This window comes from Sphaeramia orbicularis, chromosome 14 (assembly GCF_902148855.1).
Source record: "Sphaeramia orbicularis chromosome 14, fSphaOr1.1, whole genome shotgun sequence".
NCBI lineage: Eukaryota > Metazoa > Chordata > Actinopteri > Kurtiformes > Apogonidae > Sphaeramia > Sphaeramia orbicularis.
Window position 1 is genome coordinate 40,622,331 of NC_043970.1, and position 144,179 is coordinate 40,766,509.

Genomic DNA, 144,179 nt, shown 5'->3' on the forward strand with positions numbered 1-144,179 from the left:
AGCAGGACTTTGTGGGAGAAGAGTCTGGGTCCTGAACTGACATACCCGGAGTCCAGACCTTTGACCAACTGAAAACATTTGGAGCTTCAAGAAACAAATTATTCAACAAAGAGGATCCCGGCCTGTTGAGCAGTGAGAATCCCACACCAGACAAGACTGGGAGAAGATTCCTCTAACAAAACTCCAACAACCTCCACCTTTATGTTTACAGACTGTTGTTAAAAGACATGGGGATGCTACACCTCGGTAAACATGGCCTTGGAACAACTTTTTGGAAATGTGTTGTTTCTACAGCAGGGGTGTCAAACATGTGGCCCGGGGGCCAAATGCGGCCCACCAAAGGGTCCAGTTTGGCCCCTGGGATGTTTTTGCCAAGTGCAAAAATTCCACAGTCTTGAATTGAATTAAGCAAAAAAAAAAAAATTTTTAGCTTGAATTAAGGAAAAAAATCTTGAATTAAGCAAAAAAAAAAAAAAAAATCTTTAATTAAGTACAAAAATCTTGAATTAAGCCAAAAAAAATCTCAAATTTAGCAAAAAATCTTGAATTAAGCCAAAAAAAAAAAAATCTTTAATTAAGTACAAAAATCTTGAAATAACCCCCAAAAAATCCTCAGTTAAGTAAAAAAAATCTTGAATAAAGCAAAAAAAAAATCTAGAATTAACAACTTAATTTTTTTTTCTTTGTTTTAGTGCAAAAAATAACATGAAATTCTGAAAATATTCACATTTCCAAACTATCCTGTAACAATAAAATGTGAATAACCTGAACAAATATAAACAACCTGAAATGTCTGTAGAAAATTCAGCCCAATTTGAACTCTTTTCTGCCTGTTCCTCAGTGTTTAGTGTCTTTGTAGATCTGATCCATAGTGCACATGGAGAAATGATAAGTTGAGGAATAATGTTAAAATTGCACTAAATTTTCTTATGTTTTTTAATTTAAAATTCAGTTTTTCAGGGTTTTTTTTTTTTTTTTTTTTTGATAGTTTATTGATAAGTTAAGGAATAATATTGTCAAAATTGCACTAAATTTTCTTACGTTTTTTAATTCAAATTTCAGTTTTTTCAGTTTTTTTTTTTGATAGTTTATTAAAAGTAAGTATTTTCATAATTTAATGGGGTTTTTTTTGCACTAAAACAAAGACAAAAATTTGGAGTTGTCATTATTTATAGGTTATTATGTTATTATTTTTCTGGTCCGGCCCACTTCAGATCAAATTTAGCTGAATATGGCCCCTGAACTAAAATGACTTTGACACCCCTGTTCTACAGGGAGTATCCAAAAAATCTATACATTTTGAAAAATTTCCCCCAGTTCCGCATTTGATCATTTTTGGAATTTTCTTTTATGGACGTCGGTAGGTAGGGGATTGGTGGATATTTGTCCAAATTTACAGACCCAGGTTTTCATGCATGAGTGAGTAAGGGCAAATTGCGCAATCCAAGTTAAAACTGGTTTGCGCGAAGTAGCGGTGGGATTTAAATCCAATTAAAGGTCATGGGAGGGGACAATGGGCATCCATCTTGTTTACCACAAAATTTCCAGGTTACAGCATTAACACTTTGGCCACTACGTCAATTTCATTTCTTTACCCATGGCAGCTGTTCCTGCCTTTCAAAGTTAATTCAACTTGTTTAGGCCTGAAAATGTCACTGATGACAGGCCAAGTTAGGGTTAGGGCCTAACTGGGCCAATTTGGCAGTTTTAACTTGGATTGCACAATTTGCCCCTGTTCACTCATGCATGAAAACCTGGGTCTGTAAATTTGGACAAATATCCACCAATCCCCTACCTACTGACGTCCATAAAAGAAAATTCCAAAAATTATCCAATGCGGAACTGGGGTTAATTTTTCAAAATGTATAGTTTTTTTTTTTATACACCCTGTATTACATTCAAAGTAGCTACAGGTCAAGACCTCCCACCACACTTTTCTTTTCTTTTTTTTCTTTCATTTTTTGTGTATTTGGAAAAGAATGTCATACAAAACTTCCCTCTCGGGTACAGTTCAATTTCCACACATCAAATTTAAACGAAGATGCTAATCCAATATTTTTAGTCGAATATAGAAGAAATAAAAAAAGACAGAAAGAAAGAAAAGTGGGCGGGAGGAAAGGGCTTACTCCGCCATTTCATCAGCATTTACATGAACCTAAACAGAAATGTATATCATGTAAATGTTTTCACACAACCGATGTATCCAATTCACATCAATTACAGGTTTTACATAGTTCCTCCATTTTGACCAAATAGCGAAAAAAGATTCCGTTTGACCCTTAAAACAAAACGTCACTTTCTCCAGAATGTAAACGTCCTTTACGATATCGTATCAGTTATGGGTGCGTCAGACTTTAACCATCCCACCACACTTTTAATGTAGAAGTAGTTTATTTCACTTCATACCAAGATTATAATAGTTTTGGATTTTTCAGTATAGTTTAGTTTTATTTAGTTTTGACTTTTTTTTCTCTAATTCAGTTAGTTTTAATTAGTTTTTAGAGCAGGTTTGCTAGTTTTTGTTTTTTTCTAAATGCTTAGTTGTATTTTAGTTTTAGTATTAGTTTTTTCATATCTTTTATCTTATTTGCTGTTGTATTCAACAAAATCCCATACAGGGATTTGTATGTATGGTACCGTTAGCTAAAATTGCTCAAGCAAAATAAATCGATTTCATGTCAAACGGACATTGACAAAGATGGAAATGAAGGGAATTTTATCCGTAATTTTTATACGTTTTAGTTTGGTAAGCGCACAATACAGTTTCAGTTAGTTATCGTTATTTCTTTTAATAATATTTTTTAATTTATTTCAGTTAACGAAAATGCATTTTCAATTCTAGTTTTCGTCATTTCGTTAGTTTTCCTTAACCTTGGTTCATACCAATGTGTTTCAAAAATCTTTACCGGTATATTTTTCTGTTTTTTCCCCATGTTTCATATTTTATTTAAACACAGCTTGTTATGTATTTCCTGATAACCATGATGGCAACCACTAGTCAAAACACGGACCATGTTTAGTGTAAAATAAGTTCTTCTGGAAGACAAGTGCTGCTGGAGTTCTTGACCTGTTGTTTTTCTCTTTCTCTGTGCACATTGGAAGTAGAAAAAGTTGTGCCAAAACCTTCTAATTAAACTAAAAATAAACAGTACAGTTTCTCAGGTTAAAGGTGTAATGTTTCCTATGCTGTGTTATGAATAAAACATGCATTTGTGAAATTTGCAAATCAGTTCATGGTGTTTTTTTTTTTTCGATTTTCTATGTAACATCCTACCTGTTTTGGAATAGAATTGAAAAAAAGTGGTAACAAATACATTCAATACCGCCTTGTAAATAAGTGTCGAACGAATGCTCATCATGTATTTCAGTACAAAAGCGAAGAACAACAACCAAACTGCAAATTTGTCACCCACTGCAAACAACGCAAGCCCCGGTGCAACTGAGCACTTCAAAAACAAGAGTGAACTTCACACAATTAGCCATCAAAAAGCCTCCCGACAGCACTCGAGTTCTTCCAAAGCCAACCAGCTATTGTAACCAAGAGGAGGCAATATTCAGCCATGCGATTTCCAGTCACTTTAAGGCAGTGGTTCTCAATCTTTTTCTGTCGGGCCCCCCTTTGGAGCACGAAAAATCTCCAAGCCCCCCCTCAACCCCAACAACACAGTACCTTTGGTGCAATTATTACTTTTATTGAAAGAAACATCAATATCGTAAGAATACTTTTTGCTTTTCCTTGAATAATTTGTTGTGCAAATTAAAAATAACGTAGATTTTTGATTGAACAATACAAATACAGGGTGGGGAAGCAAAATTTACAATGAACATTTAGTTGTTTTTTCTCAGCAGGCACTACGTCAATTGTTTTGAAACCAAACATATATTGATGTCATAATCATACCTAACACTATTATCCATACCTTTTCACAAACTTTTGCCCATATGAGTAATCAGGAAAGCAAACGTCAAACAGTGTGTGATTTGCTGAATGCACTCGTCACACCAAAGGAGATTTCAAAAATAGTTGGAGTGTCCATAAAGACTGTTTATAATGGAAAGAAGAGAATGACTATGAGCAAAACTATTACCAGAAAGTCTGGAAGATACTATTAAAGAAGAATGGGAGAAGTTGTCACCCGAATATTTGAGGAACACTTGCGCAAGTTTCAGGAAGCGTGTGAAGGCAGTTATTGAGAAAGAAGGAGGACACATAGAATAAAAACATTTTCTATTATGTCAATTTTCTTGTGGCAAATAAATTCTCATGACTTTCAATAAACTAATTGGTCATACACTGTCTTTCAATTCCTGCCTCAAAATATTGTAAATTTTGCTTCCCCACCCTGTAAACTCAACAAGACTGCTCCCTGAGACATTATTTTTCAAAATAAAAATAGGAAATCTGTAATTATCTTACAACTATGACAATAAGGTAATTTTTTTAATAGAACAACAAACGCATTTTGCTAACAAAGATGAACATTTTAACAATATCAGTGGCTGCAATGAGCCTGTTTACGTTGCACATCTCAGAACATCAAAGTGCAAACTGTACAAACTGTGCAAAAACAGAAACATTGCACATTTTTCTTTTCCAGTCCGATCCTTGTCCACTCTCCAAACCTAAACTCTTTGTTTAGTCTACTGACAGATCACCATGGCAGTAGATTTGTTTGTTGTACGTCCCTAAAATGAGTCCAGGGTGCTCCAACACTAAAACATTAGTTCCACCTGCTACATGTTCTAACCTGAAGAAAAAATAAACACCTAGGAATGATCCAATGCCCCCACTGGCAAGCCTTTGCGCCCCCCTGGGGGGGCCCGCCCCACTTTTTGAGAAACACTGCTTTAAGTGTTAATTGAAAAAAAAAAAAAACAAAAAAAAAAACAGCAAAGCCTCTACCACAATGAAGGCAGGTTACTGTACCAGAACTGTGTTGTAGGTGATACCCCAAGGCAGTCCACTTTCAATCAGCCACAGCAATTTGTTTCACTTACCTAGAGAGACAGAGAGAGAGGGAGAAAAGAGAAAAACAAACATTTAGATCATGCATTCAGAGTGTACGCCGCATTAGCACAAGAAGTAGATTCATTCATCCGTTCACTGCGCTCCGCTTTGGCACCGACTGGCCAAATGGGACTGACAATTTGATTAAAGTAAAATATAATTCGGGGTGTGATAGTATGTGACATGCAGTTATTTGAGTCCGAATAAAATGATCCACTGCGGTAATGTATGTGGAATGTGGTAACCATGCTGTTTAATATGCAACACGACAAAGCGAAAGCCTGAAATATCCCATGTGTGCTCCGACAATTCAGTCAAGGTCATGAATTCATTTATCGGTGATACTATTATAAGGAAACTTAATGATTGAATTCCAAGCAGCAAAATCCATACCGCTGTTGCATTAAAATGATATTAGCGACAAAGCAGGATGAATGCCTGCTGTTGGTTTGGAGATTTTTTTTTTTTTAACAAATAATAACACAGACATCCTGTTTGAGCACAGGGAGATGACTAATATTGTAGCCTTGGACTTTGACATTTTTTCCCCTGCAACAGATGACCTGACATTTCTCTCATCACTCCGATATCATGAACCTGAACCAGAAGCTCTCCTTCAGTTAACTGGACTGTGCATCTTAGGCTCCATTTCAATTAGCTTTTGTTTCCAAAATGCTGCAGCTGTCTGACAAAACAACAGTACATGGTGTTAAGTGGAGGAGACTGGTGTAGAGTTTTAAGAAGGACAGGGAATTTGCATTAAAAAAATATAAGTATAAAGTTTAGAAAATGTTATGGTAGTGATTTTACCCATACAAACTACTGCGCAGTATACCCAAGAATGGACTGGATTAATTTGATGTGAAGGGTAAATACAGTTTTACATATGCATATTTATGTTATTATCTGAATTTAAAGAGGACGCAACTGATGCCATGTACACAAGACAATGGGGGGATGTTTTTTCAGTATGATAGGCTTTGACGAAACAGTACTATAATGTAACTACTACAACTAATACTACTGTTACTACGACTACTACTACTACTACAACTATTACTACTACTACTACTATTACTACTGCTACTACTACTATTATTACTACCACTACTACTACTACTATTACTACTGCTACTACTATTATTACTGCTACTACTGTTACTACTACTACTACTACTGTTACTACTACTATTACTACTACTACCACTACTGTTACTACTACTACTACTGTTACTACTACTATTACTACTGCTACTACTACTATTATTACTACCACTACTGTTACTACTATTACTACTGCTACTACTACTATTATTACTACCACTACTGTTACTACTATTACTACTGCTACTACTATTATTACTACTACTACTGTTACTACTACTACTACTGTTACTACTGCTACTACTGTTACTACTACTATTACTACTACTACCACTACTGTTACTACTACTACTACTGTTACTACTACTATTACTACTACTACTGCTACTACTATTACTACTACTACTACTGTTACTACTACTACTACTGTTACTACTATTACTACTGCTACTACTATTATTACTACTACTACTGTTACTACTACTATTGCTACTACTACCACTACTGTTACTACTACTACTACTGTTACTACTACTATTACTACTACTACTGCTACTACTATTACTACTACTACTACTGTTACTACTACTACTACTGTTACTACTACTACTACTACCACTAGTGTTACTACTACTACTACTGTTACTACTACTACTACTACTAATATACTACTAGAACTGCTACTACTACAACTACTACTACAGCTACTACAACTACTACTACAATCACTACAACTGCTACAACTACTACTACTGTTACTACTACTACTACTGTTACTACTACTGCTACTACTTCTATTGCTACTACAACTGCTACAACTACAACTACTACTACAGGTACTACAACTGCTACTGCTACTATTATTACTACTACTACTGTTACTACTACTACTACTACAGCTACTACAACTGCTACTACTACTACTACAACCACAACTACTACTACTACTGCAACTACTACAATTACCCTGTATCTTCGTCTTCCCATTTTTTACTATTTGAGTCAATGACTGGTCAGTAGTGATGTTCGATATCACAGATTTCCTTTCTGATCCAATCCTGAGTAAAATTCAGGCTAGTATCGCCGACACCGATACTTTGTACAAATAAACTTACGTCTTGAAAATCTAAAAAAAAAAAAAAAAAAAAAAAGTGTATTTCAAATCATAACTTCATAAAGAATACAAGACATTAGAGTAATTATGGTTTTATTATTAAAAACTATTATAAAACTGAAAACTTGCATATTAATTCGCCTTACTGAACATGTAACACTTTGGCAAAAGCATCCATCATTGACACTTTCCCCTCATTCACAAGTTCTTGTTAAGGAACCGTAACATATTTACTATTTTCCGCTTTTTGTTCAGAACCTCTCCTTCCTTTGAAAAGACTCTCTCTGCTAGTGCAGAGGTGACAGTCATTCCCAGGTACTTCACTGCTCGTTTTCTTAGGGCTGGGAAGGACTGACGACACGAGAAGTGCGACACAGTACACACCCAGGCGGAAGAAGAAGTAGTTCCCACTAATCGCGTATCATTTAAGATCCCAATAGTTTAGCTACTTTCCACTGTGTTCCTGATATACATTAACCTCAAATGATCACAGTATCAAAAGTATCGATATTTTGATTTGTGAATTTTTTCCAGACTGTAAAGATGTGGTATCGGAGATATCGATATTTCAGTATCGATACGCACATCGCTATTGATCAGTTTTATTCCGGATGCCCTTCCTGATGCATCCCTCTTCATTTATTTATATTTTACTTGGAACTGCTGCTCCAAATCAGAACTTAGAACTAGGACTCAGCCTAAAACTGGAAGCAGTGGCTGGATTTGACACTATAATAAAACACAGGGAGGCAAAAAGTATGACAAACAAGCATACACAGTCTAACACAGGTTAAACGATGAGCAATAAAGCAAACAGATATCTTCAATATATGAGTATATGGGGTGGGGAAGCAAAATTTACAATATTTTGAGGCAGGGATTGAAAGACAGTGTATGACCAGTTAGTTTATTGAAAGTCATGAGAATTTATTTGCCACAAGAAAATCTACATAATAGAAAATGTTTTTATTCTATGTGTCCTCCTTCTTTCTCAATAACTGCCTTCACACGCTTCCTGAAACTTGCGCAAGTGTTCCTCAAATATTCGGGTGACAACTTCTCCCATTCTTCTTTAATAGTATCTTCCAGACTTTCTGGTAATAGTTTTTCTCATAGTCATTCTCTTCTTTCCATTATAAACAGTCTTTATGGACACTCCAACTATTTTTGAAATCTCCTTTGGTGTGACGAGTGCATTCAGCAAATCACACACTCTTTGACGTTTGCTTTCCTGATTACTCATATGGGCAAAAGTTTCTGAAAAGGTATGGATAATAGTGTTAGGTAGGATTATGACATCAATATATGTTTGGTTTCAAAACAATTGATGTAGTGCCTGCTGAGAAAAAACAACTAAATGTTCATCATAAATTTTGCTTCCCCACCCTGTATTTATGTAGATGTGTGCATATGTATACAAATATATGAATATTTCGATATTTGGCAATGTAGCTATAGATGTAGCATAATATTTGTCACAATAATAATAGTATGTGGTGTAATTATTATTATTATTATTATTATTGTTTTATTTATGTCTTGTCTCGGATGTTTTGTTCTGTTTTATTGTTTTTATTTATTTTATCTGTTATATTGTGCAAAAATCTAAATAAAAAGTAAAAAAAAAACAAAAAAACAACAGCAGATACATTCAATATATGAGTATATGTGTTGTGGATTGTAGTTATAGAAGAAAAGAAAAGAAAAGAAAAGAAAAGAAAAGAAAAGAAAAGAAAAGAAAAGAAAAGAAAAGAAAAGAAAAGAAAAGAAAAGGGAAAAAAGAAAAGAGTTCCATTTGTGTCCTCAGCAAAATAAGGTGCTTTTTTTTTTTTTTAGAATGAACCACCCTCTATTCATAATAATACAAAACTTGCCTCTTTGCCACGTCTGTAACAAGGTAATGGAGTTTTCGAGGTGGGAGGCCACACCACCACTTAAACACTCCTATAGTTCATCGATTGGTACACGCAGTATACGGTCAGCCTTTATCGATTCCAAGTGAATGTTTACAGGACTTAATCTCGACTCAGCTGGCACGATGTAGTCTTTGGGTTTGGGCCAACCTCTGCCATAAAGATAACTTGATTCCACAATACATTTAAATGTTATTCATTCTTGCGCCTTTATCTGTTCCCAGCATGACCTCTTATTTTTCCAGTTTAGCATTCGCCTGGGGTCCAGCCTCATATTTAGGTGTTCTGTGCTATATGTGGGATATACAGAAAGAGCTTGGACCTGCACTGCTTATCCGGTATGTTATGGGTTCAGGCCGGAGGCAACCTTACAGCTTTGTCGTAGCGGGTGTTATTGGCTATTTTTAACATTTATAGTAGTGTGGCTTCAGAGTGTTGCAATAAGCAGTTTTCTGCACAGGTGGATATTGAAACCAGCGCGGCTAGCTTTGAACAAGGCTTTTAAAGTGCACTTCGGTTTGTTGACTGTGTGTAGAGATGAGACCGAGGACACAATGTCATTTGAGGAATGAACAATTGTGATGAATACAATACATCTCTGCCTACGTGCTCGGAAATGACAATTGTTGGGGGGGGGGGCTTTGATTTGAGCCACACTTGAGCATACATTATCACATTATGTCTACAGTCAATTGATGGTCATTGAAATTCCTTTGACAGATCAGAAGGAATGAACAAACAGTGGTGATTTCACCCCGGCTATTTTTAACCCAGCTGATTTTCTTGCTCCTTGAGATTAAATCAAACTCTCCAAATCGACCTGCGTTATTGCCACTGATAGAAATTGGGTGTTGCCGTGATACAAGGACTCAGAAGTCAAATGCAAGTATTGGCTGAGCCCCTGGAGATGGTTAGATTAAAGAAGCCCTCAACGCCTTTTGTTTGTTTGTTTTTTGTCTTTCTCTTCTGCCCAGTTTACTCAGTTCTGGTTGTAGTTAATAGTCGCTTTTCCATTGACCCTCAAACTGCGTAAATATAACTTGCGCATAAAAATTTACCTAATGGAAAAATGATAATTTCATCAAAAGTCTCATTTTTCGAATAAAAGTTTTTGCGCTGGCAAGAGGTGGTTTTTTGGTAGCTATATTACACAAAACTGCAATGGAAAGACCTTTTTTCGCAACTAGAGTCAGGTGAAGTTAAAAAAATGGATGTTGATGTACGTTACAACAAGCGAAGAAGAAGAAACATGTTGCGGTATGTGTGGACACACCAGGAAACCCGATCATTTTTTAATTTAGTGCGAGATAGAGGGGTCATATATAATAATAAGAATGAATATATCAGTACCATATTTACATTTGTCACCATGTTTATGGAATGACTTCTTGTGTCATCTCACGATAATAAATAAACAAATCATCGCATTTGTGATTTTATGGAAAACCCGACATTACGCACTTTTTTCGTCATTTAGTAAATATCGGTAAAGTTTTGCGCAGATGTCCAATGGAAAGCGACTATTGTTATCATTATAATTATCACTATGGTTCTTATTGTTTGTATTGTTGATATTTTCTTTTGAGGGTCTTTGCCACCGTCTTCCTTCTTGCCCCCCCCCCCCCCCCCCACATATATACCTCATATACTTTATGAAGTTTCCCTTGGCAAAGCAAATTTGTTAAGCATTTAAAAGGCAGCCAGACTACTAGTGGTGTACCAAAAAACGGATTCATATAAAAATCGCGATTTTCATTTACTATGATTCAGAAACGATTTAAAAGGTCCCAAAATTGATTTAAAAAAATAAAACAAATCCACCGCCAGTCTCAGGTCATTAGTGTCTTGTGCTGTTAGTGGTTAGGGTTAGCAATTAGTGGCTAGCGCTATTAGCGGTTAGGGTTAGCTATTAGCAGCTAGTGCTATTAGCGGATAGGGTTAGCAATTAGCGACTAGTGTGGTTAGTGGCTAGGGTTAGGTTTAAGGTTAGCAATTAGATAGAAATCATTATGAATCAAATCGTCTTGAATCAAAAATTGTTTAGAATCAAAAATCGTTTTGAATCGAAAATCGATTTTGAAACAAATCATAGCCCAAAAAATCGGAATAGTAAAAGATTCCCACCCATAACCTCCTGAGACCCAGGAAAGTGAAAGTTTTGGCTTTTTTACAGTTGTCTTGATTAGAAACTGCATCATGCAACAATTTTTTAGATACATTTTTAAAGTTATTTTTATTTATTTATTTTTTTAATGGAATGTCTTTTGTGATGGACAGCATTTTTTAAGTTAAACTATCAAACTTTTGTCCCCTACAGAGGACAAAAATGCATTGCTGGGTCTCAGGAAGCTACAGACTATCATTCTACTGTTATGATGCTGGATAAGACAAGTTAAAAAAACAAACAAAAAAAAAAAACAAAGAAGAAGCCCTCATCTTAACTGCATGACAGTTTCGTTGAATATAAGCAAAAGAAATCGGGGAAAAAAAAAAGAAAAAGAAAACATCCTTCCTTCTCTTCCTGATCAGTAGGGAGTGGGCTGTGATGAGGTGAGTTGGAGGTAACAGTATTATTATGTGCAAAGCATTAACAATCGCAGTTCTTTCCTATAATTACAGCATGATTAGACAGGAATCGAGTGTAATCACATTTGCCGTATCTCATTCTATTGTTACCAACACGCCTCATGTGAATTTGTACCGTTCGGGGTCAACAATTAATGATTACATAAGACATTGTTTTCTCAAACTGTCTGAGTGCGTTATAATTATAAATGTGATGCGGCTGCAATTTAAAGGTTCAGAAAAAAAAGCCACTGTGCGCAATTAAAGAAATGCTGCGGGCTGCGACGACGTATAAAATAATGACAAAAACAGCTATTTAAGATGACATGTCTGAATACATATGGTGCGGTACCCCATGAATGAATACATGTTGCGTCATGTGCATTGAAGCAGCAGTTTAAACCCTTCCATCTGTTCTGAGAGTGACATTACCTCACTTGAATAAATACTGTTTATGCTCAATACATTCAGACCATATGTCTCTATAAATACAGCAAGCTATGAGTAATTACAGACACAATCTACAGGCTACAAGAACAGGTGTGAACAGATCTTTTCCCCAAGATCTGCAGTAATTCAAGCATGTAAAGAAATTACCGGGGTGAAATTACAATGACGAGACAGTGCAGCTGCATTATCTTTTTTTTTTTTTTTTTTTTTTTTTCTTCCTCTGCAGTGTAATGGTGAAGATGAGGAAACCCTGTTATCAGCTGGGGTCCTCACATCACATCAGGGTTAGTTTCCGTTCTACAAGTAAAAAGACAATATCTCTACTTCTGTTGACAATGAATATTTGACCAATATTTCCATTTACATCTACCTATTATACCCAGAATATAGTAGGTATTTTTTTTTTTTTTTTTAGTATTTATGATTTTTTCAAGGTGACTTGTTTGACCATATGAACTCAGTGTCCCTAAATTCAATAAGTAATAAATATCAAAAGCCTTTGAGTTGATGGTTTGTTTCATCTTTTGGTGAGAAAAGTGATTTGTTGGGTTGTGGAAAATGAACAGAGCTGAACATAACCAGATTTTCAAAAAAGGGGCAGACAGCTGTGAAAACCCCAGTTGAGATACAGATTTTAAATTATACATACTCTATGTATGGACAAAAATGCTGCTAAAATCCAAATAATATGGGAATGTCCCAAATCTTAACTGAAAATGCTTCATAATGGATTAGGCCTTATTTTACTTTTCCAAATAGAGATGGGAAGTCCAGTTTCTTTTACGAAATCAATTCTTTCTGTTCATTCATCTGTTGTGAATCGATTCTTAACTGATTCATCAATTTGAAAATTAAATAAATAAATAAATAAATAAACAGGGTGGGGAAGCAAAATTTACAATGAACATTTAGTTGTTTTTTCTCAGCAGGCACTACGTCAATTGTTTTGAAACCAAACATATATTGATGTCATAATCATACCTAACACTATTATCCATACCTTTTCACAAACTTTTGCCCATATGAGTAATCAGGAAAGCAAACGTCAAAGAGTGTGTGATTTGCTGAATGCACTCGTCACACCAAAGGAGATTTCAAAAATAGTTGGAGAGTCCATAAAGACTGTTTATAATGGAAAGAAGAGAATGACTATGAGCAAAACTATTACCAGAAAGTCTGGAAGATACTATTAAAGAAGAATGGGAGAAGTTGTCACCTGAATATTTGAGGAACACTTGCGCATGTTTCAGGAAGCGTGTGAAGGCAGTTATTGAGAAAGAAGGAGGACACATAGAATAAAAACATTTTCTATTATGTACATTTTCTTGTGGCAAATAAATTCTCATGACTTTCAATAAACTAATTGGTCATACACTGTCTTTCAATCCCTGCCTCAAAATACTGTAAATTTTGCTTCCCCACCCTGTGTGTGTGTACATATATATATATATATATATATATATATATATAGCAGGTGTTGGTCGTGAACTTCAGTGCCAAATTGCCAAGCTTATGGATAATTCACTACACCACTTGACAAACTGAACAGGCATTAGGTCTAACCCAAAATATCTGTCTTTCCTGTCCATCTATGAATAATGTCAATACAAAATTACAAAACTTAAAGATTTTCCACTAGTATATATTGACATAGTCTTTCTTTGTCAATAGTTAATTGTCTTTAGTATGCTTGCTATCTATCTATCTATCTATCTATCTATCTATCTATCTATCTATCTATCTATCTATCTATCTATCTATCTATCTATCTATCTATCTAATGTCTCTTAAAACAACTTTGTGCTCTGTGTGATTAATTTAATTTTATTAGTGCGCTTTCTTCCTGTTCTGTTTTCTTATGGTAGGGGTATCTAGTCTCATTCAGTAGATTCAGCGATTCATGAACAGTTCAGAATCGATTCAGCGACTCGGCTGTACTCGGCTGCTCTCGGCTAGTGGTTCACTACCTTGGCTCAGTCTGTCCATCACTGGCAACTAGTCTCGTGATACAATCAGAGATCTTGCAAGGCACATCCACCTCCAACTTAATGAGTGATTCTGACTAATTTACGTGATAATAAACAAAATATTAGCAAATCGATTGCTGAGTCGATTCAGTTGTGTTCGCGAATCGATTCAACGCGTTCACTTAAATGAATCTTTTGAACAATTCGTTCGTGAATCGCCCATCACTATTTCCAAACTTGAATATGATTAACCAATAGAAAACTTATTTGCGTCAATTTTGGACACATGACGTTACCTGACCCCACAGGCTTGTACTGTAGGCACTAAGCATGATGGGTAATCACTTGATCCACCTGTCTTCTAACCTGACATTCCCATCACATGACCAGTCCAATCTTTCTGCTCTCTACAAAGAAGCTGCTGCATCACTTAAAGAGTTAAAGAACTGAAGCTGAAACACATTAATCACTGCAAAAATTGTTCAATGTAAAGACTTTATCTGGTGATGATGTTTTTCTGTGTGTTTGGAGGACCGTAGTGTTATCTCACAACAAGAAGGACCCAGTACAAACCTAAAACTGCCTGGTCCAGATTCTGTCCGTGTTGAATTTGCATGTCCTTCCCTGTTTTTTATAGCTTCCTCCACAGTCCAGAGACATCCACTCACTCCAACAGGCTGATTAGTAACTGAACTGAAACTCATGTAAGAGAGCTTTTTAATCTAAACAAGTCCTTTGTGATTCAATTTTTTAAAAAGCCCTCATCCGTCTCTACATGCCAGCTCTGTGATGAACCGGTGACCTCTCCAAGATGCATCCCTTCATCTACTGTCAGCTGGGCTCACTTCTAGCCCCCACGGCACCCCACAAAGGATTAAGTAGTTAATAAACGTCATGCACTAAGAGTGGATTATTAATGGTCAATTAATGTTCTTATGGAAAGTGGAATGTACTGTGTTGTATTATAAGATTACCACAGACCTTAAGTTGCTGTATGATTTTTTTCTGTGTTGGCTTAAATATCATATCCTTGATCCAGACATCAACCTGTCTGGCAAAGGCTTTACAAATCAATTTTCTTACCATCCCAAAGGTTTCAGTTTCTGCTCAGTGAAGGTGAAGAACACACTTTTATTTAAAGTATAGGAAAATACAAAGAACATTCAGTACTGTGCAAAAACCTAGTCCAACATTAGGTTTGTTGGTTTAGTAAAGGTCTAATGGCCACATATGCATTTCTCAGTTTGTATTTAGATCCAACCTGATATATGTGAAGTATGTACAACAGGAAAAACAAATGTTGATGACAAATGACAAAATAGCAATTGCCATTTACACTAGTAATAACAAAATAAATTCAATATGTACTGCTCTTATCTTATGAATAACAACAAAGATAAAGGTGGAAAAAGACTTTTCCACGGGACTGTATGTGTGCAAAATGTCAAGTTGTTGCCATCATGTCTACACGAAGATGGACGAAGGGAAGACAAAGTTTGCAAGAAGAGCCATAGTTTACTCTGTAGAGATGTGAGAATGTGAAATCCACTGGCCAACTCGTAGCCTCGTTTAGTTCCTCCCACACATCTGACGCAACAGTGTGACAGCGACTGGTCATTATAGCTGTCAGTCAATTTTATACCACTATGTAACAAGCAATAATATTTTTTTCAAAAAACAGAAAAGGTAGGGGCATGCCAAAAAATTGAATCAATTTAAAATGTCCCAAAATTAATTTTGAAAAATAATACAAATCCGCCGGCAGTTTGCCTCCATTTTGTACGTTATCACGCAGCCAGTTCCGGAACATACACATGCACGGTAAACACCAAAACAAAGAGGAAACTAATGGAGGAGGTAGGGTTACCAGCTAGCACAATTACCCCGATTAATGGCTAGTGCATTGACACGGTATCAAATGGCATTAAACAACATACGAATGGATGAACATGCGTACGTATAGCACGCCAAATGCAATAAACTGGCGTCACATACAACAGTATTTCATGAGCTCAGTCTGTCAGCTGCATCACCCAGAGCTTAAGGACACGGTGCAGAGTCAGCCACCAGCAGCAAACCAACACACACTGCTGTGCATCACCAAAGTCCCTGTCAAGAATGAATAAATGTTTAAAACTTAATAAATGTGAAAAAGACATTTTCATGTCTGCATTTGTCATTCTGTCTTTCAAAGCAGACTGGAGTAGATCATGAGGATCCTTTGCACACCTATCGACTGAAGCAGCAATCATTATGAATCAAATCGTTTTGAATCGAAAATCGTTTTGAACCGAAAATCGATTCTGAATTGAATCGTAGGCCCAAAAATTGGAATCGAATCGAATCATGAGATAGTAAAAGATTCCAATCCCTAAGAAGAAGCAACAATTTGATTAAAAAATCTGATGAAATGTGCTGACATCACATCACGTGATGATGATGATTTGTGATTGACTTATCCTACAGTCAGCCACCAGCAGCAAACCAACACACACTACTGTACCTCACCAAACTCCCTGTCGAGCATGGATAAATGTTTAAAACTTAATAAATGGGAAAAAGACATTTTCATGTCTGCATTTGTCATTCTGTCTTTTAAAGCAGACTGGAGTAGATCATGAGGATGCTTTCCACACCTATGGATGGAAGCAGAAATCATTATGAATCAAATCGTTTTGAATCGAAAACTGATTTTGAATTGAACTGAATTGAATCGAATCGTGAGATAGTAAAAGATTCCTACCCCTAAGAAAAAGCAAAAATTGACTTAAAAAAATCTGATGAAATGTGCTGACATCACGTGATGATGATGTTGAGGATTTGTGATCGACTTATCCTACAGTCAACCACCAGGGGCAGATTGTAATGCTTTGGCTTTACTTTTTTTTTTTGGAGGGGGGGGGTCCATCCTTACATACAGCCCATGGTTTTTACTTACATCAGTGCTGTAAAGAGCGTCGTGCCTAGCTGTACTAATTGCATACCTGCCACAAAGGCCAGTTTTTGTGTCAGTCGGCCAGCTGCTCTCATTGTTTCACAGACTATTCCACAGAGTTTAATGGTCTATGGGAGTAGAATGGAGAGCAGGAGGAGGTGCTGCTGTTCATATCAAATGTGCAGACACAAAGGTAAAGCCTGAAATACTGTCGAGTTAAAACAGTGATAGTTTATGTTGCATATTTTATTTTAGTTTTCACATTTCCTATTGTGTTTTGTATCGACGCTGACCTTCAGAGCATTTTTGCAAAAGTTGTCTAGGGATAACGTTGCCAGAAGTACTTAAAATCCAGATCTTTTTTTTGTGTATTTGTATGATACACCATCCAGAATTTAGTAAAAAAAAATTAAAAAAAAGTCTGCAAAGACTGAATACTAAATTAAAGTGGGTTGTTGTTTGTAGTATTCAGGTAGTGGGGTTTGAGGTGCCATTAATAAACTCCTCTCAGGACCTTCAGAAGGGCTGCAGGGTGAGAAGGAGCACAGATAAGGACTTGTCTAATTGCCTATGCTGTTCAGGCCCAGTTTAAATGAGGCTTGACAGATGTGAAATATATAGCACTGAGATATGGGAGAGGAGTTACTACTGTGGAATGAGAGACAGTCTAAATAGAGGAGGAGGCAGGAGAGGGAAAATTTGTAGAAGCGGAAGTGATAAGTGATGACAATGACAGGCTGATCAGACGCAAATCCTTCAGCCATGTATTTTCAGATGGCTACGAATCACACTTCTATGTTACACGCGGAAAATATGGACTTTTTTTCGTTCTGGTTGAGAAAACTGAGTCAAACGCTTTGCATCAAATTAGGTTTCTCCCACTAATTATGCTCCTTCTGCTACGACCTATAACTTGTTTAAAGCCTAAACTGCAGTTCTGTCCTCTCAAATGTTCATTTCCGTGGCGGTAATTACATGCGTGTATGCGCGTACGCGTCTGTTCTGGCACTAAAATAAGACGCAGACAGGACGACAGTGTTTGAAAATTAAAAGAAGAGGAAAAAAACCCAAAAAACTGCTTGGTTCCACCTCGGTGTCAGTGTTCTAGACTATAGATGATATCAAAATGGAGAGAAAACACAAAGTGACACAATCTTGTCATATCATTGTTAGAAAAAGATGAGATGAAAATACATACATTGCTGTTCCGTCTTTATCTTGACCCCTTCCTGCTCAGCGCAAGACGAGACGTATAACTCTCCGTCTCTTTCCTTCTTTCATCATTTATAAGGGCTCTCTACAACTACTGCAAACAAATTTCCTGAGCAGCGAACAGCAGTCGCTTCCTCAGATCATACGTGTCTGTCTGTCGGAGTCACTTTTATACCATATCCTCAGTCTAAGAAGCATGAGTCCATTAATAAATATATTTATTTATTTATTTATTTATTTATTTTTCCTCTGGAGAGCAGCTTGCTGAAAGTAAACCTAATTAAATGTTTAGATTGAGGGTGGACTATTACCAGACGTACAGCTGCAGTATACATCCACTTGCAATATTTCATTAGATTGAATCCTATTTTTATCATGTAAGGTCAGGGTGCTTGATTTTCATCCAAATGAAAATTCCAGACTTTTTCAAAACTGCTACCCCCCCCCCCCACCACCACCACCACCACCACCAGACCTTAACTTTATGTACTTCTATACTTGCGTGCCTACTTTTTTGCTTGAGACTGTACCTGGTGTGTGTAGTAGAAAAGGTTATTTTAACAAATGTATGAATTAATGAATGCATAATTCACAGTAGATTATGTTTTACTGACAAAAACGTTTTCAAAACAAATGAAAACTAGAAAAGCACTCAGAGAGCACAGACCTCCGCCAAGGCAGCTCAGTCTCCCATGCTGTGATCTACATGGTGGGGAAGCAAAATTTACAATATTTTGAGGCAGGGATTGAAAGACAGTGTATGACCAGTTAGTTTATTGAAAGTCATGAGAATTTATTTGCCACAAGAAAATGTACATAATAGAAAATGTTTTTATTCTATGTGTCCTCCTTCTTTCTCAATAACTGCCTTCACACGCTTCCTGAAACTTGCGTGAGTGTTCCTCAAATATTCGGGTGACAACTTCTCCCATTCTTCTTTAATAGTATCTTCCAGACTTTCTGGTAATAGTTTTTCTCATAGTCATTCTCTTCTTTCCATTATAAACAGTCTTTATGGACACTCCAACTATTTTTGAAATCTCCTTTGGTGTGACGAGTGCATTCAGCAAATCACACACTCTTTGACGTTTGCTTTCCTGATTACTCATATGGGCAAAAGTTTGTGAAAAGGTATGGATAATAGTGTTAGGTATGATTATGACATCAATATATGTTTGGTTTCAAAACAACTGACGTAGTGCCTGCTGAGAAAAAACAACTAAATGTTCATTGTAAATTTTGCTTCCCCACCCTGTACTAAAAATAATACCTGGACTTTGGACTGGATCATGGTATCCAGAATTTTGTGAGGATCCAGATCAATCTTCAATATCTTGTAGAACCTGTTGGGAACTTTTTTTTTTTTTTTTCTCCTTTCTTATTATGGTTGCCCTTCTATTTTCTTATCTGTGATTATTATGTCATATTTTGGGCACCTCTTGTAATCTTTCCATAATTAAGAGAATTAAGTCCTCCTTGTAGATTCGAACTTGGTAGTCATAGGGGGATAATTGGGAGGGTAAGAAGGGGTGGTTGGGTGGGTGGGAAAAGGGCATATTCTCCTTATAGTTGTCCTCACTTAAACAATGTATGTATCTTATTTTCTACAGAAACATTGTTTGTGACTGTATGTGTGCATTGAAAACTTTAATAAAAACTGTTAAAAGTGGGAACTTATTTTATTTATTTATTTTTTTTACCAAGCACTCTGACCGTTCATTGTGGAGTTACACATACATATGCTGAAAATATCCCTATCTCCCAATGATAAAGAATCCTTTTAAAAATTCCTGGATCCAGACAGTGATCCGGATCATTCCTAAAATCTAATCATTTGTTACTCGTCCCATTTCGGACATTTCCTGAGAATTTCATCAAAATCCGTCCAAAACTTTTTCAGTTATGTTGCTAACCAACCAAACAACCAACAAACAAACTCTGGCCAAAACATAACTTCCTTGGCGGAGGTAATCACAAAAGTGCATGAATATCACACTAACAAGTTTCACTAGAATCATTCCAGTACTGACCAGTTTATGAAATCATATCTAGTTTTTATGTTTTCTTCACATATTTCTTACCCTACAAGATTACATGCTTTTGTACATACTCTAAAATTCAACTATAAGATACACTTTTTTTCCATACTTTACTAAGACTTTCACACAAAATTCCAGACTTTCAAGCTCTGGAAAGCAGCGTTTCAAAATTCCGTACTTTTTAAGACTTTCAAGACCTGCACAAGCACCCTGCCAGTAAACAATTCACACTGTAGTATATCACTAGAGAAATGAAGGATGACTTTCACTGTCAGACAGTCACAGGAAATTCAGTATTTGTCAAATAAGAAGTGAACAAGTGGTGCCAGGCACAACAAACCCCACCCCTCACACGTATTATAGCTTATTTTGGCATCAATCCAGCTGATGACATCATATCATCAGTATGTGCTGATGTCAGCATGTCAGTTGCCTCTATATATGTGCCAAGTCTGAAATAAATTGAAACAAAATTGATGCTTTTGTAGATATTTGAAATTCTGCCCATTATAAGGAAATGGGAGAAGAAAAAAGATTTTAAAAATTCATAAAAAATTGGAACTTTGACCTACTTTTCCCAAAATGTAACCACATCTATTCTTGGTCACTGGCAATCTATAAACCTAATTTGGTATGAATTCAACCTATAGTTTTGCTGCTACAGACATTTGAAATTTCATCTATTATAAGTAAATGAGGAAAAAAAAGATTGTAAAAATTCATAAAAATTTTGAACTTTGACCTATTTTTCCCAAAATGTAAACACATCTATTACGGGTCACTAGCAATCTATAAACCTAATTTGGTATGAATTCAACCTATAGTTTTGCTACTACAGACATGTGAAATGTCACCTACTATAAGTAAACGGGGGACAAAAAAGATTTTAAAAAATCATAAAAAATTTGAACTTTGACCTAATTTTCCCAAAATGTCACCACATCTATTCTGGGTCACTGGCGATCTATAAACCTAATTTGGTATGAATTCAACCAATAGTTTTGCTGCTACAGACATTTGAAATTTCGTCCATTATAAGTAAATGAGGAAAAAAAAGATCTGAAAAATTCATTAAAAAAATTTTTGAACTTTGAATTCTACTACTGAATTCAATCAGTAGTTTTGCTGCTAGAGTGTTAACAAATAAAGTGAACCAAAAACAATAACCCTTGCCTCTTCTTAACATGTGAATTCTGAGTAAGATGGCGGCACAGGTACTCAGCAGCTCGGAACTCCTGGCAATTTCTCTAGGACTGCAATTCATTTGCACATTTGCTATCTAAATTGCACATAATATTGCACACAGTTGCATCCTAACTGTGCATGTTACAGCACCAGACTAGACATACTGTGTTCTTCATTTCTTTTCTATATATAATGTACATAGCCTTAATATACATATTCTTTAGTGTTTTTATAGTGATGTACAAATTCTTGAGTCTTTTTATCTTTTTTTTTTTTTTTTAATCTAGCCGAGAACTAGCTCTAAGAAAAATTTCGTAATGTACTCATAATGACATTAATAATCTTGAATAAGTACGTTCTGACAGTTTCTTCTAAATGCATCTGCAAAATGAAATATGATCGTTTTTATCACTTTCTCAACCATGGATCACTTGTAAGCATTGCAGGCCGTCATGGAAACAGAAGAAGCAGCGACAGCGAGATGTTGGATTAAAAGCTGCAGGCAACAAGCTGCACTACTCCATCTCCTCAGCAAGACAACCAACCCCTTTTTTTTTTTTTTACATTCTACCACAGTGTGAAACATCATCAGGTAGCTGTTGCTTATGGCTTGGATGGATGAAAAAAAAAGTCATGCGGTGTCTTTTCACAACAGAGTCCGAACAAAAGTCCTCTATTCTCACTCCTAACTCATCATATACTGATATTTACTTCAGGCATCACATTTCAATGCATAAGATAGCTCAGTCTCTGTTAAAAAAAAAAAAAAAAAAATCCAGAATTTATTCCAAAAGTAATTAACAACAATACACTAACACTGCATCCACACTAATGCAAACGCCATTTTAGGTCGCAACAATTGTGATTTTTAATGTTTTAGTGTTTTTCCATGTGAAAGTCTAGCTTGTGTGTATCTGAGTGGACAGGACAAAAGTAGAGATCGGAAAATGATGGCGTCACACACCATTTTGCTCACGTCTATTATAGCTTTGTGTAATGAAGCTGCACCTGAAACATCAAATCCAGGTGCATAAATCAGTGAATAACCTGTAGTACATAAAGGTCAGCATAGAGACCTATAGAGGGTATGCACGTGACGTCACCGCTAGCGGAAGTCACTGCAGTTACGTCCACTGAGTAGTGATGGGACTTTTGGCTCTTTGAAAGGAGCCGTTCAATCAGCCGTTCGCTGAAAAGAGCCGTTCAAAAGACTGGCTCAGTTATGTTTTTGGCATTATTTTGAAACATCAGTGTTTTAATGACTAAATAGGCTACATGTGATGATTGACAGTACATTTTAAAGGTGTTTAATTGGGGCGGCAGTAAATATTATCTTACCGTAAAAAAGAATAGTTAGTTCAAATGTGTGGGCTAAATACATGACATGAGAGGTGACATTAGGCAAATGCTGGAATTTGATTAAAAAAAAACATCTTCAAATGGCGGTGCAAATTATTTGTTGACCCAGTCTTGAAAGATATGTATTTTTTGCAAATATTGCAAGTTGCATTCCCATCTTTTCTTTCTGAAAAGTACATCCAAATACTACTCCTTTTTCTTTGGCTCATTACTCACAGGTGGTCACTCACTAACTCTCAAACTTTTCTCCAGTTTCGACCAGTCTTCCAGCTCCACCTCCTCGAGTATGCTCACCTCACGCTTCAAACCGTTGTTTTTTTTTTTGCTAACTTCTTTACATGAGACATGTGCAGTGTGCAAGCATTCTTTTTTCTCTGCTTGAATATTCTCCTCCTGCCCAATGCCTCCCCAGTGATGCTAAATTAACAGGCAATCGGACACTCCCTCCTTATAAAAAAAAAAAAAAAAAGAATGGTTCTTCACAAAGACTCGGTTCCCGTCGTTCATTTCAAAGAGCCGTTCAAAAGATTCGATTCGTTCGTGAATGTCACATCACGACCACTGAGTGGCAGAAAGAGGGAGATGAGTAACGGCTTTGGCTTGAATACTGCGAAAACTTTAGAACAATCTAAAAAATGGGGAAGAGCTGTTGTGTCATTGATCGCACAAATAGGTTTAAAAAGCACTCGGAGCTATCGTTTTTTTGCGAACCTCTTGACATGAGACATGCGCAGTGTGCAAGCACTCTTTTTTTTCTGCTCGAACATTCTCCTCCTCCCCAATGCCTCCCCAGTGACGCTAAATTGACAGGTAATCGGACACTCCCTCCTTAAAAAAAAAAAGAATGGTCCTTTACAAAGACTTGGTTCCCATCGTTCATTTCAAAGAGTCGTTCAAAAGATTCGATTCGTTCGTGAATGTCACATCACGACCACTGAGTGGCAGAAAAAGGGAGATGAGTAACGGCTTTGGCTTGAATACTGCAAAAACTTTAGAACAATCTAAAAAATGGGGAAGAGCTGTTGTGTCATTGATCGCACAAATAGGTTTAAAAAGCACTTGCTATCGTTTTAGCGGCGACCTAAGGCCGAAGACAGAAGAAGCAGATGGATTGCTGCAATTCGTAGAAATAATTGGAATCCAGGCAACGAAACCTGGATTTGTGGTTGCCATTTCGTGTCAGGTAATGTTAATTTATGCTGTATGTATGCCCATGGTTAAAAAACACCGACTTAAGGTAACGCAAGTTTATAAATAAACTTGTTCTTGCTTCATTTTCATGACGGATTAAAGTCTCTGTGTCTGCTACGTCCAGTATTATCCACTGTGTCTGCAGGTTGGACAACAACTATGGTTTGTCCGACTGTTTGGATCAGTTTGAAAATGTTTTTGTGTTGTATGGAAGTAGTTTTAGTTTTTATTCAAACAAAGGTTGTGCGCCTACAGGGGTGAATGAACAACTAACTTTCCTAAAATGCAGCGTGCTTACATTGTGTATTTTTCTGATATGTATCTTCATCACAGCGCAATAAACAAATACATTAGTCACTTTCTGATGTCTACGAATGTATACTGACTTCTGTCTGGTACCTGCAAATTGAAGACTGATGCTACAGGAAAATATTAGGTGTTGAAAACAAAAGCCAAAGGGTCATGACCGAGCTTCAAATATAACAGGTTTTAATACAGTGTCGAGATTGGATACGGTTAATTTTCAATTTTCATTCTTTTCTGTTCATTCATCATCTGGAAAAAAATTGAGTGAACAGAGTTATTTTGTTTTCTCTTTAATATTATTAATATTGTATTATTACTGGCAGCACCGTCTTGTTTCTGCTCTCTTTCCACTCAGAAAACATATTAAAAGTTTCTTCAGTTTGGTTTGTCTTACTTTGTGGGACCACATTTTGGGAAAAAACACACAGTGTTCTTCCGTCTCCACATCTTACTGTGACTCATGTTTCTTCTTCATGTTTTTCCTTCAATGTTTAAATGTTGGAGAGTCTAAGGATTCTGGGAGCTGTAGTTTTATACTGTATGTTGTGACCACAGGTAATGACAGGTGTGGGTATAATCAGTTTGTCATATTTCAACTTCAGACAACACACAGACAGTAAGGTAAGGTAAGGTAAGGTAAGGTAACGTAAGATAAGGTAAGGTAAGATAAGGTAAGACTTTTTTCGTCCCACTGTGGCAACATATTGACGTTTTGCACACATATACAGTCCCATGCAAAAGTCTTTTTCCATCTTTAGCTTTGTTGTTATTGATAAGATAAGATAAGTTCAGATAAGATAAGATAAGATAAGATAAGACAAGATAAGATAAGATAAGATACTTTATTCACCCCACTGTGACAACAACTTGACATTTTGCACACATACAGTCCAATGCAAAAGTTTTTTTTTTCCACCTTTATCTTTGTTGTTATTCATCAGATAAGATAAGATAAGATAAGATAAGATAAGATAAGACTTAATTTATCCCATCGTGGGGAAATCTCATCGTTAGCAGCAGCAAAAATACAACATGCAAGAAAGAGCAGATAAAAAGACAGGTAGAAAAAAAAACACAAATGAGTGAAAAAAATGAAAATATATAGAGAAAAATAAGAATATAAAGAAAAAATGTAATAAAACAGAAAGGAGCTGACTGTGATATAATGAATCCAAGTACTTAATAAATAAATCAGTGTTTAGTTGATTAGCTGTTCATTCCCATTTGCTGCTTCCAGCTTCAAAAAAGTGTGGACGTCATTTTCTCAGCATTTTGGGCTGTTTTATCGGGCAGGAAGGAATGTCGGAATGAAATCATGTTGCAATTTGAGCATATTTGTGAAAGGATAAACATGTTTATGCAACAAATGATTAAAAATGAAAACCCAGGCAAACCTTTGCACATAATTTTCCTAAAAAGAGACAACTTAAATAGAAAATAGATGCTTGAGTTACATCTAGCATCAGTTTATTTTACACACAAGTGCAACAGTAAGACATCTTTTTTTTTTAATCTTTTGTCCGAATCGAAAGAGTAGCATGTATAACGCTTGACAGAGGAACAACTGAAAAAAGATATAAATGCAAATTGTTGCTCCTGTAACAGTGTAGGCAACACGGAGCACGTAAACAGAAGAAACACAGGCGTCTACTTCAGCGTTCAAACGAAAGCGCGTACAACAAAAGACGACTCTGTGTGATAGAGATGTGCAATAACACCTGCCGATTGTAAAAGACAAATCAAGTGACAGATCCCCACTGCAGATGACAGATCCTGACTACAATGGGTATTGGCTTTATTACACAGGCCCCTGTTGAAACGTTGTCTGGAAATTAATTTTATGCCTGATTTAGTACATGTTGGCGCTTGAATGCACCTACGGCTGATATCATCAACATCCCAGCCACTTCATCTTGCAGCGGAGTCTCACGACGTGAAAGAGGAAATAACAGTTTTTTCTTAAGGTGACATGAAGTCAGACGCTTAGCCAAGTGGCGGGTTCAGCCTGATGAGTCTTTTCTTGTACGGTAATTTGTCATATCCGGGCGGTAGACATCCTGTATTTGCCTTTGGAGGGTTGCAAACGGTGCCCACCTCCTCTGACAGATGCCAGACATCTGGGCAATTTTCATATTTGTGTAATTGAGGATGGAATTTTTTTTTTTTCCTGTTAAAGGTCAACAGCTACCGTCTTTATATAATAAAGACATTTAATGCTTCAACTCCTTTTATTGGGGACACTGGGAATTTATGGGTGAGTGTAGGTAGACACAGAATACACTTTGATGTTTAATGATGTCTGGAGCGTTCTGATCTTTCCAACGCCCAAGAACCAATTGCACATTTGGCCGTGCTTTTGTAGAATGCATTTTTTTTGGCTTATCATAGTGGCATATGTTCATTTCAAGAGCTTTTGCAGCAAGTAGAAATTAATATTTCCTCTCCTCCTGCTCACCCCCCCCCCCCCACACACACACACACACACACACACACACACTCACACACTCTGCTCCTTCCCTCAACTCCACCTCTATAACTAATCAAGAGGACAGTCCCACCTGCACCAAAGCAGAAGGCAGATTTCTGGGATCTAGATCAATAAAAAGAAGCCAAAGAACAAGGCAACGTAAACCAGAGGATGCTTAATGTTTTTTGCAGAACTGATGTGCTTTTTTTTTTTTTTTTTTCTTAAATTAACACTAAATAACTTTCAATCAATCAATCAAAAATGAATATATAAAATTGTATACAGTCATATACCTGTGTAATTTAAATATTTCGCTTGATTTTTACATTATCGACTGTTAGTAGAATGAATGTTGGTAGACTTAGTGAATGTACACTGAACAAAAATATAAACGCACCACTTTTGTTTTTGCTCCCATTTTTCATGAGCTGAACTCAAAGATCTAAAACTTTTTCTGTGTACACACAAGGTTTATTTCTCTCAAATATTGTTCACAAATCTGTCTAAATCTGTGTTAGTGAGCACTTCTCCTTTGTCCTTTGCTGAGATAATCCATCCACCTCACAGGTGTGGCATATCAAGATGCTGATTAGACAGCATGATTTTTGCACAGGTGTGCCTTAGGCTGGCCACAATAAAAGGCCACTCCAAAATGTGCAGTTTTATCACACAGCACAATACCACAGATGTCACAAGTTTTGAGGGAATATGCAATTGGCATGCTGACTTCAGGAATCTCCACCAGAGCTTTTGCCTGTGAATTGAATGTTCATTTCTCTACCATAAGCCATCTCCAAAGCTGTTTCAGAGAATTCATGAAGAAGCCTGTGCGAGGAAAATGGTGGTCACACCAAATACTGACTGGTTTTCTGACCCCCCTGGACCACCCAATACAGTAAAAGTGCACATTTTAGAGTGGCCTTTTATTGTGGCCAGCCTAAGTCACACCTGTGCAATAATCCTGCTGTTTAATCAGCATCTTGATATGCCACACCTGTGAGGTGGATGGATTATCTCAGCAAAGGACAAAGGAGAAGTGCTCACTAACACAGATTTAGACAAATTTATGAACAATATTTGAGAGAAATAGGCCTTTTGTGTACATAGAAAAAGTTTTAGATCTTTGAGTTCAGCTCATGAAAAATGGGAGCAAAAACAAAAGTGGTGCGTTTATATTTTTGTTCAGTGTATTTATGACAGCAGCGGTCAACATCCTTTAAGAGTTTATCAGACAAGTGACTATTTTAGGAAATTTTCACATACATTACAAGATGGTGACAACAACAGTTACAGTGAAGACAGTAGTGGCTTTTCCATCGGACATCTGCGCAAAACTTTACCGATATTTACGAAATGTCAAAAAAGTGCATAATATTGTTTTTTCCATTAAATCACAAATGCGATGATTTGATTCTTATCACAAAACGACACGAGAAGTCATTCCATAAATATGGCAACAAACATAAATATCACATTAATTTACAGATATATTCATTATTATTATTATTATATATCACCCCTCTATCCTGTACTAAATTTAAAAATTATTCCGTTTCCTACTGTGTCCACACATACTGCAACATGTTTCTTTTAAAACTCTTCTTCTTCACTGGTTGTAACGTCCGTCTGTTGTTTTTGTTTTTTTGTTTTTTTTATTCACGTGGCTCTAGTTGCGAAAAAAGCTCATTCCATTGCCGTTTTGCCTGATACACCAATTTCACTACACCTGAAAAACCACCTCTTGCCAGTGCAAAAACTTCTAATTGAAAAACGAGAGGTTTGGCAAATGTCGTTTTTCCATTAGGCTAATTTTTAGTTATATTTGTGCAATTTGAGGATCAATAGAAAAGCGACTAGTGAGGCAACAATCTCAGGTCCAATGTGGTCTACAAGGTACACTGCTGCATGAACAGTGAGTGTACCTGCTTTGTTAGGTACCATGAAGTAATGGTACTAAATGTAAGGAATGATGTAATGTTCTAAAAGGGATTGTCTAATGTCCGAAAATACATGCTCCTTTCACGTTACATGTGTTTTTCTTGTATTTTTTTTTTTATATAAACTTCTTGTATTTTTTTCACTTATGGGTAACGAGCCAAATATGGTAACTTCATTGACCTTGATTTTCTACATAACAAAAAAAAAACTTGGAAAACTTTTACAAAAGTAATAAAGTCATGTTAGGTCCTCCAATAACACACTAAGGCTGATATTTTTAATTTCAAAGTATTTCTCTGAGTGACCTATAAAGGGTTAAAAGTACAAAATCTCTGACCTCAGTTTGAGTGAAAGAGTAGCTCTACCAGCTGAAGACTCCCAACTTGAAGTCTTTTATTTAGGCTCAAACACTGTCAATGAAAGCCCATCAGTGCAGACAAAGTCATTTATTTGTCCTGGGATTGAAATAATGGAGGAAAACTTTGAGGATGGACCACCAGATCACTTAATAGAAGGTACAAATAAATGGATTTCTGAGTCAATTTACAGAACAGACATTAAAAAAAAAAAAAAAAAAAAAAAAAAATATATATATATATATATATATATATATATATATATATATAAAACTTTTCTTCAGCCTGCCGGAAAATTCAATTACATGGTCATAATAAAACATTAACTATTATACAACTTTCATATTTTCTCTAAAACTGCATCAGGTAAAAGAACCATCTCTCACTCTCACTCAAATAAATCTCAAAATAAACTGATCCAAGTCACTGCGTAAAGCGTTTTCATACAAAATCCAATGGAAATATTATCTGCAATACATCCCTCCTTATTACCTCTGAATCCACCAATGAAGTACAAAACTACTGCACCACTTCTGCGAAACTTGTCAGAGGGAAAAGTTATGGACTTAAGGATGAATACATTAAACTGTGGAGCAGATCCAGGAACAAAAGTGCAAAGACAAATTTATTAAGAGGGGTTTGGTTGAATTGGTTGAACTTGAGGTGTTCTTGAAGTGACCTTATGGTAGAAGTTTGCAGTAGATGATGAGTGATGACTCAATGTTCAATTATGTGACTTTGGGATCCTCCACACCAACATGTTGGCATTTGTGCTTGACTGTGATGTGAAGGTCAGGAATAGAATAGAATAGAATAGAATAGAATAGAATAGAATAGAATAGAATAGAAAAACAGTACTACAGAAATAAGAATACAGTGAATATACAATTACAAAAACAACTAAAAAATAATATACTAAAATATAATGTAAAAAAAATACTATTTAACCCTCTGGTATCCTGTCCAGCAAGGCCCTTACTAAGCACCAAGTGTGCCATTTTGGCACTCTTGTGGAATAATGTCAAAAAAATTTTCATACAGTTTGTTTTTAATTCTTTTACACTTTTTTCTATTTCACCAACTTGAGCCATAAATAAAAATACCAAATACTCAATAACTGTCACATTTTTTAACCCTTTAAATGCTGTGTTTGTAATGTAAACAAACCATTTTTTTTGGATGCAAAAAAAAAAAAAAAAAAAAAAAAAAAACGTTTTTTTTTTATTTTTTTTTTTATATACTACATAAAAAGTGAATCACATATTATTTGATTTTTGCAGCCTGGCATATATCAGTGATTAACAGCAACGTCGGTTAATTTGCATTATTATTTTTGGCGCTAGGTCAAATGTTAAAAAATACTAGCATCTGTCACCAAGTGTGCGAAAAAGGTACACCTATAAATCAAACTGTTAAATATTATATATTACTTTATTTTTCTGCTGTAATTTGATTTTATTTTTGTAAATCAAGGTCAGCTCTAATCATACATAGCAAATGGAAGAAATAGTGCATTTTAGGCACACTTGGGAGACAGACGCTAGTCTTGTAATTTTCTTTTGTTTACAATGTGCACGTTTTAGTTGGTGGCCAGAATTTTAAAGATCATGCAAAAATGAACAACTTTTGAATTCTAACCTTATTTAAATTGTGAAAAATAATATGAAGTTTTTTGACACAAAGTGCAAAGTGTGCCTAAAAGGCGCACCCGGATACCGGAGGGTTAACAAAGTAACATAAGCATAAAACTTAGTGGAATAAAAAAATATAAAATAAAACTGGAAAAAATATGAATAGGCACAATTTACAGTATTAACAGCATTAACAGTATGGCCCAATCCCAATTCACCCCTTGGCTCCTCCCCCTTGGCCCTTGCACTTAGGGGTTGAAACATTTCCCTATGAAACGAGACAACCCTTCGAGACCTGTTACGTCATCAGCAGTCATCAATGCCGCTATATACAAATGCGACAACTTTGTTTCCGAAATAATTCACTGTTACCAGCTGTAACCGTCTCCGTTCCATGGGCTTTGGGTATCTTTTTGCGAACCGCAGAAATGGGGTTCATAACACATTGAAACTGCATTAAACGGTCGAACAAATGATTAAGTTGTTTACGAAGAAAATACGTACATTTGTGTGGTTTTTTTCGTCACACTGCTGCACTTTTTTGCCGTGTTTACCTCCATCTTGACGATGATTCGAACAGAATTACGGGAGATTTCTCGTAGCCCTGTGATTGTAGTGTGGTCCTGAAAAATCTTTGTTTCGAGGGCCAGGGTAGGGTCAAGGGGGTAGGGGTAAGGGGGAGGGGCCTATGTGTATCTATGAACAGTATTAACAGTATGTATTACCATGAATAACACTGGATACAAGAAAAATGCTTCCAGAATAAAAGTAATGAAATTTTACCACATGAGAGTCACTGATAAAGAAAAATCAAGTCAAAAATGCTGGTTGGCTGAACTTTCCAAGATACAGCCTTGGGTCAAAATGTGAAATTCAAGAATTAACGAGAGAATGGGTTTGACTCAAAAGGAATATTTGTCTCAGAGCTACAAGATCTACTTCAAAACACTGTCTGCACATTAGAATACATTCACTTTACAGGTTCTATTTAGTGGAAGATTTATAAAACTATTATATAAATGTAAATAAACCAATATATATGTGTAATAACACTTAATCATATACCTTGAAAACATCAGCAAACCGGTACTTTTGTCATTTATTTTCCAATTAATCTTATTAAAATACATAACATTTAGCACATTTAATCTCTGAAGCAAATCATTTCTGAAAAAATTGTACACCAGTGTAACAGTATGTATGTCTATGTAAAATAGTATGTATACCTATGAACCAGATCTATATAAAAACAGCGCATTTATTTTTTGATAAATATTGAATAAATATTGAATTGTTACCACACGACAAAAGATTAAAGATTATTGTATTTATTGCATATTATTCACATTTGGTGGATTATTATTATTATTATTATAATTATTATTATATCTTTTTTTGTGCACACGGTTTCAGACATATTGTGGTTTTTGTTTGATGGGCACACAATCCGTTCTATCTAAGACTGATCTGCCGGATGATTGATCGGTATTCAGTTGTATTCCGGCGAGGTGGCATGACGCCTTGTGGTGCCGACAAACAGGGCAAGTCGATGAGGAAGACGAGCTCTGTTGTGGGGAAGGAAATGGATGGAGGCAGAGAAGGAGATGAGAAAGAAGTGTAAAGCTGTAACGGACAACCCCTCTCATCCCCATCCTTCATCTCAAGATGAAAGGTTAAATGATGACAGGTACGTTTCCTTCTTTGATCCCTTATAGCTCCAGACAGCAGCAGAAACATAAAGGTCTTCAATGTGGATTGGATTGGAAATTTGCTTTGAGCTCTGAGTAGTTTCACGTATATCCAAGACAGATTTTGGAGGCCAGACAAGGCCAGCTGTTTCGAAACATCAAGAACTAGAGACACGTAAAAACAAAGGTTATCAAAAGCAGTTACTTTAAAGCTGTGTATGACATTCATCGCCAATTTTTCATCAAATCTGTAAATCTCGAGTGATAGCTTAAGTATCACGAATCTGTTAGTCTTTCCGTGATTACGCACCTGAATCACTTCCCTCACAGTGAACAACTTCAAAGTGTACTCTATCACAACCGGTCCATTTGGTTGCATAACAAACCAAAACCGAACCATGTCTTTTTGGGATTCCACGCAGCTGCAGTATGGCTGAAGCAGCAACAAACGTACGTACGCTACTGGTTGTCGTCATGGAGACAGTACTGCTCTGGGATATCCCAGCACTCATAAATATGAAGTTGCTGTTCCTTTCACCTTACATGTGTTTATCTTGTCATTTTTATAAACACTTGTATTATTATTTTTATTTATTTATTTATTTATAGCCACATATGGACAAGGAGCCAAATATGGTAACTTCATTGACCTTGATTTTCTACATGACAATCAAAAATCTTGAACAATTTCACTAAAGTAGTAAAGTCTTGTTATGTTCTTCAATAACACAAAGGTTGGAATTTTGCATTAGAGTGATCTCTTATTTTTCGCGGTTAATGGGGACTGGCGCCCCCTGCGAAAATCGAAAATCTGCGAACTGGAGCCGGAGCCCCCCGAGCCTATCCTAGACCTAGGTACATGTATGTATGTATCTATAAATAGTATATAAGTACTGCAAATGTAATAATTATGAAATAAATGAGATATATATAAAAGAAAACAATGATTAGTACATGTATACATGCATATATATCGATCGGATACATGTACATGTACGTACTGTAAAACATCTGAAAGAAAAGAATGTAGAAAGTAAACAAAACACACACACATGCATACGTACTAACAGCTGATACGTACTCTCTTCATTCTTGACGCTTATCCATCATATACGTACACACGAACACACGCACATCTACTCCCAGCTCTCTTTTCCTCTCATACGCACAAGAAATGAATCAGTTCTCTCTCTCTCTCTCTCTCTTTGGTCTCGAGCATCAACACACACAAACACACGTACATGGGCATGCATGAACTGACATTTCTACATTTTCTCTCTCTCTCGCTCGGGGTAAGCGGTTGCTGGGCCATCTGCGTTTCTCGTGTTGCTTACAGGAGGCTGTGAGTCATCGTTTGACGTTTCGCTGGCAGCTGCGGCCTCTCGTCCGCTGTGGGGTGGATTTTCGCGGAATTTCCACGATTTTTTTCTTGATTTTTTATTTTTTGATGAATATTTCTGAAAAATCCGCGAATAACTAAAACCGCGGAACTTAAAGCGCGAATTGGCAAGGGATCACTGTATACAGTATTTCGGCAAGTGCTCTATAAAGGGTTAATAAGATGATGTTTGAATTTCAGGAACTGTGTTAGTTTTTCATCATTATGTTAAACATTGAAATTCAAATAAAATCATATCTCTCACAGAATTAGAGGATCTGAGCCATAAATATAAAAAAAAAAAAAAAAACGACTTCCTTCTCATGAGAATTCAACTGGTTCATCACAGACACAGCTTGCGTTTCACACACCATTTGCAGTCAGTCAAGCAAATCTCTACATGAAAGGTTAAGTGATGACAGGTATATTTCCCTCTTTGATTCCTTATAACTCCAGATAGAAGCAGCAGCATGTCGTAAAGGTCTTCTGTGTGAATCAGATTGGAAATTTGGAATAAGTTTTCAGCAGTTTCAGTAATATTCAAGATATATTTTAAGGCCAGATGCTGCCGATGTTTTTTCTTTTTCACCTTTCAGATTCATCAGTCATTAAAATTTATTAGAAATATTTTCTTACACGTCAGCCATGCAAAACTCCAATTAGCTGCTTTTAAAATGCTGTAAGCTGTCGATCAACACCTGTATTCTTCCAGTTTGACAATATTTTCATTTTCACATCTTTTACTAAACTTTTTTCCCAGTTTTATTTCTTATATTTGCATAATTACCACTCCATTTTTGTTCCTACGATTCATTGCACTGACACTATGAAGCATGGACCATGGATTTAATCATCATAACTTAATATTAAGCTTAGGTACAGAATACAAACAGCACAACTTGTCACTTTTATGTTTCAGTCCATGAAAAAGAAAAAAAATGTTCTTCTTTAAAGCAATCAGGTTAGCGTAGATAAGATAAGTGACTCCTACCGCTATAAAAGTGATGTGTCTCAACTGAATGACTAGGAAAACAAATGAGAATGCATATTTTTCCTGAAATGAAACCCGAGTCTGACATCACGGAACTGTAAAACTGATTTAAGGGTCTGTCAACAGCAGGCGATCCCATGTGCTGGGAAACATAAACGCCTTTCTTTGAGGAGGCAGCAGTTACGGTTCAGAAGGGGCTAATTTAACCCATAAAGACCCAAATATCCACTGTCGACCAAAACCATCTACTGATCTAAAATGTTTAATAACCTTAGAGCCACTAATCCTATCAATCCATGAAAATAATTGGTGTAAAATACAGTTTGTCGCCTTTTTATGGTCATCAGATATGACTCATTTGGACATTCAGAGGCTCCATAGTTACCATGGAAACACTGTCATCTTCTACAACGTTGATTCACCAGTAAAACCCATGGAGTTGGATAGGGATGTCCGATATTGGCTTTTTTGCCAAAAACCAATATGCCAATATTGTCCAATGTTTAATTTCCGATTCCGATATCTACCGATACCGCTGCCAATGTATGTGGGATATTAAACAAATTTTAGGTAACATCACATATCTCCTGTCATGGAATTAACACATCATGCCTAATTTTATTGTGATGCCCCATTGGATGCATTCTCAAATGCAACAAGGCTTTTAAAATGTAAACACTGTCTGTGCAAAGAATACATACTTCAACTTAAGTTGTGGAAAAAATGCCATATTTATGTATTTTCTCTCCCTCCTTCCATGAGTCTATTACAGTGTGGTAACTCTACTGTACAGTTTTGAAAACTGCACATTTCTTTCAGCTACAAACAATGCTTCATTTACGCGTCGGTAAATGCCGGCGAAATCAAGGCATTATTTTATCGGTTTTAATGATAGGCAAAAAAAAAACGATAACGATATTCACCGATATTACATTTTTATGCCAATATCGGGCTGATAATAACGGTGGGCTGATATTATCAGACATCCCTAGAGCTGGATCAATGACAGTGGATGGAGACACTTGGTTTATGTTCAGTTAATGATAGATTTGCTGAAAAAGTCACTTTCTCTTCATTTTTCTCTTTTGTTATAATAACCTCAGAACGTACTCTGAGTTTTTAATGAACATGTACGTATATGATCAGTAAATTAAATACAGGGAAAAATACATGATTTACACTGAAAAATGGAAAATATAAAGGATAATATTACAATAAATGGTGATAAATCACTTAACCCTTTCAAGCATGAAGTATGAAAAAAAAGTATCTAGATTTTTAAAAAATTATTACCTCTGCCAAGGAGGTTATGTTTTTGCCAGGGTTTGTTTGTCTGTCTGTCTGTTTGTTTGTCTGTCCGTTAGTGTGCAACATAACTCTAAAGTTATGGACAGATTTTGATGAAATTTTCAGGGTTTGTTGGAAATGGGATAAGGAAGAAATGATTAAATTTTGGTGGTGATCGGGGGTGGGGGGGCCCACGGGGGGGGCCACTGATCAGCCTTGGCGGAGGTCTGCGCTCTCCGAGTGCTTCTAGTTACCTCTGCCAAGGAGGTTATGTTTTTGCCGGCGCTGGTTTGTTTGTCTGTCTGTGTGCAAGATAACTCAAAAAGTTATGGATGGATTTGGATGAAAATTTCAGGAAATGTTGATACTGGCACAAGGAACAAATGATTAAATTTTGGCGGTGATCAGGGGTGGGGGAGGCCACTGATCTGCCTTGGCACAGATCTGTGCTCTCCGGGTGCTTCTAGTTATTACTGATTTTATTTCTCAAAATTAGGCTAAAGTTGAAATGCATTTGAATTTTTTTTTTTTTTTTTAAACATGGTTCTATCAAGAAGATATTTAACCTCCTGAGATCCAGGAAAGTAGAAGTTTTGTTATTTTTTAGTTAAATTGTTGCTGATATTACAAACATCATAATGCAACAGTTTTCACCTCCATCAAGGAGGTTATGTTTTTGACGGCGTTGGTTTGTCTGTCTGTCTGTCTGTCTGTCCATGTGCAAGATAACTCAAAAAGTTATGGATGGATTTAGATGAAAATTTCAGGAAATTTTGATACTGGCACAAAGAACATATGATTCAGTTTTGGTGGTGATCGTGGAGGGCACTGATCTGCCTTGGCGGAGGTATGCACTCTCTGAGTGCTTTTCTAGTTTCCAATGCATTTTTAAAAACATTTTATGGAATGTCCTTTGCTGTGGACAGTTTTGGGGTCAATTGGATCAGTGACAGCATATGGAGACACTTGGTTTATGTTCAGTTAAGGATAGATTTGACTGAAAAAGACACTTTTTCTTCCATTTTCTCCGTTTCTGATATAATAACCCTCAACTTTAATCTGAGCTTTTATGAACATCTACATGGTCAGTGAAATAAATATTGGAAAATACCTGATTTTCACTGAAAATAATGCAAAATAAAGAGGATAATATGACATTAAATGGTAATAAATCACTTAAGAAAGGTTAAATATAGAGAAAAGTCATTTGGGAACTAACACAAAAGTAGGACTGGGCTTTATGGGTTCATTTATTTAATTAAAATACAGTGATTAGAGCATTTTCCATAGTCAGTGTTTTACCTGCAGTATATTGTGATGTTTAGTGTTTTAAACCCCTGGTCCATTTACAGCAGTGCATCACTTCACTTCACGCTCAGCTTTGTATCGACATAAATCCTTTCTTTATTTACCTTCCTCTGAACTGGACAGAACTGATAAAGCGCTGACAAATGAAAAATAAAGTGTGAAGATGTGAAATGCTTTATAGAGCCCTTATTTTATATCAGCGAATACAATACAGATCCATTTGGACAGATGCAGAGGGAACTAACGTCAGCCAACTAACATGCTAGTGTTGCTCGGACTAATGTTTGTTTTTAATAATAATAAAGTGTATTTATGTAGCGCTTTTTGCAGAAAGATTTCACAAAGTGCTTTACAATAAAATTTGAAGTAAAAAACATAGGCAACAGAAATACAGCTAAGTACACAGGCATAAAAGCATAAAACCAAATGGTGATAAAACCTCTTTAGTTGCTTTTTAAAAGACTCAACTGACTTGTAACTTTACTTATCAAGTTCATCCTCTTTCTCTGCTCTAATCATCACTTACAATGTGGTCGAATGAAAACTGGATATGTTTTATGGACTAAGAGACACACTACTGCACCACACTGAATAGAAGTGGACCCAGAAACAGAAAATAATATAATAGTTTAACATTAAGCCATTATGACTCCTTCCATAAGTGGTGTCTCTAAACTAAATGGACAAATAAATAAACTTATTTTCCAAAAATGGGACCAATGGCTCTGTATCTCACCGGCATGTTCTATCAAGAATCGATAACAACTTGAATTTGCGAGGCTGTCAGGTTCTGTCTCTGTGTTAGAGTCCTGTGGTGTTGATGCAGGAGATCAATCTGCCAATAGAAGTGGGTGGTACTTTCACTGGAGGAGAACTCAGCCAATTAAATTAAATTCAATATATGTTCCTATCAGCGCTAGTAATTATATTGATATCTCTAATCATTTTCATGTTATAAGACGTCAAAATATGGCTCATTATAAGTAAAGGCAAATTTATAATATTTCAAAAATGTATCAAAATTCAAAAATCACAATATCTCAAAACAGTGAGCAAACTTTGTAGACATTATCCCAAAGAAGCTACATAAAATTTTTTTACAATGAATCCGACCTGTAGTTTTGGAGAGGATTGTGAAAATTGAGACACTGATGACCTTAAGTTTGAGGTCACTCGAGGTCAAAGGTCATAGACACAAATGAAAGTCCATATATGACTTCCTATCAGTGCTTAATAATAACTATATTGAAATCTGGAACAATTTCCATGTTATTAGCAAATCAAAATATGTCTCCTTATACGTAAAATCAAATTTGTATTATTAAAAAAATTTGGCAAAAATTCAAAATTTCTCAAAACTAGGAACAAAAGTTGTAGACACTGTCCCAAAGAAGCTACATAATTTTTTTTTGAATTAATCTGACCAATAGCTTTGTCAGAGAAGTTGTTTGAAGAAATTGCAAACAAAGGTGACGACAATGATAACTAAGACAATGGCAATGAAGACGGCAATGACGGAGACGGCAATGACTGAGACGGCAATGACTGAGACGACAGTGACGGAGAAGACAGTGACGGAGACGACAATGACGGAGATGACAATGACGGAGATGACAATGACGAAGATAACGATGACAGAGACGACGATGACGGACATGACGATGACAGAGATGACGATGATGGAGACAATGATGATGGAGACAACGATGACGGAGATGACGACGACGGAGACAACGATGATGCAGATGACAATGATGGAGACAATGACGATGGAGACAACGACGACATAAACAACGATGATGGAGACAACAATGATGAAGACGATGATGATGATGGAGACGACAGAGATGACGACGACGATGAAGACGATGACGATGAAGACAATGACGATGAAGACGACGACGATGAAGACGACGATGAAGACAATGATGACGAAGACGACAACAACAACAACGAAGACAAAGATGATGAAGACAACAAAGACAATGATAATAACAATGACAAAGCCAACGACGACAAAGACAACAATAACGACAAAGACGACGATAACAAAGACGTTGATAACAATGACAAAGATAACGATGACAAAGATGATGATGAAGACGGCAATGACGAATATGACAATGACGAAGGTGACGCTGGACAGTGCCCTCACAATAACTCGTGGCCTATCAGCTGGTGCACTTAAAACAAAACCAACTCTATCTACCTGACATCACAGTGTCATTAAACTCATTTCCACGTCCAAATGGTCTAACGTTAGCTAGTGGCACGAACTGTAACTTCTCTAAACAGCTTCATCCACTTCCTCTACTCTTCATCATCACATGTATAGCAATAGAATATCATCTGGGTGTGTTTTATGGACTCAGGGACACAGTACTAAAGCAGACTGAATACAGAAAAATGGACAAATGCAAACAGGAAATGACATCCCGGCTTGACTGGAGTCTATTGAGTAAAATGTGTTTCTTATATGGTCAACTTTGTGCCATCATGTCGCTAATGCAGTTCCTAATCCAGATGTTAATTGGATATAGAATGAGACATGAATACTGATGATAAAAGCTAAAACTAGTAACTGAATCTATAAGAATATATGCATCCGACGTCCCTGCGTGAGATATTTATTCTTTCACCGTCTCTGTAAAAAAGTAGGGAGAGCCCTTTGTTTGGAAATGTAAGAGACCACACACACAGAGTTTCGTCAGTTCTCCTCCCAGCCAAGGTTAAACTGAATGGAACGTTCACTGCCGTTGATTAATGCGCCGAATAAATGTCAAGCTAACTTATTAGCCAGTCAGGAAATAATATGAACCTTTAACATGAAGGATGAGTCCATTCAGCTAATGCTACATATTAATGAATAGTGCAAGCATCACGTAATACCAGCTGTTTAAGAAAGATTCATTGGGGGAAACTTCTCCCTCATATTCTATCTTTATTAGCAAGCTTCTTTATGTAGCGCAAAAAACATTGTTTGGTTTATCGTTAGAATAGTAAAACACACAAGTAACTCATGGTGGCCATAGTTAAAGCTGCAATGAATCAAATCTGTTTTCCTACTTTTTATTCTTTAGTGCAGTTTGTTCAACTGAAGTTATTTTTAACCCCTAAAGACCTAGTGCTTAATTTGTAGCAGTTCCAAAATATTTGTTTTCTCTATACTTAGCTTTTCTTAAGTGATTTATCACCATTTATTATGCGATTATCTTCTGTATTTTGCTTTTTTTTTTCAGTGAACATCATGTATTTTCCTGTATTTAATTGACAGATCATGTGGATAGTCATAAAAGCTCAGATTAAAGTTGATTATTATCGTATCAAAAACAGAGAAAACTGAAGAAAAAGGGACTTTTTCAGCAAAATACATGACTAATTCAGTGGTTGTCAATCTTTTTTCTGTCAGGCCACCTTTGGAAGACAAAAAATCTCTAGGCCCCCTCAACCCCAACAACATTGTAAGAGTTGTTATTGAAAGAAATATTAAAATTGTAACAATACTTTTTGCTTTTCGTTGAATAATTTGTTGTGCAAATTAAAAATAACTAAGATTTTTACTTGAACACTACAAATAAACTCAACAAGACTGCCCCCTGAGACAATATTTTTCCAAATAAAAATAGGAAATGTGCAATTATCTTATAACTATGACAATAAAGTAACTTTTTTTTAGAACAACAAACAAATTTTGGTAACAAAGATGAACATTTGAACAATATCAGTGGCTGCAATGAGCCTGTTTACATTACACATCTCAGAACATTAAAGTGTGAAAACAGAAACATTGCACATTTTTCTTTTCCAGTCCAATCCTTGTCCATTCTCCAAACTTAAACTCTTTGTCTAGTCTAGTGACAGATCACCATGGCAGTAGATTTGTTTGTTATACCCAGCTAGCATGTCCATGTGAGCCCCAGAAGGGTTACATGTGGGCCGCATATAAGGGTCCCATGTGGGTTTGTCTGCAATTTCCATAGTGGCCCCACATATATTCAGAATCAGAGATCTGGATATATCATATTGTTTATTCTTCACGCTATTTATCCCAAGATATTTATCCTTCATGTCATTTGCACTACTTCCCATGTTATTTGCACTACTTAAATTCTGTGTTTTACAAATATCTGAGTTTGGGCAAACACATGTGAGGCCACCATGGAAACTGCGGACAAACCCACATGGGACCCTTATATGCAGCCCAGTTGTAATCCCTCTGGGGCCCATGTGGACATGCTGGCTGGGTACATCCCTGAAATGAGTCCAGGGTGCTCCAAAAACACTAGTTCCACCTGCTACATGTTCTAACCTGAAGAACAAAAAAACACCCAGGAATGATCCCTATGGCCCCCTGGCAAGCCTTCGCACCTCCCTTAGGGGCCAGACCCACAGTTTGAGAAACACTGCCTGAACTAAACATAAAACTAGTGTGTCCATCCACTGTCATTGATCCAACTCCATTGGTTTTATTGGTGAATCAATGTTTCCATGTTCACTACAGAACCTCTGAACGTCCAAATGGGTCATAACTGATGACCATGAAAAGATGACAAACTGTATTTTACATCAATTATTTACATGTATTGATAGGATTAATGGATCAGCAGGTATTAAACATTTTAGATCAGTATGGTTTCGGTCGTCAGTGGCTGAGTCTTTTTGGGTTAAATGCATAAATAGTAAAGCATCAAATCGAACTTTTGTAAACCGACCTCTTAATTTAGATTTCTCCTCAATGAGAGAAGAACAAATGCTGTAAAATGACATCAAATTAGAATATCATTCAAATCGTTAATCCTAGCCTTCAAAATTCTCAGTGGGTCTGCTCCTACCTACTTAGGTGCACTGATAAAAGCTTATGTTGCCCCACGACCACTCCACTCATCTGGGGAACGTTGTCTGGTGGTCCCCAGACCTTGTACAAGACAATCCAGGCTCTTTTCATGGGTCGTTCCACGTTGGTGGAACGTTCTACCGAGTACTACAAGGTCAGAGGTGTCCCTGCCTATCTTCAAGAAGCTCCTGAAGACCCAGCTCTTCCGAGAGCACCTCTTGTCCTAGCACTGGCAGACATTCCATTTTAAATATTTTAATAAAGTTTTTCCCAGGATTATCACAGATTTTCCCAGGATTATCTCTGGACCTGCTGCGGTGGTCCTGCCTCTCTCCTGCCTTCATCATCATCACTCACTTATCCTCAACTGCCTCCATGTGTCTCCCCCTACTCCCCCCTTCTCCCCCAGTCTCTATCTCTATCGCTCTCTCTTTTTCTCTTTCTTTACCCTCTCTCTTTAACCCCAACTGGTCAAGGCAGACGGCCATCCTCCAGGAGTCTGGGTCTGCTTGACGTTTCTGGTGTTAAAGGGAAGTTTTTCCTCACCACTGTCTCCACTCACTAGTGTTTGCTCCTGGAGGATTCTGTTGGGTTTCTGTAAACTGGCTTAGAGTCTGGTTTTGACCAACTCTATATATAAAGTGTCATGAGATAACTTTTTTGTTGTGATGTGGCACTATATAAATAACATTTGATTGACTGAGTGATTTGATTGGTTTTCCCCTGTAAGTTGCTTTGGAAAAAAGCATCTGCCAAATGCATAAACATAATATCAACAGCAAAACAGTATTGCCCGCCTGTGTTTATTGTGATGTACAGGCAGAATAATCTGAGGGAAAATATAGCTGAAATGCATTTTGAGCCGATTCCCTCTGGCTATATTTCATTCATAGTGGATCTACCGTCGTCTAATCCAGCAATTACACGACCATTGTAATTTGACTGCATTCAATTAGCCCATAGCTTCACAGATTACGTTTGACCTTAGAACCCTCTCAGATCCTGCAGCGAATTGTCTTAAAGCCGTTCTCTGTGGGTGTCTCAATGTGACGTTACGGCTACCCATAATCCTCTGAGTCAAAGGCATCGCTCAACCGGCGTGGCAGATTATATCAAACAATTACAAACTTTCAAGAATCTTTGATATCATCCTTTAAATCCGGTTCCACCATCATATTTGATGCTTAATATCGTGTCCCGAGGGGAACAAAATTAACTTCCATTAGAGACTATTAGTGCTTTAATACGCTATTGCTCATTACGAATTAAAAGCTAATTTCACAAAGAGGGCACCAACATGCTTGCAATCTGTGCCTCAGTATATTAACAGCTCTAACTACTCGGGTCTGCTATTCTCCCACGGCAGTCGGCAAAACGCTACGGAATTGATGTGTTGAATTCTTCAATATACCAAGGTCCTACAGCATTTTGAGATCTTCAACTGTATTTGAGAATTAAGATCTCTGAGGGTTCCTTAACGTTTCAATAAAACCAACTCTTTCACATTCTCAAAAACTGCAATTAGCAGAAAAGTCCAGGTGAAGTCCTTGATTTATTTTATTCAACATTTTTTTTTTTTTTCTAAAATCTTATGAATCTTGAGGCTTATGAAATGCTTCAGGTAGTGGACTAAAGCAAAGGTGAAAGGAGTGGATCTGCTCTAATCCTTTACACAATAAACCTTTGGAATGTAAGTGGTGTAAATTGTCAGTTTATTGTGCGTTTCTTTTGTGAATAACAATTCACTTGAGGCTGTACTTAACATACCAAGCCTAATATTATGAAGAATTAATAAATGGTATGACAAATCTGAATGGCTCCTTATAAAAGCTGACTTATTTGAGACATTTTTTCTTTGTATTTTCCTTTTTATCTCATCTCAAGACCTACAACTACTTAAAGGAATGATATTTTGCTTTTTTTTTTTTTTTTTAAATGGAATCATCCCTTTTCAAACATTTCCTTGTGGTCTACCTAAGCTGTAAGTGCTCTTCTTGGGTCTGAATTCTTCATTAATTCAACTCCACAGGTCCATCTTCAACCCTATTTCTGAGTCATGACACCTGAAAGGTCGTTTTGAGCGCTGGCCCTTTAAATGCATATGAGCCACTTCAGGCCCCACCCCCTCCAGGTTGTTGGCTGTGCTGCTCAACCAAGAATTGAACATTTTAGGTAATCGTCTCAAAGTTTGGACATATTTACCTCTGCCAAGGAGGTTATGTTTTTGCCGGCGTTGGTTTGTCTGTCTGTCTGTCAGTGTGCAAGATAACTCAAAAAGTTATGGACGGATTTGGATGAAAATTTCAGGAAAGGTTGATACTTGCACAAGGAACAAACATTTTGGCGGGGGGGGCACTTGGTGGAGGTCTGCGCTTTCCGAGTGCTTTTCTAGGTCCAGTATGGACTACAGCCACTGCTGCTGATAAACAATTACATCGTACTCGGAGAAATATTTGTCGGAAGTTTTGACCTTATATGTGCAAATGCTGTGATGTAACTAGTTATAAAACGTAACAAATTAAGAAGGAATTGAAACAGGTTGTAGAAATGTTCTTGATTTTTGCCGGAATGAATATAAAGATAGCTTTGCAGCACCTGGAGGGTTCATATTCAAACTTTTTGAACTATTAGGGTCCAAATACACAAATAAATGAACCAAAGACTAATAAAAGTGGGTTTAGTAAAGTATGACCCCTTTAAGTGATGCATTTTCTCCACATCTATTTTTTTCTGAGGAATTTATCACTATTTATTATTTTTTCTATGGATTTTTCAGTGAAAAATAAGTGTTTTCATTCATTTAATTTACAGACTATGGAAATGTTCATAAAAGCTCAGAGTAAATAAAAAATGATATCAGATTAGAGGAAAACTGAAGGAAAAGTGACTTTTTCAGCAAAATATACCTACAGTCACACCGTATGGTTTTTACAAGTACACTGTAAGACCAGATAAGTTGAGTTTACTTGCCTTAAAAAATTGAAGTAATGACTAATGAAAACTTGAGTGTATTAAACTTAAATGCTTGATTTGAATGGAATTGCTATTTTAAGTACAACACACTAAATGCCAAATTTATTTAACTTAAAATTTGTTGCAATGTCAATTGCTTTGTACAATCATTAGACTTAATATAATCAGTTAATTGTACTCAATTCCATGTAGATTTAACTTAAACATATTGCAATATAAATTGCTTTGTAAAATTATTCAACTTAATAAATTGTAGCGTGGACGGAAGCTAGACAGGAAGTTAACTCAGTGTAATTTGCCAGTACAGGAAGTGCTTTTAATGCGGTAAAGCATAAAAATTTAAATTAAATAAAAACAATTAGAGCTGAAGAGTAAAGCCCTTGTTCAGCCAATGACTCTCACTCATGGTGCAGCTCTACAAAAATACAAAAACAAACACAAAAAGGCCAATAAACACTGTCATACACACATTAAGTCCAAATTAACACTAACACCACAACCTCGCTGAACCCCTGCACATAAAAATAACACATTTTCTACAAAATGCCCAATACCCACAATGCAATGCGGAGATAAAAAGGTGTGGTCATGACTAAAACTTAGTGATTTAAATTCATTCGACAAACTTTTTCATTCTTTCAACTATGTCTACAAATTAGTAGAATATACTGAACATTTTATAGTAATGTAATAAAACTTCAGTCATTTAAGTTTAGTTCATTTAAGTAAATCATTGTGATTTTAGTAAATACAAAGTACGGGCTTACAGTGTAAATCAGTGTTACAGAATATGATGTTTCCACGTTAAGTGAAAACCTTAAAAACTGCATTTTACCTGAATTATTTCAACATATTGATAGAATGAATGATAAATTAAATTATTAAACATTATAGATCGGCAGTTGCTTTTGTTTGCCAGCGAATGTTTAGGCCTTTAAGAGTTAAACAAGATTTCTTTAGACCTGTATTAGAAGGAAAATTCTGTTCTGAAGCCAATAAAAGCCCACTTGTACTAGATTCCATGTAAGCGCTTCAAGCCCAAATCATTATTTACCACCCTTTATGCTGCATTTCCCTAAACGTCGACATACTGACAACCTATCACACAGGTAAAATACAAGCTGCCTGTATTTCTGCCCTGCAATTACACTCTATCATCTCTTCGTTTTTATCCTCTTTTCACATTATTATATGGATGAAAAGCTCATGTTCAATCAATGCATCCGCTGACCTGGCTTAAAAAGTCAAGAGAGACAAATTGCTTGCTCATTGCTCTTTGACCACGCCGACTATCCTCTATTTGTGATACTGAACTTTTTAATTAACCAACCTTTACGTGTCCGGTGAAGAAAGACATTAAATGTGCATTGTACGTCCTGTACAAAGCTGCACGTCGTGGTGCTTTAATAGAATTTTTTTGACTTTTTTCCAAGCGGACTGTGCTGACATGTCTATATTTTCTAGTCACTGCGAGCTATTAAAAGGCATGGGCATACAACTGTGTTCTATTTACTCAGGTTTGAGTAAATGGGCTATGAACAGGCTGAACGTTTGGTCCACCGCTAAATACTGAAATAACAACAACAGACTTGTTCATTAGCATTCATGATAATTAAGGATCACACCACTTAGCATCTAACATGACTCATCTTGATATTTTCAGATACGTTTTTAAACTGTTTAATATGCTACCGCTGAGTGGCTAATTAACTGTCTAGGCCACAAAATGCTGTGTTCCCCGGTGGCTTATTACTTAGCTTGTTCAAAAATCCATGGTGTAACAATAGATAGCACAAAGACGTTAGCTGGGGAGTTTTAGATGGGTTTAAACTGTGTGGGTATTTCTGTTTAAACATATTTGCTTTTAATCCTTTATATAATTCACACATAGAAATACTCTGTAATTCACAATTTCAACCTTAGTGTGTTATTCGAGGACATAACAAGACTTACTTTTGTGACATATTTCAAAATTGTTTACTGTTATGTAGAAAAGCAAGGTTGATGAAGTTACCATATTGGGTTCCTTACCCATATGAATGAATGAATGAAAATTTTTATTATTGTGTCTTGCATACAGACATGCCCAGCCCTTACATGGGCTTCTAAGACACCATAAATACAAACCAAAGATCAAATACCAGACAACAGGCACAGTATATCAACAGAACAAAATACTGACCTATTTAAACAAACATATCTGCCGCTTTTTCCAGGCTTTACAAACAAATAATGCTAATTTAAATACATTTGAACTAAACAACTATGCCATCTTGTCATCATCAGTGGATAAAAAACCTAAGTAACATAAGTATATACAGGGCGGGGAAGCAAAATTTACAATGAACATTTAGTTGTTTTTTCTCAGCAGGCACTACGTCAATTGTCCTGAAACCAAACATATATTGATGTCATAATCATACCTAACACTATTATCCATACCTTTTCACAAACTTTTGCCCATATGAGTAATCAGGAAAGCAAACGTCAAAGAGTGTGTGATTTGCTGAATGCACTCGTCACACCAAAGGAGATTTCAAAAATAGTTGGAGTGTCCATAAAGACTGTTTATAATGGAAAGAAGAGAATGACTATGAGCAAAACTATTACCAGAAAGTCTGGAAGATACTATTAAAGAAGAATGGGAGAAGTTGTCACCCGAATATTTGAGGAACACTTGCACAAGTTTCAGGAAGTGTGTGAAGGCAGTTATTGAGAAAGAAGGAGGACACATAGAATAAAAACATTTTCTAGTGTGTCAATTTTCTTGTGGCAAATAAATTCTCATGACTTTCAATAAACTAATTGGTCATACACTGTCTTTCAATCCCTGCCTCAAAATATTGTACATTTTGCTTCCCCACCCTGTATAAACTAGCACTCGGAGAGCGCAGACCTCCACCAAGGCAGATCAGTGCCCCCCACAATCACCACCAAAATTTTATAATTTGTTCCTTGTGCCAGTATCAACATTTCCTGAAAATTTCATCAAAATCCGTCCATAACTTTTTGAGTTATCTTGCTAACAGACAAACAAACAGACAGAGGGGGAAACCTTGATGAAAACGGAACCTCTGCCGTTCCTTGGCGGAGGTAAAAATACAAGAAAAACACATGTAAGGTTGTGATGTTTGATACCATGGATATCCTTTCCGATCCGATACCGAGTAAAATTCAGGCTAGTATCGGCGATACCGATCCGATACGGATACTTTGTACAAATACACATAATAATGTCTGGAAAATCTAGATAAAAATAGCATATTTCAAATCACTCATTCATTCATTTTCTGAACCTGCTTTATCCTCACTAGGGTCACGGGGTCGCTTGGAGCCTATCCCAGCTACTTACGGGCGAAGGCGGGGTACACCCTGGACATTTTGCCAGTTCATCGCAGGGATATTTCAAATCATAACTTCATGAAGAATACAAGACGTGAGAGTAATTATTGTTTAATTATAAAGAACTATCCATCCATCCATTATCCTCCGCTTTATCCGGGGCTGGGTCACGGGGGTAACAGTCTAATCAGGGATGCCCAGACTTCCCTCTCCCTAGACACCTCCTCCAGCTCCACCTCCAACTATAAAGAACTATTATAAAAAAAAAAAAAAAAACTTTCATGTTAATTCATGTTACATGAATGTGTTAACATGAAACAGGAAAATAAAGACATGTAACCGTCAACGAAAGCATCCAACATTGACACTTAACCTCATTCACAAGATGTTGTGAAGGAACAATAACATATTTACTGACCAAAGTATCAAAAGTATCGATATTTTGATTTGTGAATCGATTCTGGAGGGTAAAGATCTGGTATCGGAGATATCGATATTTTAGTATCGATCTATCATTAATGTTGGTAGAACAAAGTTAAAGTAGAGTGAACATTGGTCGCACTACTCGGATCCCAATACACCACACGCTTAAGAAAAGGCAGTGGTATTTACTTTTATTAAACAACACGTATTAAAAACAGCATAGACCAGGGGTCTCAAACTCATTTCTTTCAGGTTCCATATTCAGTCTGATTTGATCTCCAGTGGGCCGGAGCAGTAAAATAATTGCATAATAACCTATAAATAATGACAACTCCAGATTGTTGTCTGTGTTTTAGTGCAAAAAACCCCATTAAATTATAAAAATACTTACTTTTATAAACTATCCAAACAAAAAAGATGTGAATAACCTGAAAAAACTGAAATTTCTTTAAAAAAAAAAAAAGTGCAATTTTAACAATATTATGCCTCAATTTATCATTTACACATGTGCATTATAGATCGGATCTACCAAGACACTAAACGGTAACCGACAGAAAATAGCTAAAATTGTGCTTAATTTTCTTTAGACATTTCAGGTTGTTCATATTTGTTCAGGTTATTCACCTTTTATTGTTACAGGACACTTTGTAAATTTGTAAATTTAAATATTTTCATAATTTAATGTTATTATTTGCGCTAAAACAAAGACAAAAATTTGAAGTTGTCGTTATTTATAGGCACAGTGTAATATTATTTTTTTCACATCAAACTGAGAAGAAAATATGCAGTCATTTTTTTTTGCAGGTTATTATTTTACTTGAGATCATATTGAACCTGAACTAAAATGAGTACGACAGCCTTGACTGTGGAATTTTTACTCTTCGCAAATTCATCCCACAGACCGGATTGGAACCTTTGGCGGGCGCATTTGGCCCCCGGACATGTTTGAGAACCCTGGCGTAGACTGTATGACATCAGCACAGAGCGTTCAGTCATGGTGTCAAACTCAAATATTCCTTCCACCCAGTTCACTCAGAAACTCTCCCCTATAGACAGAACATGAGTCATAGAACTACAGAACACAGAACACACACTGGCTTTTAACGAATATTTACAACTAGCAAGGTAGCGCACCGTCACATGACTCAGTGACACTGTAAACTACCTGAGTCACATGACTCGGCACAAAAGGCCCCCATTACGATCAGTGTGGCTCGCAGCAGTACTTTTTCTAACTTTTATTAACGGACAATATATAAGTAACATTTACACAACATTTTACAGATTTTTTCTGCAGTTTAAATTGCCTATTAAAACTTACTTGGTATTTCTAGGTTCATATATAATGACTATAACTTTTGAATATTATGTGAAAACACAAAATACAACTTACTCTTCCCACACAGTTTATTTATTACACAAATGATATATTTAGTTTTACTGGAATAATGGCAGTTCTCACTGATACTTACAATTAGAAAATAAAAATTGTGACAGCTAACCTAATAAATATACACCAAAAAATTATTTTTCCAGTGTATGATAATAATAATAATAATTTGGTTCCTTGCCTGTAAGAAGCAAAAAAAAAAAAAATTCAAAGCATTACATATTAGAAATACGAAAAACACATGTAAGGTACATTAAGTACGTTAAAAAGTTTCTGTATCTCCATTTGTGGAGTAAAACTGTGGAACAAATTGTGTGTGGAGATAAAACAAATATCAAATATAATTCAGTTTAAAAAAAAAATAAAAAGAATTGATTCTTGAGAGGTACAGTATTTAATAATGATAATGATGCCTGTTTGTTTTTGTTTGTGTATGATACTGTACTGATAAATCTGCTGTAATTATTGAATTAAATGTTCGATTTGTTGAGTCTGTTTGGATGACTATACTGACACGAACATACTGTTGTGGATAATTCAGTTACTGTATTATGGACTGTTGTGGTACAATGCTAAAATTAGGGCAATAGTATAGGCTAATTGTTGTATAAAGTTAACAAAAAAGGTGTAAAAGGACTGAGGGGTAGGATTAAATAAGTTTATACTTCTTCCTACTCCTTTTTGACCATGCAAAATTCAGACTTGTATGTGCTTGCAGTTAGATTCTTTCCATTTAAATGTTATTTTGTTTATGTCCTAATTTGTTTTGTTTTATTTTCTTTGCATGTTCGAAATAAAAAATAAAATAAAATAAAATAAAAAATAAAAATATGGTGAAAGGAACATGTATTTTAGAACATTAGAACATCACTTTTAGAACATTAGACCAACATAAGTGCTGATCCAGACCCCTGTCCACATCCACATTATCACTTTGAACATCATTCCTTACATTAGTACCATTACTTCATAGTACCAAACAAAGCAGGTACACTCACTGTTCATGCAGAGGAGGACTTTACGCACCCTGTAGACCAGGGGTGTCAAACATGCGGCCCGGGGGGTCAAAACCGGCCCACCAAAGGGTCCAGTCTGGCCCGCGGGATGAATTAGTGAAATACAAAACTTACACTGAAGAAATTCACAATCAAGGATGTTAAAATAATTATAGGTCAGTTCAATCTAAAGTGGGTCAGACCAGTAAAATACTATCATAATAAACTATAAATAATGAAAAACACAAATTTTTCTCTTTTTTTTAATTGAAAAAAAAAAACAAACTAAAATCACATTAAAAAAATTAAATTTACAGACTAGTCTTTTACTAAAAATGTGCACCACCTGAACAAATATAAGGTAAGATAAGGTAAGATAAGATAAGATAAGATATTTTTTATTGTCACATACACAATTATACGAAGTACAATGCGCAGTGAAATGTGTTTTGTACCTGCATCCAGTTTCAATTAAAAAAAAAAAAAAAAAAAAAAAAATTAAAAATTTAAAAATATATACATAAATAAGTCAAGAAAGCAAAAGGAACACTATTATATATTATATAAGGTGCATGTGTAAAAAGGTGCCTGTGTATAGTGCAATGTCCAGTTTAAAGCTCGGAGTTAAGCAAACAGAGCTAAACAAATATGAACAATCTGAAATGTCTTCAGAGAATTAATTGTAATTGCATTAATATTCTGCCTGTTATTAAATGTTTTGTGTATTTGTAGATCCACTGTGATCTGTAAGTTGTAATGAACATGTGAAAATGAGAAGCTGAAGCCAAATAATTGCATAAATTGTTAAAACTGCACTTTTTTTCTTAATAAATTTCATTTTGTTTATGGTTGTTCATGTTTTTCCACATTTTTTTTTTTAAGGATAGTTTGTAGATGTAAACATTTTGATAATATAATTTTACTTTTTTCACTCCAAAACTTAGAAGTTAGACAAACAAATTTTGGAATTGATATTATTTATATATTCTTATGTTATTATTTTAATGATCCGGCCCACTTCAGGTCATTTTGGGCTGTATGTGGCCCCTGAACTAATATGAGTTTGACACCCCTGCTGTAGACCAGAAAGGCGCCTATAAATAAAATGTATTATTATTATTATTATTATTATTATTATTATTATTATTATTATATTGGACCTAAGATTGTTGACTCACTGTCCTCTCTGTAACTGTTGCTGTCACTGTCTTGTAATGCATGCGGAAATGACCAAAAATAGTCACTTTCCTGATAAAGGGTTAAGATGGTGTTTACTTCTGCCATCAGTAGAACATCCTTCCATGCTGTAAACAACTCTTTTTATTTTGCGGTTTTCGCTCCTTATTAATGTTTATGCATGACTAGAAAAATCCCCTGTGATGTTTTCTGTGTTGATGATTTATTTATTTCTTGAATTCATGAAGAGATGAAGTGATTGTCTTGTTATATAGAGTAAATATACAAAAAAGAAGTTTGTCTTTTTGTATTATTCACAGAGGGTTTGTAACATTAAATAAAATGACTGTTTCTGCATCCTGCGTCGTCATGACAACAGCTACAGGTCCGATCACAAGACCCGTTTCCCTCAACATGAGCGGCAGTTCCAGTTGAATAAAATATCACTACTTCATATGAGGAATCGGTAAGATTTTACTGCCCCGTGGCACAAAAGTAGGAGTCGACAGGCATGTTTGTCAATAGCACGGATTCGACTACCACGCAGCTGTTGAGCTTGAGTCGGCAGATTTCACAACTTTACAACCTGTGCACCGCTCTGTAAAAATAAATAAATAAAAAAAATATATGAGAAAAAAGCTTCACTCGCTGACTGACATTTCCAGCTCAGGAGTGGTGTGTTCTACACCAGAGACCATCACTGTTTCTGCAGTTCCAGCCTTTTGCTGACAGGGGTCGATAGAAGTCATGCATTACTTAATACATCTTTAAAGAGCATGAGAAGTGTTACACGTCATTTCTGATCATATACAAAGACAGCCTTGTTGACCCTGTCAGAGTCTCTTTGGCAATGTTCCGACAGCAAGTCTTAAAGCACAATTCGGATTTTTTGGGTGAAATCCAATTTTTTTTGTGTGCTCGTTCGTATTACACATTAACCCTTTATCGGGCAAGTGACTATTTTTGGTAATTTTTTTTTCCCTTGGTCAGGATTTACAAGGCTGACAATTAATACTGAACAAACAATAACTCAAACTATGAATTATGAAAGAGCTGCAGCATCTGAAACTGACCACAATGAACATTTGACAGATAAACAGAACCACAGTGCTTCAGTTTCAGACTCATAGTTTGTCATGGCTTTTATGGATTGGGATTGTCTCTCTCAACTCATCATATATTTTTTATTAGTAAGTTTTTATTCTTATTTTTGTCAATTACTAGAAATTTCAGGTGACCCCATTTCAATTCCAGACAACCCCACGTGGGGTCCCGACCCCAAGGTTGAAAAACACTGGTCTAATACTCTAAAACATATGTTTCTTTCACCTTATTTATTGTATTTTTTTAATATACAGGATGGGGAAGCAAAATTTACAATGAACATTTAGTTGTTTTTTCTCAGCAGGCACTACGTCAATTGTTTTGAAACCAAACATATATTGATGTCATAATCATACCTAACACTATTATCCATACCTTTTCAGAAACTTTTGCCCATATGAGTAATCAGGAAAGCAAACGTCAAAGAGTGTGTGATTTCATCATGTATTTCAGTACAAAAGTGAAGAACAACAACCAAACTGCAAATATGTCACCCACTGCAAACAACGCAAGCCCCGGTGCAACCAAGCACCTCAAAAACAAGAGCGAACTTCGCACAATTAGCCATCAAAAAGCCTCCCGACAGCACTCGAGTTCTTCCAAAGCCAACCAGCTATTGTAACCAAGAGGAGGCAATATTCAGCCATGCGATTTCCAGTCACTTTGAGGCAGTGGTTCTCAATCTTTTTCTGTCGGGCCCCCCTTTGGAGCACGAAAAATCTCCAAGCCCCCCCTCAACCCCAACAACACAGTACCTTTGGTGCAATTATTACTTTTATTGAAAGAAACATCAATATCGTAAGAATACTTTTTGCTTTTCCTTGAATAATTTGTTGTGCAAATTAAAAATAACGTAGATTTTTGATTGAACAATACAAATACAGGGTGGGGAAGCAAAATTTACAATGAACTTTTAGTTGTTTTTTCTCAGCAGGCACTACGTCAATTGTTTTGAAACCAAACATATATTGATGTCATAATCATACCTAACACTATTATCCATACCTTTTCACAAACTTTTGCCCGTATGAGTAATCAGGAAAGCAAACGTCAAAGAGTGTGTGATTTGCTGAATGCACTCGTCACACCAAAGGAGATTTCAAAAATAGTTGGAGTGTCCATAAAGACTGTTTATAATGGAAAGAAGAGAATGACTATGAGCAAAACTATTACCAGAAAGTCTGGAAGATACTATTAAAGAAGAATGGGAGAAGTTGTCACCCGAATATTTGAGGAACACTTGCGCAAGTTTCAGGAAAGCGTGTGAAGGCAGTTATTGAGAAAGAAGGAGGACACATAGAATAAAAACATTTTCTATTATGTACATTTTCTTGTGGCAAACAAATTCTCATGACTGTCAATAAACTAATTGGTCATACACTGTCTTTCAATCCCTGCCTCAAAATATTGTACATTTTGCTTCCCCACCCTGTATATTTGGGGTTTTTTTGTTAGTTTTTTTGACACTTACAGATAAGGAACCAAATATAGTAACTTCATTGACCTTGATTTTCAGCATAACAATAAAAAATTTTGAACAATTTCCAAAAAGTAATAAAGTTTTTTGTACTCTGATAGCACACTAAGGTTGAAACTTAGAACTTCAGAGTATATCTACGAATGCCCTACAAAGGGTTAAAAGCGACTTCTATCAGTTTTGAGTATGAACTGAATGCGACCCTGAAGTGACCTGCATGCGCGAAAGAGGTCCTGACGGAACACGTGACCACGGAGAAAAAAGTAATACCAAAAAAAAAAAAGTGTGTTTACAAAATTAAATTTTTCCGCTGTTTTTCCTCATTAAATGCAGAATTGTGATGTTTGTCGCATTTCAATGACGTAAAGGTTGGATAAATGCGATGTGATGTCGCATTGCAAAATATCAGATACGAATCAGATTTAGGACCACATATGAAAGTGGCCTGGGTCGGATTTGTGCTGTTTAAACAGTCTTTAACAGATCAGAAACAGGTCACATATAGGGGGAAAAAAAATGGATTTGGGCCACATTTGCCTGCAGTGTGAACATAGCCTTACATTAGTTCACTTAATTTTATTCGGAACAGTACATGTAGAAGTGCGTCGGTAGATGTTTACAGAATACAGAAAACACACACGATGTTTCATCTGACCGGCAAACACACAGCGACACACTGTTACAGAGTGCACAGTGTATTGTTACATATTTAATATTACTGTAGGCGACAACATTGTTTGCTTTTAATAATGCATGTTTACCTGGAAGGTTTTTTATATTCATAGGGGGCTTTCACACGTTTATCTTGTGTGGGTGGTTTGGACTTGTCAGACTTTCCACTTTCCTGATCTGAAACAAATTTGCAGGTGTGAAGCCTCCAAACTACCGGGTCAAGAGAGGTGGTCTCGGTCTGCATCAAACTGAACCATGACTCAGTTCAGGTTCAGTAGAAGGAAAGCTTGGATTTTCCAGAGTTCCTGCAGGTTTCTACAAGTTCAGTCTAAGACCTTTTTAAGACTACTAAGAACAGAATTTAACCCTGTAACGCCAAACGTATCATATTTGACACGAGTTTTGAAGCCCTCTACATGATCAGCGTGATTTTTTTTTCTTGTAAAACCTGATGTATACAATTAAATACATGCAATACACAGATAATCCACCAGGGGGGAGGAATTTGTTTACCAGAGGCCTTTCCAGTGACACTACAAGATTGTCATTAATGAGGAAGGAGGCAGAACTTTGCCAATTTTGTAAAGGAATTACCAATTTGTTAGACATGTTTGTGTTATATTATGTTTTTGTTTGTTCAAAAATAATAATATTTGAGCATTGAGACCCGATGTATCAAATATGATACAAAATTGAACCTCATACATGGAAATTGATATTTGAAAAAACATTTTTTGGGTTGTTCAGAAGGACTAATAAAGGCTCCAGTTTCAAAGAACTGAAATTTTCTGTCAGTGATTTAATGGTTCAGGCTTTACAGGGTTAATGCCCATTTCACAGCCATACTGGCAAAAATTCATGTCCGAATTTAAGAAAATACATTTATTTACTTGATTATTTACTTTATTCACACCACTCTGAGTCATTTCTCACTGGGGGCTGCCAAGTTAGCAATAACTGTTTCCTAATTTCAGTAAAAATTGTCGGGTTGGAACGAGTGGAACTGAGTCGACTAATGTTACGTTTTTTGCAGCTTGGACATTTAACAGACACATTTAAACACAACACAGCCAACAAGTTTATGGCAACATAACTAAGACCTACCGTTTTAAATTTTATACCTTTTAAAGACTTTTTTAAGGTATTAAATGCAGATTTGTAAATTCAAGACTTTTAAGACTTTTTAAGACCCTGCGGGAACCCTGATTTTCAGACCAGTTTCATGTAAAAGAGAAAGAGGAGAAAAAAAGAGGGACTTAAAAATGTAATTAACCCTTTCAGTGCCAAAGTTGATGTCATAATTGAATATATTTGGGGAAAAAAATCAAATTAAATAAAATCTGAGTTATTTGTTGGCTGATTAATGTGGATAAAATTCTATTATTATTATTATTGTTATTATTATTGTTATTATTATTATTATTATTATTATTACATAACTTGTATTTATTCCTCATATTATTACTATTGTTATAATAATAATAATAATAATAATAATAATAATAATAATAATAATTATTATTATTATTATTCAAATATCAATATTTTACATCTTTGCAATCTTTAAATGTTTTAACTTTGCATTTGGCTGTTTTTAGACTGAATTTTTATTCTGTTTGGACTTTTGTTATGCTATTTTTTTTTTTTTTTTACTTTTTAACTCATCTGTATAGCACTGTGAATTTAATTATGTGTACAAAAATTGCATTATAAATAAATGCATAACTCTTAATAACACAACTGTTTACAAAAGAAAGAAATTATATAAATAATCTGACAAAAAAACATGGTAATTTGATTGACCGGAAAATAATTTTGTTGAATAAAACACTCTTTTACAGTGCACAGTTGGAGCTGTACAGTATAACAACAGCCTGTTATACAGAATAAATAGACGGAGGAAAATCATGAATGCAACAAAGTGGAATAATAATACAACTGAATGCCTTCTACAATGTAAATATTTAGACTTCTAATGTCTATATACTGTGTTGCATCTTTCAGTGACTGTTATATACATGTAACAGAAAATAGGCACCATTCATCTTTTATTTTTTTCAATTATGACTTAATCAATGGCCTGTACATTCTATCCTGCATCTCCGTTTATTTCAACTTCCCACAGAAAATTACCTGAGCTCATTGAAACAGGAAGCCGACTTCCCTTATCTCGTGCAGCTGTTCTATTGTGGTAACATTAAAAGACACACTGTCTGTATTCTTATGTTAATCAGCTGTATGTGACAGTGTCATTGTTCTCATGTCAAACAAACCAAAGGCAGAGGAGCGGTTAAAAGATTATGATGTAATCCGAAATAATAGAGCTGTAATACATGTCAGATCATGTCGTTGTTGCATTAACATCAAACCAAAGATGGTCTTCGTAAGGTGATTCTCATCTTGAGGTGAAAATACGTATTAACTGTGAGGAGAGAGAAGTGGGTCATGAACACACTCCTATTTTTTGATAACAATAGGTTTCATTGCAATTAAATGACTGTTACTTTATCCACAGATCAGCAAATTATGAAAAATTATAAAAGACCTGACTTGAACAAATGATAATTTTGCAAGAGAGGAGACAGGGTGAGTTGTTTTTACCGTCTTTTTTATGCAAGATTATACACACTGTAAAAATAAATAAATAAATAAATAAATAAATAAAAGGTTATATTCCGACAGCAGGGGTGCCAAACAAATACTGTAAAATAACGGAAAATAACCATCTCATAAAAATACGGTCATTTTCCATAATTAAAATCCAGTTTTTTGCCCTAACGTCACTTGAGATTTTGCTCTTTTTTTGACTTTTTAATGTTTAATAAAGAATATTTACATGTATTAAAACAATCAAATTACCTATAAATATATATATATATATATATATATATATATAAATAATTGTCAATGAGACTAAGTTGAACAATCCACTGATAAAAATTGTATTTGGACAGTTTATCAGTGCTTATACATGTTCTACATTCACAAAAATACATTTATTCAACATTTTTGTTGTGAAACCTCCCATAATTACGCAAGATATTTGTCAATTAACAAACAAGTCTTGTTAAACTTACAGAACAAATACTTCTTTAACGGTTAATTGTCAGTAATTTTATCTCATTTTATTTTTTTATTTTTTACAGTATTAAACTCTAAATTAACACTTTAATCTCATAAATAGAAAAGAAATATTTGTGAAATTACGATACATTGGCAAATGTATTTTAACTGTATTTCTCTGTGAAAATAAATAAATAAATAAATAAATTCAAATTTTTTGGTGATTCAAAGTTACGTTTCTGTTTTTTTTTTGGGGGGGGGGGGTTATTTTGCATTTGATGTGTAAAATCACAGTCTATTTTTGTAATTTCAATGATATTTTCCTGTATCTTAAAAATACGGGAAAAATCTGTAAAATAAACTGTTCAAATTCTGTTAAACTACAGATTTTTTTTTTTTTTTTTTTTTACAGTGCAATGCAACTGTTGCTTTCTGTTAATTTAATAAAAATATATGCGGCTAAAAATTACAGTCAGTAAAGGGGGGTTTGATGGAATAGACAATACAGAATAAAAAGGACCATTAAACTGAATATAAATATGGCCTGTTATAATGCATGTACAAATATACTTTATTCAATATCACAAAATGGCATCAAAATATCGGAGCTAAATGTAAATTTCTTGTTTTTTATCCATACACAGGGTGAATTTTCCAAATGTGGGACACTTAACCTTTAGGGGCCCCATGATTGAATCACATGACATTTTCAACAAGTATTGGAAGTCACAATTGCATGCGAAAGTGCAGACTTGAAACACTCTCCCACTTTTTATTTGATGTTAATAATGCAATTACAACTGGAGATATGACGTTTGAAACCAAAGCAAACAAACGCCTATGTAAAGATATGCTTTCATGTCAAATATTTGAGTATAGTTTTAATTTATAACAATTTTCATTTTATAGTCCTTATATATGGAACAAATATTCACAATTGGAGTCTCTGAATACGTTCATTAAACATCTTTGTGTTATTTATGCAGTAAATTATATAAATTTTCCAAATCGGATTTTATATTTTTTGTGTGTTTTTTGGCCATTTGTGTTGATATAGTAGGTTAAAGTGAAAAAATAATAGGCAGACGAGATAGATGAAGTTGTGCTGGAAAAAAAAAAAAAAAGATACCAAACATGTGTATTGTAAACATTTCTTTAAATAGTATATAAAGGCAAAATCAAAAGTACTCAAAAATGGCCAAAAATAGGCTCAGGCTTTACATTATTATTATTATTATTATTATTATTATTATTATTATTATTATTGTTATTGTTATTGTTATTATTACTACCACCATGTTGGCTTAACATTGTTATATACTACAGAAAACAAAATGCAAAAAATTTCCCAAATCAGGGCAATCCACCCTACTGTAAATATATTTTTTATAATATATTATACTGCTGTATTATTTATCTTTTTTAGTCTTTGTGCATCGGGAAAATGTTAAGTAAAATAGATTGTTTTTTCTGCATATAACTCTCTTGTACTTGCATAATGACAATAAAGATTCTGACATTTATTATTCATCATGTCAGTACATGTGACTGGAATCCAGTGTTCAGGTCTCATTGCTAAATTATCTAAAGTTTAATATTAAATTAAATAGAACTGTTAAAAGTTAAGAATAAATAACAACAAAAAAAAGGTAAAATGTGTTATAAATTTCAGTAAAACTAGGTCAGTTCAGTATTTTCCTTTGACTTTCTTCTCTAACCTTTTCAGGTGACGGTTATTGTGTGAGCTCTGACTAACTCACTAGTGTTTTATAAGAGCTGAAGGTAGACTACATCACTTTTGTTTTGGAACCGTGAGACAATAGTTCATGTGACAGAGTCGCTGTTCATCCATGCATAGGAAAAGTATCAGCTGCTTTTAATAGGCCTTAGTCTCTGGGTGATGTTAAATTAATGTGTTTTGCTTCTTTGGTTTGGAAAAAAAAAAAAAAAAAAAAAAAAAAAAGAAGAAGAAGAACCTCTGCTCTAATGCCCGATGGCAACTGTAACACAGCTGGTTCCTGGGTGACTGAATGCATTCATAGCACCTTAACCAAAAAACCCCAGAGGATACTCACCTCCTCGCCTCACACTAAATGAACCTTGTTGTTTAGGTACCACAAACCAGAAAGGTGACATGGCCCCTAGGCAGGAAAAAAATGACTGCTCTTTTTCCGAATCTGCTGTGGTAATCTGTCTTCCTAGCATTACGAATCCATACCCCAGGGAGAGGAGAAGTGGTGCAGCGATGCCTCCACACCTACAGCACCGGTATCATCGACCAATCAACACTTCTTTCCTGAAACCTATAGCCGCCTCTGTCTGTTTGACAGGCTTTGCAACAATCGCACCTTATAACAACACGCCACACACTGTTCGACATGTATGATATAACTAGTTGCGAGATTTCGTGGAGTTGCTGTATGTCCCTGTAGATATGACTCTTTTTTTGTTTTGGATTTCATTTTACCTTTATTTAACCAGGAAGTCTCAGTGAGATTAGGAATGTCTTTTGCAACGGAGACCTGGTCAAGGTAAAAGTCCAAAAAACATAAAACACACATGATACACAATTAACAATGAGAAAAGCACTCGGAGAGGGCAGACCTCCACCAAGGCAGATCAGCCCACCCCCGATCACCACCAAAATTTAATCATTTGTTCCTCATGCCAGTATCAACATTTCCTGAAGATTTCATGAAAATCCGTCCATAACTTTTTGAATTATCTTGCTAAAAGAAAGACAAACAAACAAACTACAAAAGCACTTGGAGAGCGCAGACCTCCACCAAGGCAGACCCCCCCCCCCCCCCCCTCCCCCCCCCCAAAATGTAATCACTTGTTCCTTGTGCCAGTATGAACATTTCCTGAAAATTTCATCCAAATCGTCCATAACTTTTTGACTTATCTAGCTAACAGACAGATGAACAAACAAACCCCCCCCCCATTCCCCCCCATCAGCACCAAAATTTTAATAATTTGTTCCTTGTGCCAGTATCAACATTTCCTGAAAACTTCATCCAAATCCAACCATAACTTTTTGATTTATCTTGCTAACAGACAGACGAACAAACACCCCCCCCCCCCCCCCCCCCTCCCCGATCACCACCAAAATTTTATCATTTGTTCCTTGTGCCAATATCAACTTTTCCTGAAAACTTCATCCAAATCCGACCATAACTTTTTGATTTATCTTGCTAACAGACAGACGAACAAACACCCCCCGATCACCATAAAAAATTTTATCATTTGTTCCTTGTGCCAATATCAACTTTTCCTGAAAATTTCATCCAAATCTGTCCACAACTTTTTGAGTTATCATGCTAACAGACAGACGAACAAACAAAAAATCCACACCCCCAACCTCGATCTCCACCAAAATGTAAAAATTTGTTCCTTGGGCCAGTATCAACATTTCCTGAAAATTTCATTCGCATCTGACCGTAACTTTTTGAGTTATCTTGCTAACAGATAGACGAACAAACAAAAAATCCCCCCCCCCCCGAATAACCACTAAAATCTAAAAATTTGTTCCTTGTGCCAGTATGAACATTTCCTGAAAATTTCATGAAAATCCGTTGATAACTTTTTGAGTTATCTTGCTAACAGGCAGAAAAAAACAAACAACCCCCCCCCCCACACACACACACACACACCAGATCACCACCAAAATTTAATCATTTTTTTCCTTGTGCCACTATCAACATTTCCTGAAATTTTTTTGACTTCTTTTTTGAATTATCTTGCTAACAGACAGAAAAAACAAACAAACCAACCAACCCTGACGAAAACATAACCTCCGCCGTTCCAGTTGGCGGACGTAACTATTCAACCGTAACGGCATCGAGACAAACAGTGACATTCCTCCTACTCTGCATTCTCTGTGATCCTTTTAAAATCATTATTAGAAATGAATGTATGTAGTTTTACAGTTTATCTCAGGAATAGGATGGGAGCGAAGACAGTGACTGTAAAATAAACGAGCTTCCTCTTACAGTTCAGATGCATTAGTCCTCATCCAATTTCCTCAGCCCTTCATGCGCACAGATATTATTGCAATGAGCAAATAGTGACAAAGTGAATATTTAGGAGCTCTCTGAAAAAGTAAGTGAAATAAGAATGAAGTCGAATGAAAAGTGCTCTAAATATCAGCATGATTCCTGTTTGTAAAGTTACCAATAACATATAATTAAGGATCTGCTAAGGGGGGGGGGGGGTGAGGAGGTTGCCCTATTATTAGCCGGCAATGGTTAGAAAAACAACTTGACATTTATGTTTCCAAATTAGTCTTCAGCTCCGTCGCATTAGGCACATTAGTATTCAGGTGTTTTCTAAACAGCTACATTTCTTCAACTTTACCATTTCACAACGCTGCCATGTCTACAACGAAGAGTAATGATGAAGACAAGATATTTAACATTATTTGCTCCATGTTTTATTTGTCAAGAGTTGAAGATAATGCCCAATACTAATATTAATAAAGCTGATATTTGCATTTTTTTTTATGTTAGTGCAAAGCAGACTGTAAAGTAGAAAAGCACTCGGAGAGCACAGACCCCCACTAAGGCAGATCTGTGCCCCCCCCCCCAAAAAAAAAAAAACGTCAGTACCACATATTTTTAAGTACTAAAGGCTACATTTCATTACACATACTGCAACATGTTTCTTCTTCTTCGTTGGTTGTAACGTACGTCAACATCTGGTTTTTTAATTCACCTGACTCTAGTTACAAAAAAAGGTCTTTCCTTTGCAGTTTTGCGTGATATTCCATTTGTGCTACACCCGAAAAACCACCTCTTGCCAGCGCGAAATGTTTTAATCAAAAAATGAGACTTTTGGCAAAATGGTCCTTTTTCCATTAGGCAAATTTTATGCGCAAGTTATATTTGCGCAATTTGAGGGTCAATGGAAAAGCGACTACAGACGCATTCACCATGTTCTTGGTAGAAAAGAAAAAAAGAAAAAAAGATGTCAGTACCACATATTTTTAAATACTAAAGGCTAAATTTCGTTACACATACCACGTCATGTTTCTTCTTCTTCGCTTGTTGCAACATACATCAACATCCGTTTTTTTAATTCACCGGATTGTAGTTGCGAAAAAGGCTTTTCCATTGCAGTTTTGCGTGATATACCATTTGCGCTACGCCTGAAAAACCACCTCCTACCAGCGCAAAAACTTTTAATTGAAAAATGAGACTTTTGGCAAAATTGTCCTTTTTCCATTTGGTAAATTTTTATGCGCAAGTTATATTTGCACAATTTGAGGGTCAATGGAAAAGCGACTATAGATGCATACGCCATGTTCTTGGTAAAAAACAAAAAAAGAAAAAAAGATATCAGTACCACATATTTTTAAATACTAAAGGCTAAATTTCGTTACACATACCGCGTCATGTTTCTTCTTCTTCGCTTGTTGCAACGTACATCAACATCCATTTTTTTAATTCACCTGATTCTAGTTGCGAAAAAGGTCTTTCCATTGCAGTTTTGCGTGATATACCATTTGCGCTACGCCTGAAAAACCACCTCTTACCAGCGCAAAAACTTTTAACTGAAAAATGAGACTTTTGGCAAAATTGTCCTTTGTCCTTTTGGTAAATTTTTATGCGCAACTTATACTTGCGTAATTTGAGGGTCAATGGAAAAGCGACTATAGACGCATTCGCCATGTTTTTAGTAAAAAAAAAACAACAAAAAAAAAACAGAGGTCAGTACCACATTTTTTTAAGTAAAGGCTAAATTTCGTTACACATCCTTCAACATGTTTCTTCTTCTTCGCTTGTTGCAATGTACATCAACATCCGTTTTTTAATTCACCTGATTCTAGTTGTGAAAAAGGTCTTTCCATTGCAGTTTTGCGTGATACACCATTTGCGCTACGCCTGAAAAACCACCTCTTACCAGCGCAAAAAATTTTAATTGAAAAATGAGACTTTTAGTGAAATTGTCGTTTTTCCATTAGGTACATTTTTATGCGCAAGTTATATTTGCGCAATTTGAGGGTCAATGGAGACCATGTTTTTGGTAAAAAAAAAAAAAAAAAAGAAAAGAAAAAAAGATGTCAGTACCACATATTTTTAAGTACTATAGGGTAAATTTCGTTACACATATCGCGACATGTTTCTTCTTCGCTTATTGTAACGTACATCAACATCTGTTTTTTTAATTCACCTAACCCTACTTGTGAAAAAAGGTCTTTCCATTGGAGTTTTGCATGATTTACCATTTGTGCTACACTCGAAAAACCACCTCTTGCCAGTGCAAAAAATTAATCGAAAAATGAGACTTTTGGCGAAATATTCCTTTTGGTAAATTTTTATGCGTAAGTTATATTTGCACAAATGGAGGGTCAATGGAAAAGCGATTACAGATGCATTCACCATATTTTTGGTAACAAAAATAAAAAAAGAAAAAGATATCAGTACCACATATTTTTAAGTACTATAAGCTAAATTTCGTTAAATGCAACGTGATGTTTCCAACCACTCGTGCAATTTAAGGGTCAATGGAAAAGCGACTAGCGTGAGATAAAAGCCAATAAAGTTTTGTTTAGTTTTGACTTCACAAAGGAGTAGTTGAGATGAAACCTTACATCTCATCACTACAGCTTTAGTGTTAAACTTTCTACTTTCATTGTATCATTTACTTTGAACTTTACACCCTAATTTAAAAGAAAACCTTACATTTAGCACTTTTATACAAAACTAATGCGGTGTGAAGAGTTTGCAACATTTTTGTAACGCCAGGGACGCATTTTTGGAACTCAGTGTTTACATTGAGGACCATAACAGAGTGAATTAATTGCTGTTTTGTCCCCTCTTGTGCAGGGTGAGGATTGTGTTGTTGTGGGCTTAAAGCTTTGAAAGCATTCCATTTGGGACTCAATTCAGACGTTCAGTGGTGTACCACATTTTCGGTTGACTGACTCCGCAGTGTGGTCAACCTCTAGTGCCGTCCAAGCTTTGTCTCCACATCATTAAAACTGATACTGAGTGGCCGTAACAGCTGGCCAAAGAAAAGCAATCAAAGTTAGTGGAGCAAGAAAGGCCTTTAAAAAGCTTTATATTTTGCTACTACGCTTTAAAGAAATAATGCATAGAGTGCAAGTGCAATGTATTTTCAATCACTGGGCTCTGGGCTCAGATGATAACAGAAGAGAATATAGGCTATATATAAATGACAGTTTGTGAGTTGTTTGCCCTCTGCTACATCTCTGCCTGCAAAATATCACACATCTTCCCCTGTAACAAATGTTAACGCTGCCAAAAGATGAGAATCCCAGCAAACCAAAGCATGCGTCAGGCTGCTTTATTCATAATGATTGCATCTTTGACCTGTGTTCATCTGCTGCTTAAAGCAATCTTAGTCTAACTTCACCGTGAGTGATCATAACAGCCTGCCTCAAGTTGCATGTGAGCTGAATTTGACACTGATGATTCAATTAAAAAAAAAAAAAAAAAAGAGGCCCAGAGTGTCGCAGGTAGCCTGACCAAATCAAATGAATTTTTAAAGGACTCGTCTCTGCGTGACAATCTGCAGTGAACCGAATTATCTTTTAATTTCTGGCACAAATCCAGACTCCAGATGACAGAGATCAATAATTAAACAGATCTAAATTCCCTTACTAATTGCTTTTTATCAATCAAATTCAAAAGCTGGTAATTATCTTGTACGATATTTGCCAGGAGACATCTTGCGATTCATGCTGAAATGATGAAAAGTGCAAACGTGTAATTGCACAAGTTTAATTACCAGATCGTTACTGAACAGAAAGTGCTTTTACCTTAAATGGCATTTTGCAAACTTTGGGGGGAAAAAAATGTACATGGTTGTATTCAGTAATGGACAGGATGAACTTTTTTTTTACTCTGCCCCTTTGGAGGTTAACCCTTAGGGGTCTGAGCCTTTTTATGCTGTTTTTGAGTACTTTTGATTTTGCCTTTATATACTATATAAAGAAATGTTTACTATACCCATGTTTGGTATTGTTTTTTTCAGCACAACTTCATCTATCTCATCTGTCTATTTTTTTTTTTTTTTTTTTTTTTCACTTAAACCAGAGGTCTGCAACCTTTATTTACAAAAGAGCCATTTTGCCCCCTCTTCCACCAAAAAAAAAAATAGTCTGGAGCCACAAAAAATAACAGAGCTAATAAACTTTTAAAAGTTGTAATCTTTCTTTATTTTCTTCTTTTTTTTTTTTTTTTTTTTTTTTTTTTTACATTTTATCAGTATTTTTAAGATACAGGAAAATATCAATGGAATTACAAAAATAGACTGTGATTTTACATGTCAAATGTAAAATAACATGAAAAAACTGTTACTGTCAATAACCAAAAAATGTTCTTTTTTTTTTTTTTTAAAGATTTTTTTCTTTTTTCACAGAAAAATACAGTTAAAATACATATGCAAATATATTGTAATTTCACAAATATTTATTTTCTATTAATGAGATTAAACTGTTAATTTAAAGTTTAATACTGTAAAAAAAAAAATAATAAAATGAGATACAATTACTGACAATTAACCGTTAAAGAAGTACTTGTTCTGTGAGTTTAACAGGACTTGTTTGGTAATTGGCAAATATCTTGTGTAATTACTGGAAGTTTCACAACAAAAATGATGAATAAGTTTGTTTTTGTTAACGTATAACATGTAAGCCCTATTATTTGTTTTATAACAATGTTCGTCCATATTTATAGATAATTTGATTGTTTTAATACATGTAAATATTCTTTGTTAAACATTAAAAAGTAAAAAAAATACGCAAAATCTCATGTAAAGTTAGGGCAAAAACCTGTATTTTAATTATCGAAAATTACCGTATTTTTATGAGATGGTTATTTTCCGTTATTTAACAGTATTTTTTTGGCACCCCAGCTGCTGGAATAATACAATTTTTTAAAGTTTTTTTTTTTTTTTTTTTTTTTATAGTGTAAAGAGAAAAATAATTTGGGAACTGACACAAAAATCACACTGGGTCCTTACGGGTTATGTGTGATGAGATATTTTGATGAGAAATGAGAAAAATACACTCAGTAAGATTTTGATTTTTGCAGGGTATTTATTTAATAATGTCCTGCTTGAGAAGTTCATATCCAAGGTTGCATCGCTTCAGGCTTAAAATATCTACAAGTCTGTATATTGTTGAAGTTGAGTTTGTTTTTTGGTCTGTCCTCAGCACTAGTTGAGTCGCTGCCTGGAAAACAATCTGCCCTCAGCGGTAACTTAGCTGAGGAATGTATACAATAACTCATTTTCCCCCTTGGCGGGAGACAAACATCATAGCAGGGATATGACCTTCAAACCGGTGAGATAATGCTGAATTTTTCAAAAACCTCCTCAATTATTCATGACACTTTATACTCAAACATGTCCTTTTTTCTGCTCTGTTAGCGCGAGGTAGCTAAGCTCATGGAAGCCTCTTTTATGAACTTGTTGTATTATTCATCAGAGGATGTCCCTATCCATTCTAATGCTGCTCAATGTGGCCCCGTGCAATTACACAGCAAATGTCTTAATACGTATTTAGCTTTCACGCACAGTCTACGCTATGTATGCACGCTCAGTCATACCTGTCATATGCATATGCAGTGTTTTGCATGTACAACAAGCATGTATTATGCAGCCCAACAGGGGAATATTGAGCTATTATGCCTTGACAACCCACTGAAAATGAGGGAGCAGAGCTTTTCTGTGGAAATACACGCATATTTATTCATCGTGAATACACCGGAGCAACGCTGTCATACAGTAACATTGAAGATGCCACCTCTTCACTCTCCTCTGCTGCCTTTCACTCTGAGCTTACCTTGAGCTTTGGGAAATTTATTGTCATTTCAAACAGACAGAAAGCCTTTACAGACATGCAATATCCTCGTTTCTTTTAAGCCGCCGACGTCTTTGATGGTACACTGCTACTGCTACTGCTGCTGTTGTGGTGCCTATGCATTGTATTTCACACCAACCAACCGTCCGACAACATGTCCACTGATTTTAAGTTGATGTATTCCCTGTTAGTGAAAAACTTGTCCTTTTTACGATTTATTGTTATTGCCAACATCTATTTTTTCTTACATCCTTCCAGACAGAAATTAACATAGACAAGATCGTCCATTTTCTGCTTAGGGTAATTTGTGGACATGAACAAACTGGGTGCTTCTATGAAACTGGTCCCTAAAAACAGAACATGGGGGCTAAAAATTCAAACCAGATGTAGACTAATGTTAGGAAGCAAGTTTGGAAGAATAAAATAAATAAAAATAAATATTTACGGAGATAAAAGAGAAACTATTTTTCAGATAAAACACATTTATTATTTATTATTATTTTACATTGTATTTAATACAAAAATCTGTATGTAACACGGTCAAAAGGACACGAAAATTACAAGCCACTATTTTTTTTTTAATGTTTTTTTTTTTTTTAGTGATAGTTAAGACAATGTGAACAGAAAAACAATGCATAAAGGGAAAATCCTACAAATAAACAAACAAACCAAAAACAACAACAGCGACAGAGTACTGACAAACAACAACGAGAACATCATATTACAATGAAAAGGATCATAACTATAAATAGCAGCTAAACAATATAGCTACAGTCTACTCTCGTTATACCGCCAACTTCCGTTCACAGCCAAATTGGCGGTATAGTGAAAATGGCGTTACAACGGGTTGCGTCCATAATGTGCATGTCTTTACTATATGATGTCTATGCTGCCTCCGTTAACCCGTTCTAATTGCGTTTCTAAATAAATCTTGATTCTGTTATGTTGTAAGGCAGGGATCGGCAACCTTTAACACTCAAAGAGCCATTTCGACCCGGTTTCCACGGAAAAGACAACACTGGGAGCCGCACCTCGGAGGTGCCACGGTGGCGCACCTCGGAGGTGCCGCGCCGCGACGCTGGCGGTATAACGGTCGGGAAATCAATGGTATAAGTGTTGTTTGTGCATGGAACTGGGCTGGCGGATGGCGATAAGCGGAAATGGCGGTATAACGGCGAGCGGTTTAACGAGAGTAGACTGTACATAGGGGCGATAGGGAAAAGGGGAAGAGGGGGGTGTGAATGAAAGTGAGAAAGAAAGAGGGGGGAGTGAGGGGGAAAATACTACAAAAATATATAATAATAATAATAATACCAGTAGTCTAATTTGCTAGTATTATTGTGGTGGCGGTAGCAGCAGAGGTAGCCACAATACAACAATGAGTTAAATAATTTAATATTTATAATAATGTATTTGTATCAGTTACTATCTGTTTTGAGTTTATAGACTAATATGCCTATGGGGGGGTGGTGGAGTCCAGCATGCAGAGCCCAAGGAGGGGAGGACACCATCAACCCCCCACACAACCCCCAGCAGCACAGTGACAGCCCAAGGACGAGACCAGCCACTATTTTTTTTTTTTTTTTTTTTTTAAATATCTCTTTATTCTCTCACAGGTACATTTTGGGAATTGAAGTAATTATTAGTTATTTATTAGTTTTATTAACTGGAAGCACTTTGAGTGTATTCTAAAAATAAATATTTACTGAGATAAAAGCGAAACTATTTTTCAGATGAAACACATTTTTATATTATTTTACATTACAATTACTACAAAAATCTGCATGCAACACAGTCAAAATTACGCGCAAATACTTTTTTGAATATCTCCTTATTCTCTCACAGGTACATTTTGGAAATCGAACTAATTATGCAAGGCAGAGTGTTTGACAAAAATGACCGCTGTTGCAAAATCATTTGCAATTTATATGCTTTTAACTGGGCAGGTTCTGCGTGTAACACAAGTGGACACAATGGGTTACACACAAAACTTGGAATGAGACTAAGATTCATGAAAAACCCACATGTCTGGATTAGAAAAACCACTAGGATCATCAAATTTAACACAGTGTCTTTATTTGTAGCAGTATATAAGACTATTTACAGCCATGTTTTCAAAATGAAACACACTGACACTTATGTAGCTTTTCATGTCCTAATATTGGTCCTATTTTTGGCCCCAATATTTTACTAAAAATTCATTAATCTTGGGATGGCTCAGAGCAAGAGCATAATTCTTTTTTGCATTTATCTGAGGTCATCATTAGGTACATCCTGGGGGGAAATATGCCTAAATTTCTCTTTTATTACTGGGTCTAAAAAGGTGGGAAAGTGTCAAATACCAAAATAAACACAGTTTCATAGAAGCACAGAACTATCTTGCCACTTCCTATATTTACCTTTACTCAGACTGTATTTAATTGCAAACTGAAGAATTAGTGCACACTTGACAGAGAAGTGAACACTGACCTCGGAAATCACACAGACCGGTTTTGTTTTGCTTCTTTATCTTTGATACGAGATGTTAAATGCTCATCAGAAGTTAGTGTTGTAATTAATGGAGACGCTGCACTGGGTTAGATTAATGGTTGTCATCCACAGAGTTTTATTTTAAGACACGAGAAAGAAAGAAAAAAAAAGGATATATTCATCCCCTCTATAGACTCATAATTTTAGGTTCTGCTGTACAATACATCACATAGTCGTGGAATTCATTTGTGACACATTTGGAATTATTCGAGGTATTAGGCGACTCCGATGTGATCGTGAGCCTTTACTCTATGGATTTTAAAATACAGTATTTACACTCAGGAAACATATAAGGGGTATAAAACTTTTTTTTTTTTTTTAAACATAAAAATGACATAATCAGTATAGCTAGAGGCATGGCTTTATAAATGGCGCTGTCAGTCTTTCAGCACTGCAGAGCGAAGAGGTTTTACAGTTTAGTTTTACTCTCACTCCTCTCATGAGTGCTGTTTACAGACACAACAGGCAGCTTTCAACAAAAAAAAGCTATAATAAACGTCTGTGTGAAGCAATATCAGGCCTGTGTAAAGTTAACAACGGAATACTGTGGATTTTATTTGGAGTCTAAAGAGAAAAACATTTCCTTTTTGAGTTGTTCATGTATTGATGGAAAAGGTAGTATTTTTTTGGCGGCAATGAGTAAAAATTCAATAACTTTTCAGCATATAATAATTCAAGTGGAAACTAGACCTCTACACCTCCTCTGGACTCTGTTTTTGAGTGTAAAATAAATAAATAAATACATTTTTTTTAAAAAACTGTCGGTAATGCATGGATATTTGACACAGATCCAAAGTAGCCTCAATGTTATTAAGTATCTGTTGAATTAAGAGGAAATAGAAACACAAGTCGCTTTTCCATTGGACATCTGTGCAAAACTTTACCGATATTTACTAAATGTCAAAAAAACAGTAGTGCGTAATGTTGGTTTCTTAATTAAATCACAAATGCGATGATTTGTTTATTTATTATCGCGAGACAACACAAGTAGTCATTCAGTAAACATGGTGACAAACGTAAATACGGCATTTATCTACAGATATATTCATTATTATTATATATTACCCCTCTATCTTGTACTAAATTAAAAAAAAAAAAAAAATCGGGTTTCCTGGTGTTTCCACACATACCGCGACATTTTTCTTCTTCTTCATTGCTTGTTGTAACATACGTCAACATCAGATTTTTTGTAGTTGCGAAAAAAAAGTCTTTCCATTGCAGTTTTGCATGATATACAATTTGCGCTACGCCCGAAAAACCACCTCTTTCCAGCGCAAAAACTTTTAATCGAAAAACAAGACTTTTGGCAAAACTGTCGTTTTTCCATTAGGTAAATGTTTATGTGCAAGTAATATTTGCGCAATTTGAGGGTCAATGGAAAAGTGACTACAGACGCATTCACCATGTTTTTGGTAAAAAAAAAAAAAAAAAAAAGAAAGAAAGATGTCAGTACCACATATTTTTAAGTACTAAAGGCTAAATTTAGTTAAATGCAACATGATATTTCCAACCACCTGGTGAATGAAAGTGTAATAATTACTCTTTCATTTTAGCTCTTTAGCTAAAGCAACCAGCTAGTGGCTAAATCTGCCACTTGCTGCTGCACAGTGAGCTTCTTTTTACAGATACAGCTGCCTACTGTGGCAGGAAGTAAACAAACATTAAAATTACAAAGCATGAAATGAAAACAATGAGCTGAAAAATTCAAAAGATAAAGCTACATGGCAACAACAGAACTTCATTAACCTCCTACGACCCAGGAAATGTCAGCAAAGTATCAGCTTTTTTTGTTTTTTTATTAAATAAGTGCCTATTTTGGAAACATCATGATGCAACTGTTTTTTCAGATGCAGTTTTTTTAAAATTAAGTGATCTGCTCCCCTGTCGAATTAAAAATATCCCCTGATTTCACTGTAACCCTTTATTGGGCAAGTGACTATTTTTGGTCATTTCTGCACATATGACAAGACAATGACATCAACAGTTACAGTGAGGACAGTGAGTCAACAATCTCAGGTTAAATGTGGTCTACAGGGTCTACAAGGTCTACATGCCCCACCCCATCCCCAACCTGGAGGGGGTGGGGCATGAAGTGGCTCATGTGCATTTAAAGGGCCAGCGCTCAAAAGGACCTTTCTGGTGTCATTACTCAGAAATAGGGTTGAAGATGGACCTGTGGAGTTGAATTAATGAAGAATTCAGACCCAAGCAGAGCATTTACAGTTTATGTAGACCACAGGGAAATGTTTTAAAAAGCATAGTTCCATTTAAAAAAGCAAAATATCACTCCTTTAACCCTTTATCGGACAAGTGACTATTTTAGGTAATTTCCGCATACATTACAAGACAGTGACAGCAAGAGTTATAGTAAGTCAGCGATCTCAGGTCCAATGTGGTCTACAAGGTCCACCTCTGCATGAACAGTGAGTGGACCTGCTTTGTGAGGTACCATGAAGTAATGGTACTAATGTAAGGAATGATGTTCAAAGGGAGAATGTGGATGTGGACAGGGGTCTGGATCAGCACTTATGATGTGATGGTCTAATGTTCTAAAATACATGTTCCTTTCACCTTACATGTGTTTTTTTTTTTTTTTTTGTATTTTTTATACATTCTTCTTGGATTTTCTTTTTTCTTTTTTTTGCCATTTACAGGTAAGGAACCAAATATGGTAACTTCAGCAACCTTCATTTTCTATACAACAATAAAAAATGTTGAAAAATGTTGCAAAAGTAATACAGTCTTGTTAGGTCCTCCAATAACACACTAAGGTTGAAATTTTGAATTAAGAGTATTTGTATCAGTGCCCTATAAAGGGTAGCGTAATCATTGTGGACCCCACAGAAACCGACTATCTTCTCAGTGTATTGGACCGGGGGGGTGGGTGGGGGGAGCACGGTTTATAAACAACGTCACGATAACGTGAAAAGGAAACTGAACATGCTTTCAGCGTTAGCTTCTATACCTTCTATACCTCTCTTATGTGAAATTTTCACATCTTCTAACCTTTATCCACTGGTCCCCATGAATTTGTCATGTTTAACCCCTCCCCTTATTGGTGCCCCACACTGTAAAAAAAAAAATCTGTAATTTAACAGAATTTTCACTTTTTATTTTACAGATTTTTCCTGTATTTTTAAGATACAGGAAAATAATGAACTGACAAAAATAGACTGTGATTTTACATGACAAATATAAAAAAACATGAAAAAACTGTAACTGTGAATAACCATAAAATTTCCAGTTTTTAAAGAATTTTTTTTCTTTTTTCACAGAAAAATACTGTTAAAATACATTTGCGAATGTATTGTAATTTCACAAACATTTCTTTTCTATTTATGAGATTAAACTGTTAAAGTTTAAGACTGTAAAAAAAAAAAAAAAAATTAAAACGAGATAAAATTACTGACAACCATTAAAGAAGTATTTGTTCTGTAAGTTTAACAAGACTTGTTTGTTAATTGACAAATACCTTATGTAATTACAGGAGTTTTCACGACAAAAATGTTGAATAAATGTATTTTTTTTTAATGTAGAACATATATAAGCACTGATAAACTGTCCAAATACAGTTTTTATCAGTGGATTGTACAACTTAGTCACACTGAAAATATTTATATATTTGATTGTTTTAATATATGTAAATATTCTTTATTAAACATTAAGAATAAAAAAAATATGCAAAATCTCATGCAAAGTTAGGGCAAAAAAACTGTACTTTAATTATGGAAAATTACCATATTTTTATGAGATAGTTATTTTCCGATATTTAACAGAAGTTTTTTGGCGCCCCAGCTGCTGGAATTTTACGTTTTTTTTTGTTTTTTTTTACAGTGCAGGGTTAAGTCGATCTGCTTTTGTGGACAGATGAGGTGGTTTTATCATATACAGTTTTAAAAATAAACCGTGCTATACAGCAGGATTAGAATTCCACAGAACAGAGTGAGTGCGTGCAGAAAAACTACCAGTGTAAGACTTCTCACATCTGCAGCTCACATCTCACACAACCCTCCTGCTTTGTCACGTAGCCACATTAATTGCAGTCCACGGATTTCTCAGAGCAAGACTCTTTCTCTGAGGCTGATTTGAAGCAGCCTGAGTTTGCCCAAGCCACTGATTGCCAAACAACGAGATCCTTGTCTCAACACTCCCCATCAACTAGATCAAACGAGTAAATATTCTCATATCAAGCTTTACCCCCCCCCCTCCTGGGTCTCAACACTCCACATTTGCTCAGCCTGAGGTCTTTCGGCACCTAACGCTTGACATAATAAGCTTCATCGCCGGTATGGTTCCTGTGATCATGACAATGATAATACCGGTGGTAATATGGTTTTATGAGGCCTCTCATCCTCCCATCTGCTCTGTTCCCCTACCCAGCTCTAGCTGCCCAGGACTCCATCTGAACTCCCTCCCTCCGCCATCTGGCCTCTTCTGCTAATCCTCCCTTCTTTCCCTCTTCTCCCTGTTGTTCCCCCGTTAACCCCCCCACACACACACACACTCACACACCCCCTTTCCCATCCGCACACTTCATTTCATAAAAATGCAATGACTTGTGTCATAACAGGCTGGCTATTGCATTTTGTTAGTTTGTTTGACTGATTATTTCATTGACAGAGACAGAATGATGGATACAGCGAGACACAGATAAACAGCCAATCAGACACTTCAACACACACAGAGATTGATAGAATCAGTTTAATTCAGTAATGGCTGCTGTACGGACAATTATTTTTATTAGTCTCTTACATCAATACTCATTTATTTGGTCGAAATGACATTTATAAGGTTACATTTATTGTGTAATTGAATTAAAAGTAGTTACTGCCCAACATTGGCAATAATCAGTTGCTCAAACAACCTATGGGCATTTTTTCAACAGAAGGATAGGCTCAATAACATCTAAAAGCTCCATTTCATAATAGGTACAGTTACATGATGTTTTTTAAATCCGATTTATTTTTCCAGAAGAAAATAATTCGGAACTAAAGTATTTTCTCTTCTGTTTACATGGAAATGTTAAACCCGAATAAAGGTTTACATGAGAAACGTTTATTCGGTTCTCGCAGCTCTTCTGTTAGCTTAGCTTAGCATAGTCACTGCATTTCCATGGTCACACGTAGCCAATTTTTTAAAGGTGATTTGTTGTCTTTTGTAAGTGATTTTGTGAAATCCGATTCTCCCGAATTATTTCTTTAGATCTGCGACTTACTGCACTCATACAATCTTGGGACTGTTGTGTTGACGGAAGTTGGAAAATCTTTTTGTTGGAAGGGATGCATGCGCTACATTAGCTTTGCTTTACCGCTTTAGCTTTGCATTAGTTTTTATTTCCCAAGATTTTATGAGTGCAGTAAGTCACATCGCCATGATTTGAGCCTCAATGGGTACGGTTACATGATGTTTTTTAAATCCGATTTATTTTTCCAGAAGAAATTAATTCGGAACTAAAGTATTTTCTCTTCTGTTTACATGGAAATGTTAAACCCGAATAAAGGTTTACATGAGGTATTAATGAGGTAGATAAGTGAGCAAAAGGGTTTGCGCTGCAGTGCTCATGTTGCCTTGTTCTGGCAGCCCTTCTGTTAGCTTAGCTTAGCATAGTCACTGTATTTCCATGGTCACACATAACCAGTTTTTTTAAAGGTGATTTGCAGTCTTTTGTAAGGGATTTTGTGAAATCTCTCCCTAATTATTTCTTTAGATCTGCGACTTTATGCACTCATACAATCTTGGGACTGTTGTGTTGACGGAAGTTGGAAAATCTTTTTGTTGGAAGGGATGCGTGCGCTACATTAGCTCTGCTTTAACGTTTTAGCTTTGCATTAGTTTTTATTTCCCAAGATTTTATTAGTGCAGTAAGTCACATGGCCATGATTTAACCTCCATTTGTGATCATATTGACCCCAGCGGACTAAAGTAATGAGTAGGGAGAACTGAATTTCACAAAATCCCTCATAAAATACTACAACTCACCTATAAAAACCCTGGTTACATCTGACCATAGGAATGAAGCAATTATGCTAAGCTAGGCTAAGCTAAGCTAACGGAAGGGCTGCGAGAACAAAGCAATCAGTGCACTGCAGTGCAAACTGTTTAGCCCACGTATCGAACTCATTAGTGCATGACAAATGAATTAATAAAAACAGGTGATGAACTATTCCTTCAGGGTTTTCCAGGCTGGTAGATCCCATCAGAATAGCCCACCGGAACAGTTTGGGTTGACTAGATTGCATCGCATATTCTTCCGCCAGCGCAGAATGTGTGCGTCATCACGACAGGACAAGACAACAAACGTGCAGAATGGAAGGAATAAAGTCCAAACGGAATAAAGGGTTTACATGTCCAAGGAATAATTTAGACCGGAATTAAAAGGGGGTTAAACCAGTGACTTTATTCGGGTTTAAATTTAATCCAAACTTTTCTTTGTCAACTGGAATAAGGTGTTTACACGGGCATCTGAAATAGGATCTAACCTTTAATCAGATTAAACCAGGAATAAAAGTTGTCATGTAAATGCACGGAATGAGTATAATGTTGGAAAACTGGCATTCTTACTCTAAACCAGGGGTCTCAAACATGCGGCCCACCATAGGTTCCAATCCGGCCCATGGGATGAATTTGCAAAGTGCAAAAATTCCACAGTCAAGGCTGTCCAACTCATTTCAGTTCAGGTTCCACATACAGACCAATATGATCTACAGTAAAATAATAACAGCATAAAAACCTACAAAAAATAATGACTCCATATTTTCTTCTCGGTTTGATGTGAAAAAAATATTACACTGTGCCTATAAATAATGACACCTTCAAATTTTTGTCTTTGTTTTAGTGCAAAAAATAACATTAAATTATGAAAATACTTACATTTACAAACTATCCTGTAACAGTAAAATGCGAATAATTTGAACAAATATGAACAACCTGAAATGTCTAAAGAAAATTAAGCACAATTTTAACTATTTTCTGCCTGTTACTCTGTGTTTAGTGTCTTTGTGGCAGATACTTCAGGGCAAAAATAGGGCTGATGAGCCACTCCAGGACCCACAAAAACTGAAGTCAAGGTCATCATCGAGACTGATGGACGAACAACAGTGTCTTTGTAGATCCGATCCATAATGCACATGTATAAATGTTAAGTTGAGGCATAATATTGTTGAAATTGCCCTTATGTTTCTTAAGAAATTGGATTTTTTTCAGGTTATTCACATCTTTTTTGTTTGGATAGTTTATAAAAGTAAGCATTTTCATCATTTAATGTTTTGGTTTTTTTTTGCACTAAAACAAGGACAAAAATTTGGAGTTGTCATTATTTATACGTTATTATACTATTATTATACTGGTCTGGCCCACTGGAGATCAAATCGGGCAGAATGTGGCCCCTGAAAGAAAATGAGTTTGAGACCCCTGCTCTATTCATTCATTCATTTTGTGAACCCGCTTTATCCTACTAGGGTCACGGGGGTCGCTTGGAGCCTATCCCAGCTACATAGGGGCGAAGGCGGGGTACACCCTGGACAAGTCGCCTGTTCATCGCAGGGCTGAACATATAGAGACAAACAATCACTCTCACATTCACACCTATGGGCAATTTAGATTAACCAATTAACCTATTAGTGCATGTCTTTGGATGGTGGGAGGAGCCAGAGTACCCGGAGAGAACCCACGCAGACACAGGGACACCTTATTTTACATTTTATCCTTTTTTTCTTCCATTGATATTTCCCATAGGCTGTTTTTGCTTGGAAATGTATTTACTGCAGCAATAACAATTCAACTGTGGCCGTAGCTGTTTTAATGAGCAGCTTACTGGGGAGGGGGGGCGGGGACTACTGAAAAGACCGTACTCCGCTATGGATGGCAAACCATGTATACAGTGGCTTCAATAAGAGCAGGAGAACCAGCCAAGTCAAAGCAGGCAAAAGTTTGTTAATGTCCTTAATGAGTGAGCAAATATGCATCCGATGGGATTGGCATTCAAAGCGATCGGTGTTCCATCACAGACTGAGTGGCCTGTGCCAAAGTGGTGGCAAACACTTAACTGTATGTAGAGACATTTTCTGCAGGGTGAAGTCAACTGGAGCATGAAGTTAGTTTGGAGTAGAAAAATCAGTACAGAGTTCTGTCCTTATGCTTTGAAAGAAATCCATTTGAAAAAAAAAAAAAAAAATTAAAGTACTGTCATTTTTGGATATGCCAAAAAAAAAAAAAAAAAAAAACATCTGAGAAACGTTATTGTTAATCAAAGTGCAGGATGTTAAAACATGACTTTTGAGTCTAATGTTGCTTTATATTTGGGGGATAAAAAAGCAAGTTCTCTAAATGCAAAGGTTTCTTTTCAGCGTTTCCTCTTGAATTAGAGCATAAAAGGTATCCTTGGATAATCTTCCACAGATTCCTTTTGTAAAAACTCTGCATTGGCTGTTTGCGAGACAAGCCGCTGTCACAGTCTGAGAGCATAAGCCGCACAAACAAATCCCATATGACTAAATATATTTCAGAGCAAATTAAAGTGTTTGCCAAATACCGTGGAGGTCTTTTTTTTTTTAACCCCCGTTTTTCATTTGAGACACAAACTAAACACTTTCATGTAGCCAACATAAAAGTGATCAGCATGCATGGTATGACCGTATCATGCTGCTCATGTTGCATGAATCATTTAGAAATATGTGATAAAGTCGCTGTAAATGAGTTTTGTGTTCCAAATGGAAAAGACCATGCTCCATCGTTTTCTCAATTTCATCCATTTGAATTATAATGCGAGCAGATGGCTTCTCTAATTCACAAACAGTAACTAAAACCTGCAACAACGTGAAAACAACCAGCGACCGCCGACCTGAGTGTAATGACAGAGGCACTAACATGACATTTAAGTGTCACTCACGCTGTCACATGCCTATAAACTCTGTCTGAGTGTCAGATTAAAGCGACACAAACTTTAACCCTGTTAAATCCTCACCGGCAAAACTACTGCTATTAGCCAAAATGTGATATAAATCCTAAACATTGCGCTACCGAGCTGAAAAAGAACAGACCGATCATGGTATTTATGTCATGACAGGTGAAAAAAAAAAGATTTTGCACTAAGAGGATCAAAGTTACTTGAAAAACTGACGATGAGCAGGAGATCTGTGATGAAAACAAGAGCTCTGAAATCTAAACAGATGCTGTAGAAAGCCTGTAAATAAGTTACTCAAATATGCCATGAATGCAAGAAATAGACAATGCTGTTTTGATTTCAGCATGACAGTGACATCCTGGTCCTAAATCCCTCTGTAGTCTAATAATAGTGCAGTTACTGTTATGTCTGATTGGCTTAAGCCTGCAGGATGATTTTACACAGCTGAAAGGGATAGCTGGTATGAACGTCTATCCTGAATTGACCTGGGATGAAGACAGAATTACCATATATTTTTGTTGTTGTAAAATGCTCTATTATTAACCCATAAAGACACATTATTACTTTGGTGGCACTTCTAAAATATTTTTCCCTATTTTTAACTTTTCTTAAAGGAGTGATATTTCGCTTTTTAAATGGAATTATGCATTTTAAACATTTCCCTGTGGTCTACATAAACTGTAAATGCTCTGCTTGGGTCTGAATTCTTCATTAATTCAACTCCACAGGTCCATCTTCAACCCTATTTCTGAGTAATGACACCAGAAAGGTCATTTTGAGCGCTGGCCCTTTAAATGCACATGAGCAACTTCAATCGGTTCAAAGTTTGGACATATTTTCAGTTTTTACTACGACCGCTGCTGCTGATAAACAACACTGGGTTACAAAAAAATGTTTTTTGCAAGTTGTCTAGGTTTTTATTTAACTGAATTAGGACCATTTTGCACCGCTAAATCCAAAAACGACATCTGTTTTTCTCAATCAGGTCAGGTTTTTTTGCTAATTTGATTTTGAAAAATTTGATCTTCTCACAAAAATTGATTACATTTTTGTGACTTTATCAGTTGATTTTTTATGTAGTTCTCACCCAAAATAGGTTTTAAGAGAAAAAAAAATCATTTTCTAACAGGATTCCTGTTCGGTACAATGGTGTATTCACCGCAGATGTAGCAGAATACATCAGGCTTATTTTTGCAAGATCTTCTAGTTGAAGCCATTTCATTCACCTGTAATATTAAAAAAAACATTAATCATAAATTGGCAAAAGTAAAATCTTCAGAACTCGTTTATTGCAAGAAATATGAAAGAATTTTGTATCATATGATGTGAAAATGCCCATAAATGTAAGCAAAAATGTTAAAAAGCCAATATGTAGCATAGTTCAGAAAGTTGACCTGATTGAGCAAAATTAATGTGATTTTTGGATTCAGCACACCAAAATGATCCTAAATCAGCTCAAAAAACTTAAACAATAAATTTGTTGTTGACGAGTGCAATTATGTCATACTCTGAGAAATATTCGTCTGAAGTCTTGACCTTATATGTGCAAATGTCGTAACGTAACTACTTATAGACATAACAAATGAAGCAGGAATTAAAACGAGTTGTAGAAATTTACTTGATTTTTGCCGGAATTAATATAAAGATAGCTTTGCAGCACCTGGAGGGTTCAAATTCAAACTTTTTGAACTATTAGGGTCCAAATACACAAATAAATGTACGAAAGACTAATAAAAGTGGGTTTAGCAAAATATGACCCCTTTAAGTGATAATAATAATAATAATAATAATAATAATAATAATAATAACTTTATTTATATAGCACCTTTAAAAACTGATAGACAAAGCAGAAGAGCACAACAGCAGAATACAAGGTGCAAGCAAAGACACTAAAACACAGTAAACAACACAATAAAAGAGATATGTATGGCAAACGCGAAAACATGACACTCCAAATAAATTTGAGCATATCGAAGTAGAGCGGGCAGAAATGCCGAAATACATGATGCTGTCAAATCAATGCAAAAATGAAAGAATTAAATAAAACTAGAAGCACTCGGAGAGCGCAGACCTCCGCCAAGGCTGATCAGTGCCCCCCCCCCCATGGGCCCCCCCACCCCCGATCACCACCAAAATTTAATTATTTCTTCCTTATCCCATTTCCAACAAACCCTGAAAATTTCATCCAAATCTGTCCATAACTTTTTGAGTTATGTTGCACACTAACAATCAGTGCCCCCCCCCCCCGTGGGCCCCCCCACCCCCGATCACCACCAAAATTTAATCATTTCTTCCTTATCCCAATTTCATCCAAATCTGTCCATAACTTTTTGAGTTATGTTGCACACTAACGGACAAACAAACAAACAAACAAACAAACAAACAAACAAACAAACAAACCCTGGCAAAAACATAACCTCCTTGGCGGAGGTAACAACATCATGTATGTCAATATAAATGAATAACCAAAGCAGGGTAAAATTAAATATTCAACATTATTATGATTATGACATCATCCTCTGTATTTTTTTTTTTTTTTTGGTGAACGTCAGGTATTTTCTCATATTTAATTCACTAATAATGTAGATGTTCATCAAAGCTGAGATTAAAGTTGAGGGTTATCATATCAGAAAGAGAAAAATGTCTTTTCCAGTTAAATTTATCATTAACTGAACATAAACCCAGTGCCTTCATCCGAACATGTTTTTTTTTACTGGTAAATCAATGTTGTAGAAGATGACGGTGTTTCCATGGTAACTACAAAGCCTCTGGATGTCCAAATGGGTCATATCTGATGACCATGAAAAGATGAAAAACTGCATTTTACACCTATTATTTACATATATTGATTGGACTAGTGGTTCAGAAGTTGTTAAACATTTTAGATCAGTAGATGGTTTAGGTTGCCTGTGGCTGTTTGAGTCTTTATGGGTTAAAGAGTAATGGACAGATATTAGCATTTTTTGCTCAGATTCCAAAACCTTGACATAACATCGTTTAATTTTACTCTGACTTTAAATCATGTAAATTAATGTCTGTCTGTCAAATCAAGGAGGAGACTGGTTTCAGCTACATTTTTGTCTGTGTTGGACTATGGTGATGTCTTGTACATGCATGCCTCCACCCATAGTTTACGGTCACCGGACAGTGTGTATCATGGAGCTCTGAGGTTCATCAGCAATTTTAAATCTCTTACCCATCATTGTCTGCTTTACGATCGTGTAGGATGGTCTTCCTTGTCGGCTCGCAGACTGAATCATTGGCGTATTTTAATTTACGAGTCTATTCTAGGTCTGCTCCCTTCCTACCTTCAGACCTACATCAGTTGGAGAACCACAGACTCTTATAATCTGTGTTCTCAGAATCTTTTCTTGTTGTCTGTTCCTAAAGTTAGAACTGAACAGGGGAAAAAGGCCTTCAGGTTTGCGGCCCCATTCACCTGGAATGAACTACAAAAAGACCTGAAACTGAAGGATCTGGTTTCGTTGGACACTTTTAAGAGGATGCTGTATGACTTAGAGAGGGAGATATCTGGCTGCAGATGTTTTACCTGACGCACTTTTGTCAACATTTCACGAGCACTTTTTGAGTTGACTTTGGAAGGTTTGACTTATCTATGTGCTTTTTATGTATTCGTTTTATGTATGGAAGTCTGTCTATAACTATTTAATGTACTGCTGCCCGTCTTGGCCAGGACACTCTTGAAAAAGAGATTCTTAATCTCAATGAGGTTTTCCTGGTTAAATAAAGGTAAAAAAAAAAAAAAAAAAAATTATTGATACTTGGACTAATTGAACGTATGTACTATATATACTATACCTCTGTTGACCTAAAGGAGCTGTCGTGTCTGTATTTTGTCTGTTATTTTCTTTAATGTTATGTAGTATGTGAAAAAAAAAAAAGTATGATTATATTGTATGTTATTTGCATTGCATTAACTAGTCGTAAAGATTATTGTAAAGACACAAGGAAGAATAGCTGTAGCTATGGTACAGCTAATGGGGATCCTAAAGAAAGAAAGAAAGAAAGAAAGAAAGAAAGAAAACTGGTCTCAAAAACAGGACATGGTGGGCTAAAAATTCAAACCAGATGCAGACTAATGTTATGAAGCAAGTTTAGAAGCACTTTGGGTCTATTTAAAAAAAAAAAAAAAAAAAAAAAAAAAAAAAATATATATATATATATATATATATATATATATATATATATATATATATATATATATTTACTGAGATAAGAGAGAATCTATTTTTAAGATAAAACACATCTTTGTATTATTTGTATGCAAAAATCCACATGTAACACGATAAAAAGGACGTGAAAATTACAAGCTACAATTTTTTCGAATATCTTTTTATTTTCTCACAGGTACATTTCTGGAATCAAAGTAATTATGCAAGGCAGAGTGTTTCACAAAAATGACCACTGTTGCAAAATCAATATTTAATGTACTGCTGCCCGTCTTGGCCAGGACACTCTTGAAAAAGAGATTCTTAATCTCAATAAGGTTTTCCTGGTTAAATAAAGGTAAAATAAAAATAAATTAAATAAATTTAAAAAAAAATCCTGTAAGTTTTCTCTTCCTTGTTTGATGCCACTGTTTGGTATAGTATCCTCTTGTGCCCACATGAACACTCAAACATGCTCCTGTGATTATTCTACTGAACATGCTACGATTTAACATGCTATGCTACGATTTTTTTTCATAATACACTCATGCAAACGGAGGAAAAAACCATGTGTTTGTTTGCAATAGCGACAAGAAAAAAGAACAAAGCTTACTTAAAATGAAACCACCTATGAATGAATCCACAGGAACAGAGAAATAATTATAGCAACAGAATATATTTCAGTGATAATGTGGACACCTGTTGTTTTAAGACAGGCCTGATCCTCTCACTGGTAGTTTATAAGGACCCCCTAAATGAAACTGGGAGAGTAAAAACCTCAATCAGCTTGTGGCCTAAAAATGACCACCTTGGCCAAGTCATTTAACATAACTTCAGGGGAACGGAAATATCCAATACTGAACGAATCCAGCCTTGGCCGATTTGCAGTGACTGAGGGTATTTTTTACACCGCATGTTCACTTGCTCTGCTGCAAATGAGTTGATGACTTTAGAAACTTGGAGCATTTCCCCCACGGTTCAGTTTCTTTTCACACAAACATCCAAACAAACTAAAATGCATGACTACAACAATCACTCCATGTACTGGTCAGACTTATTCTGAGTCGCAACAAGAAGGTAAATAAAGGAATAAGGTTCTGTTTTCTCCATGAGTACTTCATTCCCTGACTTGCAGCCCATTCTACTAGACTAATTTGCTATCGTTTAAGTGATTTACTCAATGTTCCTTGGGTAAATTTAACTAAACTTTACCTAAATAAAGCCAGTGCGGAGGTATCTTGAAGTTGTAATACCACTGATGGCCACTAGATACTGCTCCCATTGACTCACTTGGAACTTCTCTCTAAAAATACTGAGTCAATTTATTTTCTAGGAGTCACTTTGGTCTCATCTGTTTTATCTGAAACCTCTAATAAGTGATTTGGTGATCCACCTTTAAATTGTTCCTCCGTCAGTAACATCTTTGGGCAAATTGAGGGTTTTGGTGTCTGCTATGCAAGGTTATTATCGTTAACGAAAACTAACGAAATGACCAAAACTAGAATTGAAAAAACATTTTTGTTACCTGAAATAAATAAAAACTATAATTAAAAGAAAAAAAAACAAAACTAACTGAAACTGTATTGTGTGCAACTGAATTAGAGGGGGAAAAAAAGTTAAAACGATATCAAACTAAACTACAACAAAAAAATCCAAAACTATTATAACCTTGCTGCTGTGTTGACAGGTTGACACTCGTCCGGTAAATCAGAAGTTTAGAGTTTAGTTCATTTCAGTGGCGGCTGCTCATCTTTCAGAGAGGGGAAGCTCATTGTCGGCTTACATTAAAAAAAAAAAAAAAAAAAAAGGTCAAGTTATTCAAACATAAATTCGTCCCTCCGTTCCTTTTTAAGAAAACGGTCTGTGACTTTATCGTACCAAGTAAACAAGAAAACGTCGAAATTATGTTAAATTGAAACAAGGAAGTACAATGAGTGTGTTTTATTTACAGTGCAAGAAATGAACGAGTAATTTCGTAGTGGTTTCTCTCTCGATTTCACAGCAGAATGTGCGATGGTATTAAACTGAACTGTGTCAAGTGAAGGAGTAGATCTCAAAATATCCGTCAATCAAATGGGATTCAGCCTTTCAACCGATCCTCCAATCAGCACGTGGAAGCCTGGCGTCCAGCCCGGCCGAGCTCCGCCCACAGCTCCACTCACCCCCAGAGACGCTGAGCATCCGGGGGCGGGACAACATCGTGGCATTTATCCAATTACCGTCCAGTTTTGAGGCAATGAAAAAAACTGTTCCACTCAGTCCCATTGAAGTGCATGGACGCTGAGCTTCTACGGACAAATGCACTGAGCAGAGATTGTACGAGAAAACAGCGCAACGGGAATGTATGAGAAGTGAACAACATGGAGTCCGTTGATTTGTGATAAAGCTGATTCTGAATGAACTCGTCTGTGAGATGAACGTGTTCCAACACATTTGTAGTCAATGAAACGTCAACACAACCGTACATATTTAACCATTTAATTTTCATAATTTTAGGGGATGCCGAGCTTCCCTTGCAGTCTATGAGAAATCGCCACTGGTTCATTAAACAAAACATTTTTTTCCTGAAAGACAGCTCCACTAGTTTTGGAGTGAATTTGTTACACAATATTTGCTGAAATCTATTATACTAGTCAATATTTGCTAGGGATCAGGACTATAACTTTGCTATATTCGGGGGTGTAATTCTGGAAACTTGAAAATTTACTTTCCCAGTGGAGTACAGCCTGCGGATGCGGATGGTGGCCACACACATTATTGACATCACACCGTATGTGTTTCAGAACATTCTGAGTGGTTTCAGTGAAAACAAAATTGGAAGAGTAATTGTTGTGAACTCTAATTTCTAGGGTTGTATCACCCTTTTGCCAGAAAGTGCAATAAAAATGTATGTTTTTTTACCTTTTGGTCCATTTCTCTTTCCATGACTAGCCAAAGTACACACATAATATATGAAGTCACCCAAAATATTATACAACATCAATTATTGTGCAAATATAAAACTGATCCCTAGCAAATGTTGACTAGTATATTTTACTGGGTCAGTAAGGTAGTATTTAACATTAGCTCACCTCTGACCCCTTTGGCTCCCATAGTTCCACCCCTTTTATCCAAATATGGGCATTTCTGCATGCAAAGCACTCTGCTCACATTAATGAGGTACACTGTTTTTTGGTTCGAATCCAAGTCATATAATGTTCCCACCACAAACAAAAGACCACCTTTTGTAAATGTTCTTGCTGTGGTTGCTTTGGGGCAATTTCAGTGGTTAGATCTGGCCAAATGAATCACACCAAGGAGGACAATGAATTATGGTTCGCACCCAAAGTGACCGACCGGCTATCTAATAACAGACTATGAAATACATACAGTGAATTAAACTTGAAGGGCACTCCAAGAGCGAAAACCTTTGCTTGTAATTCAGTCAAACAACCTATCTGCCCTTTAGCCGGATGCGCTACAAAATGTACTTGTTTCGTCCTTGTCCCTTGCCTTACCCTTTCGACCAAGACTAATGAAGAACAGTGCAGCGGTTCTTGCAAAATCCTGCTGACAGACAGACGGCAACACAACACAACCTTATCGCACGAGCAAAAGAGACCTCTATCTAAATCAGGGGTCTCAAACATGCGGCCCGGGGAAGGAATTTGCGAAGTACAAAAATTCCAGTCGAGGCTGTTGAACTCATTTTAATTTGGGTTCCACATACAGACCAATATGATCTACAGTAAAATAATAACAGCATAAAAACCTACAAAAAATAATGACTCCATATTTTCTTCTAGCTTTGACGTAAGAAAAATATTACATCATGCCTATAAATAATGACAACTTCAACTTTTTTTCTTTGTTTTAGTGCAAAAATAACATTAAATTATGGAAATAATTACATGTGCAAACTATCCTGTAACAATAAAATGTAAATAACCTGAACGAATATGAAATGTCTAAAGAAAATTAAGCACAATTTTAACAATTTTCTGCCTGTTACTAAATGTTTAGTGTCTTTGTAGATCTGATCCATAATGCACATGTAGAAATGATAAGTTGAGGCATAATATTGTTGAAATTGCACTAAATATTTTTAATTTTTTAAATTTCAGTTTTTTTCACGTTATTCATATCTTTTTTGTTTGGATAGTTTATAAAAGTAAGTATTTTCATAATTTAATTGGGGTTTTTTGCACTAAAACAAAGACAAAAAGTTGGAGTTGTCATTATTTATAGGTTATTATATTATTATTTTACTGGTCTGGCCCACTGGAGATCAAATCGGGCTGAATGTGGCCCATGAAAGAAAATGAGTTTGAGACCCCTGATCTAAATCTCATGCAACACGAAGCCTGATGCAAGTATTTGTTGATGCAATGATGCTGACTACAGTTTTATGTGTGTGCTGTTGTTTGTGCAGATGTCACCTTCATCAGGGTTAATGGGTCAAAAGTATTCATGGACATTATCATAATATGTTAGAGTGGCGCCAGATGTCAAGGTCAGCAGAGATACACTCGTACTGTAGTTGATGGAGCTTTCCTGGAATATCGGCAGTAAGTGGAAAAGAAGTGACAGCTTCCCGGTAAACAGGTATCAAAAAAAACATCTATTCATTGTCTTTAGCACACTTTTTCCTCCTCACAGTCATCAGAGAGTGAAGCCTATCCCAGCGTGAATTGCATGATGGGCAGGGAGACATCTCAGACAGGTTGGTAGTCTATCACAGACAAATACAGATAGACAGGCACTCGCATTGTGATCTACAGGCAATTTGGATTCTCCAGACTGAAATGTCGCAATGTGAAGGACTCAGCAGGACGCCCAAACATTTAATTTAAAACAGAGCTGCAAATAGACTGTATATTTTTTTGAAAAATAGATAAATAAATAAACAAATAAAAATTGGTGCTGGAAAATAACAGCGGAATATTCCATGTTTTATCAGTCTTGGTCTCTGTTTGACCCCAAGTGCAGATGTGAAAATCTGGCAAAGCCTGAAATTGGCTTCATTGATTCTGAGAACACCACTTGTGTTGGAGGTGGCCGGCTGTGAGCTCAGTTGGTGCTAACAAGCACAGAAAAGTCACAGCGATGCCAGCAGAAAGCCTCTTAATTTGACATTTCTGTTTCTATTGTGTCCCCTTTCAGTGTTGGACAGGAAGCTGGAAGAAGGTAAGAGGAGAGAGGAGTATTTGGCTGCCCTTTTCCACAGCAAAATTACCCACAAAGCTGGACAAAAATACAAGAAGAAGAAGTAAACACTGCCAGTACGAATTAACCGAATTAGAAAAAATATGGATTTACTGTCTAAAGAAGTTGCAAATTGAAGTTTTTAGTGCATCAAGTGGGGAGTACGGGTGTGAAAGTGACTGGCTTAAGTTGATATTCTGTCTGGTATGTCACAGCAGAGGAAGAAAAATACAAACACAGAAGCACACACTGTAGCTTAATTCCCTTGTCTTCCTGCTGGCGGGCTGCAAGGTGAATCTAGATGACAGGGCAAGTGATTTCCCTTTATTCAGCTGGCACCGGGGGAACCCACAGTGGCCTTCAAACCAAAGGTTTACAAAGGAAAGAACAACACTGAAAAGGTAAAGGATCCCCACGAGTGCTTTGCACTTTGGAGCACTGTGAACAATGCAGCTTTTCTTTGTTCACGCATTTAATATTAATGTGCTAGTTGGATGGGAATGTGTGTATCATTTTATCTTGAAGAGTGAAAGCCAGTCTGAAGGTGTTACAGAGACGTGGACATGAATATCCATCAGACATACTTTATTCCTACAGGTGCAACATGATTGTCTTATTGAATGTCTCTGGTGACTATGAGCAATTATGGCAGCGATGTCTCATCCCTGGTATTCAACAGAGATTCTGTCATAACTGAGAACTGCCATAAACAGAAATCAAAATTCAGTTATGATACCTAACGACTACCGAATAGGGATGGGAGTTGATAAGAATTTAACGATTCTGATTCCATTATCGATTTTGCTTATCCATCCGATTCCTTATCGATTCTCTTATTGGGTGAGGGAATAAAAGAGTACAAATGGGTGTCAAATGTGGATCTATACTAGTAATTTCTTTTTACCTATATTCCTATTATGTCACTATTAGGGATGGGAATCGAGAACCGGTTCTTTTTGAGAACCGGTTCCCAGTAGCTCGATTCCTTGGAATTGTTTGCCTGCCTGCTTAACGATTCTGCTTATTGATTCCGCCTTCGCTGTGCATGCGTGATGACGTCACACGTACGCTGCATTGTTTTGGTCAGAACGTAGCCAACATGGCGTTGAGGCAGAAACGGTCTAAAAAGACGACACCAGGTCCACTGGAACACTGTCAAAGCTTCCATGTCTTCAGAAGGGTGGAATCCCTCCAATATCCTCAAACGTTTGTCAGCAGCATGTGAATCATTTACAGGAATGTCACGTATTTGATACTCAGCAGGGCTTGTGAATGTAGCGGCAGAGTGAACGCCGGGCCGGTTCCGGTGTGGGCAACAAATGTTGTAACTCCTTAAATAGAAGTTTCCGAAGGTAAGAAGAGAAAGGAAATGAGGTGCACAACAACGGGAGACAAGCCGAGCCGAGTCGAACTGGTTCCACGTAGTAGAAATGCAGCAATAGAGGAATTAGTAAAGTGTCTTTAGTTTCACTTTCACTGTATGCCCCCCCCCCCGAACCGGCCAGCGTCATCTGTTATTATTTGTACATACTGTATATGTTCTATTTTCTGTGCAGAGATGGAAATATAAAAGACAGTTAATGCAAACACACCCGTTTGTACTCTTTTATTCCCTCACCCAATGAGAATCGATAAGAGAATCGATAAGGAATCAGATCAATAAGCAATATCGATAATGGAATCAGAATCGGTAAATTCTTAACGATTCCCATCCCTAGTCACTACTCATTCATTCTTTGCTATATATGAACTTTGTACATACTTTTACTCTGTATAAAGTTCATAAGCTGTGAAAAGCCATCTTACTGTGACAAGGCTTTTCAAGGACACAGTGGCGTCAGCTGAGACATGGACTTACCTACCATTTATGTAAACACATACATGTAACAACTCTGAGGATTCCTTGAAAAAGCCTGGACACTAGATGCATTTGTATTGGGACATCGAGACGCTGTCAGTATGCCAAAATAATGTGTGTCTTTTATGTGCCAAAATAAATCCCTCTTCTTTGAGACGATCCACTGGTTTCACCTTGTTTTTGTGAAACAAAACGACGACAAAAACCAACAGAGTGGAAGTGCTGCTGGGTCTTCTTCTTGGTGATTATCCACAGGTGCTCTTTGGAAACTTGTGGTGCGTCTTACTATTTAGAGTAAAAAAAAATCTGCATAAGCATGCTAGAGTTCCAAAAATATTCCAAGGCACACTGTAGGATTTGTGTAAAAATAAAATGCCTTTATTACTTCATGGCAATCTTTTAAAATACAGCCAACGCGTTGCAACCTCTGGTCTTCATCAGGGCTTTTTTCACCAGTCCAGTACAAACGGGTGTGTTTGCATTAACCGTCTTTTATATTTCCGTCTCTGCACAGAAAATATAACATATACAGTATGCACAAATAGTAAAAACAGATGATGTCGGTCCCGGTTCGGGGGGCAGGGGGGGGTTACAGTGAAACTGAAACTTAAGACACTTTACTAATTCCTCTATGTCTCCCATTGTTCTGTACCTCGTTTTCTTTCCCCTACCTTCGGAAACTTTTATTTAAGGGGGCAGGACGTTTGTTGCCCCCCCTAGAACCGGGCCCAGATGACACCCTGGTGTTCGCTCTGCCACTCGATTCACAAGCGTCGCTAAGTAGCGTATCAAATACGTGACATTCCTGTAAATGAATCACATGCTGTGGACAAATGTTTGAACATATTAAAGGGATTCCACCCTATTGAAGAAGTGGAAGCTTTGACAGTGTTCCAGTGGACCTGGTGTCGTCTTTTTGGAGCGTTTCTGCCTCAACGCCATGTTGGCTACGTTCTGACGTCTCATCACACATGCGCAACAAAGGTGGAATCGATAAGCAGCATTGTTAAGCAAGCAGGCAAATGATTCCAAAGAACTGAGCTACTCGGAACTGGTTCTCAATTCCCATCCCTACAACCGAATTTACACAAATATGACTGTAGCACACGGGTGTCAAATACGTGGTCAAAACTGGGTCCAATCTGGCCCCTGGGATGAATTTATGAAATGTAAAAAGTACACTGAAGATATTATCAGTCAAGGATGTTCAATCTAAAGTGGGTCAGACCAGTAAAATAGTATCATAACAAGAAAAGCGCAGACCTCCGCCAAGACAGATCTGCCCCCCCCCCAATCATCACCAAAATTTAATCATTTCTTCCTGGTGCCAGTATCAACATTTCCTGAAAATTTCATGAAAATCCATCCATAACTTTTTGAGTTATCTTGCTAACAAACACGCAAACACACACACGCAAACGCACAAAGCAAAGTGATCACAATACCCCTGGTGGAGGTATAAATAATGAAAAAAAAAAGCTATTTTATCTTTTTGTTTTAGTGTCAATAAAGTAAAATTACACAAAAATGTTCACATTTACAGACTAGCCTTTCACAAAAAATATGAGCAACCTGAAATATCTTAAGAGAAGTTTGTAGTATTTGAACAATATTCTGCCTATTATTAAATGTTTTGTGTATTTGTAGATCCACTGTGATCTGTAAGCTGTGATGCACGTGTAAATGATAAACTGAGGTGTAATATTGTTAAAATTACACTTATTTTTCTTACAAATTTTCAGGTTCATATTTGTTCATGTTACATTCAAGAACGGTTTGAAGATGTAAACATTTTCATTACGGAATTTTACTTTTTTCACTCAAAAACATAGGGAAAACTTTGGAGTTGATATTATTTCTAAGTTCTTATCCTATTATTTATATTATTTTACTGGTCCGGCCCACTTTATTTCAAATTATGCTGTATGTGGAACTGAACTAAAATGAGTTTGACACCCCTGCTGTAGCATATGATCAGTATTCTCAATATTAAATTCTTGTCAAAGCTGAGAGGCATGAAGAATAGTCCCTAAATACATTTAATAAAGATAAAGATTAAAGAAATAAAGATTTGGGTATGATAGATGCTAGAACGAATTGAATGGAATTACCACTGATGAAAATGTAAGTGTAATTTAGTATAAATGATAGTATAACAGAGATAAAACTGAAACAGTCCACACATTTCCTCAGATAGATGTTTAAAATGTGGCACTCGGAACTACTCCCAAATGATCCGATTGGAAAATGATGAGAAAATGAGATGTCCGACTGGATGGCAAATGATTATTTGGTCATTAGTATAAAAAACTCATGCTGTAGAACTGGAAAAATAAGGTAGTGACTACATAATAAAAGTGGAACACAAAGGCTTGCTGTTTAAACAGAGACAATAACAAAGAGAAATAATATCATATGGCTTGGAGCTCAGTTTATGAAGGAAATTAAGTTGAGCCACACAATCACATAGCATGAAAAAACATTAAGGAATACTGCGTTTTGTTATTAACTCTCTTCTGTGCATATGTGTGTGATTACATATGTCGATTGGATACATTTGTGCAAAAAAAAAAAAAAAAATGCAAGTCTCTTAGGGTTAAAAAAAACACATGTTCAAGAATAAACTCTGTATTTTCCAGTTTATATCAGTTTAAATAATTTAACAAGGGATGTTTTAAGTAATGTAAACTGAGGTAAAGCTGACGCTGAAATACAAATAAAGACACAATTTTTGAAAAATAAACTATATAAAACTACGATGAGCAAATAAAAGGAAATATAGCTAAAGGTAAAATCAGTTTTATTTTGCTATTTTTGGTCCAATCCACCAAATGTTAATGCTTCGTGGTGTTAAAAAAATATGTATAAAATGTTTTTACATTAGAAAACAATGTTTGATATCACATATTCTGTCATCCTTATTTTTGTTCTCTTATAAATTAAGGCTTACCCCAAATTAAATTGGTTTAACTTTGACAAAATAAAAGTAAATATGATGATAAATACACACTTATGAAATTAATTAAACTAAAAAGGAAGATTTAAGTCTAATATATATATATAAAACTTAATAAAAAAATGGGTAAATTCGTAATGAAAATCTGTTTTATAGCTGAAACTTGTTAAAGAAGTGCATTAAATCAGTTCCACAGGCTCATAAACAGTATTATATTATTTTAATCATGACACCTCTTTTATATTATATTAAAACACACCAGCTGACAAGTAGAACAGTACTTTTTCTTCTGCTTTCAAATGCAGGTATTGAAAACATGAGGTCAAAGTCAGACAACTGCACAGAGACATTACATTATTTCATAAACATTATTCGCTGTTGTGTATTCATTTTTGTTAATACTGCGCAGAAAAGGTCCTCTCTCAGACACACTTTAAATAATGTGACAGAAAAGTCAGAGATTGATAAACTTATAGACTCCTGCATTAATAAAGCATCTGATTTTATATGCAGTGGAGATATTATTTGTTAATGCAGGGACTGGGAAACAAAGGATAAGGACACTTCTCTTAAAACGTTTCAGATTGTTTATATTTGTTCAGGTTATTCATATTTTTTTTTGTAAAAGGATAGTGTGTAAATGCAACTTTTTTCTAATTTTACTTTTTTTAAACTAAAACATAGAGGAAAATTTGCAGTTTTCATTATTTATAGGTTATTATGATAATATTTTACTAGTGTGATCCATTTTAGATTGAATTGACCTAAAATGATTTGAACATCCTTGATTATTAATATCTTCAGAGGAATTTTTGTATTTCACAAATTCATCCTAGGGGCTGGATTGAACCCTTTGGCGGGCCGGTTTTGGCCCCCGGGCCGCATGTTTGCCCCCTGTGGTCTACATCCATGATCCCCTAACTCTTTTTGAGTTATTTAAGAATAAACACTTCGGACTGTAGCTTTCTGGTCTGGTGTTTGTGCTTGGGAGTTGGAGGGGACAAAGAGAGCATACAGGGTGGGGAAGCAAAATGTACAATATTTTGAGGCAGGGATTGAAAGACAGTGTATGACCAATTAGTTTATTGAAAGTCATGAGAATTTATTTGCCACAAGAAAACTGACATAATAGAAAATGTTTTTATTCTATGTGTCCTCCTTCTTTCTCAATAACTGCCTTCACACGCTTCCTGAAACTTGCGCAAGCGTTCCTCAAATATTCGGGTGACAACTTCTCCCATTCTTCTTTAATAGTATCTTTAAGAAAGTTGACATTGCTGTGTGATGTTCTATTGGTAGCATGTTCTAAAACACCCCAAATAGCAGAATCCAGAGGGTTTAGATCTGGGCTAGAAGGCGGCCTTAAACATGATTCCCAAAAATTGCTAAAGTTGGATTTGTTGCTGTTGTCAACAAGTGTTTTGGTGTTCTTGTGTAAGATTTTAACTTCAAATCATATTTTACTGCATTTCTAACGCTCTTGTTGTCTACCTCAAGTTCATTTGCTATTTTTCTCATGGATTTGGTTGGATCCTTTAGGATTTTGGATTTGAGAGCTTTAATAAAAGCTTTGGTACGTTTTTTGTTGCTTCCTCCACTTCCAGACTTTCTCGTAATAGTTTTGCTCATAGTCATTCTCTTCTTTCCATTATAAACAGTCTTTATGGACACTCCAACTATTTTTGAAATCTCCTTTGGTGTGACGAGTGCATTCAGCAAATCACACACTCTTTGACGTTTGCTTTCCTGATTACTCATATGGGCAAAAGTTTGTGAAAAGGTATGGATAATAGTGTTAGGTATGATTATGACATCAATATATGTTTGGTTTCAAAACAATTGACGTAGTGCCTGCTGAGAAAAAACAACTAAATGTTCATTGTAAATTTTGCTTCCCCACCCTGTATTATGTGCGTCCTGGTTAACCCCTAGGCCGGGTCGTGACACAAAGAAATAAAGTTGTGTTATGTCCTCCAATAACACACTAAGGTTGAAATTTTGAATTTCAGAGTATTTCTATGAGTGGTCTATAAAGGGTTAAAAGGTTAAATTGAAAATATAAACCTGAACAAACTGAACAGACTCCTACCAAAGCCCCTTCAGTATAATCAAGTTCAAATAATTCCTCCTGTGCAAAGAAGAGACGGGGATTTGACAGCAGAAAAGTCAGTAAGTCATGTGTTTGTGTGCATTAGCATTTCAGCTGTTTGTTTTGTGTGTCTGTTAGTGTTCGAAGTGATTGCTGTGGTGATCTTCCTTGCTACGATAAACATTCTGATATTCCATCCCGACTCAAGAGCAGAGGTGAAAGTACATTCAATCTTTTGTCAAGTTGGAGAATAGATGTGTAAAAGGAAAATACTCTGGTAAAAGCAGGACTGATTCAAGTACTTTGCTCAAGTGAAAATAAAACCTCGGAAATCTCAGAGTAAAAGTGTTTCTACATTTTATCAAAGGTGTTTCTGAGCTAAACTACTAAGCCTCACATCATTCATATCACTACTCAATCCTTTAAATCTCCCTTTTGGGTCTGTTTTGTCTTTTATGTTGCCAAGTCTCATGTGTATTATATGGACAAAAGTATTGGGACACATTGAATTCAGGTGTTTCTATTCTAACGGGGGTCTGGGATACGAAACAATAATGATAAATGTCATAATATAGTTTTATATTGGGATAAATATCATTGCATTGGCTAGTTTTATTTTAATTGTTGTCTTTGCTTCCAAATTGCCTCAGAGATAGTTTTCACTTAATTTTTTTTTATCCATGACAATGATTTCAAATGTTCTATCTCTAAATTGCTTTAATATTTTTCATGCTCTGACTGTAAATAATAATTTTCTACCCCAACAAAGCATCATCTTTGTTCACATTGCACATACTAAACTTTAAGGAAATATTGTTTACATCTCAAATCAGCATGAACAGGACATCTGACTGAAGTATTTATTTCAAATATGAATGTAAAAAAAAAAAAAAGATTAAAAATAAATAAACATTTAAACATAAGATATAAAATACATATTTGAAAAGGAGTTAGAAGATGTATAACTGATAAACTCCGACCCCTTCTCCTTAAATAATTAACAACAATAAGCATCTTAGTCTAAACATATCTATACTCTGATGCCTGATACTTATTGTTAAATAATTTTGTTTCTGACTTTATATTTTTTATATTTTTATACTATTTTTATCTTTATACTTTTGACTTTTTTTTCTTTTGAAATATAATTTTCCATGTATGAATTTTAATTTTGTATCATATTTGATACATCGGGTCTCAGTGCCCAAATATTTATAATTTTTGAACAAACAAAAATGTAATATAACACAAACATGTCTAACAAATTGGTAATTCCTTTTCAAAATTGGCAAAGTTCTGCCTCCTTCCTCATTAATGACAATCTTGTAGTGCCACTGGAAAGGCCTCCGGTGAATGAATTCCTCCCCCCTGGTGGATTATCCATGTATTGCATGTATCTAATTGTATACATCAGGTTTTACAAGAAAAAAAAAAATCACACTGATCATATAGAGGGCTTCAAAACTCATGTATCATATATGATATGTTTGGCGTTATAGGGTTAAATAAAGGTAAATTTAAAAAAAATTAAAATATTATTACGTAGAAATATAATTTACATATACTCATAATACAATAACATATACATACATAAACAAACATATACATATGGATATACATATACACTTGCTACATCTTACAGTTGTAGAAATAATGTGTCCTTATATTTTTGCCCATATAGTTTATAAACACAAATACAATCCAAATGCATTAGAAACCAAGTAAATTTAACTCAAAAGAACCATCTCTCTCTTTTCTTTTCTTTTTTTTTGGGGGGGGGGGGGGAGTTTGGTACGTTTGCTGTATGGTTTATTTGTATATGTTGTGTCTGTGTAGTTCCCTGTGTATGGGTACATGTTTGTGTAAATGTATCATTTGAAATAAAGAAACAAAAAAAAAATCTGATTATTTCATGTCTGGAGCTGAATAAGCTTAAAAATCTACTCATTCTTGTATTTTCAGGTAATTCTGCCTAAATTCCAACGCCGACTTGTACAGACATTTAGCAGCATTTAACACATTTACACACATTTTTTTTTTTTTTTTAACCAAATCAGGATTATCAATGCGATACCAACACAGTAAGGGCAGGTGATTTTTCAAATGCTACTGCTATCTATTTGCAAAGGCCAATTCTTCATCTGTTTTTCAGGGTTTTGATCACATTCATTCCAGGCGTACAGTGAAAAGCACAGGCTGTCTTTTCAGCGATGATGGAAAAATTGCTCCGAGCTGCTACTTTAAGGACAATTTAAGGGAACATCAGCAACAGGCCACGTCAAATCAGAGTTATGGAAAAACACCAATGCTTGTTGCTTAACTTGTTGAACTTTAGATTTGTCTTTAATACATTTCCTGTTCCTCCTGTTGTTTCCATCCAAAAGCAGCACCCTGAAGTCATTTTTGCCTTTAATAGAAGCCGTGCAATTGTACATATCCCCCCCCTTGACCCAGTTTCCTGACAAATTTCTAAAGAAGCCTTCACAGCAGGAGCTCTGTCTCCCATGAATATTTCCTCAAATGCAATTTCTATCATATACACTGGCATGGTTGGTTACATTTGAAAACCTGCCTGAAGCCACTGAACCCTTTTGACAGAGATCCCTTTAAGAACTGCTTTGGCCCATGCACAGGCCAGCGTACCCCAGAGGAAATGGATGAGACAGATGCATTGTTCATCACTGAAGGCCTTTGAATGTGCTGTCAATTCTACACATGGAGCTGACGGTGATACCCGGGTATGGACACATGCACTTTGCCAGGAAAACTTCGTCTCGCTTGGATTTAAACCAGTGTCCGGAGCTCTGAATTTATGCATTGTTCCTTTTAGAGCGGAATTACAGCCCGCTGGAGAAATTAAATGAAGAAATAATGCTCTTAAATGTCGACTGTTTATGCTGGAAGGGATATTTACTTGGGTATTTAAACAGAAAAAAGCAGAATCAAATGTCAAAAAAAAGCAAGTCTTTGAACGTTTCCTTTGCATAAAAGCATTGAAAACATTACATTTACACCAGTAATATGTGAACATTTTTAATAGTTTAACCCATAAAGACCCAATGTTACATTTGTGACGTTGCCAAATGCTTTATTTTCAGGGGAAAATGCCTAAAAAGACATACCCAAAGTAAATGAAGAATTACGCCACAATATTAAGGTTCATATGGATGTTCTTGGTGTCTATGGACATTTAGAGACCTCACAGAATCTATTCCCATTGTCTAAAATATTTTATCTATTACTACGCCTGAGTAAACTGTAACAAACTAAAAGAGAAATTGGAATTTTTTATCCTCGCCTGTTTTTTTCCGCTGGATTGACGATGATATGCATAAATGAATTGTTCGTGTCGGAGGTTTTTAATAGCGTATATTTCATCCCACAAAGATTAAAAATCATGTTTGAACATTAAAGTTTGCACTGAAATACACTTTTGATGTACTTTTATTAACATTAGGGTCTAAACTTTGAGCAAAAGTTGAAAAAAACATTCATTGTCCTGATTTATTATATTTTTATAGTAGATGAATATTAATATAATTTTTTCGGCCCGTGGGCGGGCTGATAGGGCTAAAGGGGTTTACCTCCAAAGACCCAGCTATGGGTTTTCTGTCTACATTTGTGGACAAGTTAAGGCAAGATAAGATAAGGCTTGTGGAATCAGTGACGTCTTTTAAATCACTTCTTAAAACACATTTTTACGGACATGCCTTCATGTGATGCCTGTCCCTTTTTCATTTTAATTTTAACCCTTTCATGCATTGTGGTCACTACAGTGGACAGCTATTCTACATCTGTTCTCTAATATATTCATGGGTTTTATTGTTTTAATTCCATATCAGCCAACACAGTGGACGCTCATGCACCATCCCATACACTGACATTCATATCATTACTGTAACTTTGCTGTTTTTGATAAACCTGATCTATAGTGACATGTTTGAGTGTAAATCAATTGCTCATAAAAATTGGGAATATGATAAAATGGGAGAAAACATCAGATTAGCTGCATTAAAAATGTTTTGATTTTATAGTTTTCACACAGTATATCACTTTCTGATATTGCATTCTTTGCTTCAAAAAATTAAACACTCGGTGTCCGGCGGAGTGGACATTTTTAGAACTCCATGAAAAATTATGAAGGTAGATTTGTTTCTTTATTGCTTCAAAAAAAAATTAAAAAATTTCAATTTAGGCAAGGCAAGTTTATTTGTATAGCACATTTCAGCAACAAGGCAATTCAAGGTGCTTCACACAGGACATTGAAATAAAAGAAACAAAAAGAAACACATTTAAAACATTATAAAAGAAACATAAAAGGTGATTAAAAACAGCAATTGCAATTTAAAAAAAAAAAAAAATCACTTCAAGAAAAAAACCCTACTCAATCAATTTAAAAAAAAAAAAAAAGTTCAAATGCAATTTTTGGGATCTTAAATATTTTTTTGCATTTGTCTTATTTTGCTACTTTTAATTATATTTCAGATTATTTTATTGAATATTTTACCAGTTAAATCACCCAAAATTGCTTTATTTGACTTTGTTTTCTAGTAGGGGAATGAACCACAGTACATTTACTGTGCTACAAGTAGAAACCAAAAACAAACATTTTCAATCCAAACAAAACAAAACAAAACAAAACAACTTCACTTAACTCAAAAAAAAAAAAAAAAAATCAAAGAAAAAAGTGTTCAAATGCAAGTTTTTTTTTTTATTGCAATTTTTTTTTTAATTGAAAATATTTTTAACGGTTAGAGCAATAAAGAAACAAATGTACCTTCATAAAAAATAGGTTCAATAAAAAAAATTCAATCGCATTGTTTTTTCATGCCTAAAGAGGAATAAAAACACTCAGGAATAAAATCTCGGCTAAGGTTCTCATAATTCATGCATGAAAGGGTTAATTGTTTAAATTTGAATTTTATCCTGTTTGGTTATTAATTTCTATTCTCATACATGATGTTGTTTTATCTCACTCCTTCATTTTTACATCGATTTGACAGCATCATGTTATCCTTGCTCTCTTTACTCTGATTCACTTAATTTTTTCGAAGTGTCGTGTTTTTGCATTTGCTGTCCATATCACTTTTATTGTGTTGCTTCTGTTTCAGTGTCTTTACTTGCCTCTTGTATCCTGCCATTGTGCCCTCTGTTTTGTCTGTCAAAGCACTTTGTAAACTTTGTTTTTAACCCTCTGGTATCCGGGTGCGCCTTTTAGGCACACTTTGCACTTCGTTTTAAAAAACTTCATGTTATTTTTCACAATTTAAATAAGGTTAGAATTCAAAAGTTGTTCATTTTTGCAAGATCTTTAAAATTCTGGCCATATAATTTGCACATTGTAAACAAAAGAAAATTACAAGACTAGCATCTGTCTCCCAAGTGTGCCTAAAATGCACTATTTCTTCCATTTGATATGTATGATTAGGGCTGACCTTGATTTACAAAAATAGAATCAAATTAGAACAGAAAAATTAATCAATATATAATATTTAATAGTTTGATTTATAGGTGTGCATTTTATGCACACTTGGTCACAGATGCTAGTATTTTTGAACATTTGACCTAGCGCCAAAAATAATAATGCAAATTAACCAATGTTGGAGTTAATCAATAACATATGCCAGGATGAAAAAATCAAATAATATGTGATCCACTTTTTATGTAGTATATCGAAAAAAAAAATTTTTGTGTGTGTTTTTTGGCGTCCAAAAAAATGGTTTGTTTACATTACAAACACAGCATTTAAAGGGTTAAAAAATGTGACAATTATTGAGTATTTGGTATTTTATTTACAGCTCAAGTTGATGAAATAGAAAAAAAGTGTAAAAGAATTAAAAACAAACTGTATGAATTTTTTTTTTACATTATTCCACAAGTGTGCCTTTTTGTTGCTTAGTGAGGGCCTTGCTGGACGGGATACCGGAGAGTTAAAGGTGCTATATAAATAAAGCTATTATTATTATTATTATTATTATTATTATTATTATTATTATTAAGAGTTTCACAAGTTTATATAAAAAAAGAAAAGAAAACTGTTCACCACAAAAGACATTCCATAAAATTTTTAAAAACTGCATCTGAAAAAACTGTTGCATCATGATGTTTCCAATATAGGTACTTATTTAATAAAAAACAAAAAAAGCTTGTACTTTGCTGATATTTCCTGGGTGTTAAGAGGTTAAAAAATTCATCACCATTTATCATAATATTATCCTCTCTATTTTGCGTTTTTTCAATTCAATCCAACTTTATTTGAAAATCACGTTAAAACAACCACAGTGGACCAAAGTGCTGTAAATAAAATGTTTGACACCCCTGTTGTAAAAGATGACTCCGGAGCCCCTAAACGTCCAAATGGGTCATGTCTGATGGTCATGAAAAGATAATAAACAACATTGTACACCAATTATTTACATGTATTTATAGGATCAGTGGATCCAAAGTTATTCAACATTTTAAATCAGTAGATGTTTTTAGACGCTGGTGGATATTTGGGTCTTTATTGGGTTAAACAGCATTTAGGTCATAAGGCTTATAAGAATTATAATATCCACTCTGAAGCCAGTGAAGAAAACATGCCAAATGAGCTGCGTTTTTAGTATTTTTAAAGCACATGAATATTTAATGTTTGTTATCTACAACACAAGCCTTCTGTATTTTCTGGTCCGACACTTTCCACTCAGAGTCATGGTTAGTATGTGAGTGTGAAGAGGGAAAGTATTGTTACATTTTATTGGTATTCAGTGCCTCTGGCTTCAGTGAATGTTATGCCGGAGCACAGAGCTTACTGTCGATAAGCACCTATGCATTTCCTTCCAGTATATCACCTATCTGTAGCCCGGCGCTCACTACAGCGGGATGTGTTGCTGTTTGCCTGCACAAAAATATACAGGAGCAAACCTTTTCCAATACCTGAAATGAGTTAATATGCAGGAGTATTGCCTTTTATCTCAACCTGGATGAATATTTTGGTGTATTTCTGACTGGATTTTACAGAGTAAGTGGTTCTCTGCTCGTGAAAATAAAAGGAATTAAGACAATCTGAGAGAAAACCTGTGAAAGCTGCCTCTTAAATATCATTACCTGAACAGAAGCATCTGTAAGAAAAGCTTATATACTATAATATGTGTCTATATTTATGAAAGGCCAAACACTCCACACTGTTACCTTTTAGGTGCACGGAACAAAATTAGCTTAAAGTTCAACACTTGATTTGCTTTAGCTTCACTGCCTGCGATATAATCACAGTGATTATTGTATTCAAGTGCAGAGTGAATGTGGTTTAAATCTAAACACAATCCTCATCTATGGTTTTATCCAGCTTAGACAACCATTCCAGACTTTATACATTTTAACAGAGCTTTACCAACATTCTATTCTGCTTACACTTAGGCTACGTTCAGACAGCAGGTCTTAATACACAATTCGGATTTTTTTTTGTGAAATCCGATTTTTTACGTGCTAATTCATATTAATAATAATAATCCTACTATATAATGCATGTTTCGGCCCTGCCCTGTGTCCGTCCCATCGATGTCCGTCCCATCGATGTTGCAGCACGGGACACGGGAGGACGTTTGGGTGCAATGTTGCTATTGCACCACAGGAGGGCGGTATGGCACCAAGGGTACAATGCTGCTAGTAATAATACATTTTATTTATAAATGCCTTTCAAGATGCCCAAGGACACTGTACAACAAGATAAAACAGACAATCCATAAAATACAACAAATAAACAGATAAAAGAATAATTACTATATATAGTAGAGCCCGACTGATTAATCGGCCGGCTGATTAATCGGGCCGATTATAGCGTATCACCAATTAATCAACATCGGCCAATATGTAGCCTATATATTAACTTTTTTGCTGCGCGGCGATTCTGTCGCTCGCTGCTCCTGTGTGTGTGTGTGTGTGTGTGTGCGCTGCCCAGAGAATAAGAGGAACTTTAAAGCGAGTTAGTTTCACTTTCACTCCTGCTTGGACAATGATGTTACCAGCCCCACACACACAATCACAGAGCAAGGATTGACTGCTTATCCCCGCCCCCCCGCTCCGAAAATCAGACTGACGTCGCATTACAAAATATCCAATATTTATTGGATTTAGGACCACATATGACAGTGGCCTGGGTCGGATTTGAAAAAATCGGACTTGTGCTGTTCAGACTGTCTTTAACAGGTCAGATACAGGTCAAATAGCGCAAAAAAAAAAAAATCTGAAAAAACAAAACAAAACAAAACAAAAAAAAAAAGGAAATATCCATAACTTGTTTGTAGTGTATGATGGTATGTTATTACACATATATGTTGGTTTATGTACATTTACACAATGGATTTATAAATCTCCCACTAGAAAGAACCTGAAAAGTGAATATATTATAATGTGCAGACACTGTTTGAGGTAGATGTTAACTAAACCATCATATGTAACCGCATTTTTTAAAAAATAGGACACACCGATCAATTCGTAGCGTATCAGAGCTGATGCCAGGTCGTCCTTTTGTGTTGAAAAGTGCTGGTAAAATGGTTCAATGGTTTGACATCATTTAAGGGTACATTAAAAGGGAGAAGTCTCAATCAATAGAGATGACGATATGGGAAAAAAAAAAAAAAGTGTGGTACAGAATAACAGTGACTGTGAAATTAACACTCATCTATACCACCATACCAGTCAAACTATGCTTCTAACACATCCACAGGTACATGTCAGTCAGCTCAGCTCCATAATGAAAGCCCTACATGATGACAAAATACAAACAGTGTTAACTAATCTGAAAATAATATATTCAGCATTATTTATTGTGTTATCTTCTGCTTCTGTGTCTTCCATTTTTCATTTTCATATTGCATTGCATGTTTTCTCACATCTTGGTGGATGCAATGTTTTAGAAAAGTCTTTAACAAATGATGATTTTTAACCCAGAAAAAACCCAGGGTTACTTTTGCAGAAGTTCGAAAAAAAAAAAAAAAAAAAAAAAAAATATATATATATATATATATATATATATATATATATATATTTTTTTTTTTTTTTTTTTTTTTTTTTTTTTCCTATATATAAGACTTTTCTTCACGACAACCACAAAAAAAGCTCATAATAGTTTAATTTCAGAGCTGATATCTATCCATTTTCTATGTTTTCTTGATAATAACCAAAATCATGTCAGTTCTTACATCAATATCTATGGCATTGTACTGACAAAAACAATGCTTTTAGGCATTCCATGTTTTCTTTTCTGTCTGTTCTAGTCACATGATACACACAGGAGTTAGCACTTGATTGCAAAACCATTGTTTTTGATGACTTTTGATGGTCTAATAACTTTTCCGTGACTGTATATATCTCTGGTCTATAGTTTTGTTCCAAACAGGCTGATGCAGTGTCTGTTGCTTTAAAAGTAAAGGAGCTTCAACTGCAAATATACCTTTCCTGTCAGTGCCATGGATATCAGTTATCTGAAAAGATGTTTTTTTTTTTTTTTTTTTTTGACATTAAGTAAGTTAATGTTAAGCTCACTTACAATTCTGCATCCTCATTTTACCCATCGGAATATACATAACACCTAGCATTAGCATTTAGCAGATTAGCTGCACTGAGCTACTGAATGAGACCCATAAACACAACCTACTTTTCTTAAAATGTGCAAATTTTATAGAGTATACAGCCGTAAACAAGGTGCAAGACTCCATACTTTACTCTTCTACATATATTTTTTGTACTTATTTATTAATACCGTTTTTACTGAATGCTACTTTAACCATTGTTTTTGATGACTTTTGATGGTCTAATAATTTTTCCGTGACTGTATGTATCTCTGGTCTACAGTTTGGTTCCAAACAGGGTGTTGCTTTAAATATAAAGGAGCTTCAACTGCAAATATACATTTCCTGTCAGTGCCATGGATACCAGTTATCTGAAAAGATGTGTTTTTTTTTCTGTCTGAGTAAGTGAGTAAGTGAGTTACTCTTACTGAGTAAGTTAATGTTAAGCTCACTTACAATTCTGCATCCTCATTTTACCCATCCTAATATACATAACACCTAGCATTAGCATTAGCACCTGAGCTACTGAATGGGACCAGCTCCAGATCTTCATCAGCACCGTGGTCATGAATACTGATAGGAGAATTAACCCACATGTGTCAGTGTTGAAACCCCCCCCAGAAAAACAAACGCTACCTTCCATCCTGCTGTGGTCAGCTTTACAACCAGCACTGCATCCACCCATAAACACAACCTATTCTTCTTACAATGTGTAAATATTATAGAGTATACAGCCGTAAACAAGGTGTAAGACTCCATACTTTGCTCTTCTACATATATTTTTTGTACTTGTTTACGGCTAAAATTTACTTAGGGGGTCAAACGAGTGGCTATTTTTGCCAAAAAAAAAGTTGTAAGAAATGCATAGAACTGTGTTGAAATAATGCTAATACATTTGTGCACAGACTACTGATATTATTTGACAGTGGAAGCTATATTTTCAGAAATATTGGATTTTGAATAGCATGTGTTTGTGAAAGTTTTGCTGGTGGACGGACGTGACATTACCCATGATGACCTGGTCAGTACCAGTACTTTATTAGTAATAAACTTATAGACTTACTATTGCTAATTCTCTTCTTATTCATAAATGTTAGTATTGTGGATCTAAAACAATAACAGCTGACACAAAAACACAAAATGTGGCAGTGGACGGATGTGACATGGTTGTTACAGATCCCATCATACTGATGCTTGGCAGCCATGTCACCGTTTCCACAAATGATCCCTGTGCAAAAACTAGGATCAGAATTATTTATTGGATAGTTTATCATCATACTAAAGAGGAAATAATATAGAATTGTTATTTCTTTATAAAAACTCTTATTATTAGAAAACTGTTGATTTAAAAAGTGACATGTGACATTCTTAATGTATGTATTGGCGTAACATAAGCAGGATGGATCAGCACCATACTCCATATTGCAACCTGTAAAAATAAAACGTGACATGTAGTATAGAATCTTGTAAGTAAAACTGGGGAATCTAAAAGAATAGAATATTTGTTTTTCAGGTAAATTCATTTCAAATATAACTTGGCCATTTGTGACATGAAAATATAGCATTAATTGTGATGAAACTGGACATTTTTAACCTGAAAACATAGTTCATATGACCATCAACATGTTGCAACAGAACTGAAATCCTGTAAATTTGCAGAACTTGCATTTACCAACACAAAGTTCTTTTGGGGATTTACTTATATTTATTTCTTATGCACAAAGACATAAATAAGACCTCTAAGCAAATTTTAGCCGCTTATTAATACTGTTTCTTCTGAATGCTACTTTAACCATTGTTTTTGATGACTTTTGACAGTCTAATAAATTTCGAATGATGCTAGCCAGCGACCAAGAGAATACGGCATATAAATATGTCAGGTATGTCTGCTCATAACTATATTAATTTAGTGTGTAATGACCCCTCTTGCTACCAGCTCAGCCTGCACAGCTGAAATAACTTAAACCAAACCTACTGGAACACAGCCTAAACACAGTGCCTCTGTACGCCACTTGGTCCCAGTGAAGCTGATTGGAAGGATTTGTTCCTAAAAACTTGGCCACACCAGAACTCCACCAAGTCTGACGCTTTGTTAGCGAGCTCACAAAGTGACAGACGGAGGCAAAAAAACCCCCCAAAAAACAAAAAAAAGGAGTCCCTCAGCAGTTTCAGGCAGCGCTGAGGGAGATACAGCAACGTTAACTGGCAAGCCACAGAGGAAATTCGCATGCAAAATAATTCTCGGACAGCAAAAAAATATAAATCCAGACGGGTGGGGAGTTTTGAATGTGGGAGGTGAGAGACTCAGACGGAGACGCTATAGTGCGACGGATAGATGGATGGATAGGCAGACGGCACTGGATGGAAGAGAATAAGGCATAAGGAACCTATTTCTGGAGGCTGCAGAGCTTTTTAATTCCGGCTTTTCTGACTTTTCTGTGAGAGCGCCTTCCGTCTCTCGCTCATCACTTAAAGCCATCTCTCAGTGGGGATTTGGACAGCGATGCCTCTTGGCAGGCCCAGTAAACCCTGGCTAAACTGCGACCGGCACTGAGCTTGGAATGTGTTTCACTTGACCCAGAACACACAAATTATGTTTTCAGTTCCATCTATGTGACAAAATGCAACAACACATGGTAAGGCACAGCAGACACGATGGCGACGTGTTCTGTTTAGCCCCTCGAACACAGAAATACAGTCTAATGCTTTGTACCAAACTTATCAAACAACAGAGCCGATATCAGTCTTTTTCAAATTTGGGTATGCATCCCCCTAGGGGTACTTGGAAGAAGCCCAGAGGGTACTTGAAATGTTTTTGGAAAAATACATCAAATAAGTCATGATGTACTCAATCCAAAATAAATAACGAGAATTAATGCTAAAATTTAAAACATAATAAATACATTCCTATAATAAAATGAATAGAGCTGCAACCGATTAATCGATTAGGTGCTTGAAACGAACACAAAAATTCACAATTCGATTAATCGACTCGAATTGATTGAAGGGAAATATTCTATTGCAGTTTTCCTGAATTGAGGCTTCTTTGTGCGTCACAATAAGTGTCCGTGTGAAACACAACAGTGGAACCAATGTTTAACAGCAGAGAAATGACGGAAACAAAGCTTTGATACAGGAGAATTGCGGTTGAATGATTTTTTTTATCACTTTGAGTCGATTAATCGGTTGCAGCTCTAAAAATGAACACTCCTAGTTTTATTGTCAGTCTTGTTTAAGCTTTGGTAACATTTTAAGAATATTTGTATTATTGAAGATGAGTTTGAGTAATTCAGTAATTATTTTTTGTTGATGGAAGGTTCATTTATTCATTAATGACCAGTTTTTTTTACTTTTCTTATCAGTGAAAGAGGGTTTGTATTTTGCGCGCAACATTTACTTTTAAAAACTTGTTATTTTTAATATATTAAAGTTAAATCTATGTTGTTTATATGACACCTCTGGCACAGGAACAAATTTTACCTAATTTTTTTCAATCAAAAATGGTTAAGCGAGAGTTAGGGGTACTTGGCTAAAAAGAAGTATATTTCAGGGGGTATTCCACTGTAAAAAGTTTGAGAACCACTGGCCAATATTTTACTAGTTTTACAGCAAGGCGAGACAGCGCAATACACTGTGATCATGCCCATTAGATTAGATTCCTTTTATTGACATTATTATTCATATAGACCATCAAAAGTCATCAAAAACAGTGGTTATGCAATCAAGTACTAACTCCTGTGTGTATGATGTGACTGAAACAGACAGAAAAGAAAACATGGAATGCCTAAAAGCACTGTTTTTGTCAGTACTATGCCACAGATATTGATGTAAGAACTGAAGGGATTTTGGTTATTATCAAGAAAACATGGAAAATGGATAGATATCAACTCTGAAATTAAACTACTATGAGCTATTTTTGTTGTTATCATTATATTTGTCCAAACAAATGTACCTTTAGTTGGACCAGGCATTAAAATGAACAAGAAATTGAAGAAAACAAGCGGTGGTCTAATAATTTTTTCTGTGACTGTATTTAAGAATCTTCAACACAGAGGTTCCATATTGACCTGGTTCCTCTAATATCTGACTGAAGGCTTCACATTTGATACAATGAAATATTAATTCAACACCATTCAAGCTTTCTTCAGGTGGTAAATGCACCAGTTGAACTGCCTGTAAAATATTACACAGTTTTTTGTTTTGTTTTGTTTTTTTTTTAAATACCAAGGCTCATTTGCAGAGGAACTGGCTGATTTTGCACAAAATATATAAATATCCCTTCATGTGCAGCCATGCAAATGACATGAGTGGAACACGGGTGGAATATGGGTGGAACATGCGTGGAACAGGGGTGGAACACAGGTGGAACACAGGTGGAACATGGGTGGAACATGGATTGAGCATGGGTTGAACATGGGTGGAACATGCGTGGAACATGGGTTGAACATGGGTGGAACATTAGTTGAACATGGGTGGAAAAGAGGTGGAACGTGGGTGGAACATGGGTTGAACACAGGTGGAAGATGCGTGGAACACTGGTGGAACATGTGTGGAACACGAGTGGAACATGGGTGGAACATGGATTGAGCATGCGTTGAACATGGGTGGAACATGCGTGGAACACGGGTTGAACATGGGTGGAACATGCATTGAACACGGGTGGAAAAGAGGTGGAACAGGGGTTGAACACTGGTGGAACACTGGTGGAATATATGTGGAACATGTGTGGAACACAGGTGGAACATGGGTGGAACACAAGTGGAACATGGGTTGAACACAGGTGGAACATGAGTGGAACACTGGTGGAACAAGGGTGGAACACAGGTGGAACAATGGTTGAACATGGGCTGAACATGGGTGGAACACAAGTGGAACATGGGTTGAACACAGGTGGAACATGAGTGGAACACTGGTGGAACAAGGGTGGAACACAGGTGGAACAATGGTTGAACATGGGCTGAACATGGGTGGAACACAAGTGGAACATGGGTTGAACACAGGTGGAACAAGGGTGGAACATGAGTAGAACATGGGTTGAACATGGGTGGAACATGCATGGAACATGGGTGGAACGGGGTGGAACACAGGTGGAACACGAGTGGAACACGGGTTGAACACGGGTGGAACATGCGTGGAACATGGGTGGAATATGGATTGAGCATGGGTTGAACATGGGTGGAACACGAGTGGAACATGGGTTGAACACAGGTGGAACATGAGTGGAACACTGGTGGAACAAGGGTGGAACACAGGTGGAACAATGGTTGAACAGGGGCTGAACATGGGTGGAACACAAGTGGAACATGGGTTGAACACATGTGGAACATGAATGGAACACTGGTGGAACAAGGGTGGAACACAGGTGGAACAATGGTTGAACATGGGCTGAACATGGGTGGAACACAAGTGGAACATGGGTTGAACACAGGTGGAACAAGGGTGGAACATGAGTAGAACATGGGTTGAACATGGGTGGAACATGCATGGAACATGGGTGGAACGGGGTGGAACACAGGTGGAACACGGGTTGAACATGGGTGGAACATGCGTGGAACATGGGTGGAATATGGATTGAGCATGGGTTGAACATGGGTGGAACACGAGTGGAACATGGGTTGAACATGCTTGGAACAGGCGTGGAACGTGGGTGGAACATGGGTGGAACATGGGTTGAACATGCATGGAACGTGTGGAACATGCATGGAACATGTGTGCATCATGGGTGGAATGTGGGTGGAACACAGGTGGAACATGGGTTGAACATGGGTGGAACAAGGGTTGAACATGGGCTGAACATGGGTGGAACACAGGTGGAACATGGGTGGAACATGCTTGGAACATGCGTGGAACGTGGGTGGAACATGGGTTGAACATGCGTGGAACGTGTGGAACATGTATGGAACATGTGTGCATCATGGGTGGAACGTGGGTGGAACACAGGTGGAACATGGGTTGAACACAGGTGGAACACGAGTGGAACATGGGTTGAACATGCGTGGAACGTGGGTGGAACATGGGTTGAACATGCGTGGAACGTGTGGAACATGTGTGCATCATGGGTGGAACGTGGGTGGAACACAGGTAGAACATGGGTTGAACATGGGTTGAACATGGGTGGAACATGCGTGGAACATAGGTTGAACATAGGTTGAACATGGGTGGAACACGGGTCTACTTTATTTGTACAGTACTTTGACCACAGTGGACCAAAGTGCTGTACAGAAGAATACATAAAAACCAAAATAAAAGAGTAAAAATACAAGAATAGATTCAAAAACACAGAACAGCTGTACAAAAAAAAAAAGGATCTTGCTTTGTGGATGTTTGTGGTTAGCAGTGTAGTATAACTGTAGCTAACTTCAACGGTTCTTTGTTCATCATTTGCGTCACAATATTAAACATCGTTACCACACATCACAGCATCTCCTCATTTTTGAGGGGGGGTGGGGTCTTATCATGAACCACCTTCCTGCTGCGCTCATACATGTTCTTGCATTGGCAGTCCATCTCATTACCGCGTGTCATATGAAAGCAGTCAGAAGCTGCGTTTGCCCCCAGACGTGGGGCCGTGTTCCCATGTGTTGGCTCAGTCTTTTCACAGCCCACAGCCCACTGTTTCTGCCCCGCGTCATTTAAACATATTATCTCACTACATAGCAACAGATAAGCCCAGTTATCGACAGCTGCTAGCGGATCAAAACAGACATTAAAAGAGAGTATATATTAATCACAAACACAACTCTCTGTCTGCTGGATACATAAAAGAGGCTTTTCTAAACGTGTTAGCCTTATCAGTTTAAAGAGATGATTACATTTCCAAAATCGGATTTAGTTTGTGGCATTTTTGGGTTTACTTTTTCTCCTTCTTGTTTTTATTTCTTTTCTCTTTTCTTTTTTTTTTACTTACTAGATTAAATTACTTAAAAAATACAATAAAATTACTGTGTATTTAAATTATACTACATAGCAGGCAGACATGCACAGAAATATGACTTAGTTGTGATACACAGAGAGACTTTAGAGTGAAACACACAACACTAAACCTTTATTTTACATAAGAGATGCCAAATAAAGCAGATTATCAGTAAGGACAAAGACATTATAACATTCACTACCCTACAAACTATAAACTATCCCCCAAAAAAAAAAAAAAAAAACCTGAAAAAACTGAAATTGAAATTAAAAAACGTAAGTAAATTTAGTGCAATTTTAACAATATTATTCCTCAACTTCTCATTTCTACATGTGCATTATGGATCAGATCTACAAAGACACTAAACACTGAGGAACAGGCAGAAAAATTGTTAAAATTGCGCTTAATTTTCTTTAGATATTTCAGGTTGTTCATATTTGTTCAGGTTATTCACATTTTAGTGTTACAGGATAGTTTGTAAATGTAAATATTTTCATAATTTAATGTTATTTTTTGCACTAAAAGAAAGAAAAAAAAAATGAAGTTGTTAATTCTAGATTTTTTTTTGGCTTAATTCAAGATTTTTTTTTTTACTTAATTGATTTTTTTTTTTTTTTTGCTTAATTCAAGATTTGTTTTTACTTAATTGAAGAATTTTTTTGGCTTAATTCAAGATTTTTTGCTAAATTTGAGATGTTTTTGGGCTTAATTCAAGATTTTTTTCACTTAATTGAAGATTTTTTTTGGCTTAATTGAAGATTTTTTTTTACTTAATTGATTTTTTTTTGCTTAATTCAAGATTTGTTTTTACTTAATTGAAGATTTTTTTTGGCTTAATTCAAGATTTTTTGCTAAATTTGAGATTTTTTTGGCTTAATTGAAGATTTTTTTTACTCAATTGAAGATTTTTTTTGGTTTCATTCAAGATTTTTTTACTTAATTGAAGATTTTTTTTTTTTTTGCTTAACTGAAGATTTTTTGCTAAATTTGAGATTTTTCTTTGGCTTAATTCAAGATTTTTTTTTACTCAACTGAAGATGTTTTTTGGCTTAATTCAAGATTTTTTTTTACTTAATTGAATTTTTTTTTTGGCTTAATTCAAGATTTTTTGCTAAATTTGAAATTTTTTGGCTTAATTGAAGATTTTTTTTTTGGCTTAATTGAAGATTTTTTTTTACTTAACTGAAGATTTTATTTATTTATTTATTTTTGGCTTAATTCAAGATTTTTTGCTAAATTTCAGATTTTTTTTTTTGGCTTAACTGAAGGGTTTTTTTTAATCAATTGAAGATTTTTTTTTTTGGCTTAATTCAAGATTTTTTTCCTTAATTCAAGCTAAAGTTTTTTTGCTTAATTCAATTCAAGACAGTGGAATTTTTGCCCTTGGCAAAAACATCCCAGGGGCTGAACTGGACCCTTTGGTGGGCCGCATTTGGCCCCCGGGCCGCATGTTTGACACCCCCGCTCTACAGTATTTGGAATGTGATTGCAGTACCAGTTTTGGCCACAATCCTACATCCGGCACCTTTAAATCAGGGGTCTCAAACTCAGATCCTCGAGGGCTGGTATCCTGCATGTTTTAGATGCTTCCCTCTTCCAGCACACCTGACGGTCGTTATCAGGCTTCTGCAGAGCTCGATGGTAGGCTTATCATTTGAATCAGGTGTGTTGGAAGAGGGATACATCTAAAACATGCAGGATAGTGGCCCTCAAGGACCGGAGTTTGAGACCCCTGCTTTAAATACACACTCAGGGGGTCCAAAAACTTTTTCTACTCCACTTGGAATCCAGTGATGTTCTTTATTAATACACTGAAAACTCTCCCTGGTAACTCATGAATCCATGAGTTTTAAACTAAGATCATGAGGGACGACATGTGTGCTTAAACAGCCCAACACAACACAACGCCATTCGCTCTCAAATCTGCCTTGTAGACCAACTCCACTCTTGTTTTCTTTTTGTTTAATTACACTGGTCAACAACAAATTTATTGTTTTCGTTTTTTGAGCTGATTTAGGATAATTTTGGTGTGCTGAATCCAAAAATCACATGAATTTTGCTCAATCAGGTCAACTTTCTGAACTATGTTACATATTGGCTTTTTAACATTTTTGCTTACATTTATGGGCATTTTCACATCATATGATACAAAATTCTTTCATATTTCTTGCAATAAACGAGTTCTGAAGATTTTACTTTTGCCAATTTATGATTACTGTTTTTTTTTAATATTACAGGTGAATGAAATGGCTTCGACTAGAAGATCTTGCAAAAATAAGCCTGATGTATTCTGCAACATCTGCAGTGAATACACCATTGTACCTAACAGGAATCAAGTCACAAGTTTCATAAAGTGTGCTTACCAGTCTTATTTTGGTATTAAACTTGGTGACCAACATAAAAGTTTACAAAAATGTAATCAATTTTGTGAGAAGATCAAATTTTTCAAAATCAAATTAGCAAAAAAAACCTGACCTGACTGAGAAAAACAGATGTCATTTTTGGATTTAGCGGTGCAAAATGGTCCTAATTCAGTTGAAAAAACCTAGACAACTTGCAAAAAATATTTTCTTTTTGTAACCCAGTGTTATTTATGCTTGATGAGTGTCAAACCTACTAATATAATTGCCTTTATGTTGTTTTTCTTTGTTTTGCTTATTTATTTACTGAATCTCAGATGGGGGATGCATTGACTTTGTAGGGTGGGACTTTACAGTGTGGAAAATCTAAAAGCATTGTTTTTTCTTGTACGACTGCCACTTTGGTTTACCTTGACTTCAATAAAAAGAATGTTGAAAAAAGGAAAAAAAAAGAAAGATCCCAAATAAAGACACAACCATTTGAGGTTCAACAAAACATCTGTTGGTGGCTACACAGAGCAAAAAAAAAGGTCTATACTAACATATAAAAACACAAAAATATGATCTTATGTTCTGAATCTAGACACGCTCACCAGAAGAGGGGGTTTGAGTGTGTGTCCCCTTCTGCTGTTTTTCTTATTTTAACCAACAAAAGTGTCTATACACCAGCTTGTAGGAGACTTCTTGTTTGTTTGCAAATTTGAAAAAAAAATGACAAGGCTATACCAAGGCACAGGCTGTGCTGTGAATATTTACATTTTAATTTTAACAAATTGTGAGATGTGAGTTTGCACAAACTATGCCCAGCTACACATGGGGCACAGTAATATGTCACACCATCTGGTCTGTTCTCAGCTGAAAGTGATGCAGCAGATCAAAGAATCCGTAAACTTAAGAGTTTAACGTCAAACTTGCTCTGTAGAACTCAATTAATATACACCGTTTAACCTGGAAATGAAACTTATTTCCAACTTTCAGACTAGTGGTTCGGAATAAACCCTATGGAATTCATTTGACAGGATAAGTATTGGATACGCTTGTCGGATCCTAAAGAATCGCTATCAGCCTAAAGGTTTTGGAGCTTAAGGTTTTCAAATAGCAGGACTGAAATGAATAAGCGCAATCCAAGAGCAGAAAAAGAGAGTTTCTCACAGTTCCACCCACTGATATACGTTCCATCAAATGCCACTAATTAACTTAAAGGAGTGATATTTTGCTTTTAAAAATGTAATTATGCATTTTAAACATTTCCCTGTGGTCTACATAAACTGTAAATGCTATGCTTGGGTCTGAATTCTTCATTAATTCAACTCCACAGGTCCATCTTTAACAATATTTTTAACAATATTTTTTGAGTAATGACTCGACATATTTTCAGTTTTTACTACAACTGCTGCTGCTGACCAACTATTATGTCGTACTCGGAGAAATGTTCGTCGGAAGTCTTGACCTTATATGTGCAAATATCGTAACATAACTAGTTGTAAACGTAACAAAGAGGGAATTAAAACGGTTGTAGAAATCCACTTGACGAAAATGTTTTTTCAATTCTAGTTTTAGTCCTTTCGTTAGTTTTCGTTAACGATTATAACCTCGGTTCAAATTCAAATTTGATGAACTATTAGGGTCCAAATACACAAATAAATGAACCAAAGACTAAAAAGGTCATTTTGAGCACTGGCCCTTTAAATGCACGTGACCCTGCCCCCTTCTGGGTTGTTGACTGTGCTGCTCTGTCCCGTTCAACCAACAACTGAACACTTTAGGTAATCGGTTCGAAGTTTGGACATATTTTCAGTTTTTACTACAACCGCTGCTGCTGACCAATTATTATGTCGTACCCGGAGAAATGTTCGTCGGAAGTCTTGACCTTATATGTGCAAATATCATAACATAACAAGCTGTAAACGTAACAAAGAGGGAATTAAAACGGTTGTAGAAATCCACTTAACGAAAATGTTTTTTCAATTCTAGTTTTCGTCCTTTCGTTAGTTTTCGTTAACGATAGTAACCTTGGTTCAAATTCAAACTGTGTGAACTATTAGGGTCCAAATACACAAATAAATGAACCAAAGACTAATAAAAGTGGGTTTAGCAAAATATGACCCCTTTAAACTGGGTTCTAGATGTATGATGTATAGATTTTTTGATATTTTTGTCATCACATTTTGTGATAACAAATTAAGCAGGAATTAAAACAGGTTGTAGAAATCCACTCGATTGTTGCCAAAGAATCTAAGGATAGTTTTGCAGCACCTGGAGGGTTCAAATTCAAACTTTATGAACTATTAGTGTCCAAATACACAAACAAATGAACCAAAGACTAATAAAAGTATGTTTAGCAAAATATGACCCCTTTAAATTGGGTTGTACAGTAGATGTATGGTGTAAAGATTTTTTGATATTTTTGTCATCACATTTTGTGATAAATTAAGCAGGAATTGAAATGGGTTGTAGAAATCCACTAGATTTTTGCCAAAATGAATATAAAGATAGCTTTGCAGCACCTGGAGGGTTCAAATTCAAGCTTTATGAACTATTAGTGTCCCCAAATATACAAATAAATGAACCAAAGACAAATTAAACTGAGTTTAGCATAAATATGACCCCTTTAAACTGGGTTCTAGATGTATGATGTATAGATTTTTTTATATTTTTGTCATCACATTTTGTCATAAATTAAACCGGAATTAAAACAGGTTGTAGAAATCCACTTGATTTTTGCCAAAATAAATATAAAGATAACTTTGCAGCACCTGGAGGGTTCAAATTCAAACTGTGTGAACTATTAGGGTCCAAATACACAAATAAATGAACCAAAGACTAATAAAAGTATGTTTAGCAAAATATGACCCCTTTAAATTGGGTTGTAGATGTATGATGTAAAGATTTTTTCATATTTTTGTCATCACATTTGTGATAAATTAAGCAGGAATTTAAATGGGTTGTAAAAATCCACTAGATTTTTGCCAAAATGAATCTAAAGATAGCTTTGCAGCACTTGAAGGGTTCAAATTCAAGCTTTATGAACTATTAGTGTGCCCAAATATACAAATAAATGAACCAAAGACAAATTAAAGTGGGTTTAGCATAAATATGACCCCTTTAAATTGGGTTCTAGATGTATGATGTAAAGATTATTTGATATTTTTGTCATCACATTTTGCTATAAATTAAACCGGAATTAAAAGAGGTTGTAGAAATCCACTCGATTTTTGCCAAAATGAATATAAAGATAACTTTGCAGCACCTGAAGGGTTCAAATTCAACCTTTATGAACTATTAGGGTCCAAATACACAAATAAATGAACCAAAGACTAATAAAAGTGGGTTTGGCAAAACACGACCCCTTTAAAACCTGTCAAGATCTTGACTTGTTTGACTAAAGTCTACAATTTCACAGACATTAAACTCATTTTCTGTTGTACATTTCTTGTCAGACTCTGTATTACAAGACAAGATAAATATAGAGACGTATAAAGTAAGTGAAGCATGACAGCACTGTGAGTCGCAAAGAAAAACAAAAGGTAAATAAAGTATTTATTTTTATACCACCATAACTTTCCATCAAAGATTAACTTGTGTTATTTATTTATTTGTTTATTTATTTATTATGGCTGACACTTTATATCTCCGTGAGGGTTTCACAAATGCTGCATTAATTAATAATGCATTACATTTAAAAGTCAACAGAAAGTCAAGCGCAAGTATTTTATTTTATTTTTTTCACGATTATAGGATGGGGATGTTTTTCAGTTATTTAATAAAGTGCTTTGTTGCATGCAAAACCAGATACTATCGACAGCCCCATTCCAAGTCTGTGTGTGTAGAAGCAGGGATCAATACTAGTGCAGATGCAGTTATTTGTTGTGAGTGAAAGATAGCAATAGACAAATAAATAAATAAAGCCTATAATTACACAATTCGAAGGACAAGTAAAAAAAAATCTCAGCACAGCGCCGTGAAACAGTGTGCACTTTGAAGGCTTTGAACATGCAGAAAGCAAACGTTAATAGAAATCAAAGTACAAGAAAGTGTAGCCTACAGCTGTAGAGTGTACCTTTCCCTAAGGCAATTAGAAAAACAACACAAATAGAAAAGTATGCTCTGAAACTTCAAGGACAAGGAAAAGAGACAAAACAATACACTAGAACTTAAAGAACCTAAAATCAATATGGTTAAAAAAAAGAAATGTTATGACTACAAATGCTTATTCTAAGGCTTTACATTCAGCCTGATGTAAACACTTTGACCTCAAGCTAAAGAAATACTGTGTTGTGATTTTTTTTTAACTTTTTTTTTTTTACAAGCAAAACATGGACTTGTTTTAGTAGGAAAGCAACTAAAGACAAGGACAAAACCACTGAGCTATATGCATCTGTCCTTTCCCCTGAAACTCTATTTGTGAAGTTTCACTAATGAAAAGTACACACTTAAGTACAAGGTCTTAGCAGTTTTCATCTGAGACATTCAGTCGCTTTCCTTAATCAATCTAGTCTGTGGGTTGAAGAAAAAAATGTGAGGCACCTTCACTTGGAGTGTTTGCTCTTGAATGTGCCAAATATTCTGATTTAAGATGAATTGAGTTTTCAAATGCTGGCCTCATGATGCCAAGGCTTGAAGAAACAAAAAAACAAAAAACAACTTAGTACAATGATGGAATGAACATCCGCTGGTTTGTGTGGTTTGTGTTGGAGACACTTAGCTAAAAGCAGTCTGAAGGCAAAGGTAATGTGTGAGGATTAAATAAAAGGCAGTCTTTGTAGTGGAATCATCGAAAAGTAAATGGTAAAAAAACAGGAAGAAACAGCTCAGAGTAGAAGCTCAGTGTGGAAAACCATATGTAATGCACATTTAAGCTCTCGCGGATACACTGAAAACCTCTGATTTCCGCGCGTGGAATCTTCAAAAACCACAGCATTAAAAGCCTTGAGATGAGGAAGGTGCGCTCTCATGGAACGACTACTTCACCTATAGCTAACCCGGGCTGCTCCTACTTCAGCGGTAGCCGAATGTAGCCGGCCTCTGGGAAATAAAGGTACGTGGAGTTGTGCATCTGACTACTCACGTGGTAAAGTGAGGCTAAATACGTTCAAGATGGGGGGTGACTGGGGACAGTGGAGAACAAAAGGTAAGTTGGCAGCACCGCGCAAGGTATTTGGCAGCAGGGTTACAAATAAATCGCATTTATCGGTGTGAAGAAGCTAGATGTAGAGAATGTGTTTAACCACTGGTGTCGCCCAGGGTATACGGCGGTAAACGGAATATATACCTACTTATTTTTCAGTCAGCATTGCGTATACCCACTTCTAAATCCCCCTAAATGCGTACAATTTGGTAGTACAGGGGTCTCAAACATGCGGCCCGGGGGCCAAATGCGACCCGCCAAAGGTTCCAACCCGGCCCGTGGGATGAATTAACAAAGTGCAAAAATTCCACTGTTAACCCTCCAGTATCCGGGTGCGCCTTTTAGGCACACTTTGGAGTTCCTGTTTAAAAACTTTATATTATTTTTCACAGTTAAAATAAAGGTAGAATTCAAAAGTTGCTCATTTTTGCATGATCTTTAAAATTCTGGCCACCAACTAAAATTTGCACATTGTAAACAAAAAGAAAATTACAAGACTAGCATCTGTCTCCCAAGTGTGCCTAAAACGCACTATTTCTTCCATTTGATATGTATGATTAGGGCTGACCTTGATTTACAAAAATAGAATCAAATTAGAGCAGAAAAATAAATCAATATATAATATTTAATAGTTTGATTTATAGGTGTGCATTTTACGCACACTTGGTGACAGATGCTAGTATTTTTGAACATTTGACCTAGCGCCAAAAATAATAATGCAAATTAATTAATGTTGGAGTTAATCATTGACATATGCCAGGCTGCAAAAATCTAATAATATGTGATCCACTTTTTATGTAGTATATTGAAAAAAATATTTTTTTTGTGTTTTTTGCATCCAAAAAAATGGTTTGTTTACATTACAAACACGGCATTTAAAGGGTTAAAAAAATGTGACAATTATTGAGTATTTCGTATTTTTATTTACGGCTCAAGTTGATGAAATAGAAAAAAGTGTAAAAGAATTAAAAACAAACTGTATGAAAATTTTTTTTGACATTATTCCACAAGTGTGACAAAAAGACACACTTGGTGCTTAGTAAGGGCCTTACTGGACGGGATACTGGAGGGTTAAGGCTGTCAAACTCATGTTACTTAAGGTTCCACATACAGACCAATATGATATCAAGTAGAATAACAACATGATAACCTACAAAAAAAAATGACTCCGTATTTTCTTCTCAGTTTGATGTGAAAAAATATTACATTATGCCTATAAATAATGACAAGTTCAATTTTTTTTGTCTTTGAATAACCTGAACAAATATGAACAACCTGAAATGTCTAAAGAAAATTAAGCACAAGTTTAACCATTTTCTGCCTGTTACTAAGTGTTTAGTGTCTTTGTAGATCTGATCCATAATGCACATGGACAAATGATAAGTTGAGGCATAATATTGTTAAAATTGCACTTATTTTTCTCAAGAAATTTCAGTTTTTTCAGGTTATTCCCATATTTTTGGTTTGGATGGTTTATAAAAGTAAGTATTTTCATAATTTTATGTTTTTTTGTTGTTTTTTTTGGCAGAAAAACAAAGACAAAAATTTGGAGTTGTCGTTATTTATCGGTTATGATGCTATTATTTTACTGGTCTGGCCCACTTGACACCAAATTGGGCTGAATGTGGCCCCTGAAAGAAAATGAGTTTGAGACCCCTGCAGTTGTATCTGAGCCAAACTGCCCATTTTTTCCCCTCGGATGGTGAAGCCATGACCCGCCCTACTCCGCCTCTAATTGGCCAGTACTCGGTACCTTCACTGATTAGACTGGTTAACTTTAGGCATGAGGACTGATGAGCCAATCAGAGCCTGCATAGGGTGGGTCATGCCGAGGAAAATATTGCTAACTTATGCTGGCGACCTCTGGAACCTGATTGGACACCTCAGATGCCAGTGCCACCCCAGTTGATTGACAGGTCACTGCATGTCTCGTTGAAAGATGCGCGATAATTGGAAATGTGACCGAGAAAGGCAGAATAAACGTCTTTCGAATGAGTGACACATATTAAGAGAACCTACTTTGATGGAATACATAATTCTGAGGGAAGTTTTAAGGTGGTTTCCAAGTGAGTCACTGTTTTAAACTACTGGTCATATGACTGCACATTTAGAGGAGATGAGATGTTGTCGCCAATAGTTAAACTGTGTGAGTAGGCTAACGTTATGAAAGGCTAACGTTATCCTATGTTTGCCTCATGTGGAATACATTTCCATTCATGCAGCTGTTTGTGTGACCAGTCATACCTACAAACTGCTCCTGATCAAGTCATGATCCTTTTATAATAGTGAGCAAATACTACTGATGGATTACTGTTTCTAAAATTGCTTTTTTCTGGACTACTTGGAAAAAAAAAAAAGGGGGGGGGGGGCAAAAATTTGAACATACCCACTTCTCCAGGAACCACTACACCACTGTGTTTAACCCTCAGAGCGAAATGTAAAGCCGCGATGTCTGGCTCGAAACCTTCCGAATTCACCTGCCTTTTAGAATTCTTACAGGAGACTGACGGAAAATGCGAGATGGAAATCGCTGCAGATCTGTTTCCTTCACAGTCGCTTCTATGTATATCAGTCTAAAAGCATGAGGAAAAAGTACTTTCCCGCTGACTACTAGTTCAACCGCACTCCCCCCCTTTTTCCCCGGCTGTCAATCAATCAGCACAGTCTGGGTAATAATTTGACTGGGAGGGTTGTGATTTCGGGCTCTCAGCACAGCAAACAAAAAAACAGGAGGGGAGTAAAGAGGGAAAACATCACAAACTCGGGTTTATGAAATTCTGCTGAAACCTAATATACAACTCCGAGATGGAGCGATGGAGGCATGTGAGCACGCCTCGGTTCAGATGAGTTAATTTGTCATTGGGAAATTTCTGACAGCTGTATGATAAAAATATTCCTCTGACAACCACAAGCCAAAAATAAATATGAACCTGAGAAGCCAGACACAGAGACGGGTTCAATTGAAAGAGTTAAAACTGATTGAAGACAGGTTGCAGGCTGCACAGGGGCCCGTAATGATACAAACTGCTGTTATGGTTGATATGAAAAAAAAAAAAAAAAAAAAAAAGGGGGCCATCAGGAGCGCCGCAGTGTCCACGCCAAGGCTATTTTAAGCCCTTTTTATGTCGGTTATTTACTTTCTCAATCTCATTTCTCCAGAGGAGATCTGTGGAGCTCAAGCTCACACTGTGCCTTCATGTGGAAATGCTGGAAAGTCCAAAACTAATTGGGTTATAAATTAAACAAACAAGCAGTCAACATGTTTGACAGTGTGGGTTTTTATGCTTGCCATATGGGCAATAATCTACATGCATTAATGCCACCATGGGACTGTAAAGTTTTTATTGAAGCTTCTCGACTTGCCACGTAAGCTCACCAATTATATTATATTTCCTCTGTGATGCAAAAAAAATAAAAATAAAAAATCCATATGTACCACTGGTGTTACAGTTGCTTAAATCAAAACTAAACCTAAAACTATCAATGACTAAAGACATTAAGCAAAATAAACAAAAACTAATTGAATATAGAAGGACATAAAATGGTGTGATACAAAAAAAGATTGAAAAACTGAACAAATAAGGTTGTTAAAATCTAAATTTATGCTGTATCCTGTGTTTTCAGCCTCTGCAAAACAAGACTTTCCTCATAATACATGTAAAATTAAGAAAATCTCACCAATACAATTCACTTTCACAAAAGAAACATCTATAAACATGACAACATGTACTTATGCACTCATATAATTAACCCATACAGACCCAGTGCTACTTTTGTGGCAGTTCCCAAATGAATTTTTCTCTCTATTTAATCTTTTCTTAACTGATTTATCACCATTCATTATCATAATATTGTCTGTATTTTGCCTTTTTTCAGTGAAAATCATGTATTTTCCAATATTTAATTCACGGATGATGCAGATGTTCATAAAAGCTCAGATTAAATTTAATTGTTATTATATCAAAAACAGAGAAAACTGAAGAAAACATGATTTTTTTTCATAAAATCTATCATTAACTGAACACAAAACAAGTCTGTCCATCCACTGTCATAGATCCAACTCTGTGGGTTTTATTGGTGAATCAGTGTTGTAGAAGATGACGGTGTTTTAACGTTCACTACGGAGCATCTGAATATCCAAATGGGTCATATCTGATGACCATGAAAAGATTTTCACCAATTATTCACGCTAGCTGCATTGTACCCGTGGTGCTATTGTATGATAGCGCCCTCCCATGGTGCAACAGTGGCACTGCACCCGTAGGCACACCCATGCTGCAACATTGGGACACACGTCGGACAAACACGCGCCGGACACAGAACGTCCATTACAGTAGGATGTATTGATAGGATTAGTGGCTCAGCAGGTATTAAACATTACAGATCAGTGCTTAGTTTCAGTCACCAGTGGTTGTTTGGGTGTTTATGGGTTAATTAAAACCCAACTGGAATTAAAAACAAAACTAAAACACAAAGTAAAATAGAAAATAATTAATATTTTGAGGCTGTGATATTGCAAATGATTAACTTTAATTGTACCTTACACGTTGATCTCATGTTTAGATGTGCTCATTTACAGACAAAACAACAAAGAGTTAAAAATACAATATTAATCTCTAAAATGTTTAAAACAAAGAACCCTGCACTTCTCTGCTGTTTCTAAGTAAGTGTTTATGTCAAAATTTTTAACAGAACATATCTAACCAGTTGTTAGAGAATTAAGCTGTTATGTTTACGCAGTGTCCGTTAAATGCGGACAATCCTCAAAACGCTCTGATACTAAATGGACACATTTATCCCATTTCCATAAGAAATAGCCAACAGCTGGCCTCAAACCGCCTCCATAAACAGTAGGCAGCTGAGTCAATCACCCAGAGATAGACAGAGGGTTGAAGGCTGGGAGGTTTATTCTGAAATCTGTCTGAGATGTCGAAAAAATGAAAGGATTTCTGTACCAGTGTGATCAGAAAGCACTGCAAGCGAGTGGGAGTAGCAGAGTTTTTGAAAGTTTTGGGGAAATATGAAAGCAATATTGTATTTTATTTATGACAAATTTCTGCTCACATGTGCCCTTCTGGAACTTTTAAGTGAAATCTTTCAAACGCCACATTTGTGTTAACATTTAATGTCAGTCATCGTCAACACAGGTCTGAACAATTCCATACTTACAAATACTCATGTTTTTACTAGTTTAAGTGATGAGTTCAGTTAAAGTGGCTTGTGTAGTACTTTTATTTTCAAATATATATTTAAAAAAATATGACCTAAGTTTAGCATCACACTCTTAACCCTGTAAAGCCTGAACCATTAAATCATTGACAGAAAATTCCAATTCTTTGAAACTGGAGCCTTTATTGGTCCTTCTGAACAACCAAAACAATTTTTTTTTGTCAAATATCAATTTCCATGTATGAGTTTCAATTTTGTATCATATTTGATACATCGGGTCTCAATGCTCAAATATTATTATTTTTGAACAAACAAAACATAACACAAACATGTCAAAGAAATTGGTAATTTCTTTTCAAAATTTCCAAAATTCTGCCTCCTTCTTCATTAATGACAATCTTATAGTGTCACTGGAAAGGCCTCTGGTGAACGAATTCCTCTCCCCTGGTGGATTATCTGTGTATTGCATGTATCCAATTGTATACATCAGGTTTTTCAAGGAAAAAAAAAACACACTGATCATGCAGAGGGCTTCAAAAGTCATGTATCAAATATGATACGTTTGGCGTTACAGGGTTAAAAACAAGTGGTGCCAGGCAAAACAAACCCCATAAACACAAACATTATAAAATTACCATCCTCCAGACTTTTTGATTTGAAATTTATAGAATAAAACATTTTATGTCCAAAATAAATCCTATTAAGTATCATTTCTCATGACCATGTAGTCACTGTGATATGTACATCTCAAATGATGTCAATTTTTTTGGGACACCCTGTATATTTACTTCCACTTCCTGTAGATTTGTACATATGCAAATCTTGTATTTTTTCTGCTTTATTAGTGCATTCTATTTATAATTTATTGCTTTTACATCTTCACACTTAATTTCCTTTTTTTTTTTTTGCTAGTTTGTTGTTTTTTTCCAAGAGTGTTTTTGCATGCGACTGAGCTATTGTGACCAAGTAAGTTCCCTTGTGGATCGATGAAGTTTGTCTTAGTCTAAACAAATTCAAGAGTCAACGAAAGAAATGATGAAAATAGAAGCATTGCAAATGTTGTTTTCACCACTAGACACAGCTCTACATGAAATAAAATGAAATGAAAGCATTTCTTCTACACGAGTGAATTTCATTCTGAGTTTTATGAAGGTATAAGATTATTCAATTCAGTTTTATTTGTAGAGCCCTATATCACAACAAGGTTGCCTAACGGGAGAAACAAACAGTCAAATAAGCAGCAGATGAAGGAAATGGATAAATGGATTATTATGTGATGTTGTTATCTTTGCTAATATGCCATTTGTTGATCCACGGTTCAGACTAAACTGTGACAGTTCTGACGTTGTTTGGATGACTCTGAACCGATCTTTAGTTCAGTTATTGACAACACAAACCAGAAAACAGAGGTGATTTCTGGTTTTATAGTGGCTGCTTTCTGTGTAAAAATAGAGCTAAGCTAACAGTGCTAAGCTAACAGAGCTAAGCTAACAGAGCTATGATGTAAAGAAATGACACAGTCTTATTTTGAGCTACTTTCAAAATAGGCATCTATCTATTTGTCGGTTGTTTTTATTTCTTTTTTTTTATTTTTGTCTGATTGTTTTAACCTTTTTTGTGTGATTGATTGATTTTTGTTTGGTGTGTATGGGTATGGGTGGGATGGGAGGGGGGTGGAAGGGGAATAGGTGAGGGTTAATTCTAAGAGTATTTCAAAAAGAGCCTGTCTGGAAAATATGCAAACACTTTTTGTTTTCTTTTTTCTTTCATACGGCTCTGTACTTATTCTTTGCCTGTATACGGTTTTATCTTGCATTTTACTGTTCATTATCACTGTTCAATAAATGCACAAAATCAATAAAAAGTTGGGGGAAAAACAGCATCTATGAGTTTTAGTTTGAAGAAAACTTGATGATATCTTAATACAGATGTGTGTAAATAATGAGCTTTATACTTTATTCAGGAGGTGATACAGTCTGTGGATACATAACATTGATTCATTAGTGGTTTTTGAAGTCTTGAGTGTGTTTTAGTGGGGGACTTGGAATATAAGAGCTACACAGAACCACTTCAACATTTCTATTGGATAGAATATAGACCATACTCTGCTTTTTGTACGACATAAACAATATTTAGTAAAAGGTCTGTGTCTGATACCGGCCATCTTCTGGCCTTCAGGTTGTTTTGATGAAAATACAAAGTACTTCATACATTCTGTCAATCCATTTTCCATTATGGCCTCTTCATAAACTCAATAGATGGAGAAAAAAACATGGAGAAAAAACACAAAGTGTGACTGGTCAAGTACATGAATTATTTCCTATTTTTACCAATCGACCTTGGAGACAGAAGGGCAGTGTTCGGTGTAAGTGATTTTGAAGGTCAGATCAGATAGAAGACCACTACATTTACTATGGGGATTTTTTAAATTTTCATTTGAGGATTAAAATGTCTGAAGGACAGAATGGAAGAAATGTATTTACAATGGAAAAGTGAACATGTTATTGCTCTGTTTTCAGCCAATTATTTGATACATAGACAGGTTTAGAGTTCATCTATTCTTTCTGTGCCCTGATCTTGTACATCTACAGGTAAGTTTGATATACAAATCCAGAAATCTGTTTTATAATTAAACATTACATACAATAGTTACAGAGCTCAATGCAGGAATAAAAATAAAAGATCCATATTGCTCTGTACAGTCGTCTTTGAAGACTCATGACTGTCAACTTTCCCAATCTTTGATCATGCCAACAGTCTTTAGTCATTAAGATTTACATCTGCTGATGTGGCCCAGATTCTTTACTCATTACCATTCTTATCATATTCACAGCAACAATGGATGTCTTAATAGAACTGGAGCTAATGCTGCCACTCAGGACTGTCACCCAATTCCCCCAGTGGCTATATGATGGTACTGCAGCAAAAAAAAAAAAAAAAAAAAGCGCCAATTGTTTGTTTGGGTTTTTTTTTTTTCTTTTTTTCTTTTATAAAATAGTGTTGTAGGACATTCCCTAGTGCAAAATTTTGTGAAAATCCAGCTAAATCCTGATTACCTCCACCAGGAGGTATTGTGATCACTTTGCTTTCTGTGTTTGTTTGTGTGTTTGTTAGTTTTTTAGCAACTTTATGGGAAAATTATTCCAACCATCTTTACCAAATTTTACCCAGAGATAGGCCTAGGCCCTGGAACAAATCCATTAAATTTTGGGCCAAGTAGGCCAAAGTTCAAGGTCACAGCAAGGTCACAAAATCTCTAATTTTCCTATCTCTCACCATTGAGCAATTTTTGAAAATCAATAAAAAATTCAAAACGACTCCGATTAGCCTCCAATTTGACCCACCTGTAGCTTATAATAATATCTTGTATCTGGCACAAAATTGTCCACATCCACTGTGGAATGTGGACTCTGTGGACAATTCAATTTAACACTAATAATCCCATTTATGACACATTTTTCATTATAACTCAACAAATATTGATTGGAATTTAATATAATTTGACATACACATGACTGGTACCAAGCTTCAACTTTTTCTGCTGTATGGAACAACCTTGAAACTGTTTAATTTAAAAAGAAATAGTCGATCCACACATGCACACCGTTCGGGGTGCTTGGCAGAGGTTTGCGTTCTCTGAACACTTGTTTATATTTGTAACTGCCATTGTACTGATGGCTTTGGAAAGTTATTAATGCTCATAAACATGCTTTAATTATAAAACCAGAAAGACAGATGATGATAAAACAAACCACGTTATGACTTTAATCTTCCTTTAGTGTACAAATTACTCAACATGACAGTCAATATTTCTGGGTAACTATGATTTTTTGATGATTTAAGGTATATAATAGCTGTTTCTCAATACATGTTCTTGTCTGTTCTTCCGTTCCTGGGAAACATCATCAGTCACGGCCCAAGTACTGTTCCAGTTGAAAATTCGCATAAACCAAGAAGGCATGGAATACGCAGATGTTGTTCTTGTCAGCTAGCTTAAACCAAGGATGCTCTGGTCAGTGACTCATGTAGACTTGGCTGCAAAATAACTCCCAAGACGCACTTTGTGCCGACCCGGCCAGGAGTCTGTCGGCAGCGCCCGGCTGAACTGACGAAATGAATTGCAGTTTTGAAAAATATTCAAATTTTATAAATGACATGAAAATACTAGTACAAATGTATGGAAATCAAATCAAGTGACATTGATTTGATTTGATTTGAGGGAAATACATTTTGGTTTCTTTCATTTCTTTGTTTATTTCAAGCGTTTTCAGAATACATGCAAATTCAAAATTCCAAAATCATTCATTTACACCCGAAAAGGAGTGGGAAGAAGAAAAAAAATGTTAGGGAGCTGATGACAGAAATACAGCAGAGACAGGGAGGAATGTTCACAAGAACCAGCTGTTCCAATTACAAATAGACTTGGATCCTTAACAAGTCCGTTCTCTGGGACCGTTCTTACCAAAACCGTACTTGCCGTGTTCACAAGAATGTACTCTGCGTTCTTGATATTGAGAAACAGCTAATGACTTAAAGTAAAATCAGAAAATTGTGGGTGAAACGCACAATGTGCAGAGGGTCTCATAATGTGGACTACAGAAAAAAAAAAAAAAAATCTCTCTTTTTTAAAGCATCTCCCAATGAATGATTTTCCCTGGAATAGAATGGCTGCCATTTTAGAGTCTGGAATCTAGTTCTAATAATGCATCCATGGAAGCATCCTGTGTAGTCAGAGCTGAAAAGAGCTGCCTTCGACACAATTATTAAAGAAGTCCCTTTTATAACATAACAAACAATGTGTCTGTTGTTTTATTTTCATTATGCCATGAGGCTTTACAGGGTTGGACACAGTCTCGGTCATTGCTGGTTTCGAGTGTTGTTGCATTTTCAGCCGCAAATAAAAATAGTCCTGGGTGACAGCATGAACTATCCTGCATTAGCTCGAATATCTGTGCAGCCTGTGTGCAGCTGATGGTCCATATAGTCACTGCTGTACCATCCACTCCACCGGCAGATTCATTTTTTCCATTATACATATGTGTGCAGTTTTGGAAATGCTTACAGAGTTCACATTTTTCTTTTTTTAACTCAGAAGTAGGAAATGTGACACTGACTAACCAGCAGTTGTCATGTCTGCAGTGTCATAACATACCGTGGATGGCTTGTTTATTAAAATACTAACAGATGGTAAGCATGCATTGACAGCTAAGCCTCATCAGCCCCAGCTCTGCAATTCTATATCAGCACACCCTACCCTACAGATAAGCAATCTCATTACATATGTTTCACCTATAAGGGACGTCGTTCCCATCAAGCATCAACAAAAAGCTCTTCTAAATGCATCACAGGCAGCCAAAGTAAGTCAAACTCGATAACATATTCTCAAGAGCTTACTTCAGGGTCAAGCCTGCGGTTAAAGAACAACTGCGACTGCATTGACAAACTCATAAGAGAGCTCTTCTTTGCACCTCACAACAGCTTCCAAGATGAGATTCCTGCAATCTAATCAAGGCAGGCGCTGTATACCTCTGGTATTTTGGGAGCCGACCCTCATATTTAAGAAAGCGGCAATAATCCTCTTGCCTCTTTAAGTGTTATTGACTGTGGGGAGCGGAGCTGTGTCTCACCAGGTCATGTGTTACAAGACAGAAGACAAGTAATCTGGAAAGTATAGGTGCGATTTCATGTGTTTCCAGGTGAGGACCAGTCCTTCACCTCATTTAATGTTTTTTTTTTTTTTTTTTTAGGATGGCAAACAGGTTTTCGACATCAAATAGGGAAAGTAAAATGACCGGCATAGTAATCAGGCCTGAGGTCTCCTGACAAAGGGAATAAGGTCGTCCCTATCAGCTGACTAATCAGTGGCTTATAATTGCCTCATACCTGGAAAAGTTTCAAAAAGGCCAAAGCTAAAACTTGCTAGATCCTCGAAATTTATTCAAACGAGCTACACAGACTCTGGGTCCTGTATAGACAGTGCAGTCTGCTGAAGTTTGGTTTGCTAAGCTTGAAATCTCTCTAGTGTGAATTTCCCTGTGGCAACATGGGAAGGATTTATTAAAAATGATAATCCTCTGCATTACCCAAGTGACCTGCTCATCCTGATAAGTTAATATCCAGAATGTGTGATAGGCTGCATGTCAGATACCTGGCAAACGCGAAACATTTGCTGAAGCACAGATGATCATCTGACCTTGATATTCCTGCACATATATCTTACCATCGCAGTCCGCCAGGAACTTTATATCCTTTTTTTTAAAAAACTCTCCCCTTTTCTTGTTATAATATAGATTATCGTGACTAATAAGGATGTCGATCTTTTTTTGCAGGAGGAAAATTCTAATAAAAGAAAGGCTTTTTTTTTTTTTTTTTTGCATAATCAGCCTCTTGCTGGAACCGTTTCCTGTCGTCTTACAGTACTCCACTGATGAACTCACCTAATTCATTCCAGCAGGTCAATTTTCAGTTAGATCATTAAGATGGAAAGGGAAAGTAATCTGCGTAACACTAATGGCAGTTCAATCATGACACAAGAGACAGAGTGATCTATATGCTGCAGTATGTTTCTCACTGCTGTGGGATACCACATTAATGACAGAAAGGGAACCTTCCTGAGAAATGAGGCCAACGTGACCCTTAATGCACCAGATCACGGCAAAAGAAAGGACGAATTTGACCTTCGTAAAAGCAGTGGGAGGATGTGGGAGGGGAGTCTCCTTGTGTTCTCCACAATAGCCGCTCATCTCGTCTGGAAGGTTTTTGTGTTTTGTGTGCCAGCTTGCACAGACACAAGCGTCGTCTATATGTGTAAAAAGGTCAAGCTAATTTTATAGACAGTGTCCTGATAGATCTGCTGACGGTCATGCCTCAGTTATTCCTTTTGTTCCATCTTCCTACACAGTCGCATACAACAGAAAATGAGTGGGACTGATTCTTGTTGTATTCTTGATCAATAGGCTTTTGTTTATTTTCCTTGGAATAGGCTCACAGGCACAACAAATCAAGGTTACCTGTGTTTCCAGTCCTTGATAATTTACAAACTCAGCTTGACGGTACACGTTACATAGACTAGTCGTCTAAACTATGAAATCAGTGAAATGGAAGCACACAGCCCGACCAACAAAAAAAAAAGGCACACATGCAAAATTTCGCTGCACCAGCTTTGGTTTGGATTACAGGAGACATTCATTGGATTTAACTAAGCAAATAGTTCAGATCCTTCCATGGGTAAGTACTGCAGTGGCTAACAAGTGGTGCCAGGCACAACAAACCCCGCCCCTCACACATATTTCACTCATTATAAGTAAATGGGAAGATTTAAAAAATTCATACAACTTTTCGACTTTGGCCAAAATGTAATGAGATCCATTCTGGGTCCCTGGCAATCTATAAAGTCAATTTGGTATGAATTCAAGCAATAGTTTTGCTCCTACAGACATGTGAAATTTTGTCCATTTTAAGTAAATGGGGGAAAAAAAGATTTTAGAAATTCGTAAGAAATTTGAACTTTGACCTACTTTTCTCAAAATATAATGAGATCTATTCCGAGTTACTGGCAATCTATAAACCCAATTTGGAATGAATTCAACCAATAGTTTTGCTGCTAAAGACATGTGAAATTTTGCCCATTTTAAGTAAATGAGAAAAAAAAAAAAGATTAAAAAAAATCCATAAAAATTGTAACTTGGACCTACTTTTCCCAAAATGTAATGAGATTTATTCCAAGTTACTGGCAATCTATAAACCCAATTTGGTCTGAATTCAACCAATAGTTTTGTTGCAACAGACATGTGAAATTTTGCCCATTATAAGTAAATGGGAAAAAAAATAATTTTAGAAATTCGTAAGAAATTTGAACTTTGACCTACTTTTCTCAAAATGTAATGAGATCTATTCCGGGTTACTGGCAATCTACAAACCCAGTTTGGTATGAATTCAACCAACAGTTTTGCTGCTACAGACATGTGAAATTGTGCCTATTTGAAGTAAAAGAAGCAAAAAAAAAATTGACTTAAAAAAGCATCATAAAAAATTTGAACTTTAACCTACTTTCCCCAAAATTTAATGACATCTCTTCTGGGTGACTAGCAATATATAAACCCAATTTGGAATGAATTCAACCAACAGTTTTGCTGCTACAGATGTGAAATTGTGCCCATTTTAAGTTAAAGGAAAAAAAAAAAGATTTAAAAAATCCAAAAAAAATTGAAACTTTAACCTACTTTTCCCAAAATGTCATGAGATCTATTCTGGGTCACTGGCAATCTATAAACCCAGTCTGGTATGAATTCAACCAATAGTTTTGCTGCTGTGTAAAAAACAAACAAAGAAACAAACCAAACCAAAAACAATACCCCTTGCCTCCCCTTCAAGGTACAGGGTAATAATGTTTCAGTTGTAACAGATTATTCAACTCTAACTGATGCAGTAAGTAGCCTCTCATGTCTCTAATGTCAAAAAGATTGGACCATGCCACGATTGATCAGGATCATCAGGCTTGTGACAGAATGGTTCAGGGAGAATGAGATATCATTTTCACACATGGATTAACCTCCATAAAATCCAGACTCTAATTCAGGATGTGATGAAGACTGGATGCAGCTGGATTCTCCATTATCAATAATCACAAATAAATGCAACTATGGATGGAAAAAATATTATGAACCTTATTGTGACACTACGTAAGCATTATGTGGTGAAAAAAATATGTGACAGTGAATGTCTCCTGTAATCAAAACCAAAGGTGGTGCAGTCAAATAATGTGTGCATGATGGTTTTTTTTTTTTTTTTTGTTGGCTGAGAAGTGTATATCCGTGGAAAAAAGTCAAACAAAGAGGAAAACTCTAAGAGATATTCCTCTTCCCTAATTTATTTTGGAATATCAGAGCATATATATTGCACAACAGTCCACATTATCACCTGTATTGTCCCCGCCACTGAGGTCACCAATGGAAAAAGTACATAGACATTTAAGGTCGCCAAAAGTCCACGAGGATCAGCAAGAACTAAACCACTACTTCCTCGGTATTGCTGATACTAAAAAAAAAAAAAAAAAAAAAAAAAAAAATGTAGATGACAGGTCAGGTTGTGGCTTGTGGAAGTCAGAGTTCAGTGCTAATGACTGCCTGCAAATTAGACTTCTCTGCATTTGTCCATTGCATCACGCACCATGCTGTCTTTGTGGTGAAAATCAAATATGCTAAAATATGCTAGCCTCGTGAAACTGATGAATTCAACCAACACTTCCAATTCCACCACAGAAACCTCCTTCTTCTGCATCTCCTTGGTCTCAGTTGTTATTTTCTGAGAGAAACGAGTCAAACCATTTACATGTGCCTGTGTTATTAGACAGAACAATCAGGTGCTGCACTAATTTGCCTTGTTCTTGGTAGACTGGTTCAGTCTTTAGTGAAATCAACTGGCTCCTACATTGTTACCAGATCGCCTGCAGAACTGGTCTCCTACATATGAGCTTTTTTTTTTCTGGATAACAACCAAATGCTAAATAGCACACTTGTAAATCTGCTCCAGTATGTTTTAAAACATGCTGCTAAATTGTGTAGTCTAGTAAATTACACCCACAGGAAAACACAGTTTGAGGGCTGAATCTTTTATGTCTACCAAGTGGTCCTTCTTCCAGAGACCAGTCCAAAACTACAGAATACTAAAGTAAATAAGACCAGAAAACAATGAATTTCTTGATTTTGCTTTGTGTTGTGAATTCGTTCATTCATTTTCTGAATTGCTTAGTCCTTAATAGGGTCGGGGGTGGGGATGGGAACTGATAAGAATATAACAATTCAGATTCCATTATTGATTTTGCTTATCAATCCGATTCCTTATCGATTGTCATTGGGTAAGGGAATAAAAGACTACAAATGGGTGTGTTTGTATTAACTGTCTTTTATATTTCTATCTCTGCGCAGAAAATATAACATATACAGTATGCACAAATAATAATAACAGATGACACCAGGTCTGGTTTGGGGTGGTGGGGTGGTAGGCACCGTACAGTGAAAGTGAAACTTTTGACGCTTTACTAATTCCTCTATGTCTCCCATTGTTGTACACCTAATTTCTTATTCCCTACCTTCGGAAACTTTTATTTGAGGGAGCTGGACGTTTGTTGCCTGCACCGGAACCGCCCTGGTGTTCGCTCTGCCGCTAGATTCACAAGTGTCGGCAAATATCGTATCAAATACGTGACATTCCTGCAAATGAATCACATGTTGTGGGCAAATGTTCGAGAATATTGAAGAGATTTTACCATTTTGAAGAACTGGAAGCTTTGGAAGTGTTACAAGTGGACCTGGTGTCGTCTTTTTGGAGCGTTTCTGCTTCAACGCCATGTTGGTTACGTTCTGACCAAAACAATGCAGTGTGCGCGACAAAGGCGGAATCGGTAAGCAGAATTGTTTAGCAGGCAGGCAAACAATTCCAAGGAATTGAGCTACTGGGAACCAGTTCTCAAAAAGAACCGGTTCTCGATTCCCATCCCTAGTTGAGGGGTTGCTGGTGCCTATCCTGGCTACCAATTAGCAAATATACACAATGGACATATCTGTAGTGAATGTAGTGCACGTTGTTATTTCTTGGTGGTGTATTACTGTCCCCATTGTAGGAAGCAGATGAACACCCTGGTATGAAGTTAATCAATGCAGTGTTGTGGATGAGGTAATGGTATTCTATATTCAGAATATTTCCATTTCTTTATCTAATTGTCCAACAGCCCTTTCAGATGGAGAACTGAATCTGAGGATGTGTTTGACAGTTTTGACTCAAGCCTGAGGCGCTGGTTTGCAGCTCACACAAATACCTTAGTCTGTTTATGTTAATGTTTCAATATGTTAGTTAGGCTGCGTTTCCAAACCAACAAACTGAAGCAAAATAAACTGATAAGAACTGCACTTTACACAAGTTTTTGTTTCCTGAACCTGGCACCAACTCCACTTAGAAAGAATCCAAACTAACCTTTGAAAGACTTAACAAATTTGACAGCTCGTCTTTAGTTTTTACTGTGATCTACAGGGTTGGATGGACTAATTAACGGTTCGGTGAGTGTCTGTCACGACTCTCATTAAGCCTTCACTTATTCAACATCAAAAGAAAAATAAAAAAGTTAACCCATAAAGACCCAGTGCTACTTCTATGTCAGTTCCAAAATTACTTTTTTCTCTATTTTTAACCTTTCTTAACTGATTTATCACAGTTTATTCTACTATCCTCTTTATTTTGCATTTTTAAGTATAAATCAGGTATTTTCCTGTAGTTAATTCACTGATCATGTAGATGTCCGTAAAAGCTCAGCGATAAAGTTAAGGGTTATATCAAAAACAGAGAAGACAAAAGAGAATGTGACTTTTTTAGTAAAATATATACATCAAAGTGTCTCCATTCACTATCATTGATCAAAGTCCATGGGTTTTACTGGTGAATCAATGTTGTAGAAGATGACAGTGTTTCCACGGTAACTACGGAGCCTCTGAACATCCAAATGGGTCATATCTGATGACCATGAAAAGATGAAAAACTGTATTTTACACCAATTAATTACATGTCTTGATAGGATTAACAGACCAGAAATTATTAAACATTTTAGATCAGTGGATGATCTTGGTCACCAGTGGCTGTTTGGGTCTTTAAAGGTTAAATCCTCTATTTGATCTGATTATTTTGGAACTCACTGACAATTAGGTGAGTAAAAGGGGGGGGGGGGGGGGGGGCTTCCCACTCACACATCAGGTGCTAAATAATGTGCATGCAGCACTATCTGTAATGGCCCTGTCATGTATGAATAGAGACACTTAGAAGCCATTTAAGTGATTTTAATGAAAATGTCAAACACTCGTTGCGGCTGACGCAAGCAACGAAACAGATTGTATGACTGATGTATGTATGACTGAAAACGGCGACATATGCCCAATATTCACTTTGAGTTTTAACACAAACAAACCACAGCCAAGGGATTTCAGTCCTCTTCCCTTTAATACAGCTGAGTGTCTTTTTTTTTTTTTTTTACCTTGACACATACACATCTGCAAAGGCAATAAAAAAAGAAAGGGTATAATCCACTTAGAGGCTCCAAAGTCAGCCTGACATCCATTAAGAAGCGTGATCACACGCCACAGGAATCACCTCTGTCAATATGCTTGCATACGAACCGCATGCAGAGAGCGTTATGTACCACGAGGATTAAGACAAATTAGCCAGGACTGTGTTATTTCTCAAATGTGTATGTCTGGAGCTGTGACAATTCCTCTGAATAGCGGTTTGTCCCCTGCCATTTGGAAAACATCTGCATATTTTTCAGCTGCAGGAAATCCTCATGTGCAAGACGGGATACGGAGGGAAACTTCAACTTTCACTTTGTGTTTTCTTATCGCATGCAAATGATCCGCAGGCAGCAGGGATCCTTTCATCCAAGCACTGTTTACTTGTAAAATAAGCAAGCCACCGCATGTGCTGTATTGTTTTCTTGATGCATTCTCTTGCCGCTAAAGCTCACTGATTGAGACTGAGGTCTTGGAAATTTCTTGGAGTGGGGGACAAGCCACTCTCGGGGTAACAATGAATAACGAGCAGGTGGCTCACAGAGCAGCTTGCTCAATGCCACTCCAATAATTGGTGGTGCTCGAGAGGAGTGAAGGCAGAAAAAGAGTGTAATAGGAACAGCGGTATTACAGTGGTTATTTGAAATCCCCCGATGAGTTTCATTTTGTACAGATGAAAAAAAAAAAAAAAAAAATCCAATGGGGAAGTCGCATTGTTTGTTATGCCCTGCAATACCCTAGTAGGGCCCATACAATGCATATTAACATCACTTTCAAACAGAATGGCAGACGACAAAATAGGAGGAGTCTTTCATCTGCTAGAAGCTAAGTCAGACTGTGTACATAAGCTAGGAGCTGCACTATCTCTACAACTGTCCCAGTGTATGAGGCGCCGGCTTATATTCGGGGCAACCTTGCATTGTGTCTTTTTCTGCTTTGGGCTCAGGTATTAGCGGAGTTTACATTAAACAAATGAGCCACTGGGCAGAAAGTGAGAACAGCCAGAGGTCTGGGATGTTTATGCTTTAATGTCAGGACTTAGGGCAGTGTGTTTCAACCTTGGGGTCAGGACCCAACGTAGGGTCGCCTGGAATTCAAATGGGGTCGCCTGAAATTTCTAGTAATTGATAAAAATAAAAAACTTGCTAATAAAAAATATGTGGTGAGTTGAGAGAGACACTCCAAATCCATAAAAGACAAACTGTGAAGCTGAAACTGAAGCACTGTGGTTCTGTTTATCTATCAAATGTTCATTGTGGTCAGTTTCAGATGCTGCAGCTCTTTCATAATTCATAGTTTGAGTTCTTGTTTGTTCAGTATTAATTATCAGCCTTGTAAATCCAAGCTGGACTGACTGTACATATCCTGACCAAGGAAAATCAAATTCTACCTTTGTGCAGTAATCTACACCTGGCTTTTCTGCCTCCGCCCATAATAATATACATTATATAGACTAAATGTCATCTAAAATTAACATTTATTTGCAACATAGTATAGCAAACTATTACATGATCAAAAACAAATTAATTTTAGCAAAATAAAAAATTTCTCCGTTTTGAATGTCTGGGGTCACCAGAAATTTGTGATGTTAAAATGGGGTCACCATACAAGAAAGGTTGGGAACCACTGACTTAGGGTGTGTTGAGCCGCATTATGTAATAAATTCCCATTATATAATAAAAGTTCAAAATGTAATAAGAATGTCGCGTCATCTTGTAATAAAGCTGCATTATGTAACAAACTGATGCATTTTGTAATAAACTACCTCAATGCATTATGTAGTAAGTTTTGTCGCATTATGTAGTAAGTTATTACAACTTGAGAAGTTTATTACAAAATGCACTTGACACATTTTTATTTTCAGGAAAATGTAATGTGCTAAATTAATCTTTAAACTGTGTGGTTTAAGTTCTGATTACATTACCTGTAGCTCCTGTGACTAATTTCTTCTAAATTGCTCTGAAATTATATTAATTTGGATTGTTATTACATAATGAACCATGTTATTACATTTTTTTTTAATAAAAATTTGTCAAGTGCATTTTGTAATAAATTTCTCAAATTGTAATAACTTCCTACATAATGTGAAAAAATTTACTACATAATGCATTGACGTAGTTTATTACAAAATCTGTCAGTTTATTACATAATGCGGCTTTATTACAAGATGACGTGACATTCTTATTACATTTTGAGCTTTTATTACATAATCGGAATTTATTACATAATGCGGCTCAATAGGGTGTTTCCACATTGTGTACCTGAGTCTGTATCCAAGTATGTTTGACCCCAAAATCCACTTCATTACATATATTATATATAGGAAAGTATATGATTTACACCAAAAAATGCAAAATACAGAGGAAAATATTATAAAACAAATTGGTGATAAATCAGTTAAGAAAGGTTGAAATAGAGAAAAATTCATTTGGGAACTGCCACAAAAGCAGCACTGGGTCTTTATGGGTTAATCCCAATAGTCTTTAAACCCCTCTTGGTTTAGCTGAAAAAGCATTATGACAAAGCTTAAATAAAGGCCATAAAGATAGAAATTTCACACAGAACAGTGATGCTATGAACATGATAATATACAATATGATACATTCCCCAGAGAAGTATATGAAGTACTTCAATTCAGGCCAACCGTGAACATGTACAGCAGTTAAACGCACCATTAATGCAGCAGTAAAAGTTATCAACAAACATTCATATATAATCATAAAACACTGATGAGAACGATTTAATTACATTATGACTACATTTGCGTTTCATACTTAATAAATTGGGCCGATATTTCAGGATACTTTCACATAAGTAGGGTTTTTAATACAGAATGTGCTTGTTCTGGAGAATTTTGATATTAAAACATTAAGATAGTGGTACCCTCATATGAAAATAGTTTTTTCCATCTTAATTTTTGTTAGAATTTGACAATTTACATTCATTTTGCACATACATAAAACACATAAATGATGATATAGTTTGTAATACACAAAAATTCATATCTAATCATAAAACACTGATGAGAATGATTTAATTACATTGTGACTACATTTGCGTTTCATACTTAATAAATTGGGCCGATATTTCAGGATACTTTCACATAAGTAGGGATTTTAATACAGAATGTGCTTGTTCTGGAGAATTTTGATATTAAAACATTAAGATAGTGGTAACCCTCATATGAAAATACTTTTTTCCTTCTTAATATTTGTTATAATTTGACAATTTATACTCATTTGTGTTTCATACTTAATAAATTGTGTTGCTATTATCAGGATACTTTCACATAAGTAGGGTTTTTAATACAGAATGTGCTTGTTCTGGAGAATTTTGATATTAAAACATTAAGATAGTGGTAACCCTCATATGAAAATAGTTTTTTCCATCTTAATTTTTGTTAGAATTTGACAATTTACATTCATTTTGCACATGCATAAAACACATAAATGATGATATAGTTTGTAATACACAAAAATTCATATCTAATCATAAAACACTGATGAGAATGATTTAATTGCACTATGACTACATTTGCGTTTCATACTTAATAAATTGGGCTGATATTTCAGGATACATAAGTAAGGTTTTTAATACAGAATGTGCTTGTTCTGGAGAATTTTGATATTAAAACATTAAGATAGTGGTAACCCTCATATGAAAATACTTTTTTCCTTCTTAATATTTGTTATAATTTGACAATTTATACTCATTTGCGTTTCATACTTAATAAATTGTGCTGACATTATCAGGATGCTTTGACAGAAGTAGGGTTTTTAATACAGAATGTGCTTGTTCTGGAGAATTTTTATATTACACCTTTAAGATAGTGGTAATATGACACCATTAGTCAAACCTGTAGGCAGAACAATGCTTTACCTGATTGTCGCTATAAAACTATAATTGTATTACTGATGGAATGACTGTGTTCTTTCAAAGTAAAATCAGTTCTTGTGATGAATGAAACCTATACAACAATTTTTCTCCCTTCAAATTGAATGTGTTATAATAATATACTTAATCTATCATAACAAGCCGAAGAGTTACTTTGAAAGAAATTCCTGAAAATCATCTCACAAACCCCACCTTGGGAACCCCTGCTATTCTACATTGTTTCAAAATTAGCATAGGCGCAAACTGATGAAGAAAATAACACTGGAGAAAAATAAATATTAACGCATTATAGTAGGGCTGCACAATTTTGACAAAAAAACAAACAAAACAAAATCCATATTTTTTCCTCTAAAAACTCTATTTTTTGATTTCGATATGAGTTTAATATTTTTACACATTTCTTTGTTAATTTTGACACTGAATTGAGTAGAATTAACCTTGAAAAGAGTAAATTTAACTTTATTTTTGAGTAGGACCAAATTTTATCTGAGTTAACTTCAACTCTCTAAGAGTTAAATCGACACTGCTTTTTTTTTTTTTTTTTTTTTTTTTTTTACTATGTACTTCTATTTCAGGAGGGGGTCTGAATTCTTCATCCACTATGGTTGGTCAGTACTTGTTTTGCAGCTTTATGCAGCACTGGGTGCAAAACTAGCACAGCTGCATTTGGAGCATGCCCCATATGCTGTAAGTCAGGCCAGTGGTGTTACATTTATGGGTCAGGACATAAAAAAACATGGAGTGAGGAGTAATATAGCTTGCCTACTTTTTGGAAAATGAAATGCATTTGATTAAAAATAAGTAGTAGTTGTACCCCCTTCCTATTTGAATGCAACCAGTATGATGCTCCATGTCTGCATTATAAACCAGAGGGCAGAGACAGAGCACAGAGCTGCACCAAGGCCGATAGTCCATTCTTCTTCTCATTCCTGAATATCATTAAACCATATATGACCCGTGTTTTTCTTTTCTTTTTGTCAGTAAATGCAACTGGTTAACATATCAAAAGTCTTAGATCAAATTCATTAGTTGATGCCAGATGGCTGTTTTTATCTTGTATTAATTGTACTGTTACCATTCAGTTCTTAGAGCGTTCCACAATTAAAGAAAGTAAAGCACAGTTACAGCTTCAATAGATCTGCTCTAAAATATATGGGGTTCATCCTTGGCTCATGCTGTGATGTAGTTGTACACTGTAAAAAGTGACCACAGAACTAACACGAAAAAAACTGTAAGTGACAATACAATGCAAAGTTGTTTATTTGAAAAGGTTTTTGTGCTAACAATTAAATCAAATATAGCTGTAGTTTTTACAGGAGGAGAATGTTGACAAAACCAGATTTGGAGGTAGCAATTATGTGTTTATAGTGTTTTGAGAAAATAAAACTGTAAATTGAAAAATGATGGTGCCGTTTAAATTGTAAGACCATGATGTTGAAATAACAGCATATTCTTAGTTTAGTTTAGTTTAGTTCAGTTCAGACACAAACATAACACAAAACTTAGGACAAAAAAACAAAACAAGACCAAAAAAACCCCAAAATGGAACATCTGTTGTGTCTGAAAGGGAGTAGGAAGATGCCACTGCTTATCTCGTCCTACCCCCCATTGCTAGTCCTCAGCTTGTTAGTACCTAATCACATAATATGCAACATAAAATTATAATTATCCATAAAATACACACACCCCAGGAGCGCCGCTACCAACTGTGGGCCCCATGAAAGATAAACATTGTGGACCCTTTCATAAAATTCAGTCTCTTGTCAATCTGTCAGGGAGGGGGTGTGTGTAATGTACGTGGGGGTACAGTCCACACATAATGTCACTTACCCTAGCATGAAAACAAAACAACGTAACATTCTTTCAATTCTCTAATACAGCGGATTTTGCATGAAATTTTCACAATTTCTAGCCTGTATCCACTGGACCCCCTCCACTGTTCTATGGGTCCCCCACAAATGTTGGACCCCATGAATTTGTGATGTTTACACCCCCCCATACACATATACATACACATCAAATTATGTCTATATCTGTACACCGACCCAGATCCGCACACCCATGCATACAATATAACAACCTGACAATTCAAGTACGATCAAACCCTTCCTTGAGAAATATATTGTGACAAAACCATTTTCTTTGTACATTATTTTGAATTTTTGAATGTTCGGACACCACCTGAGGTCTACCCCCAACCATTCCAAAGCTTAACCCCACACATTCTCATACTTTTTTTTTTTTTTTTAATTAAAAAAGTAATAAATAAAAGTAAATTACATTTTGAACATGTAAATATCACTGAAATCCAATGCTGAATTCACATGTATAAAATGTTAAATTTACTCAGCAAACTTGTTCACTTTAGTGTAACAATGATGTAAATATCACTGAAATCCAATGTTAAATATACATGTTGAAAATGTCAAGTCTACATGGTACTCTGTAAATGGGTGCTTCTATCAAACTGGGTTCATTTTGGTGTCTGGCACTTTACCAGCTTTTTTAGACCCAATAATAAAAGACAAATTTAGAAATATTTCCCCCCAGGATGTACCAAATGATGACCTCAGATAAATACAAAAAAAATTATATTTTTGCTCTGAGTCACCCCAAAATTAATGAATTTTTAATCAAATATTGGGGCCAAAAATAGGACCAAAAGTTGGACAGGAAAAGCTACCTGGGTGTCAGGGTGTTTTATTTTGAAAATCTTGCTTGAAATGGTCTTATGTACCACAATAAATAAAGACACTGTGT